General features: G+C 40.4%; 49 non-coding genes across 49 annotated transcripts; all 49 read right to left on the bottom strand.

Moving 5' to 3' along the window:
- Window positions 1-12,262: 12,262 nt before the first annotated feature.
- Window positions 12,263-12,345, bottom strand: trnal-uaa (transfer RNA leucine (anticodon UAA)). Its single transcript has one exon. It is a non-coding gene; the product is annotated as a tRNA-Leu (tRNA).
- Window positions 12,346-13,232: 887 nt separating this feature from the next.
- trnal-uaa (transfer RNA leucine (anticodon UAA)) lies at window positions 13,233-13,315 on the bottom strand. Its single transcript has one exon. It is a non-coding gene; the product is annotated as a tRNA-Leu (tRNA).
- A 237-nt stretch (window positions 13,316-13,552) lies between these two features.
- Window positions 13,553-13,635, bottom strand: trnal-uaa (transfer RNA leucine (anticodon UAA)). The gene has a single exon. It is a non-coding gene; the product is annotated as a tRNA-Leu (tRNA).
- Window positions 13,636-14,420: 785 nt separating this feature from the next.
- Window positions 14,421-14,503, bottom strand: trnal-uaa (transfer RNA leucine (anticodon UAA)). Its single transcript has one exon. It is a non-coding gene; the product is annotated as a tRNA-Leu (tRNA).
- Window positions 14,504-14,950: 447 nt separating this feature from the next.
- trnal-uaa (transfer RNA leucine (anticodon UAA)) lies at window positions 14,951-15,033 on the bottom strand. The gene has a single exon. It is a non-coding gene; the product is annotated as a tRNA-Leu (tRNA).
- A 1,429-nt stretch (window positions 15,034-16,462) lies between these two features.
- trnal-uaa (transfer RNA leucine (anticodon UAA)) lies at window positions 16,463-16,545 on the bottom strand. The gene has a single exon. It is a non-coding gene; the product is annotated as a tRNA-Leu (tRNA).
- Window positions 16,546-17,965: 1,420 nt separating this feature from the next.
- trnal-uaa (transfer RNA leucine (anticodon UAA)) lies at window positions 17,966-18,048 on the bottom strand. The gene has a single exon. It is a non-coding gene; the product is annotated as a tRNA-Leu (tRNA).
- Window positions 18,049-18,659: 611 nt separating this feature from the next.
- trnal-uaa (transfer RNA leucine (anticodon UAA)) lies at window positions 18,660-18,742 on the bottom strand. Its single transcript has one exon. It is a non-coding gene; the product is annotated as a tRNA-Leu (tRNA).
- Window positions 18,743-19,771: 1,029 nt separating this feature from the next.
- Window positions 19,772-19,854, bottom strand: trnal-uaa (transfer RNA leucine (anticodon UAA)). The gene has a single exon. It is a non-coding gene; the product is annotated as a tRNA-Leu (tRNA).
- Window positions 19,855-20,301: 447 nt separating this feature from the next.
- trnal-uaa (transfer RNA leucine (anticodon UAA)) lies at window positions 20,302-20,384 on the bottom strand. The gene has a single exon. It is a non-coding gene; the product is annotated as a tRNA-Leu (tRNA).
- A 1,039-nt stretch (window positions 20,385-21,423) lies between these two features.
- On the bottom strand, window positions 21,424-21,506 carry trnal-uaa (transfer RNA leucine (anticodon UAA)). Its single transcript has one exon. It is a non-coding gene; the product is annotated as a tRNA-Leu (tRNA).
- Window positions 21,507-21,953: 447 nt separating this feature from the next.
- Window positions 21,954-22,036, bottom strand: trnal-uaa (transfer RNA leucine (anticodon UAA)). The gene has a single exon. It is a non-coding gene; the product is annotated as a tRNA-Leu (tRNA).
- A 1,430-nt stretch (window positions 22,037-23,466) lies between these two features.
- On the bottom strand, window positions 23,467-23,549 carry trnal-uaa (transfer RNA leucine (anticodon UAA)). The gene has a single exon. It is a non-coding gene; the product is annotated as a tRNA-Leu (tRNA).
- Window positions 23,550-24,969: 1,420 nt separating this feature from the next.
- On the bottom strand, window positions 24,970-25,052 carry trnal-uaa (transfer RNA leucine (anticodon UAA)). The gene has a single exon. It is a non-coding gene; the product is annotated as a tRNA-Leu (tRNA).
- An 8,394-nt stretch (window positions 25,053-33,446) lies between these two features.
- On the bottom strand, window positions 33,447-33,529 carry trnal-uaa (transfer RNA leucine (anticodon UAA)). Its single transcript has one exon. It is a non-coding gene; the product is annotated as a tRNA-Leu (tRNA).
- A 245-nt stretch (window positions 33,530-33,774) lies between these two features.
- Window positions 33,775-33,857, bottom strand: trnal-uaa (transfer RNA leucine (anticodon UAA)). The gene has a single exon. It is a non-coding gene; the product is annotated as a tRNA-Leu (tRNA).
- A 245-nt stretch (window positions 33,858-34,102) lies between these two features.
- Window positions 34,103-34,185, bottom strand: trnal-uaa (transfer RNA leucine (anticodon UAA)). The gene has a single exon. It is a non-coding gene; the product is annotated as a tRNA-Leu (tRNA).
- A 1,054-nt stretch (window positions 34,186-35,239) lies between these two features.
- Window positions 35,240-35,322, bottom strand: trnal-uaa (transfer RNA leucine (anticodon UAA)). Its single transcript has one exon. It is a non-coding gene; the product is annotated as a tRNA-Leu (tRNA).
- Window positions 35,323-42,020: 6,698 nt separating this feature from the next.
- Window positions 42,021-42,103, bottom strand: trnal-uaa (transfer RNA leucine (anticodon UAA)). Its single transcript has one exon. It is a non-coding gene; the product is annotated as a tRNA-Leu (tRNA).
- Window positions 42,104-42,348: 245 nt separating this feature from the next.
- On the bottom strand, window positions 42,349-42,431 carry trnal-uaa (transfer RNA leucine (anticodon UAA)). The gene has a single exon. It is a non-coding gene; the product is annotated as a tRNA-Leu (tRNA).
- Window positions 42,432-42,676: 245 nt separating this feature from the next.
- trnal-uaa (transfer RNA leucine (anticodon UAA)) lies at window positions 42,677-42,759 on the bottom strand. Its single transcript has one exon. It is a non-coding gene; the product is annotated as a tRNA-Leu (tRNA).
- Window positions 42,760-43,814: 1,055 nt separating this feature from the next.
- Window positions 43,815-43,897, bottom strand: trnal-uaa (transfer RNA leucine (anticodon UAA)). Its single transcript has one exon. It is a non-coding gene; the product is annotated as a tRNA-Leu (tRNA).
- Window positions 43,898-45,690: 1,793 nt separating this feature from the next.
- On the bottom strand, window positions 45,691-45,773 carry trnal-uaa (transfer RNA leucine (anticodon UAA)). Its single transcript has one exon. It is a non-coding gene; the product is annotated as a tRNA-Leu (tRNA).
- Window positions 45,774-46,913: 1,140 nt separating this feature from the next.
- Window positions 46,914-46,996, bottom strand: trnal-uaa (transfer RNA leucine (anticodon UAA)). Its single transcript has one exon. It is a non-coding gene; the product is annotated as a tRNA-Leu (tRNA).
- A 590-nt stretch (window positions 46,997-47,586) lies between these two features.
- On the bottom strand, window positions 47,587-47,669 carry trnal-uaa (transfer RNA leucine (anticodon UAA)). The gene has a single exon. It is a non-coding gene; the product is annotated as a tRNA-Leu (tRNA).
- Window positions 47,670-48,116: 447 nt separating this feature from the next.
- Window positions 48,117-48,199, bottom strand: trnal-uaa (transfer RNA leucine (anticodon UAA)). The gene has a single exon. It is a non-coding gene; the product is annotated as a tRNA-Leu (tRNA).
- A 2,103-nt stretch (window positions 48,200-50,302) lies between these two features.
- Window positions 50,303-50,385, bottom strand: trnal-uaa (transfer RNA leucine (anticodon UAA)). Its single transcript has one exon. It is a non-coding gene; the product is annotated as a tRNA-Leu (tRNA).
- A 447-nt stretch (window positions 50,386-50,832) lies between these two features.
- Window positions 50,833-50,915, bottom strand: trnal-uaa (transfer RNA leucine (anticodon UAA)). The gene has a single exon. It is a non-coding gene; the product is annotated as a tRNA-Leu (tRNA).
- A 2,103-nt stretch (window positions 50,916-53,018) lies between these two features.
- Window positions 53,019-53,101, bottom strand: trnal-uaa (transfer RNA leucine (anticodon UAA)). The gene has a single exon. It is a non-coding gene; the product is annotated as a tRNA-Leu (tRNA).
- A 692-nt stretch (window positions 53,102-53,793) lies between these two features.
- Window positions 53,794-53,876, bottom strand: trnal-uaa (transfer RNA leucine (anticodon UAA)). The gene has a single exon. It is a non-coding gene; the product is annotated as a tRNA-Leu (tRNA).
- A 994-nt stretch (window positions 53,877-54,870) lies between these two features.
- On the bottom strand, window positions 54,871-54,953 carry trnal-uaa (transfer RNA leucine (anticodon UAA)). Its single transcript has one exon. It is a non-coding gene; the product is annotated as a tRNA-Leu (tRNA).
- A 782-nt stretch (window positions 54,954-55,735) lies between these two features.
- On the bottom strand, window positions 55,736-55,818 carry trnal-uaa (transfer RNA leucine (anticodon UAA)). The gene has a single exon. It is a non-coding gene; the product is annotated as a tRNA-Leu (tRNA).
- Window positions 55,819-61,663: 5,845 nt separating this feature from the next.
- trnal-uaa (transfer RNA leucine (anticodon UAA)) lies at window positions 61,664-61,746 on the bottom strand. Its single transcript has one exon. It is a non-coding gene; the product is annotated as a tRNA-Leu (tRNA).
- A 1,207-nt stretch (window positions 61,747-62,953) lies between these two features.
- On the bottom strand, window positions 62,954-63,036 carry trnal-uaa (transfer RNA leucine (anticodon UAA)). Its single transcript has one exon. It is a non-coding gene; the product is annotated as a tRNA-Leu (tRNA).
- A 447-nt stretch (window positions 63,037-63,483) lies between these two features.
- Window positions 63,484-63,566, bottom strand: trnal-uaa (transfer RNA leucine (anticodon UAA)). The gene has a single exon. It is a non-coding gene; the product is annotated as a tRNA-Leu (tRNA).
- A 994-nt stretch (window positions 63,567-64,560) lies between these two features.
- Window positions 64,561-64,643, bottom strand: trnal-uaa (transfer RNA leucine (anticodon UAA)). The gene has a single exon. It is a non-coding gene; the product is annotated as a tRNA-Leu (tRNA).
- Window positions 64,644-65,850: 1,207 nt separating this feature from the next.
- trnal-uaa (transfer RNA leucine (anticodon UAA)) lies at window positions 65,851-65,933 on the bottom strand. The gene has a single exon. It is a non-coding gene; the product is annotated as a tRNA-Leu (tRNA).
- Window positions 65,934-66,380: 447 nt separating this feature from the next.
- Window positions 66,381-66,463, bottom strand: trnal-uaa (transfer RNA leucine (anticodon UAA)). Its single transcript has one exon. It is a non-coding gene; the product is annotated as a tRNA-Leu (tRNA).
- An 890-nt stretch (window positions 66,464-67,353) lies between these two features.
- trnal-uaa (transfer RNA leucine (anticodon UAA)) lies at window positions 67,354-67,436 on the bottom strand. The gene has a single exon. It is a non-coding gene; the product is annotated as a tRNA-Leu (tRNA).
- A 448-nt stretch (window positions 67,437-67,884) lies between these two features.
- Window positions 67,885-67,967, bottom strand: trnal-uaa (transfer RNA leucine (anticodon UAA)). Its single transcript has one exon. It is a non-coding gene; the product is annotated as a tRNA-Leu (tRNA).
- A 6,931-nt stretch (window positions 67,968-74,898) lies between these two features.
- Window positions 74,899-74,981, bottom strand: trnal-uaa (transfer RNA leucine (anticodon UAA)). Its single transcript has one exon. It is a non-coding gene; the product is annotated as a tRNA-Leu (tRNA).
- An 889-nt stretch (window positions 74,982-75,870) lies between these two features.
- Window positions 75,871-75,953, bottom strand: trnal-uaa (transfer RNA leucine (anticodon UAA)). The gene has a single exon. It is a non-coding gene; the product is annotated as a tRNA-Leu (tRNA).
- Window positions 75,954-76,400: 447 nt separating this feature from the next.
- trnal-uaa (transfer RNA leucine (anticodon UAA)) lies at window positions 76,401-76,483 on the bottom strand. The gene has a single exon. It is a non-coding gene; the product is annotated as a tRNA-Leu (tRNA).
- A 1,951-nt stretch (window positions 76,484-78,434) lies between these two features.
- trnal-uaa (transfer RNA leucine (anticodon UAA)) lies at window positions 78,435-78,517 on the bottom strand. The gene has a single exon. It is a non-coding gene; the product is annotated as a tRNA-Leu (tRNA).
- Window positions 78,518-79,595: 1,078 nt separating this feature from the next.
- On the bottom strand, window positions 79,596-79,678 carry trnal-uaa (transfer RNA leucine (anticodon UAA)). Its single transcript has one exon. It is a non-coding gene; the product is annotated as a tRNA-Leu (tRNA).
- Window positions 79,679-80,128: 450 nt separating this feature from the next.
- trnal-uaa (transfer RNA leucine (anticodon UAA)) lies at window positions 80,129-80,211 on the bottom strand. Its single transcript has one exon. It is a non-coding gene; the product is annotated as a tRNA-Leu (tRNA).
- A 938-nt stretch (window positions 80,212-81,149) lies between these two features.
- Window positions 81,150-81,232, bottom strand: trnal-caa (transfer RNA leucine (anticodon CAA)). Its single transcript has one exon. It is a non-coding gene; the product is annotated as a tRNA-Leu (tRNA).
- A 15,889-nt stretch (window positions 81,233-97,121) lies between these two features.
- Window positions 97,122-97,204, bottom strand: trnal-uaa (transfer RNA leucine (anticodon UAA)). Its single transcript has one exon. It is a non-coding gene; the product is annotated as a tRNA-Leu (tRNA).
- A 13,596-nt stretch (window positions 97,205-110,800) lies between these two features.
- Window positions 110,801-110,883, bottom strand: trnal-uaa (transfer RNA leucine (anticodon UAA)). The gene has a single exon. It is a non-coding gene; the product is annotated as a tRNA-Leu (tRNA).
- Between the last annotated feature and the right edge of the window lie 15,244 nt (window positions 110,884-126,127).

Genomic DNA, 126,127 nt, shown 5'->3' with positions numbered 1-126,127 from the left:
TGATGCGATCGGAAACCAGATTGAAAATTGTCAAAGTATCCATTCGAGATTAAGAATTTGTTCAGCTGATTGAAGACATCTTTTTCAATGATCTTGCCTATGAATGGAAGATTTGAGATCGGTCTATAGTTGCTTAATATGGTCTTATCCAGATTGATCTTTTTCAGGAGGGGCTTGACAACTGCAGTTTTCAGGGAGTTTGGAAAACCACCAGGAAGAAGTGAGGCATTAACCACTTTTAGGAGATCTGCTTCTAAACTGTTTATCACACTTTTGAAGAAAGATGTGGGAAGTGCGTCAAGGGCGCAGGTTGATGTTTTAAGGTGCTGTACGGTTTCTTCCAATATTTTGCCATCAATTTCTTTGAAATCAGACATAGTAACTACATTCTCAGGTTGTGGTCTGATCTGTCTGACCCCAGTGCGGCTCAATGATGTGCTGATCACTTTTCTGATATTATTGATTTTCTCAGAGAAGAAAGAAGCAAACTCACTGCACTTGCCGTCTGAAAGCATTTCACTGGAAATCTGGCTTGAGGGGTTTGTCAGTCTCTCTACAGTAGCAAAAAGAGTGCGTGTGTTGTTTAACCCTCTGGGGACTAAGCCTTATTTTTACATTTGGGCTTATAAACCATATGTAATGGAGATGGAACACTATGTGTTTGGTATCTATGGATTCAGAAGACCCTAAGCTAACATAAGCATGCATGTAATTTGTTTATAAAGGAAGTATGAGTGAAAAATGTACAATAAATGTCTCGGGTTACGACTGTAGAAAGGGAACGAGACGATGCGTCATCGACGCTTTGGGAACGCCCCCAGCGTGAATGCGTCTGAGCATCAATGTCAACTAGTCCAATGGAAAGAATGAGCGTCACGGGCGGGTGACGTCATGACCAGGAAGGGATAAAAGCACATCCGGTGCAAACCGGCATTAGCTTAAAAAATGTCGAAGCAAAGCCGATCACAGGGATGCAGGAAGTATGGCAGGGTGACGCATCGTCTCGTTCCCTTTCTCAGGGAACTATGGTTACAGTCGTAACCTGAGACGTTCCCTTTCGAGGGAACTCGCGATGCGTCATCGACGCTTTGGGAACGAGAATACCCAAAACGCCAGAATTCCAAGTACCTGAGTGTCAGTCTGTTGGAACTAAGCACTAAGCACCTGAGAACCTGGGGCAGCATCCAGGTCCAAACTGTAAAACCTGACGAATGTGAGCGGTGAGGACCAGCCTGCCGCATCACATACGTCTTGAAGAGAAACTCCAAATAATAAGGCTTTAGAGGCCGCCATACCCCTCGTAGAGTGAGCTCTGACCATCAAAGGACACGGCTGGTCAGAGTACTCGTATGCAAGTGAAACAGCCTCAACTATCCACTTACTAACCGTCTGTTTAGAAGCAGGAAGAGCCTTCTTAGGTGATCCAAAGCAAATAAATAACTGGTCGGACTTCCTCATTGACGATGTCTGATGAACATAAGTATCCAGTGCTCGCACTGGACACAAGAGGTTCAGCCTTTCCTGGTCCGCAGATGTAAAAGGAGGAGGACAGAAAGCCTGCAGCACAATAGGCCTCGGAATCAAGGTCGGCACCTTAGGGACGTATTCCTGTTTCGGATATAAGAATGCCTTGACCATCCCCGGTGCAAACTCAAGGCAAGTGGGGGAAACCGAAAGGGCCTGAAGGTCTCCAACTCTCTTAAGGGACGAAGAAGCTAGCAGAAAGATAGTCTTAAGGGTAAGACATTTCTCTGAAACCGAATCTAAGGGCTCGAATGGAGCCCTAGACAGGCCTTCTAGTACTATTGCCAAATCCCAAGCTGGCACCCTAGTGCGAGTTGCAGGCCTCAGCCTCAATGTGCCACGAAGGAAACGTGTAATCAGGGGGTCTCGACCCAACGATGTACCCCCCACCAGGGCGTGGTAAGCCGCAATGGCCGCCACGTAAACCTTAAGTGTGGAAGGACATAAACCTGACGTAAAGCATTCCTGCAAGAACTCGAGTACTGTGTTCACAGAACAGTTAACCGGATCCCACTGATGTCGGTGACACCATACAGAAAAAACTTTCCATTTCAGCGCATATAGTTTCCTAGTAGCTGGAGCTCTGGAGCTTAGAATGGTCTCAACAACCTCAGTTGAGAGACCACTCTCTATGAGTTGGGCCCCCTCAGAGGCCAAACCCACAGGTTCCAAATCTCTGGTCGGGGGTGAAATATTGTGCCCCCGGCCTGAGACAGAAGGTCTCTCCTGATCGGGATCTCCAAGGGAGGACCGTCTAAGAGATGGATCAGGTCCGCTAACCAGATCCGACTCGGCCAGCGTGGTGCTACTAGCAGTAGGCTTATTCCGTACTGGCGGACTCGCTCCAGAACTCCTGGGAGCAGAGCAACAGGGGGAAATGCGTACAGACGTAGCCTCGGCCACGTCTGCACCATAGCATCCAGCCCCAGGGGGGCTGGGTGAGTAAGGGAGAACCAAAGTGGACAGTGCGTCGTATGCTGAGACGCAAACAGATCCACCTCTGCTTGGCCGTAAAACTCCCAAATTTTCTCCACCGCCTCAGGGTGGAGTCTCCAGTCCCCTGGCCTCAGCTCCTGCCTCGACAGGATGTCTGCCCCAATATTCTGGTCCCCAGGAATATACACTGCCCTCAGGGAGAGTACCTTCCCCAGAGACCACAGGAGGATCTGGTGCGCCAGCTTGCAAAGCGGACCCGACCGCAGACCCCCCTGACGGTTCAGATAAGAGACCACCGATGTGTTGTCTGTACGGACGAGCACATGATGGCCCCTCAGGTCTGGGAGGAATTGCTTCAACGCATTGAAGACAGCCATCATCTCCAGGCAATTTATGTGCCAAGAAAGATGATGACCCCTCCACCGACCCTGAACCGAGCGGCCTTCCATTACCACTCCCCAGCTGCACCTCTCTATCATTAATAGTTTTTAAGATATTTACACATTTGTAAAAGTATGCCATTTTGGGCGGTACCGCCCAATCCGTCCCCAGAGGGTTAAGTTGCTGTTTATAATATTTGAGAAGAAAGTCTGTCTAGCTTTGCCTAGTTCCATATTGAAAGCATGGATGCTGTCTTTGTAGATGTTATAATGGACTACAAGTTTTGTCTTCCGCCACATGCGCTCTGTTTTTCTGCATGTTCTTTTCATATTTTGCACTGCTGTTGTGTTTCTCCAAGGTGCTTTTTGTCTACCACTCTTCCTGACTTTCACAGGAGCAATATAATCTATTACACCTTTAACCTGTGAGTTAAAATAATCAAGGAGAAAATCAACAGAGTCAGGAGATATGCTTGGTTTTAAAGATATGGCCTTCAGAAATAGCACACTAGTGTTCTCATTTAAGCATCTCTTCTTGACAGACACAGATCTAGCTTCAATGGCAGGAGAGATCAATATATCAAAGAAAATACAGAAATGATCAGATAGTTCTACGTCCTTAATAACGATCGATGAAATGTTTAGACCCTTACTGATAAGTAAATCTAGAGTGTGTCCACGATTGTGTGTGGGTCCATGTACATGCTGAGTCAGATCAAAAGTTTTTAAAACAGTTTTGATTTCTTTTGCCATATTTGTATCATTATCTATGTGAATGTTAAAATCTCCAGTAATAGCAAAATAGTCAAACTCTGAGGAAATTGATGATAACAGTTCTGTAAAGTCCTCAGCAAAGGCTGGAGAGTATTTTGGAGGCCTGTAAATAATGATAAGTAAAATGCGTGGGGCACCTTTTAACTCAATACCGAGATATTCAAAAGAGGGGTAGTTACCAAATGACGTTTGCTTACATTGATAGACATCTTTAAAAAGAGCAGCTACTCCCCCTCCTCTCCTAACAGCTCTGCAGACACTCATAAAAGTAAAGTTAGGAGGGGATGTTTCATTGAGGACTGTTGCACTGCAGCTGTCTTCTAGCCAAGTTTCATTTAGAAGCATAAAATCCAGGTTGTATGTGGTTATTAAGTCATTGACTAGAAGTGATTTATTTTTAAGTGAGCGGATGTTTAAAAGTGCTAACTTAACAGTTTTACTTTTTGTTACCAGATTAGATGGGTTTGCTGTACGGCTTTTGAAGGCCTTAGACTTTCTATCATGTAATCGAACAGCAATAGAGAAAGATACAGGCACACTGGGTTCCCGCTTGTTCTGTAAACATTTGAGAAAGTTACTGTTATCATAGTGGGGACCCGGCACATATCACTGAGAGCTGGTATCAGTTGTTATTGGTTCACCTCGAGCCGATGGAGGAGGGCGTGGGCCCTGGCGTTTTTGCAGAGGCCGAAGAGCTCTCACAAGCGGAGAGCGAGCTGGGCCCGCAGGCTTTCGTGGTTTTGGGGCCTGCCGTTTTTTGGTTGATGTCTGGGGGCTTGCAGATAGTTTGGTTCCAGCAAACACCAGTTTTTCCATTTTCTCTGAGAAGCACAGAAGATGCTGTGGAGATGCTGGAGATAGGGATAACGTGTCTGGTGAGAGGGTAGAGGCTGGAGGGGGCTGTTTCTCTGGTGTTATTGGAGGCTGTAAAATGCTGTCCTGGTTTTCCAGCAAGTCATCCTTGGGTGCTGAATCTTGGAGCAGTTCTAGTTCTAGTATGTCACAGTCTGTCTGTGGTGAGCTCTATGGGCAGGGCTCAGCTGAGATTGTGTCCGTGAGCAGAGGCTGTTTTGGCTGAGTGGTGTTATCATTGTCCTTGTGTGACGTATCAACCGCATGTCCATCCAGGTGCTGAAGTGAAGTCCTGTGGTCATTCATACTGTGTCCAGGTGTGTGTGTGCCATTCAGGTTGAGTGTATTGGCACACACTGCAGAAGGATGATTGAGGGAGAAGTAGATATTGTCCTTTAGCACTGTTGAACCAAGTTTGTTTGGGTGGAGCCCATCCTGTTGAAACAGTTGCCTCTGACTCCAGAAAAGATTGAAGTTGTCAATGAAGTTCACTCCTTTTATATTGCAGGTTTTTTGGAGCCATGTATTAAGCCCAAGCAACCGTGAAAATCTGTTTGTTCCTCTTGCTGGGAGTGGTCCACTGATGAATGTTGGTACTTTCAGTCTTTTAAGTGTTTCAAAAAGTTCATTGAAATCCTTCTCAAGTTCCCTGTTTACATCAGAAGTCGTTGCTTGTGGAAGGCAGCACGTTGTTGTATCCCTGCTACTAATGTTTCTGATTATGGAGTCACCCACTATCAGAGTCCTGTGCTCGGCTGCGCTCTGAGATGAGTGCCGCTGTTTGCTTGACCTTGAGCCCCAGTTAGCATCAGTGTTAGCTACTGGCTGATTCAGTCTTTGTTCGATCACATTCATCAGTTGTCATAAACATGCATAAAACCAGCCAATCATTAATCTGACTGGTTTTACAGAAATTGACATCATGAAGTGACACTGAAAAAAAAAAACTTGTGAAGATTTAACAATTTGATGAGAAATATTTGAATTCATATGCTGAAATCTCACTATGTGTGTCACAGTGTCTGGTTGTGTTTCCCTTGTTTGTCACTAGAGGTCCTCGTTCTCACGGTGTCTTTCACATTTGACTTCATTTCCCAGCATTCTGTGTGTCACTCATCAGTTCATTGTACTCAGCTGTTTCCCATCACCTTGTTAGATTGTGTGTATAAATACCCTGTCTGTTTTAGTATTTGTTATGGATTCCTTAGTTTGTGTCACACCACTTCAGGTCTGTGTTTGTTCTAGTTCCTGTTTTGTTTATTGTTTTGACGGCTTTATTTGGATTGACCCGTGCATGTTGACAACGAGTTTGGATTGCCCTTTAATTAAAGAAACTACTGCTCATGGATTATCTGCTTCCCGTGTGGTTTTCGTGACAGAAGGAATCCGTCACAAACAATCCAGCGGTATGTTTTGCTACATCTCTTCCCACAGCCACTGAGCGGGAGAGAAGGGAGTTGTTTAAGGTGACCCGGTTGGTAAAGTTTAGACTGTTCATGTCCCGTCTGCCCAGCCAGAGACTGTTCACGTCCCGTCTGCCCAGCCAGAGACTGTTCACGTCCCGTCTGCCCAGCCAGAGACTGTTCACGTCCCGTCTGCCCAGCCAGAGACGGATCAGGAAATACCCATTCTCGCAGCCGGGGGTATACTGAGCGACTATTTGGAGCGTTTGGCTCGGATACTGGACATGCCTGTGTTCGCTATTCCGGAGCCGGTGCCTGTTCCAGAGCCGGAGCCGGAGCCGGAGCCGGTGCCTGTTCCAGAGCCGGAGCCGGTGCCTGTTCCAGAGCCGGAGCCGGAGCCAGTTCCAGAGCCGGAGCCGGAGCCAGTGCCTGTTCCAGAGCCGGAGCCGGAGCCAGTGCCTGTTCCAGAGCCGGAGCCGGAGCCAGTGCCTGTTCCAGAGCCGGAGCCGGAGCCAGTGCCTGTTCCAGAGCCGGAGCCGGAGCCAGTGCCTGTTCCAGAGCCGGAGCCAGCGTCTGTTTCTGTGTTTGTGTCTGTCCTTGTGGCCATTACTGTTCTAGTGGCTGTTCCTGAGCCGGTGCCTGCTGTTCCAGAGCCGGAGCCAGTGCCTGCTGTTCCAGAGCCGGAGCCAGTGCCTGCTGTTCCAGAGCCGGAGCCAGTGCCTGCTGTTCCAGAGCCGGAGCCAGTGCCTGCTGTTCCAGAGCCGGAGCCAGTGCCAGTGCCTGCTGTTCCAGAGCCGGAGCCAGTGCCTGCTGTTCCAGAGCCGGAGCCAGTGCCTGCTGTTCCAGAGCCGGAGCCAGTGCCTGCTGTTCCAGAGCCGGAGCCAGTGCCTGCTGTTCCAGAGCCGGTGTCTGCTGCTCACCGCCCGAGGGGCCTTCTCCGCCCGGGCCGCCCGAGGGGCCTTCTCCGCCCGGGCCGCCCGAGGGGCCCGATGGACCGTCTTCTCCGCTAAGCCCTCACCCCTTTTTCCTGTCTCCCTTCATGGACCTGGCCCACCATCCCTCCCCCGATCCTCCACCGTTTCACCTCCCTCCTGATCTGGTAGGTCTGGTAGCCGCTCCGTAGAGGGGGGGGGGGGGGGGGGGGTGTTATGTCACAGTGTCTGGTTGTGTTTCCCTTGTTTGTCACTAGAGGTCCTCGTTCTCACGGTGTCTTTCACATTTGACTTCATTTCCCAGCATTCTGTGTGTCACTCATCAGTTCATTGTACTCAGCTGTTTCCCATCACCTTGTTAGATTGTGTGTATAAATACCCTGTCTGTTTTAGTATTTGTTACGGATTCCTTAGTTTGTGTCACACCACTTCAGGTCTGTGTTTGTTCTAGTTCCTGTTTTGTTTATTGTTTTGACGGCTTTATTTGGATTGACCCGTGCATGTTGACAACGAGTTTGGATTGCCCTTTAATTAAAGAAACTACTGCTCATGGATTATCTGCTTCCCGTGTAGTTTTCGTGACAATGTGAGGCATACAGTATGTAAGAGAAAAATAGAGATATAAACAAAAGTCTCTGTTTAATCTCATTGCTGTCTAAGAGAAACAATGAAGATACATATCCTTAAAAAACCTAGAATGCAGTTTAATATGAAATAAACTTGAATTCAGGACGTTCCACTCCTGGAGGGTATATCTTCATGTCACTGATTTTGAAGGGCAAACACTGATTTAATATCGCCCACGCTGTCCTGCCCCCTCTTAGTAAGTCCACAGAGGATGTCAATTTGTCAGCATTGTTTTAGGATGAATTTGCCTAATTGTTCTTGTTAGCTTGTGCCTTGTACATGTAATGTGAATGTTAAATGTAATAAAAATATATATTTCGTTTTAATAAATAATTAGCATTACATTTTGGGTTTTAAAAACTATTTCAATATTATTAAATAACAATGTTTATAAATCATAATAATTACAATTCCAGGTTTCACAACATTATTTTAATAATGAACAAAACATTTAAATATAGCATGCTTTTTCATAAGTCAATTAATAAAATAAAATAAAATATTATTTCATTTATTTTACATTTTATTTATATATCTCTCAGAGGTAAAAGTGTTTTGGTAATGGCTAAAATTCAACTGAAGGCTTATGTCAAGACAGCAATAAATCTGTATGAATCCTGTCAGGGCTGGATTGTGGACTAGCTACTGTAGTGTCCCGAAGGTTGCACAGCCTGAGACAAAGTGTACTGAACACCAAGGCCAACACCATGATTCGGATCTGGAGCCTGTGCCAATGAGAAATGCATCTTTGAGATACTGTGAGATGGAGAGGATATGATTGCTCTTTGTCCAGCCTATTCCAATTACTGCCCTTCAGAAACACTAATGTGGTTAGATAAGAAGGTCAGCAAACCGCCAGTATCATGTAATTGACTGATGGACAGTTTAATTCACACAGGAATTTAATCTAATCCCACCCAGTCAAAACTGTGCAACTGCTATTTGAGTGTGTACAAAATGACAGGACATCCCTCTCCTGATTTATTTTAGTCTGTGCAAAATATTTTTGTGGAGTGTAAATGAGAGAAGTGTTCTGCAAAATCTGAAGTTATATTGAGAGGTTACGATATCTTATTTAATCCCTTTTTTTCCAAATTCTTAAATGAGGCTTCTGCACTCTTATAAGAAATCTGCAACCCCTCCACCACACACACACACACACACACACACACACACACAACCCCAATGTGAAAAACACCAAGAAATGACAAAGAAAATACAAAAGATTTTGATTCATGCATTTTAGTTAGTGCAGTGATTTTCTTTAATATTGCTTCTTTCTTTCCATATTGTTTGTGTCATTTCATCACTTTTGATTACATATTCAACAATTGAATATATTTCCTATATGAAATTAACTTCTTCAATAAGAAAACCAGTGCAGTTTCTTTTAAAATGATACTCAGTGTTGTACAAATATATCTGTCCAATACTTTTTCAAGTTGATTTCACTTATAGTTGTTTTTATGATAATGTATGGTCATATTACCTTGAATATGCAGACAAAATAAGAGTTTTGTTTTTTAGAAATTAGAGGTGTGAATATCGTGCTTGCACAACACATGTGAAAATTACTTTTAATCACATAAATCATCTGCTAAATATCAGAGTAGCAGAGTTTATTAGCTTTGTTAACAAAGTAATAACTGTCATAATGGTTTGACAAAGTCACCGTGCTTTTACTCACAGCTGGTCAAGGTTGCAGTTATGTGAGGCCTGCATCTAGCTTTGCTCCAACTTTAATCATCAGCTTAATTAGTCAAATGAGGGCTATTGTTCACGAATGAAAGAACAGTTAATGGATTTTGGAAAAAGCTGAGAGATGATGATAACTCTTTGATGATAACAGTGATGAAAATACTTTTAAGAGTAAAGCAGAAAAAACTCATAACAGGCAGCATTCATATGGTAAATGGACTGCATTTATATAGCGCTTACACAGACCCAATGGCCACCAAAGCGCTTTATATATTGCCTCACATTCACCCATTCACTCACTCATTCATACACCGACGGCAGTGTCAGCCATGCAAGGCGCCATCCAGCTCGTCGGGAGCAGCTGGGGTTAGGTGTCTTGCTCATGGACACCTCGACACTTGGTCAGGTGAAACCAGGGATTGAACCACCAACCTTCTGGTTTGTAGACAACCTACATCAGTGGTTCTCAATCTTGGTCCTAGGGAGCCACTGCTCTGCACATTTTATATGTCTCCTTTATCTGACACACCCACTTCAGTTAATAAAGCTCTTTCCTAACGAGCTGATGATCTGAATCAGGTGTGTTAAATGAGGGAGACATACAAACTGTGCAGAGCAGTGGCTCCCTAGGACCAGGATTGAGAACCACTGACCTACATGAACCACTAGCCACTGCCGCATATACTGCGGCTTACATCATAAACAACTGATAACCGATTCTTTACTTTTGTTGAATCTTTTGAAACACTGTGACATCTTACCTGTTGGACTTACAGTAAGATCAAATGGATTCATGTCTTTGTAGGTTCAAACACCACTCCTGGTGGTTAAATTAAGGATTTCAACTTGATTTATAAGCACAAAATATGCATTTGAAATGGCAGCTTAAAGCATTTGTGGACATTTGTCCATTGGATCTTAAGTCCAACGCCTTAACCACTCGGCCATCCTGGTTCGAACAGCTATTTTATTTTTACTGCAGCAGACCCTCACAATTGAAACTACCGCTTTAAGCTGTAATTTCAAATCCTTAATTTGTCTTTTCAAATCAAACTGAAAAAACTCATTTTGATGAACAGGAGTGTGGTTTGAACCCACAAGGACATTTGTCCATTGGAACTTAAGTCCAACGCCACAAGGACATTTGTCCATTGGATCTTAAGTCCAACGCCATAAGGACATTTTGTGCTTAAAAATCAAACTGAAAAACTCATTTTAATTAACAGGAGTGTGGTTTGAACCCACAAGGACATTTGTCCATTGGAACTTAAGTCCAACGCCACAAGGACATTTGTACATTGGATCTAAAGTCCAACGCCTTATTCGGCCATCATGGTTGTCAAAATAATTCTTTTAGAAAAAAAAACTGCAACAGACCCTCACATTTGAATTCACCACTTTAAGCTTCTATTTAAAATGCCTAATTTGTGTTTTCAAATCAAAATGAAAAACTAATTTTTAGGACTAGGAGTTGGGTTTGAACCAACGATGACATTTGTCCATTGGTTGGGAAAATACTTTTTTTTTTACTGCAACAGACTCCACATTGGAATTTGCCCCTCTATGCTGTACTTCAACTTCTTAATTTCTGCTTAGACTTCAAGTTGAAAACCAATTATTTTATTACCAGGAGTGGGCCATTTGTCCATTGGATCTTAAGTCCAACGCCTTAACCGCTCGGCCATCCTGGTTGGGACAACTATCTTATTTTTACTGCAGCAGAGCCTCACTATTGAACTTACCGCTTTAAGCTATAATTTCAAATGCTTAATTATCAAACTGAAAAAGTCATTTTGTTGAACAGGAGTGTGGTTTGATGACTAATTTGTGTTTTCAAAACAAAATTAAAACCTAATTTTTAGGACTAGGATTTGGGTTTGAACCCACGATGACATTTGTCCATTGGTTGGGAAAATACTTTTTTTTTTACTGCAACAGACCCACACATTTGAACTTATATTTTTAATTTGCCATTTCAAATGCATAATTAGTGCTTAAACAGCTTGATAGACTCAATTTAATTACCAGAGGTCGGGTTGAAACCAGACTTTTTTTATATTGCAACAGAGCCCCACATTTGAAGTTGCCCATCTATGCTGTACTTCAATTTCTTAATTTCTGCACCTTAACCACTTAACGCCTTAACCACTCGGCCATCCTGGTTGGAAAAACTATTTTATTTTTAATGCAGCAGACCCTCACATTTGAAATCACCACTTTAAGCTTCTATTTAAAATGCCTGATTTGTGTTTTCAAATCAAAATGAAAACCTAATTTTTAGGACTAGGAGTTGAGTTTAAACTAACGATGACATTTGTCCATTGGTTGGGACAAGACTCTTTTATAATTTTTTTTTTTTTTTTTTACTGCAACAGACCCTCACATTTGAACTTATCGTTTTAAGCTGCCATTTCAAATGCATAATTAGTACTTAAAAAGCTCAATTTAATTACAAGGAGTGAGGTTGAAAGCAGAATTGTTTTTACTGCAAGACTTCACATTGGATTTTGACCCTCTATGCTGTACTTCAACTTCTTAATTTCTGCTTAAACTTCAAAACAAAATATTTTATTACCAGGAGTGGGGTTTGGACCCACGAGGACATTTGTCCATTGGATCTTAAGTCCAACGCCTTAACCACTCGGAACAACTATCCTGGCCGGAACAACCATCCTGGCCGGAACAACTATTTTATTTTTACTGCAGCAGACCCTCACTATTGAACTTACTGCTTTAAGCTGACATTTCAAATGATAATTAGTACTTAAAAAACTCAATTTAATTACAAGGAGTGGGGTTGAAACCAGAATTGTTTTTACTGCAAGACTCCACATTGGATTGACCCTCTATGCTGTACTTCAACTTCTTAATTTCTGCTTAAACTTCAAATTGAAAACAAATTATTTTATTACCAGGAGTGGGGTTTGAATTCACGAGGACTGCCATTAAAGCTGCCATTTCAAATGGATAATTAGAACTTAGAAAGCTTGAAAAACTCAATTTAATTACAAGGAGTGGGGTTGAAACCACAATTGTTTTTACTGCAACAGACTCCACTCTGGAATTTGCCCCTCTATGCTGTACTTCAACTTCTTAATTTCTGCTTAAACTTCAAGTTGAAAACCAATTATTTTATTACCAGGAGTGGGGTTTGAACCCACGAGGACATTTGTCCATTGGAACTTAAGTCCAACACCTTAACCACTCAGCCATCCTGGTAAGGACAACTATTTTATTTTTACTGCAGCAGACCCTCACTATTGAACTTACCGCTTTAAGCTATAATTTCAAATGCCTAATTTGTCCTTGCAAATCAAAAGTCATTTTATTTAACAGGAGTGTGGTTTGATGCCTAATTTGTGTTTTCAAAAGAAAATTAAAACCTAATTTTTAGGACTAGGATTTGAACCCACGATGACATTTGTCCATTCGTTGGGAAAAAAATTATTTTCTTACTGCAACAGACCCACACATTTGAACTTATAGTTTTAATTTGCCATTTCAAATGCATAATTAGTGCTTAAACAGCTTGAAAGACTCAATTTAATTACCAGAGGTGGGGTTGAAACCAGACTTTTTTTATATTGCAACAGACCCCCACATTTGAAGTTGCCCCTCTATAATGTACTTCAATTTCTTAATTTCTGCGCCTTAACCACTTAACGCCTTAACCACTCGGCCATCCTGGTTGGGACAACTATTTTATTTTTTACTGCAGCAGACCCTCACATTTGAATTCACCAGTTTAAGCTTCTTTTTAAAATGCCTAATTTGTGTTTTCAAATCAAAATGAAAACCTAATTTTTAGGACTAGGAGTTGAGTTTGAACTAACGATGACATTTGTCCATTAGTTGGGACAAGAATCTTTTATAATTTTTGAAAATGTTTTTACTGCAACAGACCCTCACCATTTGAACTTATCGTTTTAAGCTGCCATTTCAAATGCATAATTAGTACTTAAAAAGCTCAATTTAATTACAATGAGTGGGGTTGAAAGCAAAATTATTTTTACTGCAAGACTTCACATTGGATTTTGACCCTCTATGGCTGTACTTCAACTTCTTAATTTCTGCTTAAACTTCAACTTGAAAACCAATTATTTTATTACCAGGAGTGGGGTTTGAACCCACGAGGACATTTGTCCATTGGATTTTAAGTCCAACGCCTTAACCACTCGGCCATCCTGGTTGGGACAAATATTTTATTTTTACTGCAGCAGACCCTCACTATTGGACTTACCGCTTAAAACTGCCATTTCAATCGGATAATTAGAACTTAGAAAGCTTGAAAAACTCAATTGAATTACAAGGAGTGGGGTTGAAACCAGAATTGTTTTTACTGCAACAGACTCCACATTGGAATTTGTCCCTCTATGCTGCACTTCAACTTCTGCTCAAACTTCAAGTTGAAAAACAATCATTTTATTACCAGGAGTGGGGTTTGAACCCCTGAGGACATTTGTCCATTGGATCTTAAGTCCAACACCTTAACCACTCGGCCATCCTGGTTGGGACAACTAATTTATTTCTAGTGCAGCAGACCGTCACTATTGAACTTACCGCTTTAAGCTATAATTTCAAATGCTTAATTTGTCGTGGGTTCAAACCCACGATGAGATTTGTCCATTGGTTGGGAACTTTTTTTTTTTACTGCAACAGACCCGAACATTTGAACTTATAGTTTTAATTTGCCATTTCAAATGCATAATTAGTGCTTAAACAGCTTGAAAGACTCAATTTATCTACCAGAGGTGGGGTTGAAACCAGACTCTTTTTTATATTGCAACAGACCCCCACATTTGAAGTTGCCCCTCTATGCTGTACTTCAATTTCTTAATTTCTGCGCCTTAACCACTTAACGCGTTAACCACTCGGCCATCCTGGTTGGGACAACTATTTTATTTTTACTGCAGCAGACCCTCACATTTGAATTCACCACTTTAAGCTTCTATTTAAAATGCCTAATTTGTGTTTTCAAATCAAAATGAAAACCTAATTTTTAGGACTAGGAGTTGGGTTTGAACCAACAATGACATTTGTGCATTGGTTGGGACAAGACTCTTTTTAAAAAAATTTTTTTTTACTGCAACAGACCCTCACATTTGAACTTATCGTTTTAAGCAGCCATTTCAAATGCATAATTAGTACTTAAAAAGCTCAATTTAATAACAAGGAGTGGGGTTGAAACCAGAATTGTTTTTACTGCAAGACTCCACATTGGATTGACTCTCCATGCTGTACTTCAACTTCTTAATTTCTGCTTAAAACCAATTATTTTAGGCCAATTATTCTATTACCAGGAGTGGGGTTTGAACCCACGAGGACATTTGTCCATTGGATCTTAAGTCCAACGCCTTAACCACTCGGCCATCCTGGTTGGGACAACTGTTTTATTTATACTGCAGCAGACCCTCACAATTGAACTTACCATATTAAGCTGTAATTTCAAATGCTTAATTTGTCCTTGAAAATCAAAATGAAATAGACATTTTTATTGAAGAGGAGTGTGGTTTGATACCACAAGGACATTTGTCCTTTGGATCTTAAGTCCAACGCCTTAACCACTCAGCCAACCTGGTTTGGAAAACTATTTTATTTTTACTGCAGCAGACCCTCACCATTGGAATTACCACTTAAAGCTGCCATTTCAAATGGATAATTAGTACTTAGAAAGCTTGAAAAACTCAATTTAATTACAAGGAGTGGGGTTGAAACCAGAATTGTTTTTACTGCAACAGACTCCACATTGGAATTTGTCCCTCTATGCTATACTTCAACTTCTTAATTTCTGCTCAAACTTCAAGATGAAAACCAATTATTTTATTACCAGGAGTGGGGTTTGAACCCACGAGGACATTTGTCCATTGGATCTTAAGTCCAACGCCTTAACCACTCGGCCATCCTGGTTGGGACAACTGTTTTATTTTTACTGCAGCAGACCCTCACAATTGAACTTACCGCTTTAAGCTGTAATTTCAAATGCTTAATTTGAACTCTAAAATAATTGGAAATCAAACTGAAAAAGTCATTTTAATGAACAGGAGTGTGGTTTGAACCCACAAGGACATTTGTCCATTGGATTTTAAGTCCAACGCCTTAACCACTCGGTCATCCTGGTTGTGGCAACTTTTTTATTTTTACTGCAGCAGACCCTAACATTTGAATCTACCACTTTAAGCTTCTATTTATATGCATAATTTGTGTTTACAAATCAAAATGAAAACCTAATTTTTAGTACTAGGGGTTGGGTTTGAACCCACAATGACATTGGTCCATTGGTTGTGAAAATACTTTTTTTTTACTGCAACAGACCCACACATTTGAACTTATAGTTTTAATTTGCCATTTCAAATGCATAATTAGTGCTTAAACAGCTTGAAAGACTCAATTTAATTACCAAATGAGTGGGGTTGAAACCAGACTTTTTTTATATTGCAACAGACCCCCACATTGGAATTTGACCCTCTATGCTGTACTTCAACTTCTTAATTTCTGCTTAAACTTCAAATTGAAAAACTATTATTGTATTACCAGGAGTGGGGTTTGAACCCACAATGACATTTGTCCATTGGTTGGGAAAATACTTTTTTTTTTACTGCAACAGACCCACACATTTGAACTTATCGTTTTAAGCAGCCATTTCAAATGCATAATTAGTACTTAAAAAGCTCAATTTAATTACAAGGAGTGGGGTTGAAAGCAGAATTGTTTTTACTGCAAGACTCCACATTGGATTGACTCTCCATGCTGTACTTCAAGGACATTTGTCCATTGGATCTTAAGTCCAACGCCTTAACCACTCGGCCAACCTGGTTGGGACAACTATTTTATTTTTACTGCAGCAGACCCGCACTATTGGACTTACCACTTAAAGCTGCCATTTCAAATGGATAATTAGTACTTAGAAAGCTTGAAAAACTCAATTTAATTAGAAGGAGTGGGGTTGAAACCAGAATTGTTTTTACTGCAACAGACTCCACATTGGAATTTGTCCCTCTATGCTGTACTTCAACTATGCTGTACTTCAACTTCAACCAATTATTTTAGAGTGGGGTTTGAATAGAGTGGGGTTTGAACCCACAATGACATTTGTCCATTGGTTGGGAAAATACTTTTTTTTTACTGCAACAGACCCACACATTTGAACTTATCGTTTTAAGCAGCCATTTCAAATGCATAATTAGTACTTAAAAAGCTCAATTTAATAACAAGGAGTGGGGTTGAAACCAGAATTGTTTTTACTGCAACAGACTCCACATTGGAATTTGTCCCTCTATGCTATACTTCAACTTCTTAATTTCTGCTCAAACTTCAAGGTGAAAACCAATTATTTTATTACCAGGAGTGGGGTTTGAACCCACGAGGACATTTGTCCATTGGATCTTAAGTCCAACGCCTTAACCACTCGGCCATCCTGGTTGGGACAACTATTTTATTTTTACTGCAGCAGACCCTCACAATTGAACTTACCGCTTTAAGCTGTAATTTCAAATGCTTAATTTGTCCTTGCAAATCAAACTGAAAAAGTCATTTTAATGAACAGGAGTGTGGTTTGAACCCACAAGGACATTTGTCCATTGGATCTTAAGTCCAACGCCTTAACCACTCGGTCATCCTGGTTGGGGCAACTTTTTTATTTTTACTGCAGCAGACCCTAACATTTGAATCTACCACTTTAAGCTTCTATTTCATATGCATAATTTGTGTTTACAAATCAAAATGAAAACCTAATTTTTAGTACTAGGGGTTGGGTTTGAACCCACAATGACATTGGTCCATTGGTTGTGAAAATACTTTTTTTTTACTGCAACAGACCCACACATTTGAACTTATAGTTTTAATTTGCCATTTCAAATGCATAATTAGTGCTTAAACAGCTTGAAAGACTCAATTTAATTACCAAATGAGTGGGGTTGAAACCAGACTCTTTTTTATATTGCAACAGACCCCCACATTGGAATTTGACCCTCTATGCTGTACTTCAACTTCTTAATTTCTGCTTAAACTTCAAATTGAAAAACTATTATTGTATTACCAGGAGTGGGGTTTGAACCCACAATGACATTTGTCCATTGGTTGGGAATTTTTTTTTTTTTTACTGCAACAGACCCACACATTTGAACTTATTGTTTTAAGCAGCCATTTCAAATGCATAATTAGTACTTAAAAAGCTCAATTTAATTACAAGGAGTGGGGTTGAAAGCAGAATTGTTTTTACTGCAAGACTCCGCATTGGATTGACTCTCCATGCTGTACTTCAAGGACATTTGTCCATTGGATCTTAAGTCCAACGCCTTAACCACTCGGCCAACCTGGTTGGGACAACTATTTTATTTTTACTGCAGCAGACCCGCACTATTGGACTTACCACTTAAAGCTCCCATTTCAAATGGATAATTAGTACTTAGAAAGCTTGAAAAACTCAATTTAATTAGAAGGAGTGGGGTTGAAACCAGAATTGTTTTTACTGCAACAGACTCCACATTGGAATTTGTCCCTCTATGCTGTACTTCAACTATGCTGTACTTCAACTTCAACCAATTATTTTAGAGTGGGGTTTGAATAGAGTGGGGTTTGAACCCACAATGACATTTGTCCATTGGTTGGGAAAATACTTTTTTTTTACTGCAACAGACCCACACATTTGAACTTATCGTTTTAAGCAGCCATTTCAAATGCATAATTAGTACTTAAAAAGCTCAATTTAATAACAAGGAGTGGGGTTGAAACCAGAATTGTTTTTACTGCAACAGACTCCACATTGGAATTTGTCCCTCTATGCTATACTTCAACTTCTTAATTTCTGCTCAAACTTCAAGATGAAAACCAATTATTTTATTACCAGGAGTGGGGTTTGAACCCACAAGGACATTTGTCCATTGGATCTTAAATCCAACGCCTTAACCACTCGGCCATCCTGGTTAGCACAACTATTTTATTTTTACTGCAGCAGACCCTCACAATTGGACTTACCGCTTTAAGCTGTAATTTCAAATGCTTAATTTGTCCTTGCAAATCAAACTGAAAAAGTCATTTTAATAAACAGGAGTGTGGTTTGAACCCACAAGGACATTTGTCCATTGGATTTTAAGTCCAACGCCTTAACCACTCGGTCATCCTGGTTGTGGCAACTTTTTTATTTTTACTGCAGCAGACCCTAACATTTGAATCTACCACTTTAAGCTTCTATTTATATGCATAATTTGTGTTTACAAATCAAAATGAAAACCTAATTTTTAGTACTAGGGGTTGGGTTTGAACCCACAATGACATTGGTCCATTGGTTGTGAAAATACTTTTTTTTTACTGCAACAGACCCACACATTTGAACTTATAGTTTTAATTTGCCATTTCAAATGCATAATTAGTGCTTAAACAGCTTGAAAGACTCAATTTAATTACCAAATGAGTGGGGTTGAAACCAGACTTTTTTTATATTGCAACAGACCCCCACATTGGAATTTGACCCTCTATGCTGTACTTCAACTTCTTAATTTCTGCTTAAACTTCAAATTGAAAAACTATTATTGTATTACCAGGAGTGGGGTTTGAACCCACGAGGACATTTGTCCATTGGATCTTAAATCCAACGCCTTAACCACTCGGCCATCCTGGTTAGCACAACGATTTTATTTTTACTGCAGCTGACCCTCACAATTGGACTTACCGCTTTAAGCTGTAATTTCAAATGCTTAATTTGTCCTTGCAAATCAAACTGAAAAAGTCATTTTAATAAACAGGAGTGTGGTTTGAACCCACAAGGACATTTGTCCATTGGATCTTAAGTCCAACGCCTTAACCACTCGTTCATCCTGGTTGAGGCAACTTTTTTATTTTTACTGCAGCAGACCCTAACATTTGAATCTACCACTTTAAGCTTCTATTTCATATGCATAATTTGTGTTTACAAATCAAAATGAAAACCTAATTTTTAGTACTAGGGGTTGGGTTTGAACCCACAATGACATTGGTCCATTGGTTGTGAAAATACTTTTTTTTTACTGCAACAGACCCACACATTTGAACTTATAGTTTTAATTTGCCATTTCAAATGCATAATTAGTGCTTAAACAGCTTGAAAGACTCAATTTATCTACCAGAGGTGGGGTTGAAACCAGACTCTTTTTTATATTGCAACAGACCCCCACATTTGAAGTTGCCCCTCTATGCTGTACTTCAATTTCTTAATTTCTGCGCCTTAACCACTTAACGCGTTAACCACTCGGCCATCCTGGTTGGGACAACTATTTTATTTTTACTGCAGCAGACCCTCACATTTGAATTCACCACTTTAAGCTTCTATTTAAAATGCCTAATTTGTGTTTTCAAATCAAAATGAAAACCTAATTTTTAGGACTAGGAGTTGGGTTTGAACCAACAATGACATTTGTGCATTGGTTGGGACAAGACTCTTTTAAAAAAAAATTTTTTTTACTGCAACAGACCCTCACATTTGAACTTATCGTTTTAAGCAGCCATTTCAAATGCATAATTAGTACTTAAAAAGCTCAATTTAATAACAAGGAGTGGGGTTGAAACCAGAATTGTTTTTACTGCAAGACTCCACATTGGATTGACTCTCCATGCTGTACTTCAACTTCTTAATTTCTGCTTAAAACCAATTATTTTAGGCCAATTATTCTATTACCAGGAGTGGGGTTTGAACCCACGAGGACATTTGTCCATTGGATCTTAAGTCCAACGCCTTAACCACTCGGCCATCCTGGTTGGGACAACTGTTTTATTTATACTGCAGCAGACCCTCACAATTGAACTTACCATATTAAGCTGTAATTTCAAATGCTTAATTTGTCCTTGAAAATCAAAATGAAATAGACATTTTTATTGAAGAGGAGTGTGGTTTGATACCACAAGGACATTTGTCCTTTGGATCTTAAGTCCAACGCCTTAACCACTCAGCCAACCTGGTTTGGAAAACTATTTTATTTTTACTGCAGCAGACCCTCACCATTGGAATTACCACTTAAAGCTGCCATTTCAAATGGATAATTAGTACTTAGAAAGCTTGAAAAACTCAATTTAATTACAAGGAGTGGGGTTGAAACCAGAATTGTTTTTACTGCAACAGACTCCACATTGGAATTTGTCCCTCTATGCTATACTTCAACTTCTTAATTTCTGCTCAAACTTCAAGATGAAAACCAATTATTTTATTACCAGGAGTGGGGTTTGAACCCACGAGGACATTTGTCCATTGGATCTTAAGTCCAACGCCTTAACCACTCGGCCATCCTGGTTGGGACAACTGTTTTATTTTTACTGCAGCAGACCCTCACAATTGAACTTACCGCTTTAAGCTGTAATTTCAAATGCTTAATTTGAACTCTAAAATAATTGGAAATCAAACTGAAAAAGTCATTTTAATGAACAGGAGTGTGGTTTGAACCCACAAGGACATTTGTCCATTGGATCTTAAGTCCAACGCCTTAACCACTCGTTCATCCTGGTTGAGGCAACTTTTTTATTTTTACTGCAGCAGACCCTAACATTTGAATCTACCACTTTAAGCTTCTATTTCATATGCATAATTTGTGTTTACAAATCAAAATGAAAACCTAATTTTTAGTACTAGGGGTTGGGTTTGAACCCACAATGACATTGGTCCATTGGTTGTGAAAATACTTTTTTTTTACTGCAACAGACCCACACATTTGAACTTATAGTTTTAATTTGCCATTTCAAATGCATAATTAGTGCTTAAACAGCTTGAAAGACTCAATTTATCTACCAGAGGTGGGGTTGAAACCAGACTCTTTTTTATATTGCAACAGACCCCCACATTTGAAGTTGCCCCTCTATGCTGTACTTCAATTTCTTAATTTCTGCGCCTTAACCACTTAACGCGTTAACCACTCGGCCATCCTGGTTGGGACAACTATTTTATTTTTACTGCAGCAGACCCTCACATTTGAATTCACCACTTTAAGCTTCTATTTAAAATGCCTAATTTGTGTTTTCAAATCAAAATGAAAACCTAATTTTTAGGACTAGGAGTTGGGTTTGAACCAACAATGACATTTGTGCATTGGTTGGGACAAGACTCTTTTTAAAAAAAATTTTTTTTACTGCAACAGACCCTCACATTTGAACTTATCGTTTTAAGCAGCCATTTCAAATGCATAATTAGTACTTAAAAAGCTCAATTTAATAACAAGGAGTGGGGTTGAAACCAGAATTGTTTTTACTGCAAGACTCCACATTGGATTGACTCTCCATGCTGTACTTCAACTTCTTAATTTCTGCTTAAAACCAATTATTTTAGGCCAATTATTCTATTACCAGGAGTGGGGTTTGAACCCACGAGGACATTTGTCCATTGGATCTTAAGTCCAACGCCTTAACCACTCGGCCATCCTGGTTGGGACAACTGTTTTATTTATACTGCAGCAGACCCTCACAATTGAACTTACCATATTAAGCTGTAATTTCAAATGCTTAATTTGTCCTTGAAAATCAAAATGAAATAGACATTTTTATTGAAGAGGAGTGTGGTTTGATACCACAAGGACATTTGTCCTTTGGATCTTAAGTCCAACGCCTTAACCACTCAGCCAACCTGGTTTGGAAAACTATTTTATTTTTACTGCAGCAGACCCTCACCATTGGAATTACCACTTAAAGCTGCCATTTCAAATGGATAATTAGTACTTAGAAAGCTTGAAAAACTCAATTTAATTACAAGGAGTGGGGTTGAAACCAGAATTGTTTTTACTGCAACAGACTCCACATTGGAATTTGTCCCTCTATGCTATACTTCAACTTCTTAATTTCTGCTCAAACTTCAAGATGAAAACCAATTATTTTATTACCAGGAGTGGGGTTTGAACCCACGAGGACATTTGTCCATTGGATCTTAAGTCCAACGCCTTAACCACTCGGCCATCCTGGTTGGGACAACTGTTTTATTTTTACTGCAGCAGACCCTCACAATTGAACTTACCGCTTTAAGCTGTAATTTCAAATGCTTAATTTGAACTCTAAAATAATTGGAAATCAAACTGAAAAAGTCATTTTAATGAACAGGAGTGTGGTTTGAACCCACAAGGACATTTGTCCATTGGATCTTAAGTCCAACGCCTTAACCACTCGTTCATCCTGGTTGAGGCAACTTTTTTATTTTTACTGCAGCAGACCCTAACATTTGAATCTACCACTTTAAGCTTCTATTTCATATGCATAATTTGTGTTTACAAATCAAAATGAAAACCTAATTTTTAGTACTAGGGGTTGGGTTTGAACCCACAATGACATTGGTCCATTGGTTGTGAAAATACTTTTTTTTTACTGCAACAGACCCACACATTTGAACTTATAGTTTTAATTTGCCATTTCAAATGCATAATTAGTGCTTAAACAGCTTGAAAGACTCAATTTAATTACCAAATGAGTGGGGTTGAAACCAGACTTTTTTTATATTGCAACAGACCCCCACATTGGAATTTGACCCTCTATGCTGTACTTCAACTTCTTAATTTCTGCTTAAACTTCAAATTGAAAAACTATTATTGTATTACCAGGAGTGGGGTTTGAACCCACAATGACATTTGTCCATTGGTTGGGAAAATACTTTTTTTTTTACTGCAACAGACCCACACATTTGAACTTATCGTTTTAAGCAGCCATTTCAAATGCATAATTAGTACTTAAAAAGCTCAATTTAATTACAAGGAGTGGGGTTGAAAGCAGAATTGTTTTTACTGCAAGACTCCACATTGGATTGACTCTCCATGCTGTACTTCAAGGACATTTGTCCATTGGATCTTAAGTCCAACGCCTTAACCACTCGGCCAACCTGGTTGGGACAACTATTTTATTTTTACTGCAGCAGACCCGCACTATTGGACTTACCACTTAAAGCTGCCATTTCAAATGGATAATTAGTACTTAGAAAGCTTGAAAAACTCAATTTAATTAGAAGGAGTGGGGTTGAAACCAGAATTGTTTTTACTGCAACAGACTCCACATTGGAATTTGTCCCTCTATGCTGTACTTCAACTATGCTGTACTTCAACTTCAACCAATTATTTTAGAGTGGGGTTTGAATAGAGTGGGGTTTGAACCCACAATGACATTTGTCCATTGGTTGGGAAAATACTTTTTTTTTACTGCAACAGACCCACACATTTGAACTTATCGTTTTAAGCAGCCATTTCAAATGCATAATTAGTACTTAAAAAGCTCAATTTAATAACAAGGAGTGGGGTTGAAACCAGAATTGTTTTTACTGCAACAGACTCCACATTGGAATTTGTCCCTCTATGCTATACTTCAACTTCTTAATTTCTGCTCAAACTTCAAGATGAAAACCAATTATTTTATTACCAGGAGTGGGGTTTGAACCCACGAGGACATTTGTCCATTGGATCTTAAGTCCAACGCCTTAACCACTCGGCCATCCTGGTTGGGACAACTATTTTAATTTTACTGCAGCAGACCCTCACAATTGAACTTACCGCTTTAAGCTGTAATTTCAAATGCTTAATTTGTCCTTGCAAATCAAACTGAAAAAGTCATTTTAATGAACAGGAGTGTGGTTTGAACCCACAAGGACATTTGTCCATTGGATCTTAAGTCCAACGCCTTAACCACTCGGTCATCCTGGTTGGGGCAACTTTTTTATTTTTACTGCAGCAGACCCTAACATTTGAATCTACCACTTTAAGCTTCTATTTCATATGCATAATTTGTGTTTACAAATCAAAATGAAAACCTAATTTTTAGTACTAGGGGTTGGGTTTGAACCCACAATGACATTGGTCCATTGGTTGTGAAAATACTTTTTTTTTACTGCAACAGACCCACACATTTGAACTTATATTTTCAATTTGCCATTTCAAATGCATAATTAGTGCTTAAACAGCTTGAAAGACTCAATTTAATTACCAAATGAGTGGGGTTGAAACCAGACTCTTTTTTATATTGCAACAGACCCCCACATTGGAATTTGACCCTCTATGCTGTACTTCAACTTCTTAATTTCTGCTTAAACTTCAAATTGAAAAACTATTATTGTATTACCAGGAGTGGGGTTTGAACCCACAATGACATTTGTCCATTGGTTGGGAATTTTTTTTTTTTTTACTGCAACAGACCCACACATTTGAACTTATTGTTTTAAGCAGCCATTTCAAATGCATAATTAGTACTTAAAAAGCTCAATTTAATTACAAGGAGTGGGGTTGAAAGCAGAATTGTTTTTACTGCAAGACTCCGCATTGGATTGACTCTCCATGCTGTACTTCAAGGACATTTGTCCATTGGATCTTAAGTCCAACGCCTTAACCACTCGGCCAACCTGGTTGGGACAACTATTTTATTTTTACTGCAGCAGACCCGCACTATTGGACTTACCACTTAAAGCTCCCATTTCAAATGGATAATTAGTACTTAGAAAGCTTGAAAAACTCAATTTAATTAGAAGGAGTGGGGTTGAAACCAGAATTGTTTTTACTGCAACAGACTCCACATTGGAATTTGTCCCTCTATGCTGTACTTCAACTATGCTGTACTTCAACTTCAACCAATTATTTTAGAGTGGGGTTTGAATAGAGTGGGGTTTGAACCCACAATGACATTTGTCCATTGGTTGGGAAAATACTTTTTTTTTACTGCAACAGACCCACACATTTGAACTTATCGTTTTAAGCAGCCATTTCAAATGCATAATTAGTACTTAAAAAGCTCAATTTAATAACAAGGAGTGGGGTTGAAACCAGAATTGTTTTTACTGCAACAGACTCCACATTGGAATTTGTCCCTCTATGCTATACTTCAACTTCTTAATTTCTGCTCAAACTTCAAGATGAAAACCAATTATTTTATTACCAGGAGTGGGGTTTGAACCCACGAGGACATTTGTCCATTGGATCTTAAATCCAACGCCTTAACCACTCGGCCATCCTGGTTAGCACAACTATTTTATTTTTACTGCAGCAGACCCTCACAATTGGACTTACCGCTGTAAGCTGTAATTTCAAATGCTTAATTTGTCCTTGCAAATCAAACTGAAAAAGTCATTTTAATAAACAGGAGTGTGGTTTGAACCCACAAGGACATTTGTCCATTGGATCTTAAGTCCAACGCCTTAACCACTCGTTCATCCTGGTTGAGGCAACTTTTTTATTTTTACTGCAGCAGACCCTAACATTTGAATCTACCACTTTAAGCTTCTATTTCATATGCATAATTTGTGTTTACAAATCAAAATGAAAACCTAATTTTTAGTACTAGGGGTTGGGTTTGAACCCACAATGACATTGGTCCATTGGTTGTGAAAATACTTTTTTTTTACTGCAACAGACCCACACATTTGAACTTATAGTTTTAATTTGCCATTTCAAATGCATAATTAGTGCTTAAACAGCTTGTTAGACTCAATTTATTTACCAGAAGTGGGGTTGAAACCAGACTTTTTTTATATTGCAACAGACCCCCACATTTGAAGTTGCCCCTCTATGCTGTACTTCAATTTCTTAATTTCTGCGCCTTAACCACTTAACGCGTTAACCACTCGGCCATCCTGGTTGGGACAACTATTTTATTTTTACTGCAGCAGACCCTCACATTTGAATTCACCACTTTAAGCTTCTATTTACTATTTTCACAAGTAAAGTTTCACAGTCGGTGTTTGTGTTTGAAAGCTCCGTCGAATCAATTCATTAATCCTTGATTTTCTTTTTTACCACTCATTTATAAACAAGCACTTTCTATTTTTATATCATGGGAACTTATCCTCGATACTATTCCTTATAAAAAACAATCGGATTGCTTTGATATCGCTACTCAGACCCAACTTCGCGAATCTCGGCTACTAGCCTTTAGTCCGCTAGCATTTCACGCGTGGCCTCGCGCCTATTGACCGTCTGATTTTACACCCGTTTCACTGAAAGGATACAGGTTATATCCGGCATTTCAGTCCTAAATTACTAGTGATATTGGTAGTATCACTACTAATCTACTGTTCATCTGTTATGGCGAACATATCAGATATGTGTCTAACGTTACCTCTGAGTGCAGGTGAGGACACATTCGAACTGATTTCGGTACGATTGGAGCTTGAATTGGTGGAGAAACAGATCCGTGGTCTGCTAGAGAGGCAAGCCGAGCTGCGGGATCGGCGATCAGCGCTTGAAACGTCACGCGCCGATGCACACAAGTCAGTGGTTAGTAACTTTTTGACTCCGACTTCGTCCACTCCGTGCGTTTCTCTGCCCAGGAGGACGCGATCATCTCTGGCATCATTCACTCCGGCACCAACCCAACACCATGGACCCTGGGTGATCCCACAGCGGAAGACACGAGCCAGGACCAGAGCAAGAACCTCTCCGCCCCTCCCGGTCTTCGAGATCTCCACCCGGAACCGCTTCTCCCCTCTTCGCGAGTCGGAACGCGACGACGCCGTGATCATCGGCACTTCCATGGTCCGTCATGTCCGTGCTACCTCAGGTAAGGGTAAGGTGCGCACTCACTGCCTTCCTGGTGCTCGTGTTCTTGATGTCGCCGCACAGGTTCCCGAGATCCTGAACGGTGAAGAGCGCGTCGGAGCTGTGGTGCTTCACGCTGGAACAAACGATATCAGGCTGCGGCAGACGGAGGTTCTGAAGAAGGACTACAGGAGCCTGATCGAGACGGTACGCAGCACAGCGCCTGAGGCAACGATCATCGTGTCTGGACCGCTTCCCACGTACCGACAAGGACAGGAAAGGTTCAGTAGATTATTTGCACTAAATGAATGGTTAATGTCATTGTGTAATGAACAAAAACTGCTCTTTGTAAATAATTGGAATCTGTTCTGGGAGCGACCTAGGCTCTACCGTGCTGATGGCCTGAACCCCAGCAGAATCGGAGCGGCTGTTCTGTCGGACAACATCTCCAAGACGTTACACACCGTATGACTAGAAAATCAAATTCCAAATCACAGTCTTTGCTGTGCCAATTTAATTGATATAAGTAGTGTAGAACATTATATAGAAACTGTGTCTATTCCTCGTTTAGTGAGGCCAAATAATAAATCCACTGTAGGATCTAGGAAAAATCTTATTGTAATTAAACCTGAAAATCTAAATATCAGTGAACAAAAACAATTTCTAAAACTAGGTCTTCTAAACATTAGATCGCTCACACCTAAGGCGGTTATTGTAAATGAAATGGTCACAGATAATAGCTTCGATGTACTTTGCCTTACTGAAACCTGGCTTAAACCAAACGAGTATTTCGGTCTAAATGAGTCTACCCCGCCAGGATACTGTTATAAACATGAGCCCCGTCTGATCGGTCGTGGCGGCGGTGTTGCAACAATCTATAGAGATATTATTAATGTTACTCAGAAAACAGGTCACAGGTTTAATTCGTTTGAAGTACTGGTGCTAAACGTTACGCTCTTAGATGTAAGAAATAAATCCCTATTATCTCTAGCCTTGGCTACTGTATATAGACCTCCAGGACCATATGCTGATTTCCTAAAAGAGTTTGCAGACTTTCTCTCAGATCTATTGGTCAATGCCGATAAAGCAATAATTGTTGGAGATTTTAACATACACGTAGATAACACAAACGATGCGTTAGGGACTGCGTTTACAGATTTATTAAACTCCTTTGGGGTCAAGCAGAATGTCAGTGGTCCCACTCATCGTCTAAATCATACACTAGATTTAATTATATCATATGGAACCAATCTAACCGATATAGATATTATACCGCAAAGTGACGATCTCACCGATCATCACATGGTAACTTGTATAATACGCACTGCTGAAATTTGTCATGTTGCGCCACGTTATAGACCAGGCAGAACAATCCTTCCGACCACTATAGATAGATTCTCAAATAGCTTACCTGATCTATCTCAGCTGCTCAGAGAACCCAAACAAACAGATGAACTAGAGGAAATGACTAGCAGTTTGAGCACCATTTTCTCTAGTACATTAGATATTGTTGCACCAATTAGATCAAAAAAGGTTAGAGAGAAAACTAAAGCACCATGGTACAACAGTGCTACGCATGCTATCAAGAGAGAAACTCGTAACCTAGAGCGTAAATGGAAACAAACTAATTTAGAGGTCTTTAGAATCGCGTGGAAAGACAGTATGTCACGTTATAAAAAAGCTCTAAAAGCAGCCAGGGCTGAGCATCTCCGCAAACTAATAGAAAATAACCAAAATAATCCAAGGTTTTTATTTAACACCGTGGCTAGACTAACAAATAAACAGACATCACCCGAGCAAAATATTCCGTTACAGTATAGCTGTAATGATTTTATGAACTACTTCAATGAGAAAATAGAAAGCATCCGAAACACAATTGTAAATGTACAATCCTCTATGGTGTCTTATGATTCAGCCTCAATTATCGCCCCTCAAGAACAACTACACCGCTTTACAACTATAGGACAGGAAGAGCTAAATAAACTTATCATTGCATCTAAACCAACAACATGTTTATTAGATCCAATACCAACTAAATTTCTGAAAGAAGTGTTACCTGTAGTGGAAGAGCCTCTTCTTAATATTATAAACTCGTCTTTATCTTTAGGTCATGTTCCAAAAATATTCAAGCTGGCAGTAATAAAACCTCTCATTAAGAAACCGCAATTAGATCCAAATAACTTAGCAAATTACAGACCCATTTCAAATCTTCCATTTATGTCTAAAATACTAGAAAAGACTGTGTCCGCTCAATTATGCTCTTTCATGCAAGAAAATGAGATATATGAAAAATTTCAGTCAGGATTCAGACCGCATCATAGCACAGAAACTGCGCTAGTTAAAATTACAAATGATTTACTTTTAGCTTCTGACCAAGGCTGTATCTCAATATTAGTTCTACTCGATCTTAGTGCTGCGTTTGACACTATCGATCATAAAATACTCTTGGATCGACTACAAATCTACACTGGTGTTCAGGGACAGGCATTAAGCTGGTTCAGATCGTATTTATCAGACCGTTACCATTTTGTTTGTTTAAATGGGGAAAAATCGAAGATAACGTCAGTAGACTATGGAGTGCCGCAAGGATCGGTGTTAGGCCCTCTGCTATTCTCAATATATATGCTGCCACTTGGTAATATTAGGGGTGTCCCCGACTAAGGATTTTCATAGTCGAATCAGATTCGTCAAGTCCTGCCTATAGTCGACTAATAGTCGAATCATGTGTGTGGTGTTGGGGAGGGGGCGGGGCTTTAACATTTTAAAGCCGCGATGTACAGAACACCACACAAAGATATAGAAGAAAATGTGTAAAAACATTTTCGATCAATAAAACTGAGAAATAACATAAATAACTGCAGAAAGGCCACACTTCAGATAGGATTTGCATTTCACATGCAAATCAAATTAAATCGGCTGAATTGCCTGTACGAGCATGCTCTAAGTAGGCCTACAGCGCAACATCGATGCACTGAAAAATAATCACAAATTAAGAACATAATATACATTTATAATAAATAAAAATACAAAACGAAATAAGTCAGAATCAAGTCACAAGAAGCAGAACAAATGTGTGCAAAATGCCTAAAGTGCAGGGGAACAAATATTCAAAACACAAGTCACAAATAGGCTAGTTAAATTAGATCACCCTGAGTGATCAATGAATAAAATAAAAATAAAGAAATTATTAAAATAACGAAAGTATGGCCAGGATTGTCAACTTTGTCTTTTTAACTGCAGAAACAACAATAAACGCTAAACTGGAGCGGCAGTCTTTTTAGCTAAACGTGTTCACACTCACAGTATCCAAAAATCAAATTAGAACCGGCTGAAATGTTTTGAAATCACTACCCATACATAACTGATCGAAAAAACAAAATCCAGTCTTTCACTCGGCCTGTGTCCGTTTGAGTCTTTTCAAATTTTGTGCGCGGATAAAATACATTCTAAAACGCTTAACGTGAAAAACGCTTAACGGCTTTGTCCTTAAACTGTTATATTAAAAGATCAAATTCTGTACACACCTTATATTAATAAAGCATACTATATATAGCCTACAGAAAAGCAGATGAGCCCAGAATATGAACGCAACGCGTTTTATTATAGGCTACGTTAAGCATTTTCCTACCATAGAAAACCGTTAAAGAAAAGCTTTACGTGACTTTCAATAGGAGAAACGCGTTGCGTTCATATTCTGGGTTCATCTGCTTATCTGCACATAGAATGGTTTCTTAAGGTGTGTAGCCTACCCTACTGTGTACATACATTAAGCACGTAAAAGTGCCATTTAAGCGTTTTTCACGTTAAGCGTTTTAGAATGTCCCGAGGAAAACCAACCTGTTAACGTTGGCCGCAGAAGTGCGATCATGGTTTTCCTGATGCTAAATCCAGCCTTGGAGAGTATCCTTTCTGATGGTGTGCATCTTTAGATTGTCTTAACCCAGACATTTTTAAAGATTTAAATCCCTGCCGACAAGACGCTCCTCTGTCGGTCACGGATCGAAAGTGAAACTAAATCTGTCACGGGGTGTTTGGAATTATTCACGCTGCGCGCACGTTAAAAAATATTTATTAAAAGCTTCTTTCTTTGCACATTTGTATCGACAGCATTATCATAATAGGCTGTATATTAACATATTGACAGAAAACCAGTAGTTCTATGTGAAATCAGACATTGAGCACACTCATATAGCCAAAATGACATAATCCACGTTTAATAACACATCTGCGAAGATTCGACCGTGAGATTGGTAGTCGAATCAGGCTCCTCCTATCGAAGCATCGAATCTTCGACTATTCGGGGTCACCCCTAGGTAATATTATAAGAAAACATGGAATTAATTTCCACTGTTATGCTGATGACACTCAATTATATATTTCATCACGGCCAGATGAAAACACTAACTCATCAAAATTGACAGAGTGTCTTAAAGATATAAAATGCTGGATGACGCATAATTTCATGCTACTAAATCCAGATAAAACGGAGGTATTACTTGTTGGTCCAAAAAACTATCCACAAAACCACTCACAATACAACTTTAATATAGAAGGATGTCCTGTTACTTTATCCTCTACGGTAAAAGACCTGGGAATTATACTAGACCACAACTTGTCTTTCGAAAATCATATTTCATATGTTACAAGAACAGCCTTTTTCCATCTTAGAAACATTGCTAAATTACGTAACATGCTATCTGTTTCCGATGCAGAAAAGTTAGTTCATGCATTCATGACCTCGAGACTAGATTACTGTAATGCTTTATTAGCCGGTTGTCCTGCATCCTCAATAAACAAGCTACAGTTAGTGCAAAATGCAGCCGCTAGAGTTCTTACTAGGTCAAGAAAATATGATCATATAACACCAATTTGATCATCTCTACACTGGTTACCTATCAAGTTCCGTATCAATTACAAAGTACTATTACTGACCTATAAAGCCCTAAATGGTTTAGCTCCTGTGTATTTAATGGACCTTCTATCGCCCTACAATCCATCGCGTTCTTTAAGATCACTAAATTCGAGGCTTCTAGTCATTCCTAGGATATCTAAGTCCACTAAAGGAGGGAGGGCGTTCTCACATTTAGCTCCTAAACTCTGGAATAGCCTTCCTGATATTGTTCGAGGCTCTGACTCGCTGTCCCAGTTTAAAACTAGATTAAAGACGCATCTTTTTAGCCAAGCATTTACATAATGCTTACCTTTTATAATACTGCTGAATCAGATCAAATGCATTTAATACTATAAAACTTGAAGAGACTGTAGGTTATCTGTATAGGTTGCATAGTATTTGCAGTCATTACGTTCCTGTGTATATTGCGTGAATGACGGGTGGTTGGGCAGATATTGTGTTGCGGTAGGTAGTATGCCATACGGAACCGTTGTCCACTGAAACTGCCTATTCACGCACCAGTGGGGCTCGACAGCCTTAGTCAACGGGTTGGCGCGTATGGTTGGGTTGCGGAGAGATTGTGAGATTGTGGTTAGGTCTCAGCAGCAGGAGGGACGTAGAGGTCAGTAAGCAAGGCTGAGTTGAGTGGGGGACGGAGGGGGGTGATTTTGGGACGCAAGAGTCACTGTCTTCATGTTTTGTCATTTACGCCTGTGTTATGGAAATCATCATTATGAACAGCAGCTACGCTAATTATTTTCCCTTTGCTTTTCTGCTGTTATCTCGGGACGCGAGTCCCGAGAAAATGGCGTTCGTCAGCTCCAGTTTGTATCCAGCCTCTCACGGAGACTTCAGATGCTCCAATCACAAAGCCTATGAAGTGACGACTCAACACGGGCGATATGGACTCTCTATGGTGGACGGCACTGATCCTCAACAACTCGTCTTAAGACCGGCGTGCATACTTGGACTTCCAAAAAATACTCTAAATGTTCCGATCCAATCTGACTTGTAATGCTGCCCGAATCATGCACTGTTCCTTCGTTGGCCAGAGGAGAACTGGCCCCCCGACTGAGTCTGGTTTCTCCCAAGGTTTTTTTCTCCATTCTGTCACCTGATGGAGTTTTGGTTCCTTGCCACTGTTGCCTTGGCTTTTGGCTTGCTTAGTTGGGGACATTTAACATTTAATATTCAATAATATTATTGATCTGCCTTACTTAAGGTGGACGTTGACGCAATTTCTTTTAGAAACAAACTTTGTTATATTGTTTTCATTTTGATTTCATTTTGCTTTGATACAATCTGTATTGTAAAAAGCGCTATATAAATAAAGGTGACTTGACTTGACTTGACAATTTAAAATGCCTAATTTGTGTTTTCAAATCAAAATGAAAACCTAATTTTTAGGACTAGGAGTTGGGTTTGAACCAACGATGACATGTGTGCATTGGTTGGGACAAGACTCTTTTTTTAATTTTTTTTTTTACTGCAACAGAACCTCACATTTGAACTTATCGTTTTAAGAAGCCATTTCAAATGCATAATTAGTACTTAAAAAGCTCAATTTAATAACAAGGAGTGGGGTTGAAACCAGAATTGTTTTTACTGCAAGGCTCCACATTGGATTTTGACCCTCTATGCTGTACTTCAACTTCTTAATTTCTGCTCAAACTTCAAGTTGAAAACCAATTATTTTAGAGTGGGGTTTGAATAGAGTGGGGTTTGAACCCACAATGACATTTGTCCATTGGTTGGGAAAATACTTTTTTTTTTACTGCAACAGACCCACACATTTGAACTTATCGTTTTAAGCAGCCATTTCAAATGCATAATTAGTACTTAAAAAGCTCAATTTAATTACAAGGAGTGGGGTTGAAAGCAGAATTGTTTTTACTGCAAGACTCCACATTGGATTGACTCTCCATGCTGTACTTCAACTTCTTAATTTCTGCTTAAAACCAATTATTTTAAGCCAATTATTCTATTACCAGGAGTGGGGTTTGAACCCACGAGGACATTTGTCCATTGGATCTTAAGTCCAACGCCTCAACCACTCAGCCATCCTGTTTGGGTCAACTGTTTTATTTATACTGCAGCAGACCCTCACTATTGGACTTACCGCTTAAAGCTGCCATTTCAAATGGATAATTAGTACTTAGAAAGCTTGAAAAACTCAATTTAATTACAAGGAGTGGGGTTGAAACCAGAATTGTTTTTACTGCAACAGACTCCACATTGGAATTTGTCCCTCTATGCTATACTTCAACTTCTTAATTTCTGCTCAAACTTCAAGATGAAAACCAATTATTTTATTACCAGGAGTGGGGTTTGAACCCACGAGGACATTTGTCCATTGGATCTTAAGTCCAACGCCTTAACCACTCGGCCATCCAGGTTAGCAAAACTATTTTATTTGTACTGCTGCAGACCCTCACTATTGAACTTACCGCTTAAAGCTGCCATTTCAAATGGATAATTAGTAATTGGAAAGCTTGAAAAACTCAATTTAATTACAAGGAGTGGGGTTGAAACCAGAATTGTTTTTACTGCAACAGACTCCACATTGGAATTTGTCCCTCTATGCTGTACTTAAACTTCTTAATTTCTGCTCAAACTTCAAGATGCAAACCAATTATTTTATTACCAGGAGTGGTGTTTGAACCCACGAGGACATTTGTCCATTGGATCTTAAGTGCAACGCCTTAACCACTCGGCCATCCTGGTTGGGACGACTATTTTATTTTTACTGCTGCAGACCCTCACTATTGAACTTACCGCTTTAAGCTATAATTTCAAATGCTTAATTTGTCATGGGTTCAAACCCACGATGACATTTGTCCATTGGTTGGGAAAATTCTTTTTTTTTTTTTACTGCAACAGACCCACACATTTGAACTTATAGTTTTAATTTGCCATTTCAAATGCATAATTAGTGCTTAAACGACTCAATTTATTTACCAGAAGTGGGGTTGAAACCAGACTTTTTTTATATTGCAACAGACCCCCACATTTGAAGTTGCCCCTCTATGCTGTACTTCAATTTCTTAATTTCTGCGCCTTAACCACTTAACGCCTTAACCACTCGGCCATCCTGGTTGGGACAACTATTTTGTTTTTACTGCAGCAGACCCTCACATTTGAATTCACCACTTTAAGCTTCTATTTAAAATGCCTAATTTGTGTTTTCAAATCCAAATGAAAACCTAATTTTTAGGACTAGGAGTTGGGTTTGAACCAACGATGACATTTGTGCATTGGTTGGGACAAGACTCTTTTTTTAATTTTTTTTTTTACTGCAACAGAACCTCACATTTGAACTTATCGTTTTAAGCAGCCATTTCAAATGCATAATTAGTACTTAAAAAGCTCAATTTAGTAACAAGGAGTGGGGTTGAAACCAGAATTGTTTTTACTGCAAGACTCCACATTGGATTTTGACCCCCTATGCTGTACTTCAACTTCTTAATTTCTGCTCAAACTTCAAGTTGAAAACCAATTATTTTAGAGTGGGGTTTGAATAGAGTGGGGTTTGAACCCACAATGACATTTGTCCATTGGTTGGGAAAATACTTTTTTTTTTACTGCAACAGACCCACACATTTGAACTTATCATTTTAAGCAGCCATTTCAAATGCATAATTAGTACTTAAAAAGCTCAATTTAATTACAAGGAGTGGGGTTGAAAGCAGAATTGTTTTTACTGCAAGACTCCACATTGGATTGACTCTCCATGCTGTACTTCAACTTCTTAATTTCTGCATAAAACCAATTATTCTATTACCAGGAGTGGGGTTTGAACCCACGAGGACATTTGTCCATTGGATCTTAAGTCCAACGCCTTAACCACTCGGCCATCCTGGTTGGGACAACTATTTTATTTTTACTGCAGCAGACCCTCACAATTGAACTTACCGCTTTAAGCTGTAATTTCAAATGCTTAATTTGTCCTTGCAAATCAAACTGAAAAAGTAATTCTAATGAACAGGAGTGTGGTTTGAACCCACAAGGACATTTGTCCATTGGATCTTAAGTCCAACGCCTTAACCACTCGTTCATCCTGGTTGAGGCAACTTTTTTATTTTTACTGCAGCAGACCCTAACATTTGAATCTACCACTTTAAGCTTCTATTTCATATGCATAATTTGTGTTTACAAATCAAAATGAAAACCTAATTTTTAGTACTAGGGGTTGGGTTTGAACCCACAATGACATTGGTCCATTGGTTGTGAAAATACTTTTTTTTTACTGCAACAGACCCACACATTTGAACTTATAGTTTTAATTTGCCATTTCAAATGCATAATTAGTGCTTAAACAGCTTGTTAGACTCAATTTATTTACCAGAAGTGGGGTTGAAACCAGACTTTTTTTATATTGCAACAGACCCCCACATTTGAAGTTGCCCCTCTATGCTGTACTTCAATTTCTTAATTTCTGCGCCTTAACCACTTAACGCGTTAACCACTCGGCCATCCTGGTTGGGACAACTATTTTATTTTTACTGCAGCAGACCCTCACATTTGAATTCACCACTTTAAGCTTCTATTTACTATTTTCACAAGTAAAGTTTCACAGTCGGTGTTTGTGTTTGAAAGCTCCGTCGAATCAATTCATTAATCCTTGATTTTCTTTTTTACCACTCATTTATAAACAAGCACTTTCTATTTTTATATCATGGGAACTTATCCTCGATACTATTCCTTATAAAAAACAATCGGATTGCTTTGATATCGCTACTCAGACCCAACTTCGCGAATCTCGGCTACTAGCCTTTAGTCCGCTAGCATTTCACGCGTGGCCTCGCGCCTATTGACCGTCTGATTTTACACCCGTTTCACTGAAAGGATACAGGTTATATCCGGCATTTCAGTCCTAAATTACTAGTGATATTGGTAGTATCACTACTAATCTACTGTTCATCTGTTATGGCGAACATATCAGATATGTGTCTAACGTTACCTCTGAGTGCAGGTGAGGACACATTCGAACTGATTTCGGTACGATTGGAGCTTGAATTGGTGGAGAAACAGATCCGTGGTCTGCTAGAGAGGCAAGCCGAGCTGCGGGATCGGCGATCAGCGCTTGAAACGTCACGCGCCGATGCACACAAGTCAGTGGTTAGTAACTTTTTGACTCCGACTTCGTCCACTCCGTGCGTTTCTCTGCCCAGGAGGACGCGATCATCTCTGGCATCATTCACTCCGGCACCAACCCAACACCATGGACCCTGGGTGATCCCACAGCGGAAGACACGAGCCAGGACCAGAGCAAGAACCTCTCCGCCCCTCCCGGAACCGCTTCTCCCCTCTTCGCGAGTCGGAACGCGACGACGCCGTGATCATCGGCACTTCCATGGTCCGTCATGTCCGTGCTACCTCAGGTAAGGGTAAGGTGCGCACTCACTGCCTTCCTGGTGCTCGTGTTCTTGATGTCGCCGCACAGGTTCCCGAGATCCTGAACGGTGAAGAGCGCGTCGGAGCTGTGGTGCTTCACGCTGGAACAAACGATATCAGGCTGCGGCAGACGGAGGTTCTGAAGAAGGACTACAGGAGCCTGATCGAGACGGTACGCAGCACAGCGCCTGAGGCAACGATCATCGTGTCTGGACCGCTTCCCACGTACCGACAAGGACAGGAAAGGTTCAGTAGATTATTTGCACTAAATGAATGGTTAATGTCATTGTGTAATGAACAAAAACTGCTCTTTGTAAATAATTGGAATCTGTTCTGGGAGCGACCTAGGCTCTACCGTGCTGATGGCCTGAACCCCAGCAGAATCGGAGCGGCTGTTCTGTCGGACAACATCTCCAAGACGTTACACACCGTATGACTAGAAAATCAAATTCCAAATCACAGTCTTTGCTGTGCCAATTTAATTGATATAAGTAGTGTAGAACATTATATAGAAACTGTGTCTATTCCTCGTTTAGTGAGGCCAAATAATAAATCCACTGTAGGATCTAGGAAAAATCTTATTGTAATTAAACCTGAAAATCTAAATATCAGTGAACAAAAACAATTTCTAAAACTAGGTCTTCTAAACATTAGATCGCTCACACCTAAGGCGGTTATTGTAAATGAAATGGTCACAGATAATAGCTTCGATGTACTTTGCCTTACTGAAACCTGGCTTAAACCAAACGAGTATTTCGGTCTAAATGAGTCTACCCCGCCAGGATACTGTTATAAACATGAGCCCCGTCTGATCGGTCGTGGCGGCGGTGTTGCAACAATCTATAGAGATATTATTAATGTTACTCAGAAAACAGGTCACAGGTTTAATTCGTTTGAAGTACTGGTGCTAAACGTTACGCTCTTAGATGTAAGAAATAAATCCCTATTATCTCTAGCCTTGGCTACTGTATATAGACCTCCAGGACCATATGCTGATTTCCTAAAAGAGTTTGCAGACTTTCTCTCAGATCTATTGGTCAATGCCGATAAAGCAATAATTGTTGGAGATTTTAACATACACGTAGATAACACAAACGATGCGTTAGGGACTGCGTTTACAGATTTATTAAACTCCTTTGGGGTCAAGCAGAATGTCAGTGGTCCCACTCATCGTCTAAATCATACACTAGATTTAATTATATCATATGGAACCAATCTAACCGATATAGATATTATACCGCAAAGTGACGATCTCACCGATCATCACATGGTAACTTGTATAATACGCACTGCTGAAATTTGTCATGTTGCGCCACGTTATAGACCAGGCAGAACAATCCTTCCGACCACTATAGATAGATTCTCAAATAGCTTACCTGATCTATCTCAGCTGCTCAGAGAACCCAAACAAACAGATGAACTAGAGGAAATGACTAGCAGTTTGAGCACCATTTTCTCTAGTACATTAGATATTGTTGCACCAATTAGATCAAAAAAGGTTAGAGAGAAAACTAAAGCACCATGGTACAACAGTGCTACGCATGCTATCAAGAGAGAAACTCGTAACCTAGAGCGTAAATGGAAACAAACTAATTTAGAGGTCTTTAGAATCGCGTGGAAAGACAGTATGTCACGTTATAAAAAAGCTCTAAAAGCAGCCAGGGCTGAGCATCTCCGCAAACTAATAGAAAATAACCAAAATAATCCAAGGTTTTTATTTAACACCGTGGCTAGACTAACAAATAAACAGACATCACCCGAGCAAAATATTCTGTTACAGTATAGCTGTAATGATTTTATGAACTACTTCAATGAGAAAATAGAAAGCATCCGAAACACAATTGTAAATGTACAATCCTCTATGGTGTCTTATGATTCAGCCTCAATTATCGCCCCTCAAGAACAACTACACCGCTTTACAACTATAGGACAGGAAGAGCTAAATAAACTTATCATTGCATCTAAACCAACAACATGTTTATTAGATCCAATACCAACTAAATTTCTGAAAGAAGTGTTACCTGTAGTGGAAGAGCCTCTTCTTAATATTATTAACTCGTCTTTATCTTTAGGTCATGTTCCAAAAATATTCAAGCTGGCAGTAATAAAACCTCTCATTAAGAAACCGCAATTAGATCCAAATAACTTAGCAAATTACAGACCCATTTCAAATCTTCCATTTATGTCTAAAATACTAGAAAAGACTGTGTCCGCTCAATTATGCTCTTTCATGCAAGAAAATGAGATATATGAAAAATTTCAGTCAGGATTCAGACCGCATCATAGCACAGAAACTGCGCTAGTTAAAATTACAAATGATTTACTTTTAGCTTCTGACCAAGGCTGTATCTCAATATTAGTTCTACTCGATCTTAGTGCTGCGTTTGACACTATCGATCATAAAATACTCTTGGATCGACTACAAATCTACACTGGTGTTCAGGGACAGGCATTAAGCTGGTTCAGATCGTATTTATCAGACCGTTACCATTTTGTTTGTTTAAATGGGGAAAAATCGAAGATAACGTCAGTAGACTATGGAGTGCCGCAAGGATCGGTGTTAGGCCCTCTGCTATTCTCAATATATATGCTGCCACTTGGTAATATTATAAGAAAACATGGAATTAATTTCCACTGTTATGCTGATGACACTCAATTATATATTTCATCACGGCCAGATGAAAACACTAACTCATCAAAATTGACAGAGTGTCTTAAAGATATAAAATGCTGGATGACGCATAATTTCCTGCTACTAAATCCAGATAAAACGGAGGTATTACTTGTTGGTCCAAAAAACTATCCACAAAACCACTCACAATACAACTTTAATATAGAAGGATGTCCTGTTACTTTATCCTCTACGGTAAAAGACCTGGGAGTTATACTAGACCACAACTTGTCTTTCGAAAATCATATTTCATATGTTACAAGAACAGCCTTTTTCCATCTTAGAAACATTGCTAAATTACGTAACATGCTATCTGTTTCCGATGCAGAAAAGTTAGTTCATGCATTCATGACCTCGAGACTAGATTACTGTAATGCTTTATTAGCCGGTTGTCCTGCATCCTCAATAAACAAGCTACAGTTAGTGCAAAATGCAGCCGCTAGAGTTCTTACTAGGTCAAGAAAATATGATCATATAACACCAATTTGATCATCTCTACACTGGTTACCTATCAAGTTCCGTATCAATTACAAAGTACTATTACTGACCTATAAAGCCCTAAATGGTTTAGCTCCTGTGTATTTAATGGACCTTCTATCGCCCTACAATCCATCGCGTTCTTTAAGATCACTAAATTCGAGGTTTCTTGTCATTCCTAGGATATCTAAGTCCACTAAAGGAGGGAGGGCGTTCTCACATTTAGCTCCTAAACTCTGGAATAGCCTTCCTGATATTGTTCGAGGCTCTGACTCGCTGTCCCAGTTTAAAACTAGATTAAAGACGCATCTTTTTAGCCAAGCATTTACATAATGCTTACCTTTTATAATACTGCTGAATCAGATCAAATGCATTTAATACTATAAAACTTGAAGAGACTGTAGGTTATCTGTATAGGTTGCATAGTATTTGCAGTCATTACGTTCCTGTGTATATTGCGTGAATGACGGGTGGTTGGGCAGATATTGTGTTGCGGTAGGTAGTATGCCATACGGAACCGTTGTCCACTGAAACTGCCTATTCACGCACCAGTGGGGCTCGACAGCCTTAGTCAACGGGTTGGCGCGTATGGTTGGGTTGCGGAGAGATTGTGAGATTGTGGTTAGGTCTCAGCAGCAGGAGGGACGTAGAGGTCAGTAAGCAAGGCTGAGTTGAGTGGGGGACGGAGGGGGGTGATTTTGGGACGCAAGAGTCACTGTCTTCATGTTTTGTCATTTACGCCTGTGTTATGGAAATCATCATTATGAACAGCAGCTACGCTAATTATTTTCCCTTTGCTTTTCTGCTGTTATCTCGGGACGCGAGTCCCGAGAAAATGGCGTTCGTCAGCTGCAGTTTGTATCCAGCCTCTCACGGAGACTTCAGATGCTCCAATCACAAAGCCTATGAAGTGACGACTCAACACGGGCGATATGGACTCTCTATGGTGGACGGCACTGATCCTCAACAACTCGTCTTAAGACCGGCGTGCATACTTGGACTTCCAAAAAATACTCTAAATGTTCCGATCCAATCTGACTTGTAATGCTGCCCGAATCATGCACTGTTCCTTCGTTGGCCAGAGGAGAACTGGCCCCCCGACTGAGTCTGGTTTCTCCCAAGGTTTTTTTCTCCATTGTGTCACCTGATGGAGTTTTGGTTCCTTGCCACTGTTGCCTTGGCTTTTGGCTTGCTTAGTTGGGGACATTTAACATTTAATATTCAATAATATTATTGATCTGCCTTACTTAAGGTGGACGTTGACGCAATTTCTTTTAGAAACAAACTTTGTTATATTGTTTTCATGTTATCACTGTGAAGCGCTTTGATACAATCTGTATTGTAAAAAGCGCTATATAAATAAAGGTGACTTGACTTGACTTGACTATTTAAAATGCCTAATTTGTGTTTTCAAATCAAAATGAAAACCTAATTTTTAGGACTAGGAGTTGGGTTTGAACCAACGATGACATTTGTGCATTGGTTGGGACAAGACTCTTTTTTAAAAAATTTTTTTTACTGCAACAGAACCTCACATTTGAACTTATCGTTTTAAGAAGCCATTTCAAATGCATAATTAGTACTTAAAAAGCTCAATTTAATAACAAGGAGTGGGGTTGAAACCAGAATTGTTTTTACTGCAAGGCTCCACATTGGATTTTGACCCTCTATGCTGTACTTCAACTTCTTAATTTCTGCTCAAACTTCAAGTTGAAAACCAATTATTTTAGAGTGGGGTTTGAATAGAGTGGGGTTTGAACCCACAATGACATTTGTCCATTGGTTGGGAAAATACTTTTTTTTTTACTGCAACAGACCCACACATTTGAACTTATCGTTTTAAGCAGCCATTTCAAATGCATAATTAGTACTTAAAAAGCTCAATTTAATTACAAGGAGTGGGGTTGAAAGCAGAATTGTTTTTACTGCAAGACTCCACATTGGATTGACTCTCCATGCTGTACTTCAACTTCTTAATTTCTGCTTAAAACCAATTATTTTAAGCCAATTATTCTATTACCAGGAGTGGGGTTTGAACCCACGAGGACATTTGTCCATTGGATCTTAAGTCCAACGCCTCAACCACTCAGCCATCCTGTTTGGGACAACTGTTTTATTTATACTGCAGCAGACCCTCACTATTGGACTTACCGCTTAAAGCTGCCATTTCAAATGGATAATTAGTACTTAGAAAGCTTGAAAAACTCAATTTAATTACAAGGAGTGGGGTTGAAACCAGAACTGTTTTTACTGCAACAGACTCCACATTGGAATTTGTCCCTCTATGCTATACTTCAACTTCTTAATTTCTGCTCAAACTTCAAGATGAAAACCAATTATTTTATTACCAGGAGTGGGGTTTGAACCCACGAGGACATTTGTCCATTGGATCTTAAGTCCAACGCCTTAACCACTCGGCCATCCAGGTTAGAAAAACTATTTTATTTGTACTGCTGCAGACCCTCACTATTGAACTTACCGCTTAAAGCTGCCATTTCAAATGGATAATTAGTAATTGGAAAGCTTGAAAAACTCAATTTAATTACAAGGAGTGGGGTTGAAACCAGAATTGTTTTTACTGCAACAGACTCCACATTGGAATTTGTCCCTCTATGCTGTACTTAAACTTCTTAATTTCTGCTCAAACTTCAAGATGCAAACCAATTATTTTATTACCAGGAGTGGTGTTTGAACCCACGAGGACATTTGTCCATTGGATCTTAAGTGCAACGCCTTAACCACTCGGCCATCCTGGTTGGGACGACTATTTTATTTTTACTGCTGCAGACCCTCACTATTGAACTTACCGCTTTAAGCTATAATTTCAAATGCTTAATTTGTCATGGGTTCAAACCCACGATGACATTTGTCCATTGGTTGGGAAAATTCTCTTTTTTTTTTTTACTGCAACAGACCCACACATTTGAACTTATAGTTTTAATTTGCCATTTCAAATGCATAATTAGTGCTTAAACGACTCAATTTATTTACCAGAAGTGGGGTTGAAACCAGACTTTTTTTATATTGCAACAGACCCCCACATTTGAAGTTGCCCCTCTATGCTGTACTTCAATTTCTTAATTTCTGCGCCTTAACCACTTAACGCCTTAACCACTCGGCCATCCTGGTTGGGACAACTATTTTGTTTTTACTGCAGCAGACCCTCACATTTGAATTCACCACTTTAAGCTTCTATTTAAAATGCCTAATTTGTGTTTTCAAATCCAAATGAAAACCTAATTTTTAGGACTAGGAGTTGGGTTTGAACCAACGATGACATTTGTGCATTGGTTGGGACAAGACTCTTTTTTTAATTTTTTTTTTTACTGCAACAGAACCTCACATTTGAACTTATCGTTTTAAGCAGCCATTTCAAATGCATAATTAGTACTTAAAAAGCTCAATTTAGTAACAAGGAGTGGGGTTGAAACCAGAATTGTTTTTACTGCAAGACTCCACATTGGATTTTGACCCCCTATGCTGTACTTCAACTTCTTAATTTCTGCTCAAACTTCAAGTTGAAAACCAATTATTTTAGAGTGGGGTTTGAATAGAGTGGGGTTTGAACCCACAATGTCATTTGTCCATTGGTTGGGAAAATACTTTTTTTTTTACTGCAACAGACCCACACATTTGAACTTATCATTTTAAGCAGCCATTTCAAATGCATAATTAGTACTTAAAAAGCTCAATTTAATTACAAGGAGTGGGGTTGAAAGCAGAATTGTTTTTACTGCAAGACTCCACATTGGATTGACTCTCCATGCTGTACTTCAACTTCTTAATTTCTGCATAAAACCAATTATTCTATTACCAGGAGTGGGGTTTGAACCCACGAGGACATTTGTCCATTGGATCTTAAGTCCAACGCCTTAACCACTCGGCCATCCTGGTTGGGACAACTGTTTTATTTATACTGCAGCAGACCCTCACAATTGAACTTACCATATTAAGCTGTAATTTCAAATGCTTAATTTGTCCTTGAAAATCAAACTGAAAAAGACATTTTTATTGAAAAGGAGTGTGGTTTGAACCCACAAGGACATTTGTCCATTGGATCTTAAGTCCAACGCCTTAACCACTCGGCCAACCTGGTTGGGACAACTGTTTTATTTTTACTGCAGCAGACCCTCACTATTGGACTTACCGCTTAAAGCTGCCATTTCAAATGGATAATTAGTACTTAGAAAGCTTGAAAAACTCAATTTAATTACAAGGAGTGGGGTTGAAACCAGAATTGTTTTTACTGCAACAGACTCCACATTGGAATTTGTCCCTCTGTGCTATACTTCAACTTCTTGGTAACACTTTATAATAACTACACGCTAATAATCATTAGTTAAGCATGAGTAAACAGTTAATTCATCATTCATAAAGCATTAATAGACATTAATAAGCAGTTTATAAATACAGCTATAAATGCTCTCTTCTTGATTTACAAGCATATCTATCATTTATTTAATAATTGTATTTTCATCCTCTATTAATGATCAATTTATTATTTCTAAATGAATAATTGCATTTTTATAAACCAGTTATTTAAGAGTTTTCAGTGGTTCATAAGATTACTTAGAACGTGTAAGTAAATGATTAATAAACTATTTAAATGTACATTCATACATCTTATTATTCAGACATATAGTGATGGTTACTTACTGTGTTAATAAATGCTTTATTAACATGTATTTATGCTGCAATTCAGGGTTAACTCGGGTAGTTATAAAGCATTTAGTAGTGGTCAGTTAGCTATTTTGTGAGCTAATCTAAAGTGAGGACTATTCATGCCTTGTAAAGCATTTATAAAGGAGATTTAAAGGCTGTTAAATATTTCTATGTTCTGTATCACTGTGTTGTGTTTGTTACATTTTACTGTTTAGAAGATTGATGCGCCTTTAAATCTCCTTTATAAATGCTTTACAAGGCATGAATAGTCCTCACTTTAGATTAGCTCACAAAATAGTTAACTGACCACTACTAAATGCTTTATAACTACCTGTATTTACTACATTTACTATTATTAACATGTATTTATGCTGCAATTCAGGGTTAACTCGGGTAGTTATAAAGCATTTAGTAGTGGTCAGTTAGCTATTTTGTGAGCTAATCTAAAGTGAGGACTATTCATGCCTTGTAAAGCATTTATAAAGGAGATTTAAAGGCTGTTAAATATTTCTATGTTCTGTATCACTGTGTTGTGTTTGTTACATTTTACTGTTTAGAAGATTGATGCGCCTTTAAATCTCCTTTATAAATGCTTTACAAGGCATGAATAGTCCTCACTTTAGATTAGCTCACAAAATAGTTAACTGACCACTACTAAATGCTTTATAACTACCTGTATTTACTACATTTACTTACACTTTCTAAGTGATCTTATAAATGACTGACAACTCTTAAATAACTGGTTTGTAAATAATGCTATACTTCATTTAGAAATTATTAATTGATCATTAACAAAGTATGAAAATACAATTATTAAACGCATTATAGATATGCTTATAAATCAAGAAAAAAAGCGTTTATAGCTGTATTTATAAACTGCTTATTAATGTCTATTAATGCTTTATAAATGATGAATTAACTGTTTACTCATGCTTAACAAATAATTAATAGCATGCAGTTATTATAAAGTGTTACCAACTTCTTAATTTCTGCTCAAACTTCAAGATGAAAACCAATTGTTTTATTACCAGGAGTGGGGTTTGAACCCACGCGGACATTTGTCCATTGGATCTTAAGTCCAACGCCTTAACCACTCGGCCATCCTGGTTGGGACCACTGTTTTATTTTTTACTGCAGCAGACCCTGCACAATTGAACTTACCGCTTTAAGCTGTAATTTCAAATGCTTAATTTGTCCTTGCAAATCAAATTGAAAAAGTCATTTTAATGAACAGAAGTTTGGTTTGAACCCACAAGGACATTTGTCCATTGGATCTTAAGTCCAACGCCTTAACCACTCGGTCATCTTTGGTTGGGGCAACTTTTTTATTTTTACTGCAGCAGACCCTCACTATTGGACTTACCGCTTAAAGCTGCCATTTCAAATGGATAATTAGTACTTAGAAATCAAAATGAAAACCTAATTTTTAGTACTAGGGGTTGGGTTTGAACCCACAATGACATTGGTCCATTGGTTGTGAAAATACTTTTTTTTTACTGCAACAGACCCACACATTTGAACTTATAGTTTTAATTTGCCATTTCAAATGCATAATTCGTGCTTAAACAGCTTGAAAGACTCAATTTAATTGGTTTAATTTAATCTGGTTGAAACCAGACTTTTTTTATATTGCAACAGACCCCCACATTGGAATTTGACCCTCTATGCTGTACTTCAACTTCTTAATTTCTGCTTAAACTTCAAATTGAAAAACTATTATTGCATTACCAGGAGTGGGGTTTGAACCCACAATGACATTTGTCCATTGGTTGGGAAAATACTTTTTTTTTTACTGCAACAGACCCACACATTTAAACTTATCGTTTTAAGCAGCCATTTCAAATGCATAATTAGTACTTAAAAAGCTCAATTTATTTACAAGGAGTGGGGTTGAAAGCAGAATTGTTTTTACTGCAAGACTCCGCATTGGATTGACTCTCCATGCTATACTTCAAGGACATTTGTCCATTGGATCTTAAGTCCAACGCCTTGACCACTCGGCCAACCTGGTTGGGACAACTATTTTATTTTTACTGCAGCAGACCCTCACTATTGGACTTACCGCTTAAAGCTGCCATTTCAAATGGATAATTAGTACTTAGAAAGCTTGAAAAACTCAATTTAATTACAAGGAGTGGGGTTGAAACCAGAATTGTTTTTACTGCAACAGACTCCACATTGGAATTTGTCCCTCTGTGCTGTACTTCAACTTCTGCTCAAACTTCAAGATGAAAACCAATTATTTTATTACCAGGAGTGGGGTTTGAACCCACAAGGACATTTGTCCATTGGATCTTAAGTCCAACGCCTTAACCACTCGGCCATCCTGGTTGGGACAACTATTTTTTTTTTTTGGTTTGAACCAACGATGACATTTGTGCATTGGTTGGGACAAGACTCTTTTTTATTTTTATTTTTTTTACTGCAACAGAACCTCACATTTGAACTTACCGTTTTAAGCAGCCATTTCAAATGCATAAATAGTACTTAAAAAGCTCAATTTAGTAACAAGGAGTGGGGTTGAAACCAGAATTGTTTTTACTGCAAGACTCCACATTGGATTTTGACCCTCTATGCTGTACTTCAACTTCTTAATTTCTGCTCAAACTTCAAGTTGAAAACCAATTATTTTAGAGTGGGGTTTGAATAGAGTGGGGTTTGAACCCACAATGACATTTGTCCATTGGTTGGGAAAATACTTTTTTTTTTACTGCAACAGACCCACACATTTGAACTTATCGTTTTAAGCAGCCATTTCAAATGCATAATTAGTACTTAAAAAGCTCAATTTAATTACAAGGAGTGGGGTTGAAAGCAGAATTGTTTTTACTGCAAGACTCCACATTGGATTGACTCTCCATGCTGTACTTCAACTTCTTAATTTCTGCTTAAAACCAATTATTTTAAGCCAATTATTCTACTACCAGGAGTGGGGTTTGAACCCACGAGGACGTTTGTCCATTGGATCTTAAGTCCAACGCCTTAACCACTCGGCCATCCTGGTTGGGACAACTGTTTTATTTATACTGCAGCAGACCCTCACAATTGAACTTACCATATTAAGCTGTAATTTCAAATGCTTAATTTGTCCTTGAAAATCAAACTGAAAAAGACATTTTTATTGAAAAGGAGGGTGGTTTGATACCACAAGGACATTTGTCCATTGGATCTTAAGTCCAACGCCTTAACCACTCGGCCAACCTGGTTGGGACAACTGTTTTATTTTTACTGCAGCAGACCCTCACTATTGGACTTACAGCTTAAAGCTGCCATTTCAAATGGATAATTAGTACTTAGAAAGCTTGAAAAACTCAATTTAATTACAAGGAGTGGGGTTGAAACCAGAATTGTTTTTACTGCAACAGACTCCACATTGGAATTTGTCCCTCTATGCTATACTTCAACTTCTTAATTTCTGCTCAAACTTCAAGATGAAAACCAATTATTTTATTACCAGGAGTGGGGTTTGAACCCACGCGGACATTTGTCCATTGGATCTTAAGTCCAACGCCTTAACCACTCCGCCATCCTGGTTGGGACCACTGTTTTATTTTTACTGCAGCAGACCCTCACAATTGAACTTAACGCTTTAAGCTGTAATTTCAAATGCTTAATTTGTCCTTGCAAATCAAACTGAAAAAGTCATTTTAATGAACAGAAGTGTGGTTTGAACCCACAAGGACATTTGTCCATTGGATCTTAAGTCCAACGCCTTAACCACTCGGTCATCTTTGGTCGGGGCAACTTTTTTATTTTTACTGTAGCAGACCCTCACTATTGGACTTACCGCTTAAAGCTGCCATTTCAAATGGATAATTAGTACTTAGAAATCAAAATGAAAACCTAATTTTTAGTACTAGGGGTTGGGTTTGAACCCACAATGACATTGGTCCATTGGTTGTGAAAATACTTTTTTTTTACTGCAACAGACCCACACATTTGAACTTATAGTTTTAATTTGCCATTTCAAATGCATAATTAGTGCTTAAACAGCTTGAAAGACTCAATTTAATTACCAAAGGAGTGGGGATGAAACCAGACTTTTTTTATATTGCAACAGACCCCCACATTGGAATTTGACCCTCTATGCTGTACTTCAACTTCTTAATTTCTGCTTAAACTTCAAATTGAAAAACTATTATTGCATTACCAGGAGTGGGGTTTGAACCCACAATGACATTTGTCCATTGGTTGGGAAAATACTTTTTTTTTACTGCAACAGACCCACACATTTAAACTTATCGTTTTAAGCAGCCATTTCAAATGCATAATTAGTACTTAAAAAGCTCAATTTAATTACAAGGAGTGGGGTTGAAAGCAGAATTGTTTTTACTGCAAGACTCCGCATTGGATTGACTCTCCATGCTATACTTCAAGGACATTTGTCCATTGGATCTTAAGTCCAACGCCTTAACCACTCGCCCAACCTGGTTGGGACAACTATTTTATTTTTACCGCAGCAGACCCTCACTATTGGACTTACCGCTTAAAGCTGCCATTTCAAATGGATAATTAGCACTTAGAAAGCTTGAAAAACTCAATTTAATTACAAGGAGTGGGGTTGAAACCAGAATTGTTTTTACTGCAACAGACCCTCACTATTGAACTTACCGCTTTAAGCTATAATTTCAAATCCTTAATTTGTCATGGGTTCAAACCCACGATGACATTTGTCCATTGGTTGGGAAAATTCTTTTTTTTTTTTACTGCAACAGACCCACACATTTGAACTTATAGCTTTAATTTGCCATTTCAAATGCATAATTAGTGCTTAAACAGCTTGAAAGACTCAATTTATTTACCAGAAGTGGGGTTGAAACCAGACTTTTTTTATATTGCAACAGACCCCCACATTTGATGTTGCCCCTCTATGCTGTACTTCAATTTCTTAATTTCTGCGCCTTAACCACTTAACGCCTTAACCACTCGGCCATCCTGGTTGGGACAACTATTTTATTTTTACTGCAGCAGACCCTCACATTTGAATTCACCACTTTAAGCTTCTATTTAAAATGCCTAATTTGTGTTTTCAAATCAAACTGAAAACCTAATTTTTAGGACTAGGAGTTGGGTTTGAACCAACGATGACATTTGTGCATTGGTTGGGACAAGACTCTTTTTTTTTATTTTTTTTTTACTGCAACAGAACCTCACATTTGAACTTATCGTTTTAAGCAGCCATTTCAAATGCATAATTAGTACTTAAAAAGCTCAATTTAATAACAAGGAGTGGGGTTGAAACCAGAATTGTTTTTACTGCAAGACTCCACATTGGATTTTGACCCTCTATGCTGTACTTCAACTTCTTAATTTCTGCTCAAACTTCAAGTTGAAAACCAATTATTTTAGAGTGGGGTTTGAATAGAGTGGGGTTTGAACCCACAATGACATTTGTCCATTGGTTGGGAAAATACTTTTTTTTTGTACTGCAACAGACCCACACATTTGAACTTATCGTTTTAAGCAGCCATTTCAAATGCATAATTAGTACTTAAAAAGCTCAATTTAATTACAAGGAGTGGGGTTGAAAGCAGAATTGTTTTTACTGCAAGACTCCACATTGGATTGACTCTCCATGCTGTACTTCAACTTCTTAATTTCTGCTTAAAACCAATTATTTTAAGCCAATTATTCTACTACCAGGAGTGGGGTTTGAACCCACGAGGACGTTTGTCCATTGGATCTTAAGTCCAACGCCTTAACCACTCGGCCATCCTGGTTGGGACAACTGTTTTATTTATACTGCAGCAGACCCTCACAATTGAACTTACCATATTAAGCTGTAATTTCAAATGCTTAATTTGTCCTTGAAAATCAAACTGAAAAAGACATTTTTATTGAAAAGGAGGGTGGTTTGATACCACAAGGACATTTGTCCATTGGATCTTAAGTCCAACGCCTTAACCACTCGGCCAACCTGGTTGGGACAACTGTTTTATTTTTACTGCAGCAGACCCTCACTATTGGACTTACAGCTTAAAGCTGCCATTTCAAATGGATAATTAGTACTTAGAAAGCTTGAAAAACTCAATTTAATTACAAGGAGTGGGGTTGAAACCAGAATTGTTTTTACTGCAACAGACTCCACATTGGAATTTGTCCCTCTATGCTATACTTCAACTTCTTAATTTCTGCTCAAACTTCAAGATGAAAACCAATTATTTTATTACCAGGAGTGGGGTTTGAACCCACGCGGACATTTGTCCATTGGATCTTAAGTCCAACGCCTTAACCACTCCGCCATCCTGGTTGGGACCACTGTTTTATTTTTACTGCAGCAGACCCTCACAATTGAACTTAACGCTTTAAGCTGTAATTTCAAATGCTTAATTTGTCCTTGCAAATCAAACTGAAAAAGTCATTTTAATGAACAGAAGTGTGGTTTGAACCCACAAGGACATTTGTCCATTGGATCTTAAGTCCAACGCCTTAACCACTCGGTCATCTTTGGTCGGGGCAACTTTTTTATTTTTACTGTAGCAGACCCTCACTATTGGACTTACCGCTTAAAGCTGCCATTTCAAATGGATAATTAGTACTTAGAAATCAAAATGAAAACCTAATTTTTAGTACTAGGGGTTGGGTTTGAACCCACAATGACATTGGTCCATTGGTTGTGAAAATACTTTTTTTTTACTGCAACAGACCCACACATTTGAACTTATAGTTTTAATTTGCCATTTCAAATGCATAATTAGTGCTTAAACAGCTTGAAAGACTCAATTTAATTACCAAAGGAGTGGGGATGAAACCAGACTTTTTTTATATTGCAACAGACCCCCACATTGGAATTTGACCCTCTATGCTGTACTTCAACTTCTTAATTTCTGCTTAAACTTCAAATTGAAAAACTATTATTGCATTACCAGGAGTGGGGTTTGAACCCACAATGACATTTGTCCATTGGTTGGGAAAATACTTTTTTTTTACTGCAACAGACCCACACATTTAAACTTATCGTTTTAAGCAGCCATTTCAAATGCATAATTAGTACTTAAAAAGCTCAATTTAATTACAAGGAGTGGGGTTGAAAGCAGAATTGTTTTTACTGCAAGACTCCGCATTGGATTGACTCTCCATGCTATACTTCAAGGACATTTGTCCATTGGATCTTAAGTCCAACGCCTTAACCACTCGGCCAACCTGGTTGGGACAACTATTTTATTTTTACCGCAGCAGACCCTCACTATTGGACTTACCGCTTAAAGCTGCCATTTCAAATGGATAATTAGCACTTAGAAAGCTTGAAAAACTCAATTTAATTACAAGGAGTGGGGTTGAAACCAGAATTGTTTTTACTGCAACAGACCCTCACTATTGAACTTACCGCTTTAAGCTATAATTTCAAATCCTTAATTTGTCATGGGTTCAAACCCACGATGACATTTGTCCATTGGTTGGGAAAATTCTTTTTTTTTTTTACTGCAACAGACCCACACATTTGAACTTATAGCTTTAATTTGCCATTTCAAATGCATAATTAGTGCTTAAACAGCTTGAAAGACTCAATTTATTTACCAGAAGTGGGGTTGAAACCAGACTTTTTTTATATTGCAACAGACCCCCACATTTGATGTTGCCCCTCTATGCTGTACTTCAATTTCTTAATTTCTGCGCCTTAACCACTTAACGCCTTAACCACTCGGCCATCCTGGTTGGGACAACTATTTTATTTTTACTGCAGCAGACCCTCACATTTGAATTCACCACTTTAAGCTTCTATTTAAAATGCCTAATTTGTGTTTTCAAATCAAACTGAAAACCTAATTTTTAGGACTAGGAGTTGGGTTTGAACCAACGATGACATTTGTGCATTGGTTGGGACAAGACTCTTTTTTTTTCTTTTTTTTTTACTGCAACAGAACCTCACATTTGAACTTATCGTTTTAAGCAGCCATTTCAAATGCATAATTAGTACTTAAAAAGCTCAATTTAATAACAAGGAGTGGGGTTGAAACCAGAATTGTTTTTACTGCAAGACTCCACATTGGATTTTGACCCTCTATGCTGTACTTCAACTTCTTAATTTCTGCTCAAACTTCAAGTTGAAAACCAATTATTTTAGAGTGGGGTTTGAATAGAGTGGGGTTTGAACCCACAATGACATTTGTCCATTGGTTGGGAAAATACTTTTTTTTTGTACTGCAACAGACCCACACATTTGAACTTATCGTTTTAAGCAGCCATTTCAAATGCATAATTAGTACTTAAAAAGCTCAATTTAATTACAAGGAGTGGGGTTGAAAGCAGAATTGTTTTTACTGCAAGACTCCACATTGGATTGACTCTCCATGCTGTACTTCAACTTCTTAATTTCTGCTTAAAACCAATTATTTTAAGCCAATTATTCTACTACCAGGAGTGGGGTTTGAACCCACGAGGACGTTTGTCCATTGGATCTTAAGTCCAACGCCTTAACCACTCGGCCATCCTGGTTGGGACAACTGTTTTATTTATACTGCAGCAGACCCTCACAATTGAACTTACCATATTAAGCTGTAATTTCAAATGCTTAATTTGTCCTTGAAAATCAAACTGAAAAAGACATTTTTATTGAAAAGGAGGGTGGTTTGATACCACAAGGACATTTGTCCATTGGATCTTAAGTCCAACGCCTTAACCACTCGGCCAACCACATTGGATTTTGACCCTCTATGCTGTACTTCAACTTCTTAATTTCTGCTCAAACTTCAAGTTGAAAACCAATTATTTTAGAGTGGGGTTTGAATAGAGTGGGCTTTGAACCCACAATGACACTTAATTTGTCCTTGAAAATCAAACTGAAAAAGACATTTTTATTGAAAAGGAGTGTGGTTTGAAACCACAAGGACATTTGTCCATTGGATCTTAAGTCCAACGCCTTAACCACTCGGCCAACCTGGTTGGGACAACTGTTTTATTTTTACTGCAGCAGACCCTCACTATTGGACTTACCGCTTAAAGCTGCCATTTCAAATGGATAATTAGTACTTAGAAAGCTTGAAAAACTCAATTTAATTACAAGGAGTGGGGTTGAAACCAGAATTGTTTTTACTGCAACAGACTCCACATTGGAATTTGTCCCTCTATGCTATACTTCAACTTCTTAATTTCTGCTCAAACTTCAAGATGAAAACCAATTATTTTATTACCAGGAGTGGGGTTTGAACCCACGAGGACATTTGTCCATTGGATCTTAAGTCCAACGCCTTAACCACTCGGCCATCCTGGTTGGGACCACTGTTTTATTTTTACTGCAGCAGACCCTCACAATTGAACTTACCGCTTTAAGCTGTAATTTCAAATGCTTAATTTGTCCTTGCAAATCAAACTGAAAAAGTCATTTTAATGAACAGGAGTGTGGTTTGAACCCACAAGGACATTTGTCCATTGGATCTTAAGTCCAACGCCTTAACCACTCGGTCATCCTGGTTGGGGCAACTTTTTTATTTTTACTGCAGCAGACCCTAACATTTGAATCTACCACTTTAAGCTTCTATTTCATATGCATAATTTGTGCTTACAAATCAAAATGAAAACCTAATTTTTAGTACTAGGGGTTGGGTTTGAACCCACAATGACATTGGTCCATTGGTTGTGAAAATACTTTTTTTTTACTGCAACAGACCCACACATTTGAACTTATAGTTTTAATTTGCCATTTCAAATGCATAATTAGTGCTTAAACAGCTTGAAAGACTCAATTTAATTACCAAAGGAGTGGGGTTGAAACCAGACTTTTTTTATATTGCAACAGACCCCCACATTGGAATTTGACCCTCTATGCTGTACTTCAACTTCTTAATTTCTGCTTAAACTTCAAATTGAAAAACTATTATTGTATTACCAGGAGTGGGGTTTGAACCCACAATGACATTTGTCCATTGGTTGGGAAAATACTTTTTTTTTTACTGCGACAGACCCACACATTTAAACTTATCGTTTTAAGCAGCCATTTCAAATGCATAATTAGTACTTAAAAAGCTCAATTTAATTACAAGGAGTGGGGTTGAAAGCAGAATTGTTTTTACTGCAAGACTCCGCATTGGATTGACTCTCCATGCTGTACTTCAAGGACATTAGTCCATTGGATCTTAAGTCCAACGCCTTACCAGACCAGAATTGTTTTTACTGCAACAGACTCCACATTGGAATTTTTCCCTCTATGCTATACTTCAATTTCTTAATTTCCGCTCAAACTTCAAGATGAAAACCAATTATTTTATTACCAGGAGTGGGGTTTGAACCCACGAGGACATTTGTCCATTGGATCTTAAGTCCAACGCCTTAACCACTCGGCCATCCTGGTTGGGACCACTATTTTATTTTTACTGCAGCAGACCCTCACAATTGAACTTACCGCTTTAAGCTGTAATTTGGTTTTCATCTTGAAGTGGGGTTGAAACCAGACTTTTTTTATATTGCAACAGACCCCCACATTGGAATTTGACCCTCTATGCTGTACTTCAACTTCTTAATTTCTGCTTAAACTTCAAATTGAAAAACTATTATTGTATTACCAGGAGTGGGGTTTGAACCCACAATGACATTTGTCCATTGGTTGGGAAAATACTTTTTTTTTACTGCAACAGACCCACACATTTAAACTTCTCGTTTTAATTTGCCATTTCAAATGCATAATTAGTGCTTAAACAGCTTGAAAGACTCAATTTAATTACCAAAGGAGTGGGGTTGAAACCAGACTTTTTTTATATTGCAACAGACCCCCACATTGGAATTTGACCCTCTATGCTGTACTTCAACTTCTTAATTTCTGCTTAAACTTCAAATTGAAAAACTATTATTGTATTACCAGGAGTGGGGTTTGAACCCACAATGACATTTGTCCATTGGTTGGGAAAATACTTTTTTTTTTACTGCAACAGACCCACACATTTAAACTTATCGTTTTAAGCAGCCATTTCAAATGCATAATTAGTACTTAAAAAGCTCAATTTAATAACAAGGAGTGGGGTTGAAAACAGAATTGTTTTTACTGCAACAGACTCCACATTGGAATTTGTCCCTCTATGCTATACTTCAACTTCTTAATTTCTGCTCAAACTTCAAGATGAAAACCAATTATTTTATTACCAGGAGTGGGGTTTGAACCCACGAGGACATTTGTCCATTGGATCTTAAGTCCAACGCCTTAACCACTCGGCCATCCTGGTTGGGACCACTGTTTTATTTTTACTGCAGCAGACCCTCACAATTGAACTTACCGCTTTAAGCTGTAATTTCAAATGCTTAATTTGTCCTTGCAAATCAAACTGAAAAAGTCATTTTAATGAACAGGAGTGTGGTTTGAACCCACAAGGACATTTGTCCATTGGATCTTAAGTCCAACGCCTTAACCACTCGGTCATCCTGGTTGGGGCAACTTTTTTATTTTTACTGCAGCAGACCCTAACATTTGAATCTACCACTTTAACTCTCTGGGGTCGGCGGTCTCGCCGGCGATACCAGCTCACTTTTTTCCTTATCAGTGCAAAAGAGACTCAAATTACTCTGTTAATTTTGATCTTACATATAAGTGTTGTACATCATTAGATCCTGTTAAGTTTCTATTTTTTTTGTGGATACTCACAATAAAAACAAAGTGTTGTGCTTTTCACCAAATAAAGAAAAACAAACATGATGCGAGTTTTGCGTTCTCTCTGTCAGTGAAGTCCATTCTGAAACGCGTCCTAAGATTAACTGTAACTCCGCGATTACTTGTCACACAGGCACGAGAGGTTTTTCTTTATGAAGCTTGAATTCTCTTCTTTTAAATGAAGTAATTTATATAAAAAACAAATATTCTCAGTTTATGCAATCTGTATGAAAAGAGAGTGCTGTCAGTATTTTTTCCCCCAGCTCATTACACTTCATTACGCGTTAATCTGACACGCCCACGGACGACGCGCGCTATTCAAACGCAAATGTCGAGGCAAGCCATGACAACGCCCACATCAGCTGTTCCACCGCGGCGGTAAAATGTGTGGTGTATTTGCTGCCTTTTACCGCTAAGAGGCGCTACAATCATAGACTCTGAAAAGTGTTCGTTTATTCCGGTTTATTCTCTCTAATGCGTAATCTGCTGCCGCACCGCGCTGATTCAGAGCGATTGAAAGCTGGTAGCAGAAGAATTCAACAAGTGAAACGTAGTTAAAATAATTCATAATCACAATACTGAAATTAGGCTACTGAAATGTAATTGAATAAATAATGAAAACATTTCAACATAAAACATTGCAATAAAAACATTTAGGCTACATGAACGAGGCTTTACAACTTTAACAGCGTACAGACGATAGCTCAGTGATCAACGCAACGACACGAGCTTCGAGGAGCTTCAACAGACCCGAGATCGAATCTCAATGTAGCATAGATGTTGTTAACCGATGTTGTCCTACGTTTATATTTTCCCACCTTGATGCTTAAATAGGTAACTGTTTATATCTGTTTACTTATTTAAAGTCAAGAGTTTTGTTTGATTATCATTACAACATAAATTTGCTACATTCCTGTAGAACCGCAGCCGCTGCACAAACGACAAAAACTGATGAAGATTGTCAGCCGATCAGAAAATGAAAATGAAGAAGCTCGTCTTTAGTCTGCTAAATTATTGTGTAATGTAAAAGAACACTAAAATTACTTAAGTTTGAAACCAAGTTCGAACATTTCAAGGTTTAAATTGTTTAATTTAAAACAGGGTTGCATCTTGTTTAGAGTTTATTTCTTTTGCGATGCAAAATAAGAAACACTAGGCTAATCTTATTCTTGCGACATTTTAAATTTGTATTGCCAAAGAAATTACAGCTAAATTAAACAATTAAAACAGTAGGCCTACAAAACGAAAATTGTCCAAAGAAACATAATTAAATTAAAAACATGCGTTTCTCTTTGCCTCTCTCGCGCTGGATCTCTTTTTAACAAGTTTATTTAGTCTCCCTCGCTGCGCGCGCGGGTCTCTCTCTCGAAATTAATCATTTCAGGGTAAAAACACATCATACAGCTGATAATACTGTATATGTCGCTGCGTGTCAGCCATACAAATCACGAAAAAATTATTTAACCTTTAATTGTTGCTTCAAAGACACAGCATGCCTTGTTGAATTCACCTTACAATAACTTCAATTGAAATTTTGTGTGAAAAAAAAACTTTAAATAGGCTACAATAAATAAACTACAATATTTATAATTTAATAAGATATGGGGCCTACATTTGGACACAGATTTATCCTTACAATAATTTTGCCTGCTCATCAGGCTGGCTATCCGACACTCTCCATATGAAAGAGGAACATTAACACCTTTGTCCAGCAACTGTCCCTCCAACCCCCCACAGGCTATCGGAGTCTGAGGCTGACTTAACACAAAGAGAAGTCGCAATTCACACTTAAATCGCCATTCTAGACAGTGTTGATAATGAAGGAATTAAATGATTTAAGTTACATGTAGCCTAGTGATATTTCTGTCATAAAAGTTTATTACTAAATATTTCATTATTTCAATAATTGATGAAATAAAACTGGTTTGGGGCAGCTTTTTCCAAGCAAAACTAAATATAATCTGAAAAAACGCTTGTGAATTTGTTGTCACTTAATATTAAAGTCTACAGGGATCTTTGGATCCTTACAACCAGGCATGCAATTTGTGAATTAAGTTTTTATTTTATTTTGTATTATTCAAATAAATATCGAAACACGGTGCTTCGTGGTAATGCTGCTAAATTAAATAACATTTATAGAATAATTATGAACTTAAATGAAACAATATCGCAACATTTCGACAAATACATTATTATGTTTTTACATTTTAATTCAGGGCGATTTAGCCTACATTTAATTAGAGCGAGATTTTCACCCATGTCTTGTCATTTTCTCATTGGGAAGCGCATGGTTGAGTAGATCCTCTGTACCTCTCGTTTTCATATGGATTAGCCTACATAATCAGATAACATTTATTAGCCTAAATATTTAGACATTTAAAGGCTTTAGACATAGCCGATTTCTTATCGTGACTGAGCTGAAGTGGCTTTCGGTTCATTTTTGTGACGCGCAGTTCCCGGAGACAGAGAGGACAGATATACTGTTTTTGTCGTTAGCCTAATATGAATACAAGTTTACAGTTTTGAACGATGTAAGCTACTCTACTCTTATCTGTATGACCAAAAAATTACGGAGTCGCCTATTAAGTTATTTTAGCTGTAATAATGAGATAAATAAATTAATCTAAATGAACGCGCCGCCGCGTTTGTCGAACACTAACTCACGATGCCAGAATAAAACCCGACTTTAGAAAAATGCATAGGGTCACTCGGCGTGGTGTGCCAAAACACTTAATTATAAACTTCAATATTTCATTCAAAATAATCTCAACACGCTTTGTGAAATTTTGAAAAGCCGTGCATGCATTAAGGCCACTGGAACTAATGAACAACTGAAACGCTGGTTTTGATTTTATTGTTTTTCGTTTAAACGTGCCTGTTGCATATCTCTATTTTATATATTTGATATTGGTGAAGTAGCCTATAGCATTGATTAGCTGTGGAGGGAGGGGTGTGGGGATTAAAATAATTCAGCAGAAGTAGGGATGTTTAGACCAGAAGGAAATCCCAGTCCCCCCTGGCAAATCACACTTTACTTAAAACCATGTTTTTAAAAACTCTAGGTTGTAGGGAACAGACCTCTCTGCCATGCGCGCGCACGGTTTGGAGCACAATATCTGTCTCGCATGCACGCTCGCTCTAAATAGATTACGGGATATTTTAACTAATTTACGGTATAACTAGTCGATCACGAGTGGCTCAACAGGTAGATCTATAGATAAACTATATCTTTCAGGAATTTGACCGACCGGGTTGACACTTCAGCATGAGAAATCGGGGGGGTGGCGTGAGAGCCTGGAATAAAAAAATAAAAAAATATATATAGCCTATATAAAACAAAACTGTATGGTGTAACAGAGTTTTAGAGCTAGACAAATCTCTCTGCAATAATAAATATAAAATATACAGCAGACCATGTTTGTGCGGGATTTGAACCTGTGTCATCTTGATGATGAACCATCAGTTCTACCGCTCGGCTATGAATTTTGTTACTGAGAAATAACCAAACGTTTGATTCTCACATGAGCGAGAAAACGTTTTGTCTTTAGCCTGTGAGTGTAGGCCTACTTTAACCTTTTACAGTTTTAAAAGATTATATCTTATCTGTATGACCAACAATTTGTTGTAGGCTTATTTGGAAATTACCATAACTTGTAGTATTTCATCCTTAGGCTACTGTTAATAGACATTAGCCCCACTTACGTTTTGCTAAATGTCCCTTTGCGCCACCTGGCGGTCATTTCGCGTACGACTTTGAAATGCGACTGGTTTATTTTTACCGCGGTGGATGGCTAAAAATGGTATGTGGATGGCTAAAATGTGTGACTAAAAATGTGCTTTTGGCTTTCATTTATATTTTGATTGTTTGTATATATATATATATATATATATATATATATGTATATGTATATATATATATATATATATATATATATATATATATATATATATATATATATAATGAGCCTTTCATTCAGGGGTGTCACACAAGAAAGAATGCAAGGACAATATATATATATATATAAATAAATAAATATTTATATACACACACACACACACACACACACACACATATATATATATATATATATATATGTGTGTGTGTGTGTGTGTGTGTGTGTGTGTGTATATAAATATTTATTTATTTATATATATATATTGTCCTTGCATTCTTTCTTGTGTGACACCCCTGAATGAAAGGCTCATTAGTATGCAGTCTGCTCAGGTGAGAACTGCCTAATTATTCATGAGGGGGTTGGGCCGATCCGCCCATCCGCATATTGCCTTTGCAAACAAAAAAATGTTTTTCACAATTTAAAACAATCTATTGTTTTATGTGAATGATTAGCCAGAATGATTTTCAGATCAATTTGAAGCAAATACTCTAGGCGACAACATCCACTAGTCAAAAGTCTTGTGGACAGATATTTAGTATGTTATTTGTGGCCATATATTAGAAAATTTATTTTTTAGTTTTTTCAATAACCACGCATAAACAATATTCTCTCAAAAATACAAACATGTACATACATGTTGCTCACATATAATGGTAGCCCTGTGTGTGCTATATAGAGTGTAATTTCACCTGTGCCATTAATATGTTTATAAGCAACTGAAAAATGCACAAATGTCAGAGCATGCCAAAACATCTCAAGGACCCCGAAAACACCTCAGACCCCAGAGGGTTAAGCTTCTATTTCATATGCATAATTTGTGCTTACAAATCAAAATGAAAACCTAATTTTTAGTACTAGGGGTTGGGTTTGAACCCACAATGACATTGGTCCATTGGTTGTGAAAATACTTTTTTTTTACTGCAACAGACCCACACATTTGAACTTATAGTTTTAATTTGCCATTTCAAATGCATAATTAGTGCTTAAACAGCTTGAAAGACTCAATTTAATTACCAAAGGAGTGGGGTTGAAACCAGACTTTTTTTATATTGCAACAGACCCCCACATTGGAATTTGACCCTCTATGCTGTACTTCAACTTCTTAATTTCTGCTTAAACTTCAAATTGAAAAACTATTATTGTATTACCAGGAGTGGGGTTTGAACCCACAATGACATTTGTCCATTGGTTGGGAAAATACTTTTTTTTTTACTGCGACAGACCCACACATTTAAACTTATCGTTTTAAGCAGCCATTTCAAATGCATAATTAGTACTTAAAAAGCTCAATTTAATTACAAGGAGTGGGGTTGAAAGCAGAATTGTTTTTACTGCAAGACTCCGCATTGGATTGACTCTCCATGCTGTACTTCAAGGACATTAGTCCATTGGATCTTAAGTCCAACGCCTTACCAGACCAGAATTGTTTTTACTGCAACAGACTCCACATTGGAATTTTTCCCTCTATGCTATACTTCAATTTCTTAATTTCCGCTCAAACTTCAAGATGAAAACCAATTATTTTATTACCAGGAGTGGGGTTTGAACCCACGAGGACATTTGTCCATTGGATCTTAAGTCCAACGCCTTAACCACTCGGCCATCCTGGTTGGGACCACTATTTTATTTTTACTGCAGCAGACCCTCACAATTGAACTTACCGCTTTAAGCTGTAATTTGGTTTTCATCTTGAAGTGGGGTTGAAACCAGACTTTTTTTATATTGCAACAGACCCCCACATTGGAATTTGACCCTCTATGCTGTACTTCAACTTCTTAATTTCTGCTTAAACTTCAAATTGAAAAACTATTATTGTATTACCAGGAGTGGGGTTTGAACCCACAATGACATTTGTCCATTGGTTGGGAAAATACTTTTTTTTTACTGCAACAGACCCACACATTTAAACTTATCGTTTTAATTTGCCATTTCAAATGCATAATTAGTGCTTAAACAGCTTGAAAGACTCAATTTATTTACCAGAAGTGGGGTTGAAACCAGACTTTTTTTTATATTGCAACAGACCCCCACATTTGAAGTTGCCCCTCTATGCTGTACTTCAATTTCTTAATTTCTGCGCCTTAACCACTTAACGCCTTAACCACTCGGCCATCCTGGTTGGGACAACTATTTTATTTTTACTGCAGCAGACCCTCACATTTGAATTCACCACTTTAAGCTTCTATTTAAAATGCCTAATTTGTGTTTTCAAATCAAAATGAAAACCTAATTTTTAGGACTAGGAGTTGGGTTTGAACCAACGATGACATTTGTGCATTGGTTGGGACAAGACTCTTTTTTTTATATTTTTTTTTTACTGCAACAGAACCTCACATTTGAACTTATCGTTTTAAGCAGCCATTTCAAATGCATAATTAGTACTTAAAAAGCTCAATTTAATAACAAGGAGTGGGGTTGAAACCAGAATTGTTTTTACTGCAAGACTCCACATTGGATTTTGACCCTCTATGCTGTACTTCAACTTCTTAATTTCTGCTCAAACTTCAAGTTGAAAACCAATTATTTTAGAGTGGGGTTTGAATAGAGTGGGGTTTGAACCCACAATGACATTTGTCCATTGGTTGGGAAAATACTTTTTTTTTGTACTGCAACAGACCCACACATTTGAACTTATCGTTTTAAGCAGCCATTTCAAATGCATAATTAGTACTTAAAAAGCTCAATTTAATTACAAGGAGTGGGGTTGAAAGCAGAATTGTTTTTACTGCAAGACTCCACATTGGATTGACTCTCCATGCTGTACTTCAACTTCTTAATTTCTGCTTAAAACCAATTATTTTAAGACAATTATTCTACTACCAGGAGTGGGGTTTGAACCCACGAGGACGTTTGTCCATTGGATCTTAAGTCCAACGCCTTAACCACTCGGCCATCCTGGTTGGGACAACTGTTTTATTTTTACTGCAGCAGACCCTCACAATTGAACTTACCATATTAAGCTGTAATTTCAAATGCTTAATTTGTCCTTGAAAATCAAACTGAAAAAGACATTTTTATTGAAAAGGAGTGTGGTTTGATACCACAAGGACATTTGTCCATTGGATCTTAAGTCCAACGCCTTAACCACTCGGCCAACCTGGTTGGGACAACTGTTTTATTTTTACTGCAGCAGACCCTCACTATTGGACTTACCGCTTAAAGCTGCCATTTCAAATGGATAATTAGTACTTAGAAAGCTTGAAAAACTCAATTTAATTACAAGGAGTGGGGTTGAAACCAGAATTGTTTTTACTGCAACAGACTCCACATTGGAATTTGTCCCTCTATGCTATACTTCAACTTCTTAATTTCTGCTCAAACTTCAAGATGAAAACCAATTATTTTATTACCAGGAGTGGGGTTTGAACCCACGAGGAAATTTGTCCATTGGATCTTAAGTCCAACGCCTTAACCACTCGGCCATCCTGGTTGGGACCACTGTTTTATTTTTACTGCAGCAGACCCTCACAATTGAACTTACCGCTTTAAGCTGTAATTTCAAATGCTTAATTTGTCCTTGCAAATCAAACTGAAAAAGTCATTTTAATGAACAGGAGTGTGGTTTGAACCCACAAGGACATTTGTCCATTGGATCTTAAGTCCAACGCCTTAACCACTCGGTCATCCTGGTTGGGGCAACTTTTTTATTTTTACTGCAGCAGACCCTAACATTTGAATCTACCACTTTAAGCTTCTATTTCATATGCATAATTTGTGCTTACAAATCAAAATGAAAACCTAATTTTTAGTACTAGGGGTTGGGTTTGAACCCACAATGACATTGGTCCATTGGTTGTGAAAATACTTTTTTTTTACTGCAACAGACCCACACATTTGAACTTATAGTTTTAATTTGCCATTTCAAATGCATAATTAGTGCTTAAACAGCTTGAAAGACTCAATTTAATTACCAAAGGAGTGGGGTTGAAACCAGACTTTTTTTATATTGCAACAGACCCCCACATTGGAATTTGACCCTCTATGCTGTACTTCAACTTCTTAATTTCTGCTTAAACTTCAAATTGAAAAACTATTATTGTATTACCAGGAGTGGGGTTTGAACCCACAATGACATTTGTCCATTGGTTGGGAAAATACTTTTTTTTTTACTGCAACAGACCCACACATTTAAACTTATCGTTTTAAGCAGCCATTTCAAATGCATAATTAGTACTTAAAAAGCTCAATTTAATTACAAGGAGTGGGGTTGAAAGCAGAATTGTTTTTACTGCAAGACTCCGCATTGGATTGACTCTCCATGCTGTACTTCAAGGACATTAGTCCATTGGATCTTAAGTCCAACGCCTTACCAGACCAGAATTGTTTTTACTGCAACAGACTCCACATTGGAATTTTTCCCTCTATGCTATACTTCAATTTCTTAATTTCCGCTCAAACTTCAAGATGAAAACCAATTATTTTATTACCAGGAGTGGGGTTTGAACCCACGAGGACATTTGTCCATTGGATCTTAAGTCCAACGCCTTAACCACTCGGCCATCCTGGTTGGGACCACTATTTTATTTTTACTGCAGCAGACCCTCACAATTGAACTTACCGCTTTAAGCTGTAATTTGGTTTTCATCTTGAAGTGGGGTTGAAACCAGACTTTTTTTATATTGCAACAGACCCCCACATTGGAATTTGACCCTCTATGCTGTACTTCAACTTCTTAATTTCTGCTTAAACTTCAAATTGAAAAACTATTATTGTATTACCAGGAGTGGGGTTTGAACCCACAATGACATTTGTCCATTGGTTGGGAAAATACTTTTTTTTTACTGCAACAGACCCACACATTTAAACTTATCGTTTTAATTTGCCATTTCAAATGCATAATTAGTGCTTAAACAGCTTGAAAGACTCAATTTATTTACCAGAAGTGGGGTTGAAACCAGACTTTTTTTTATATTGCAACAGACCCCCACATTTGAAGTTGCCCCTCTATGCTGTACTTCAATTTCTTAATTTCTGCGCCTTAACCACTTAACGCCTTAACCACTCGGCCATCCTGGTTGGGACAACTATTTTATTTTTACTGCAGCAGACCCTCACATTTGAATTCACCACTTTAAGCTTCTATTTAAAATGCCTAATTTGTGTTTTCAAATCAAAATGAAAACCTAATTTTTAGGACTAGGAGTTGGGTTTGAACCAACGATGACATTTGTGCATTGGTTGGGACAAGACTCTTTTTTTTAAATTTTTTTTTTACTGCAACAGAACCTCACATTTGAACTTATCGTTTTAAGCAGCCATTTCAAATGCATAATTAGTACTTAAAAAGCTCAATTTAATAACAAGGAGTGGGGTTGAAACCAGAATTGTTTTTACTGCAAGACTCCACATTGGATTTTGACCCTCTATGCTGTACTTCAACTTCTTAATTTCTGCTCAAACTTCAAGTTGAAAACCAATTATTTTAGAGTGGGGTTTGAATAGAGTGGGGTTTGAACCCACAATGACATTTGTCCATTGGTTGGGAAAATACTTTTTTTTTGTACTGCAACAGACCCACACATTTGAACTTATCGTTTTAAGCAGCCATTTCAAATGCATAATTAGTACTTAAAAAGCTCAATTTAATTACAAGGAGTGGGGTTGAAAGCAGAATTGTTTTTACTGCAAGACTCCACATTGGATTGACTCTCCATGCTGTACTTCAACTTCTTAATTTCTGCTTAAAACCAATTATTTTAAGCCAATTATTCTACTACCAGGAGTGGGGTTTGAACCCACGAGGACGTTTGTCCATTGGATCTTAAGTCCAACGCCTTAACCACTCGGCCATCCTGGTTGGGACAACTGTTTTATTTATACTGCAGCAGACCCTCACAATTGAACTTACCATATTAAGCTGTAATTTCAAATGCTTAATTTGTCCTTGAAAATCAAACTGAAAAAGACATTTTTATTGAAAAGGAGTGTGGTTTGATACCACAAGGACATTTGTCCATTGGATCTTAAGTCCAACGCCTTAACCACTCGGCCAACCTGGTTGGGACACCTGTTTTATTTTTACTGCAGCAGACCCTCACTATTGGACTTACCGCTTAAAGCTGCCATTTCAAATGGATAATTAGTACTTAGAAAGCTTGAAAAACTCAATTTAATTACAAGGAGTGGGGTTGAAACCAGAATTGTTTTTACTGCAACAGACTCCACATTGGAATTTGTCCCTCTATGCTATACTTCAACTTCTTAATTTCTGCTCAAACTTCAAGATGAAAACCAATTATTTTATTACCAGGAGTGGGGTTTGAAGCCACGAGGAAATTTGTCCATTGGATCTTAAGTCCAACGCCTTAACCACTCGGCCATCCTGGTTGGGACCACTGTTTTATTTTTACTGCAGCAGACCCTCACAATTGAACTTACCGCTTTAAGCTGTAATTTCAAATGCTTAATTTGTCCTTGCAAATCAAACTGAAAAAGTCATTTTAATGAACAGGAGTGTGGTTTGAACCCACAAGGACATTTGTCCATTGGATCTTAAGTCCAACGCCTTAACCACTCGGTCATCCTGGTTGGGGCAACTTTTTTATTTTTACTGCAGCAGACCCTAACATTTGAATCTACCACTTTAAGCTTCTATTTCATATGCATAATTTGTGCTTACAAATCAAAATGAAAACCTAATTTTTAGTACTAGGTGTTGGGTTTGAACCCACAATGACATTGGTCCATTGGTTGTGAAAATACTTTTTTTTTACTGCAACAGACCCACACATTTGAACTTATAGTTTTAATTTGCCATTTCAAATGCATAATTAGTGCTTAAACAGCTTGAAAGACTCAATTTAATTACCAAAGGAGTGGGGTTGAAACCAGACTTTTTTTATATTGCAACAGACCCCCACATTGGAATTTGACCCTCTATGCTGTACTTCAACTTCTTAATTTCTGCTTAAACTTCAAATTGAAAAACTATTATTGTATTACCAGGAGTGGGGTTTGAACCCACAATGACATTTGTCCATTGGTTGGGAAAATACTTTTTTTTTTACTGCAACAGACCCACACATTTGAACTTATCGTTTTAAGCAGCCATTTCAAATGCATAATTAGTACTTAAAAAGCTCAATTTAATTACAAGGAGTGGGGTTGAAAGCAGAATTGTTTTTACTGCAAGACTCCACATTGGATTGACTCTCCATGCTGTACTTCAACTTCTTAATTTCTGCATAAAACCAATTATTTTAAGCCAATTATTCTATTACCAGGAGTGGGGTTTGAACCCACGAGGACATTTGTCCATTGGATCTTAAGTCCAACGCCTTAACCACTCGGCCATCCTGGTTGGGACAACTGTTTTATTTATACTGCAGCAGACCCTCACAATTGAACTTACCATATTAAACTGTAATTTCAAATGCTTAATTTGTCCTTGAAAATCAAACTGAAAAATACATTTTTATTGAAAAGGAGTGTGGTTTGATATCACAAGGACATTTGTCCATTGGATCTTAAGTCCAACGCCTTAACCACTCGGCCAACCTGGTTGGAACAACTGTTTTATTTTTACTGCAGCAGACCCTCACTATTGGACTTACCGCTTAAAGCTGCCATTTCAAATGGATAATTAGTACTTAGAAAGCTTGAAAAACTCAATTTAATTACAAGGAGTGGGGTTGAAACCAGAATTGTTTTTTTCTGCAACAGACTCCACATTGGAATTTGTCCCTCTATGCTATACTTCAACTTCTTAATTTCTGCTCAAACTTCAAGATGAAAACCAATTATTTTATTACCAGGAGTGGGGTTTGAACCCACGAGGACATTTGTCCATTGGATCTTAAGTCCAACGCCTTAACCACTCGGCCATCCTGGTTGGGACCACTGTTTTATTTTTACTGCAGCAGACCCTCACAATTGAACTTACCGCTTTAAGCTGTAATTTCAAATGCTTAATTTGTCCTTGCAAATCAAACTGAAAAAGTCATTTTAATGAACAGGAGTGTGGTTTAAACCCACGAGGACATTTGTCCATTGGATCTTAAGTCCAACGCCTCAACCACTCGGTCATCCTGGTTGGGGCAACTTTTTTATTTTTACTGCAGCAGACCCTAACATTTGAATCTACCACTTTAAGCTTCTATTTCATATGCATAATTTGTGTTTACAAATCAAAATGAAAACCTAATTTTTAGTACTAGGGGTTGGGTTTGAACCTACAATGACATTGGTCCATTGGTTGTGAAAATACTTTTTTTTTACTGCAACAGACCCACATATTTGAACTTATAGTTTTAATTTGCCATTTCAAATGCATAATTAGTGCTTAAACAGCTTGAAAGACTCAATTTAATTACCAAAGGAGTGGGGTTGAAACCAGACTTTTTTTATATTGCAACAGACCCCCACATTGGAATTTGACCCTCTATGCTGTACTTCAACTTCTTAATTTCTGCTTAAACTTCAAATTGAAAAACTATTATTGTATTACCAGGAGTGGGGTTTGAACCCACAATGACATTTGTCCATTGGTTGGGAAAATACTTTTTTTTTTACTGCAACAGACCCACACATTTAAACTTATCGTTTTAAGCAGCCATTTCAAATGCATAATTAGTACTTAAAAAGCTCAATTTAATTACAAGGAGTAGGGTTGAAAGCAGAATTGTTTTTACTGCAAGACTCCGCATTGGATTGACTCTCCATGCTATACTTCAAGGACATTTGTCCATTGGATCTTAAGTCCAATGCCTTAACCACTCGGCCAACCTGGTTGGGACAACTATTTTATTTTTACTGCAGCAGACCCTCACTATTGGACTTACTGCTTAAAGCTGCCATTTCAAATGGATAATTAGTACTTAGAAAGCTTGAAAAACTCAATTTAATTACAAGGAGTGGGGTTGAAACCAGAATTGTTTTTACTGCAACAGACTCCACATTGGAATTTGTCCCTCTGTGCTGTACTTCAACTTCTTAATTTCTGCTCAAACTTCAAGATGAAAACCAATTATTTTATTACCAGGAGTGGGGTTTGAACCCACGAGGACATTTGTCCATTGGATCTTAACCCTCTGGGGTCTGAGGTGTTTTCGGGGTCCTTGAGATGTTTTGGCATGCTCTGACATTTCTGCTTTTTTCAGTTGCTTATAAACATATTAATGGCACAGGTGAAATTACACTCTATATAGCACACACAGGGCTACCATAATATGTGAGCAACATGTATGTATATGTTTGTATTTTTGAGAGAATATTGTTTATGCGTGGTTATTGAAAAAACTAAAAACTAAAGTTTCTAATATAAGGCCACAAATAACATACTAAATATCTGTCCACAAGACTTTTGACAAGTGGATGTTGTTGCCTAGAGTTTTTGCTTCAAATTGATCTGAAAATCATTCTGCCTAATCATTCACATAAAACAATAGATTGTTTTAAATTGTGAAAAACATTTTTTGTTTGCAAAGGCAATATGCGGATGGGCGTGAACGACCCAACCCCCTCATGAATAATTAGGCAGTTCTCACCTGAGCAGACTGCATACTAATGAGCCTTTCATTCAGGGGTGTCACACAAGAAAGAATGCAAGGACAATATATATATATATAAATAAATAAATATTTATACACACACACACACACACACACACACACACACACACACACACACACACACACACACACACACACACACACACACACATATATATATATACAAACAATCAAAATATAAATGAATGCCAAAAGCACATTTTTAGTCACCTTTTAGCCATCCACATACCATTTTTAGCCATCCACCACGGTAAAAATAAACCAGTCGCATTTCAAAGTCGTTCGCGAAATGACCGCCAGGTGGCGCAAAGGGACATTTAGCAAAACGTAAGTGGGGCTAATGTCTGTAGCCTAAGGATGAAATACTACAACTTATGGTAATTTCCAAATAAGCCTACAACAAACATTTATAGCCTACTCCGTAATTGTTGCTCATACAGATAAGATATAATCTTTTAAAACTGTAAAAGGCTAAAGTATAGGCCTACACTCACAGGCTAAAGACAAAACGTTTTCTCGCTCATGTGAGAAACAGACGTTCGGGTATTTTTCAGTGAGAAAATTCATAGCCGAGCGGTAGAACTTACGGTTCATCATCAAGATGACACGGGTTCAAATCCCGCACAAGCCTGGTCTGTTGTAAGTTTTATATTTATTTAGATTTGTCTAGCTCTAAAACTCTGTTACACCATACAGTTTTTTTTGCTTATATATATAAAATACAATTATCATGCATTTCCATTTTACACACAAAATAGTACCCAACAGAACGACTTTGCATCTGTATAATAATAGTCTACCAATCGTAATTTCAAAAGCAGTTCTGTAATAAATAAATTATATATAGCCTATATATATATATACTATATATTTTTTTTTTTCAGGGCTGCCAACTCTCACGCATTGAGCGTGAGAGTAGGCTACTCACGCAATTGACCCAAATCTCACGCTCTCACGCCACACCCCCGATTTCTCACGCTGAAGTGTCAACCCGGTCGGTCAAATTCCTAAAAGATATAGTTTATCTATAGATCTACCTGTTGAGCCACTCGTGATCGACTAGTAATACCGCAAATTAGTTAAAATATCCCGTAATCTATCTAGAGCTAGCGTGCATGCGAGACAGATATTGTGCTCCAAACCATGCGCGCGCATGGCAGAGAGGTCTGTTCCCTACAACCTAGAGTTTTAAAAAACATGGTTTTAAGTAAAGTGTGATTTGCCAGGGGGGATTGGGATTTCCTTCTGGTCTAAACATCCCTGCTTCTGCTGAATTATTTTAATCCCCACACCCAGCTAATCAATGCTATAGGCTACTTCACCAATATCAAATATATAAAATAGAGATATGCAACAGGCACGTTTAAACGACAAACAATAAAATCAAAACCAGCGTTTCAGTTGTTCATTAGTTCCAGTGGCCCTAATGCATGCACGGCTTTTCAAAATTTCACAAAGCGTGTTGATGAGATTATTTTGAATGAAATATTGAAGTTTATAATTAAGTGTTTTGGCACACCACGCCGAGTGGCCCTATACATTTTTCTAAAGTCGGGTTTTATTCTGGCATGGTGAGTTAGTGTTCGACAAACGCGGCGGCGCGTTCATTTAGATTAATTTATTTTTCTCATTATTACAGCTAAAATAACTTAATAGGCGACTCCGTAATTTTTTGGTCATACAGATAAGAGTAGAGTAGCTTACATCGTTCAAAACTGTAAACTTGTATTCATATTAGGCTAACAACAAAAACAGTATCTGTCGTCTCTGTCTCCGGGAACTGCGCGTCACAAAAATGAACCGAAAGCCACTTCAGCTCAGTCACGATAAGAAATCGGCTATGTCTAAAGCCTTTAAATGTCTAAATATTTAGGCTAATAAATGTTATCTGATTATGTAGGCTAATCCTTATGAAAACGAGAGGTACAGAGGATCTACTCAAACTGGAAGCGCTTCCCAATGAGAAAATGACAAGACAAGGGTGAAAATCTCGCTCTAATTAAATGTAGGCTAAATCGCCCTGAATTAAAATGTAAAAACAGATCAAATAATGTATTTGTCGAAATGTTGCGATATTGTTTCATTTAAGTTCATAATTATTCTATAAAAGTTATTTAATTTAGCAGCATTACCACGAAGCACCGTGTTTCGATATATATTTGAATAATACAAAATAAAATAAAAACTTAATTCACAAATTGCATGCCTGGTTGTAAGGATCCAAAGATCCCTGTAGACTTTAATATTGAGTTGAACATTTTGTTCATGACAACAAATTAACATGTGATTTTTCAGATTATATTTAGTTTTGCTTGGAAAAAGCTGGCCCAAACCAGTTTTATTTCATCAATTATTGAAATAATGAAATATTTAGTAATAAACTTTTATGACAGAAATATAACTAGGCTACATGTAACTTAAATCATTTAATTCCTTCATTATCAACACTGTCTAGAATAGCGATTTAAGTGTGAATTGCGACTTCTCTTTGTGTTAAGTCAGCCTCATACTCCGATAGCCTGTGGGGGGGGGGGGGGGGGGGTTGGAAGGACAGTTGCTGGACAAAGGTGTTAATGTTCCTCTTTCATATGGAGAGTGTCGGATAGCCAGCCTGATGAGCAGGCAAAATTATTGTAAGGATAAATCTGTGTCCAAATGTAGGCCCCATATCTTATTAAATTATAAATATTCTAGTTTATTTATTGTAGCCTTAAAGTTTTTTTCACACAAAATTTCAATTGAAATTATTGTAAGGTGAAATCAACAAGGCGTGCTGTGTCTTTGAAGCAACAATTAAAGGCTAAATAATTTTTTCGTGATTTGTATGGCTGACACGCAGCGACATATACAGTATTATCAGCTGTATGATGTGTTTTTACCCTGAAATGTTTAATTTCGAGAGAGACGCGGCGCGCGCAGCGAGGGAGACTAAATAAACTTGTTAAAAAGAGATCCAGCGCGAGAGAGGCAAAGAGAAACGCATGTTTTTAATTTAATTATGTTTCTTTGGACAATTTTCGTTTTGTACTGTTTTAATTGTTTAATTTAGCTGTAATTTCTTTGGCAATACAAATTTAAAATGTCGCAAGAATAAGATTAGCCTAGTGTTTCTTATTTTGCATCGCAAAAGAAATAAACTCTAAACCCGATGCAACCCTGTTTTAAATAAAAAAAAACTGTCCCGACACTTTATTTAAACCTTGAAATGTTCGAACTTGGTTTCAAACTTAAGTAATTTTAGTGTTCTTTTACATTACACAATAATGTAGCAGACTACAGACGAGCTTCTTCATTTTCATTTTCTGATGCAATCGGCTGACAATCTTCCTTCATCAGTTTTTGTCGTTTGTGAAGCGGCTGCGGTTCTACAGGAATGTAGCAAATATATGTTGTAATGATAATTAAACAAAACTCTTGACTTTAAATAAGTAAACAGTTATAAACAGTTACCTATTTAAGCATCAAGGTGGTAAAATATAAACGCTGTAGGCCAACATCGGTTAACAACATGTATGCTACATTGAGATTCGATCTCGGGTCGAAGAAAGCTCCTCGAAGCTCGTGTTGTTGCGTTGATCACTGAGCTACCGTCTGTACGCTGTTAAAGTTGTAAAGCCTCATTGATGTAGCCTTGATGTTTAAACGTTTTCATTATTTATTCAATTACATTTTAGTAGCCTAATTTCAGTATTGTGATTATGAATTATTTTAACTACGTTTCACTTATTGAATTCATCTGCTACCAGCTTTCAATCGCTCTGAATCAGCGCGGTGCGGCAGCAGATTACGCATTAGAGAGAATAAACCGGAATAAACGAACACTTTTCAGAGTCTATGACTGTAGCGCCTCTTAGCGGTAAAAGGCAGCAAATACACCACACATTTTACCGCCGCGGTGGAACGGCTGATGTGGGCATTGTCATGGCTTGCCTCGACATTTGCGTTTGAATAGCGCGCGTCCTCCGTGGGCGTGTCAGATTAACGCGTAATGAAGTGTAATGAGCTGGGAAAAAAATACTGACAGCACTCTCTTTTCATACAGATTGCATAAACTGAGAATATTTGTTTTTTATATAAATTACTTCATTTAAAAGAAGAGAATTCAAGTTTCATAAAGAAAAATCTCTCGTGCCTGTGTGACAAGTAATCTCGGAGTTACAGTTAATCTTAGGACGCGTTTCAGAATGGACTTCACTGACAGAGAGAACGCTGAACTCGCATCATGTTTGTTTTTCTTTATTTGGTGAAAAGCACAACATTTTGTTTTTATTCTGAGTATCCACAAAAAAATAGAAACTTAACAGGATCTAATGATGTATCACACTTATATGTAAGATCAAAATCAACGGAGTATTTTGAGTCTCTTTTGCACCGATAAGAAAAAAGCGAGACAATCGCGCCGGCGCGATAGCCGACCCCAGGGTTTAAGTCCAACGCCTTAACCACTCGGCCATCCTGGTTGGGACAACTATTTTATTTTTACTGCAGCAGACCCTCACTATTGAACTTACCGCTTTAAGCTATAATTTCAAATGCTTAATTTGTCATGGGTTCAAACCCACGATGACATTTGTCCATTGGTTGGGAAAATTCTCTTTTTTTTTTTTTACTGCAACAGACCCACACATTTGAACTTATAGTTTTAATTTGCCATTTCAAATGCATAATTAGTGCTTAAACAGCTTGAAAGACTCAATTTATTTACCAGAAGTGGGGTTGAAACCAGACTTTTTTTATATTGCAACAGACCCCCACATTTGATGTTGCCCCTCTATGCTGTACTTCAATTTCTTCATTTCTGCGCCTTAACCACTTAACGCCTTAACCACTCGGCCATCCTGGTTGGGACAACTATTTTATTTTTACTGCAGCAGACCCTCACATTTGAATTCACCACTTTAAGCTTCTATTTAAAATGCCTAATTTGTATTTTCAAATCATAATGAAAACCAAATTTTTAGGACTAGGAGTTGGGTTTGAACCAACGATGACATTTGTGCATTGGTTGGGACAAGACTCTTTTTTAAATTTTTTTTTTTTTACTGCAACAGAACCTCACATTTGAACTTACCGTTTTAAGCAGCCATTTCAAATGCATAATTAGTACTTAAAAAGCTCAATTTAGTAACAAGGAGTGGGGTTGAAAGCAGAATTGTTTTTACTGCAAGACTCCACATTGGATTGACTCTCCATGCTGTACTTCAACTTCTTAATTTCTGCATAAAACCAATTATTTTAAGCCAATTATTCTATTACCAGGAGTGGGGTTTGAACCCACGAGGACATTTGTCCATTGGATCTTAAGTCCAACGCCTTAACCACTCGGCCATCCTGGTTGGGACCACTGTTTGATTTTTACTGCAGCAGACCCTCACAATTTAACTTACCGCTTTAAGCTGTAATTTCAAATGCTTAATTTGTCCTTGCAAATCAAACTGAAAAAGTCATTTTAATGAACAGGAGTGTGGTTTGAACCCACAAGGACATTTGTCCATTGGATCTTAAGTCCAACGCCTTAACCACTCGGTCATCCTGGTTGGGGCAACTTTTTTATTTTTACTGCAGCAGACCCTAACATTTGAATCTACCACTTTAAGCTTCTATTTCATATGCATAATTTGTGTTTACAAATCAAAATGAAAACCTAATTTTTAGTACTAGGGGTTGGGTTTGAACCCACAATGACATTGGTCCATTGGTTGTGAAAATACTTTTTTTTACTGCAACAGACCCACACATTCGAACTTATAGTTTTAATTTGCCATTTCAAATGCATAATTAGTGCTTAAACAGCTTGAAAGACTCAATTTAATTACCAAAGGAGTGGGGTTGAAACCAGACTTGTTTTATATTGCAACAGACCCCCACATTGGAATTTGACCCTCTATGCTGTACTTCAACTTCTTAATTTCTGCTTAAACTTCAAATTGAAAAACTATTATTGTATTACCAGGAGTGGGGTTTGAACCCACAATGACATTTGTCCATTGGTTGGGAAAATACTTTTTTTTTTACTGCAACAGACCCACACATTTGAACTTATCGTTTTAAGCAGCCATTTCAAATGCATAATTAGTACTTAAAAAGCTCAATTTAATTACAAGGAGTGGGGTTGAAAGCAGAATTGTTTTTACTGCAAGACTCCACATTGGATTGACTCTCCATGCTGTACTTCAACTTCTTAATTTCTGCATAAAACCAATTATTTTAAGCCAATTATTCTATTACCAGGAGTGGGGTTTGAACCCACGAGGACATTTGTCCATTGGATCTTAAGTCCAACGCCTTAACCACTCGGCCATCCTGGTTGGGACAACTGTTTTATTTATACTGCAGCAGACCCTCACAATTGAACTTACCATATTAAACTGTAATTTCAAATGCTTAATTTGTCCTTGAAAATCAAACTGAAAAATACATTTTTATTGAAAAGGAGTGTGGTTTGATATCACAAGGACATTTGTCCATTGGATCTTAAGTCCAACGCCTTAACCACTCGGCCAACCTGGTTGGAACAACTGTTTTATTTTTACTGCAGCAGACCCTCACTATTGGACTTACCGCTTAAAGCTGCCATTTCAAATGGATAATTAGTACTTAGAAAGCTTGAAAAACTCAATTTAATTACAAGGAGTGGGGTTGAAACCAGAATTGTTTTTACTGCAACAGACTCCACATTGGAATTTGTCCCTCTATGCTATACTTCAACTTCTTAATTTCTGCTCAAACTTCAAGATGAAAACCAATTATTTTATTACCAGGAGTGGGGTTTGAACCCACGAGGACATTTGTCCATTGGATCTTAAGTCCAACGCCTTAACCACTCGGCCATCCTGGTTGGGACCACTGTTTTATTTTTACTGCAGCAGACCCTCACAATTGAACTTACCGCTTTAAGCTGTAATTTCAAATGCTTAATTTGTCCTTGCAAATCAAACTGAAAAAGTCATTTTAATGAACAGGAGTGTGATTTGAACCCACAAGGACATTTGTCCATTGGATCTTAAGTCCAACGCCTTAACCACTCGGTCATCCTGGTTGGGGCAACTTTTTTGTTTTTACTGCAGCAGACCCTAACATTTGAATCTACCACTTTAAGCTTCTATTTCATATGCATAATTTGTGTTTACAAATCAAAATGAAAACCTAATTTGTAGTACTAGGGGTTGGGTTTGAACCTACAATGACATTGGTCCATTGGTTGTGAAAATACTTTTTTTTTACTGCAACAGACCCACATATTTGAACTTATAGTTTTAATTTGCCATTTCAAATGCATAATTAGTGCTTAAACAGCTTGAAAGACTCAATTTAATTACCAAAGGAGTGGGGTTGAAACCAGACTTTTTTTATATTGCAACAGACCCCCACATTGGAATTTGACCCTCTATGCTGTACTTCAACTTCTTAATTTCTGCTTAAACTTCAAATTGAAAAACTATTATTGTATTACCAGGATTGGGGTTTGAACCCACAATGACATTTGTCCATTGGTTGGGAAAATACTTTTTTTTTTACTGCAACAGACCCACACATTTGAACTTATCGTTTTAAGCAGCCATTTCAAATGCATAATTAGTACTTAAAAAGCTCAATTTAATTACAAGGAGTGGGGTTGAAAGCAGAATTGTTTTTACTGCAAGACTCTACATTGGATTGACTCTCCATGCTGTACTTCAACTTCTTAATTTCTGCATAAAACCAATTATTTTAAGCCAATTATTCTACTACAAGGAGTGGGGTTTGAACCCACGAGGACATTTGTCCATCGGATCTTAGGTCCAACGCATTAACCACTCGGCCATTCTGGTTGGGACAGCTGTTTTATTTATACTGCAGCAGACCCTCACAATTGAACTTACCATATTAAGCTGTAATTTCAAATGCTTAATTTGTCCTTGAAAATCAAACTGAAAAATACATTTTTATTGAAAAGGAGTGTGGTTTGATACCACAAGGACATTTGTCCATTGGATCTTAAGTCCAACGCCTTAACCACTTGGCCAACCTGGTTGGGACAACTGTTTTATTTTTACTGCAGCAGACCCTCACTATTGGACTTACCGCTTAAAGCTGCCATTTCAAATGGATAATTAGTACTTAGAAAGCTTGAAAAACTAAATTTAATTACAAGGAGTGGGGTTGAAACCAGAATTGTTTTTACTGCAACAGACTCCACATTGGAATTTGTCCCTCTATGCTGTACTTCAACTTCTTAATTTCTGCTTAAACTTCAAATTGAAAAACTATTATTGTATTACCAGGAGTGGGATTTGAACCCACAATTACATTTGTCCATTGGTTAGGAAAATACTTTTTTTTTTACTGCAACAGACCCACACATTTAAACTTATCGTTTTAAGCAGCCATTTCAAATGCATAATTAGTACTTAAAAAGCTCAATTTAATTACAAGGAGTGGGGTTGAAAGCAGAATTGTTTTTACTGCAAGACTCCGCATTGGATTGACTCTCCATGCTGTACTTCAAGGACATTTGTCCATTGGATGTTAAGTCCAACGCCTTAACCACTCGGCCAACCTGGTTGGGACAACTATTTTAATTTTACTGCAGCAGACCCTCACTATTGGACTTACCGCTTAAAGCTGCCATTTCAAATGGATAATTAGTACTTAGAAAGCTTGAAAAACTCAATTTAATTACAAGGAGTGGGGTTGAAACAAGAATTGTTTTTACTGCAACAGACTCCACATTGGAATTTGTCCCTCTGTGCTGTACTTCAACTTCTTAATTTCTGCTCAAACTTCAAGATGAAAACCAATTATTTTATTACCAGGAGTGGGGTTTGAACCCACGAGGACATTTGTCCATTGGATCTTAAGTCCAACGCCTTAACCACTCGGCCATCCTGGTTGGGACAACTATTTTATTTTTACTGCAGCAGACCCTCACTATTGAACTTACCGCTTTAAGCTATAATTTCAAATGCTTAATTTGTCATGGGTTCAAACCCACGATGACATTTGTCCATTGGTTGGGAAAATTCTTTTTTTTTTTTTACTGCAACAGACCCACACATTTGAACTTATAGTTTTAATTTGCCATTTCAAATGCATAATTAGTGCTTAAACAGCTTGAAAGACTCAATTTATTTACCAGAAGTGGGGTTGAAACCAGACTTTTTTTATATTGCAACAGACCCCCACATTTGATGTTGCCCCTCTATGCTGTACTTCAATTTCTTAATTTCTGCGCCTTAACCACTTAACGCCTTAACCACTCGGCCATCCTGGTTGGGACAACTGTTTTATTTTTACTGCAGCAGACCCTCACATTTGAATTCACCACTTTAAGCTTCTATTTAAAATGCCTAATTTGTGTTTTCAAATCAAAATGAAAACCTAATTTTTAGGACTAGGAGTTGGGTTTGAACCAACGATGACATTTGTGCATTGGTTGGGACAAGACTCTTTTTTTAATTTTTATTTTTTACTGCAACAGAACCTCACATTTGAACTTACCGTTTTAAGCAGCCATTTCAAATGCATAATTAGTACTTAAAAAGCTCAATTTAGTAACAAGGAGTGGGGTTGAAACCAGAATTGTTTTTACTGCAAGACTCCACATTGGATTTTGACCTTCTATGCTGTACTTCAACTTCTTAATTTCTGCTCAAACTTCAAGTTGAAAACCAATTATTTTAGAGTGGGGTTTGAAAAGAGTGGGGTTTGAACCCACAATGACATTTGTCCATTGGTTGGGAAAATACTTTTTTTTTTACTGCAACAGACCCACACATTTGAACTTATCGTTTTAAGCAGCCATTTCAAATGCATAATTAGTACTTAAAAAGCTCAATGTAATTACAAGGAGTGGGGTTGAAAGCAGAATTGTTTTTACTGCAAGACTCCACATTGGATTGACTCTCCATGCTGTACTTCAACTTCTTAATTTCTGCATAAAACCAATTATTTTAAGTCAATTATTCTATTACCAGGAGTGGGGTTTGAACCCACGAGGACATTTGTCCATTGGATCTTAAGTCCAACGCTTGAACCACTCGGCCATCCTGGTTGGGACAACTGTTTTATTTATACTGCAGCAGACCCTCACAATTGAACTTACCATAATAAGCTGTAATTTCAAATGCTTAATTTGTCCTTGAAAATCAAACTGAAAAAGACATTTTTATTGTAAAGGAGTGTGGTTTGATACCACAAGGACATTTGTCCATAGGATCTTGAGTCCAACGCCTTAACCACTCTGCCAACTATTTTATTTTTACTGCAGCAGACCCCTCAATATTGGACTTACCGATTAAAGCTGCCATTTCAAATGGATAATCTTTCAAACGGATAATCAGTACTTAGAAAGCTTGAAAAACTCAATTTAATTACAAGGAGGGGGGTTGAAACCAGAATTGTTTTTACTGCAACAGACTCCACATTGGAATTTGTCCCTCTATGCTATACTTCAACTTCTTAATTTCTGCTCAAACTTCAAGATGAAAACAAATTATTTTATTACCAGGAATGGGGTTTGAACCCACGAGGACGTTTGTCCATTGGATCTTAAGTCCTACGCCTTAACCACTCGGCAATCCTGGTTGGGACAACTATTTTATTTTTACTGCAGCAGACCCTCACAATTGAACTTACCGCTTTAAGCTGTAATTTCAAATGCTTAATTTGTCCTTGCAAATCAAACGGAAAAAGTCATTTTAATGAACAGGAGTGTGGTTTGAACCCACAAGGACATTTGTCCATTGGATCTTAAGTCCAACGCCTTAACCACTCGGCCAACCTGGTTGGGACAACTATTTTATTTTTACTGCAGCAGACCCTCACTATTGGACTTACCGCTTAAAGCTGCCATTTCAAATGGATAATTAGTACTTAGAAAGCTTGAAAAACTCAATTTAATTACAAGGAGTGGGGTTGAAACCAGAATTGTTTTTACTGCAACAGACTCCGCATTGGAATTTGTCCCTCTATGCTGTACTTCAACTTCTTAATTTCTGCTTAAACTTCAAGTTGAAAAGCAATTATTTTATTACCAGGAGTGTGGTTTGAACCCACAAGGACATTTATCCATTGGATCTTATGTCCAACGCCTTAACCACTCGGCCATCCAGTTTGGGACTAATATTTTATTTTTACTGCAGCAGACCCTAAAATTTGAATCTACCACTTTAAGCTTCTATTTCATATGCATAATTTGTGTTTACAAATCAAAATGAAAACCTGATGTCTAGTACTAGGAGTTGGGTTTGAACCCACGATGACATTTGTCCATTGTTTGGGAAAATACTTTTTTTTTACTGCAACAGACCCACACATTTGAACTCAGTTTTAATTTGCCATTTGAAATGCATAATTAGTGCTTAAACAGCTTGAAAGACTCAATTTAATTACCAAAGGAGTGGGGTTGAAACCAGACTTTTTTATATTGCAACAGACCCCCACATTGGAATTTGACCCTCTATGCTGTACTTCAACTTCTTAATTTCTGCTTAAACTTCAAATTGAAAAAACTATTATTGTATTACCACGAGTGGGGTTTGAACCCACAAGGACAATTGTCCATTGGATCTTGAGTCCAACGCCTTAACCACTCGGCCATCCTGGTTGGGAGAACTAATTTGTATTTAGAATTAAGTTGACAATAACTATTATTAAAATAACATCTCAAAAACCCGGGGAGACAATAAAAACATGGATTGTCCGATGTTCTGTCCCAGGGTGAAACGATACCCGAGTCCAGCCCAGCCTGGAGTCAGCTCCGTGTTTCCCCTGTCGCCGGCACACAATATCTTGCTTCAGCGGGACTTCAAATAACCTATTCCAAATCCGGAAGTCCAGAGCCAGGAATTCCGCGGTGCCGCTCCGCTTCTGTCAGTGGAAAAATGTCAAATCAATGGGCAGCCTGCTCGTAGCCGGCAACTTCAAAACAGTCTCGCGTGACTGACGACTTTCCTTTCCTGTACTTCATGTGGGCTCATCAATAATACTGCCGTATCCGCTGCTCTGCCGTCGGTACCTTCACAGAAATGAACAACCACTAAACGACTCCTTTAACTCGAATGCAAAGAAAAAAAAAACACACACACACACGCATCAGTGTGGGAGAAAAAGGACCACTTCCCTTTAGTCTGAGTTTTGTGAGCGTTGATACTGCAAAGTCCAAGAGTCGGCTCCACCAAGGCACAAAAGATCCAGTCAGCAGCAACACCGAGAGAAGAGAAGATTCACAAGCCAGTCCACTACCGTTCACGGCACATCCATCTGCCCAGAGCGTTCACCTCGTCTGTAAGAGATCTAGCCTCCTTTTATTAGGAGTGATCTAATCAGCTGGCAAATTAGATCGCTGATGGGAACGGGGTTCTACGGGTGTTTCAATTAGTGTTTGTTGTTGCAGTTTGTGAAAGAGGGAAAACAGTACTATCAAATGTCCAGCAACATCACAGCAAACAATATAATCAATCCACAGCAAACCATAAGGAAAAACACAGCAAACAGATACAAAGTTTTAAAATAAACAAATCGCTATATCAATCAATAACAATCCCCAAAATTAAATAATGTTAACCATCAATCACACTGCTCCACTTGTTTTATATTATGACACTCCTCCCCCCTTTAACAGTTGTCGTCCCGTCAAAGTCTTAGTGTCCATACCTGTCTGGAGGCCTACCCCTATTTTGTCTCTGGGACCTACGCAGGGGTGATCTATCTCCTGGCTCAGGTCTCACAATAGGGGCTACTGGGTCATCGTCCACTGAAACTGCAAGAGGGGCACATGCTATGGGCACAAAGGTCAGAGGTAACAAAGGCCCAGGATACAAGGCATTCGAAAAATTGGGGTTCACCATTTTAGTCTCTGGGGCTTGTTGAGGCTCCTCAGGGGGCTTGAAAAGGCAAGGCCTGAGGTGATTACGATGAATTGTCCTGATGGGGCCTTCTTTTCCTTCCGGCTTTATCTGAAAAACTGGCAGGCCTGGACGTAGTTGATCAATAACCACGTAGAGTTGGGGCTGCCAGTGAGGTGCCAACTTCCCTTGTTCTCTACGGCGGAAGTTGCGCAAGAGCACTCGCTCTCCCAAGAGGAGATTCTTTGTTTTCCGATCGTACCTGACCTCCTGCATTCTGCTCTCTCTAGTTTTTACTGCCACCTGTCTGTAGACTTTATGTAGGGTCTGGTTGTGTTGGTGAACCCAACCCTCCAAGTCTTGTCATTGGGTCAATGGTGGCGCACCGACAACCGTTTCCACTGGCAGACGGGCATGTCGGCCAAACATGACAAAGTGTGGGGTCAGTCCAGTGGTCTCATGAGGGGTGTTGTTATACATCTGCATGAGAGTCGGCAAGTGATCTGGCCACCGCACTTGGTCTTCTGGACTCAGTGTTCCTAGTAGAGACAGAACAGTCTTATTAAATCTTTCGCAGGCCCCATTTCCTTGGGGCCTGTAGGGTGTGGTTCAGACTTTGACACACCCATACAGACTGCACAGCTGTGCCACCATGGTCGACTCAAAGGCCGCCCCTTGATCTGAGAGGATTCGTTCTGGACATCCCCATGGCTGGATAAGGTGGCGCCAAAGGGCACGTGTCGTAGTGGCTGCTGTCTGGTCTTTTGTAGGGACAGTCCATCCGTACTTTGAGAAAAGATGTGCAGTCGACTCCATTCCCTTAAGAGGCGTTTTATTGCCGGCAGGCACGCTTTCCTCTCCTCGGCTCCTGGAAAACAATTTCCAGCCACCCAACCCTTCATTTGGGCCACAGTCTAATCTTTCTCCTGCCAATCCTTCCAATGATCTTCGGCTTCAGTGCTGACTTCTGACTCCATCACTACTGTCTCCACTTGGGCCTGTTGGTCAGATCCTGTTTCCTGTGGTAACCTGGACAAAACATCAGCATTACGATTGGAAGCACCAGGGCGATACTTAAGTTCAAAGTCAAAATTCGCTAGCTGTGCTGCCCACCACTGCTCCGTGGCCCCCAAGTGTGCCGTTTTCAGGTGGACAAGGGGGTTATTATCTGTAAAGGCCAAGAATTTATTGCCCCACAAATAGTCTTTAAACTTTTCGATGACAGCCCATTCAAGGGCTAGAAACTCCAGTTTAAAAGAACTGTAATTTTGGTCGTTCCTCTCAGTGGGGTTAAGGCTCCTGCTGGCGTAAGCTATAACCCTCTCTCTGCCATCCTGTAGCTGTGCCAACACAGCCCCCAAACCTCCCAGACTGGCGTCAGTGTAAAGATGGAAGGGTTTTGAGAAGTCTACATATGCCAAGATTGGGGCACTCACCAGAGCAGTCTTCAGAGAATCGAATGCCATCTTGCAGTCTGGGGTCCAGTCGATGGCAGCATTTCCTCTCCGCATACTAGCAGAACCTACTAGAAGAACATTAAGGGGTGCTGCTATTTTAGAAAAACCTTTCACAAATCTTCTGTAGTACCCCACAAACCCAAGGAATGCTCGTACCTGCTTAATGGTAGAGGGGATGGGCCAGTTCTCAACGACAACTGTCTTTTCCGGATCTGTGGATATTCCCTCACCAGAGATGACGTGACCAAGGTAGGCGACTTTCCTCTGGAACAGGCTGCATTTATGGGGCTGCAACTTCAAGCCATGGGCTGCCAGCTTCTCAAAAACCTGCTCCAGGTGATTGATGTGGGTGTCGAAGTCTGGGGAGTATACAACAACATCATCCAAGTAGATCAGGAGAGAGTCGTGGACCTGCCCGCCCAGGCACCGCTGCATCAAGCGTTGAAATGTTGCAGGTGCATTACAGAGGCCAAAGGGCATCCTCTGGAACTCGTACAGGCCCAGGGGTGTAGTGAATGCAGTCTTCTCTCGATCCTTCGGGTCCACATCTACTTGTAGAACCCGTAGGTAAGGAGTGGAGGACTGCACTGGTCTGGCCAAAGTCCTCATCACCTGCTGCAAAGATGTCTCTCCATCGCTGTAATAGTGAGTCCATCTTCTGTTGCTGGTCTGTTGTTAAGCCATCACCTTTCAGCAGGTTGACCGGATGCTGACCTTCTGTGTGGATGTGGTTGGTCTGCACATCCACTTCCATTACACCTGGATTTAAAGTCCTCAAAACAAGGTCCTTCTCCCCTCGAATCTGCCTTGGGTCAACCTAGAAGACATTAGCAAGGGGGCGGCATTGAGGTATCAATATGGGGTAAGGATTGAGGTTACGTACCCTTATAGGGAGGCGTCCTTTCACCACGGTAGTAACAGTCCGGGCCACCTGCCACACGTCATCTCTTTCTGGGGCCTCCACCAAAGCACAACAATCTGACCTGGTTTTTGTGACATAAAGAGACAAAAATTATCCTTAATTTTTAATCAATGTAAAACGCTTTGCGGCAGCATGCAGACATAGGCGAGGCAGCTCGCGCGCCTATTGGCTGCCCTGCGGCAAAAGCAGCAGCCCATCGAGAGCGGGCCTGCGTGACGCCACGTCCAATGGGGGCACTTCGCGCCCATTTCGTCACGTCCCGCCAGAAAGGGCGTGGCCTCGCCCTATAAAAGCAGGTCGATAGGCTGATACAAACTGATTTTCATCTCTTCAGCGAAGCTCTCGCATCGCTGGATCCAGAGTGAGAAGCCGCGCCGTCGACGCAAGCCTTTAGCGGGACGAGCCCTTGAGTCTGAACTCGTTGGCCTTTACCTCGCCGCCTTCAGCCGCCGTACCTGCTGCGCTTTCCGGCGCCTATATCCTTTACTCTGCTGAGAGTGTTTGTTCGCCGTCGCAACTCACACTTCTCTCAAAACCTCCTAAAAGAGCTAGCGTCTTTTTCAAGATGCCTTCCTGTGGCTCGTGCCGAGCCCAACTCAGCGACGGGGACCGCCATGTCATCTGCGTTTCCTGCCTGGGTGAAGATCACGCGGCTCTCGCGCTCGTTGACGGCGGATGCCCTCATTGCGAGCTGATGCCTATGGTGACTCTGAGGACTCGCCTGGCATCCTTCTCGGAGCCCGCACTTCTGCCCGCTGTGGTTCCGCGCCGTAAGAAGCGCCGTGCTCAGCGCGCCCCCGAGCTCTCTCCTGCCCGCCAAAGCTCGCCGGTTCGCCCGCCGGTTCACCTCGCCCGCCGCCGTTATGCCGCGGCCAGAGCCCAGACTTCATTCTACCTCTAGCTATTCGCGCAGATGCGTGGGCAAAGCTCCCCGGGGTATCAGAATGGGTGCTGAACACTATAAAAAAGAGGCTATTCGCTGCAATTCGCTCGACGTCCCCGCCGTTATATGGCGCGTGTCGAAACTACGGTGAAAAACGAAGTATCTCATCTACTTCGAGCCGAGATAGCAAAACTACTGAGCAAAGGCGCTATAGAACCTTTATCTCAGGCTCAGAGCGAAGGGGGCCTATACAGCAGATATTTTCTGGTACCGAAAAAAGATGGAGGTCTCAGACCCATTTTAGATCTGCGACAGCTGAACAGAGCACTTGTGAAGCGCCAGTTCAAAATGCTTACAACCAGGAAAATCTTTGCGCAAGTTCGCCAGGAGGACTGGTTTATGTCAATAGATCTGAAAGACGCCTATTTCCAAATACAAATAGCGTCCCATCACAGGCGATTCTTGAGATTCGCCTTCGAGGGCCAGGCATATCAATACACAGTCTTGCCGTTCTGCCTGTCCCTAGCACCCCGTACATTTACGAAGTGCATGGACGCGGCTCTCGCACCCCTGAGACTTCGGGGCATGCGAGTTTTGAACTACTTGGACGATTGGCTGATTCTAGCTCGATCACACTCAGAGCTCATAGAACACAGGGCCACATTACTCGAGCACCTCGAGAATCTGGGCCTCACAGTCAATTAGGCGAAAAGTTCGCTGTCTCCCAGTCAGAAAATTTCTTTTCTGGGAACAGTGCTGGACTCGCTATCCATGACAGCACGCCTGTCACCGGAGCGCGGACTAGACATTCAGCGCGTCGCAAAATCCTTCCACCGCGGCTCTATAGTCCCGCTCAAAAAGTTTCAGAAAATGCCCTCACTATTGACCCTCACTATTGAACTTACCGCTTTAAGCTGACATTTCAAATGATAATAAGTACTTAAAAAACTCAATTTAATTACAAGGAGTGGGGTTGAAACCAGAATTGTTTTTACTGCAACAGACTCCATATTGGAATTTGACCCTCTATGCTGTACTTCAATTTCTTAATTTCTGCTTAAAGGGCATATTGCAGGTTAGAGGACCCAACGAGTCAATATATAGAAAAATAATGTAGGAACTAGATTTTCTTTAAAATATTCTTATAAATACGCTACATAAGCTTCTGGAGTCGTTTTTGTGAGAAAATTTTACTTCCGCGTCTGAAAATGGGTGTGGTGGGCGTGACGTAACGGGCGGGAGAGCGGTCGATTCAAACAACAGGAAAACAATGGATTGCAATGACATTTCGGACGCTGAGGAAATACTTACTCGTATGACGGACTACAGCCATACAATTATGAGCCTGCTATGCTGCCAAGAGAGCAGGGACAGGCCAGGATTAATGTTAGACAGAACGGTCAGAGACACATTGAGTTGTGGTGTGAGGAGAACCAGTGGAGAACAGGACAGGTGTCTTGGTGAGAGACGTGCTTATAGATACAAGTTCGCTAACGATATACACTGTGCTCACAATATTGTACAGATTATTACCATCGTATATCAGGCCAGCAGACATTAGTATGTTTAGGGTAGATGTATACTATTAAATGTATAAAAACTATACTTGAGTATATTTCTATTGTAAGTTACTAAAAACATACTCAAGTACATTTTTAAAACATATTTTTCATCTGGGTTATAACATAAACAGAAAATTAAAGATTTGAATATTTAATCAACCTAGTAATTTTGTTTTTCAATTACAAGTTGCCTCTATTTAGGGCATGACTACCTATATCACACTATTTGATGCCATTGGTACAGTATACGACGATCAATATTCTTGCTTCGGCATCCCATCGATCTGAAGTGAACGCTACATACGATCTGAAGTGAAAGCTACACACGACCGCGTTTCTCGAAGCCGATGCGGAAGAGAAATCCCGTCTCTTCACCTGCACAAACCGCACCAGGCACGAAAGATATACAGCACCGTCCTTTTTCTTGTTATGGAAACCTGTGGACTCGATGTCCTGACAGGCCGGAGTTTTTGCAACCTCCACAAACACAATAATTTACCATGACGATGATAGATTGAAATACAAAAACTACCGAAAACACACTGACTCACGGCCGCTCTCACTGAATGCCAGCCTACTCTGCACTGAGCCGAGGCTGAGGCTCCCTAGCGTGACGTAAAATGACGCGATGTTGAAAAAAAAGCCGTTTTTACGAGCAGTCCAAGAAACGCTCACTTTATCTACTAAATTAGTGCCCTTATGTCGTTTTAAAACATTTTAAATCCTGCATTACCTTTTCATATGGTATTTTCATACAAGGTTATATATAATTTAGATTTTTTTTTTTACCTGCAATATGCTCTTTAAACTTCAAATTGAAAAAAACTATTACTGTATTACCAGGAGTAGGGTTTGAACCCACGAGGACATTCATCCATTGGATCTTAAGTCCAACGCCTTAACCACTCGGTCATCCTGTTTGGGACAACTATTTGATTTTTTACTGAAGGAGACCCTCACTATTGAACTTACCGCTTTAAGCTATCATTTCAAATGCTTAATTTGACCTTGCAAATCAAACTGAAAAAGTCATTTTATTGAACAGGAGTGTGGTTTGAACCGACAAGGACATTTGTCCATTGGATGCACTCGGCCATCCTGGCTGGGACAACTATTTTATTTTTACTGCAGCAGACCCTCACTATTGAACTTACCGCTTTAAAGGAACACTCCGACTTTTTGGGACTTTAGCCTATTCACCTTATCCCCCAGAGTTAGAAAAGTCCATACATACCTTTTTCATCTCCGTGCGTGCTATAAGTCTGTTTGACGCACCCACCGCTAGCCTAGCTTAGCACAAAGACTGGATGTAAATAGTTGCAGCTAGCATACTAATCCAAATAAGTGACAAAATAACGCAAACATTTTTCTATTTACATGTTGTGATTTGTATAGTCACATAGTGTACAAAAAACAAAGTCCCATGAGACACAGACATATTTTAACCGTATAAATACTGGGAACTATATTCTCTGAAGGCGACTATATTCTCTGAAGGCGAAGCACTGCTACTTGGGCGGAGTGATAACCGCAGCACCTGAGACGCGCCTTGGTGAGGAGCAGAGAGCGCGTCTCAGGTGCTGCGGTTATCACTCCGCCCAAGTAGCAGTGCTTCGCCTTCAGAGAATATAGTTCCCAGTATTTATACGGTTAAAATATGTCTGTGTCTCATGTGACTTCGTTTTTTGTACACTCTGTGACTATACAAATCACAACATGTAAATAGGAAAATGTTTGCACTATTTTGTCACTTATTTGGATTAGTATGCTAGCTGCAACCATTTGCATCCAGTCTTTGTGCTAAGCTAGGCTAGCGGTGGGTGCGTCAGGTAGAGTTACAGCACGCACGGAGATGAAAAAGGTATGTATGGACTTATCTAACTCTGGGGGATAAGGTGAATAGGCTAAAGTTTCAAAAAGTCGGAGTGTTCCTTTAAGCTATAATTTCAAATGCTTAATTTGTGCTTGCAAATCAAACTGAAAAAGTCATTTTATTGAACAGGAGTGTGGTTTGAACCGACAAGGACATTTGTCCATTGGATCTTAAGTCCAACGCCACAAGGACATTTTGTCAATTGGATCTAAAGTCCAAGGCCTTACTCGGCCATCATGGTTGGAAAAATACTTCTCTGTTAAGCTTCACCAGAGCGTGGGCGCTCTGAAGCGTTTTTTTTAAAATAGTTCAAAGTTACTATCATAATTAATGTTATTAACTTGACAAATTTTACATCATTTAAAAGATATAAGACTCAAGTTTCAGTATTTGACCACTATTGTATTCTGAGAAACTTATAGTGACAGTTATGTCTTAATTTGTGTCAGGAGTTATGAAATTAAAAAATGAGCCGTTACCTTTAATATGAATTATGAGCGTCAGCTGCTCTCATTAAAAAAAAAAAACTCCCGTGCGATCGTCATGACAGCGCTTGACAAAACAAAGTCCCTCAGGGCTTTTAGCTCAAACATGTGCAGATTTGGAGAAATATTGATAGATTCTCATCGGTTTACATCAGATTTCTATAGACAGGAATAATGTTTATTGAATTTATACCCAAATGCGTCGATGTAATCATTATGAGCGCTGGATAGTCTGATGTACTGTGTTTTCAATTCATACTGGCAGTCTGAGGGCGCTGTGTGTTTAGTAAAGTCCATATATGGATCACATGAAGAAGAGCCATAATCATGTGACAAGGAAGTCTTGCCACAACAAAGCTTCCAGAGATCGCTGTAAAGTGCAGATAAAGATGTTTTGAAGACAATAAACATGATTGCAATGATATTTGAGTTACCTGTGTTCTTCAAGCCATGCCAGGTATTTCATAATAATAGATTATATTTATAATGTAATGCTAATCGATATAGATTTCATCATCGTGCAGAACACTATAAATACATTTTCGGTCGGATTTTTTTTTATCTGAAGCCAAATCAGATCACAGAAGATTATTTAAAACACTCGACTTGCGTTATAAAGTAAGTTTGGAGAACATACATGGTTTTAATCTCATAAATGGTCGTGTATTGATGGTGTGCTAAGCTAACATGCTAGCTAGCCCAGGTGCACCTGCTATACCAGCAGTTATTGTTTTATGATTTTTTTTCTAAATAGGAATGCTTACTGAAATGTTTCAGTGCATTTTATACCAGTTTCAAATATTTAGTGAGAACTTTGATAAAAGAAATTAGGGTTTGAAACCCTATGAATAGCCTGTGAATAGCCCGTCGTTAGTAGCTATAATGCAGACAAAAGAAATGCATATTTAGAACCATAACCAGTCTGGAGAGGTGTAAATGTGTGCAGGGGAGACTGAGACTGAATCGTTTTGCACCACAAAAACAATAGAGGCAATAGACTGAATAGATGACTAAACATCAGTTTGCATTGAAGATACTAAATCAGTCTAATCAAAATAAAGTAATTTGACATGATCTTGAAAAACATTTAACTAAATACAGAGTTTTAGACTTATCATTTTCAGATTTTAAATATAAAATGGTCACACATATGGCTTTAGCTGCAGTGCATTTCTAGATTGCTCCAGGGCCAACTTCAATTTTATTTTCATGAAGATGTTTCATAAAAATAAATTTCTAATAACTTTACAAAACTTTGAAGCTATTTAAAAAAAAAAAAAATTCATTATGACAATAATTAATTCTACATTTACAATAAACTACCAGGTGTAAGCTTTCAAATGAGATCTTGTGCTTTTAGTGCAAAGGGTTCATGAACTGTATCTGTTTCAGTTTGGGAATGCCATTTCTGGGGATTTTTCAAAAGTGGGCTTGCAGCTTAACAGGTTAAAAAAAAACCTGCAACAGACCCTTACATTTGAATTCACCACTTCAAGCTTCTATTTAAAATGCCTAATTTGTGTTTTCAAAACAAAATTAAAACTTAATTTTTAGGACTAGGATTTGAACCCACGATGACATTTGTCCATTGGTTGGGAAAATACTGTTTTTTTTACTGCAACAGACCCACACATTTGAACTTATAGTTCTCTTACGAGAGGTTCTCTCGTATTGCGTAAGTTTAGCTTACGCTACGGGAAAGATTCATCTTCTCGAGATATTGAAGGCAAAAAATTATCCTTAATTTTGTATTCATTGTCAACGCAGTGCAGCAGCTAGAAGACCTAGAGCAGGCAGTCTTGCGTGCTCATTGGCTGCCCTGCGGGCATCTGCTGCAGCCTACCAGTGAGCCCCGCGTGACGTCACGCCCAATGAAGGGCGCTCGCGCCTTCATAGCGTCATAGCCCGCCAGAATGGCCGTGGCTTAGCGTATAAAAGAAGGCCCTATAGGCTGAATTCCCTGATTTTCGTCTCTTCAGCGAAGCCTTTCGCATCGCTGGATCTGAGAGAAGCCGCCGCCGCCGTCGAACAGCGAACAGCCAGCTTAGGACAGCGCTGAGGAAGCCGGCCGTCTTCGCCACCTTCAGCCATCCGTGCGAGCTACGCTATCCGGCGACGTATCCTTTTACTCTGTTGTATTCTCTTCTAGCTTCTCCTAAAAGAGCGCGAGTGTCTTTTTAAAGATGCCTCGCATTTCCTGCGGCTCGTGTAGGGCCCCCGGAGACAGCCGGAACCTGTGGCCACTGCGACGCGCTCGCCGGAGAACCTCCCTCGAGCCTCGCTCTCGCCTTCCCCGCCTCTCTTCACCGACGCGAAGCTGCCGCTCACGAGCCTCACTGCCGTCGTGTCTGAGGATGAGGTCGAGGGACACGCTATGGACTGCTATTCTAACCGTGGCTAGCTTCCTTTACGTAACAAGGAAGCTACCGCGCCGCGCGCGCTCTTAGTTATCTGCTCGCGCTACTTAAGCTTACGTAGTTTCCCCCGTGGCTCAGTGGCTAAACTCTCAGTTTTCGCGCCAGAGACCCGTGTTCGATCCCGGCTCTCGCAGCAGAAAGAATTTATGCAGCTCTCCTCTCTGAGCTCGCGACCAGCTTTTCTACGTACAGAAAGCGAGCACATGCCCCCGAGCGCATGCGTCACCGGCGAAAGGAGAGAGTGTGGTTTTTTGTCCCGCCGAGGCCTGACAAACCCCCTCTTTTTCTCAAACATTTTCCAGCTCCTCCTAGTTCGAGCGGCTGGTAATGTCTATACTGCAGTAGAAAGCCTATTATAACAGATCCGGCTCACGCCGATGGTGTTCAACACTTCCCGTGTTATTCACAGAGCCCACTCCCTTAAAGCAGGAAACCGCTCGAGTGTTGAACGTAGGAAATGTGTCCACGAGTTCGTGCCCACTCATATCTATGAGAGAGAAAGACGCGCGTGTCCCGCTGCGGCCAGACTGCCATCAAAGTTTATTTCCCTGTCAGTCCCTTTCAGTCCCGCTCGAGTGTTGAATATAAGAAATGTGTCCACAGGTCTGTGCCCACTATCTGCCCGCTCTGTTACACGGTCAATAAAACAGGTTATGAATGTAAGTCTCGTGCCCGCCGGAGAGCGTTCACGCTTACTAACACACACCTCCCCCCCGGGCGCCGCCCACGCGTTTAAATGTTATCACAAAACGCAGGGCATTGATAAGACGCTCCCCATCCGTTATGATCGGGGCGTCAAATACACTTGTAAGTCTCGTGCCCGCGCTCACGCTTACAGAAAGCGCTCACGCTTACAGAAAGCTTTCCCGCCCAAAGCGCTGCTCGCGCGTCAAAAAGTGAGAATAAAATGCTCCCCATCCCTTATGATTGGGACACCTCACATAAATCAGACGGTCTCGGCTTTCAGCGAGCAGCCATTGCCCAGAACGGAGAGCTTTCGGCTCCGGCTCAGTTTCACAAGCCCGCAAATGGCGGCGATCTGAACCCGGAGGCCATTCGCCCCCTAGCGGCTCACATAGCTGCGTGGGAAACTATCCCAGGGATTTCAGAATGGGTTCTGAGCACAATAAGCAGGGCTATACACTTCAATTCATTCGCCGTCCCCCGCGCTTTCAAACCCCGCGATTTTCAAAAATCCTCGCGCACGTTCGCCCGAGGGACTGGTTTATTTCTTTAGATCTGAAGGATGCCTATTTTCAGATTCAGATATTACCCCGTCACAGGCAATTTTTGAGATTCGCCTTCGTCGGTCAGGTATATAAATACACCGTTCAGCCGGTCTCTAGCACCCCGTACATTTACGAAGTGCATGGACACGGCGCTCGCCCCCCTGAGAACTCAGGGGCTGCGAATAATGAACTATCTGGACGATTGGCTGATATTGGCACAGTCAGAGACGGAGCTGTTATCTCACAGAACAGTGCTTCTCAGTCACCTGGAAAGCTTGGGTCTCACGGTCAACTTGACCAAGAGCTCATTAATGCCCGGTCAGTCAATTTCCTTTTTAGGTATAGAACTGAATTCTGTGGCCATGACGGCTCTTTTGTCGACATAGCGCGCGCGCCGTGTTCGCCGCCTAGCCGCGTCTTTCCAGAAGGGCAGCTTTCTCCCTTTGAAAACGTTTCAAAGGATGCTGGGCTGTATGGCTTCAGCGGCAGCGGTGCTCCAGCTGGGCCTACTGCGCATGCGCCCGCTCCAACGCTGGTTGAATGCTCGCGCGTCTCGCCGAGGCTGGGTTTCTGGCGGCCAGAAAATCAGAGTGACTCAGACCTGCATAGCGGCTCTGCAGCCCTGGTTAGTAGCCGACTGGTACCAGCAGGGAGTGATGATGGGAACCATCTCTTATCGGAAAGTCATTCGACAGACGCGTCCAACTCGGGTTGGGGCGCGCTGTTCGAGGGCAGACCGGCCTTTGGCCAGTGGTCAGACCAAGAGAAGTGTTTTCACATAAACTGTCTGGAAATGATAGCGGTCGAGAACGCGCTGAAGCGCTTCCTCCCGTTCATACAGAACCAACATGTTCTCGTCCGCTCGGACAACATGTCTGTGGTTTCCTATGTAAACCGTCAGGGCGGTGTCAGATCCAGAAACCTCTGCAATCTGACGGAACGCATCCTTATTTGGTCCCAGATGCACCTGCGCTCGCTGAGGGCGGCGCATGTGCCTGGCCATTTGAACGACGGCCCAGACAAACTGTCAAGGGACAACGTTCCCCCAGGGGAATGGTCCCTGCACCCCCAAACAGTCCAGAAACTGTGGCGCCTATTCGGCAGAGCGGAAGTCGACCTATTTGCGTCAAAAGACAATGCTCGTTGCCCGATGTTCTTTTCGAAGAACGAGGACGCGCTGGCCCAGGTCTGGCCCAGCCTCCCACTGTAGGCTTTCCCTCTGGTCTCCCTGTTACCACAGGTGATCAAGAGAATCAGGGAAACGTGCCACTCGGTGCTCCTCATAGCTCCGCACTGGGAGAATCAGAATTGGTTCCCGGAACTAGCACGGCTGTCACATGCAGCTCCGTGGCCTATTCCGGTGAGGGCAGATCTCCCCTCTCAGGCTCGCGGCTCGATCTGGCATCCCCCATCCAGAGCGCTGGTCTCTCCACGCATGGTTGATCAACGGGTACTCGTTGCCCTGCCAGAAAGAGTGATGAACACGATCACGCAGTCTAGAGCTCCTTCCACGAGAAGGCTCTACGCGTCTAAATGGTCGGTGTTCTCCAAGTGGTGCACCGACAGAGATCTGGACCCGCGGACATGCGAGGTTGCGCATCTGCTCACTTTCCTACAAGAGCTGATGGATAAAGGGAGGTCCCCATCCACGCTCAAAGTTTATGTGGCGGCCGTGGCGGCGTTCGCAGAATCGACGCACGGCCAGTCACTGGGAAGACATGAGCTGGTCATCCGGTTCCTTAGGGGAGCTAGAAGGATGAATCCGCCGCGCCCCCCGTCGGTTCCTATGTGGGATCTTTCCTTGGTCCTCGAGGCCCTGAAAGCCTTCCCATTTGAGCCACTAGACTCCGTGGAGTTAAAATACCTATCACTAAAAAAACGTTTTTCTGACTGCACTGTCATCAGTCAAACGTGTGGGGGACCTGCACGCGCTGTCAATCAGCGCGACGTGTCTTGAGTTCGGGCCGAATGACTCCAAAGTCATCCTCAAACCTAGACATGGCTATGTTCCAAAAGTGATGGGCACTCCTTTCAGAGCGCAAGTCATTTCACTGTCGGCTCTGCCAGCGTCAGACAGTGAGACAGACATGAATCTCCTTTGCCCGGTCAGGGCGCTGAGGTTTTACACTACGCTCTCCGCCTCTTTCAGGCGCACGGAGCAGCTGTTTGTTTCGTTTGGTGGGCGCACCAAAGGTCTCGCTGCCTCGAAACAGACTCTGTCCAGATGGATAGTGGACGCTATAGCGGCCGCTTACGCGTCAAAAGGTCTGAAATGCCCTCTGGGCATCAGGGCTCATTCCACTAGAGGCATGGCCTCATCGTGGGCGTGGTCCAGCGGGATTTCTATCCACGACATATGTGTAGCGGCGGGCTGGAGCTCCCCGTCTACCTTTGTCAGGTTCTATAACCTAGAAGTTCCCGCCCTGTAGGCTAAACTTCTGTCAGTCTAAGCGAGTTGTGCGTTCTGCCCAGATATATCATGCTCAGACCACTCTCACGTGACTCAGCTCTCCTGGTTGAGCTGCACTAGTAGGGATGTGCTATATGCTTATACAGACCAGTGCTCTGCTCTGTATTTCCCATGTGTGCTTATGTACGAGTGATGGCCCGCGTGGCTGGCCACCTTATTTTTTCCACTTATTGGGTTCCCCGAGAAACCTCGGCGACTCATGGGTGGTTGCTTGGCGCGCATGGCGTTGACAAAAAGTTCCCGTAGCATAAGCTAAACTTACGCAATACGAGAGAACCTCTCGTGAGAGAACGTACTCGGTTACTAACGTAACCTCGGTTCTCTCTAGAGAGGGAACGAGTATTGCGTAACCGGCCGTGCTCGCGCCACGAGCGACTTCGCTTCAGTCGACGAAAACCAGGGAATTCAGCCTACAGCCCCTTCTTTTATACGCTAAGCCACGGCCATTCTGGCGGGCTATGACGCTATGAAGGCGCGAGCGCCCTTCATTGGGCGTGACGTCACTTGGGGCTCACTGGTAGGCTGCAGCAGATGCCCGCAGGGCAGCCAATGAGCACGCAAGACTGCCTGCTCTAGGTCTGCTAGCTGCTGCACTGCGTTGACAATGAATACAAAATTAAGGATAATTTTTTGGCTTCAATATCTCGAGAAGATGAATCTTTCCCGTAGCGTAAGCTAAACTTACGCAATACTCGTTCCCTCTCTAGAGAGAACCGAGGTTACGTTAGTAACCGAGTACGTTTTAATTTGCCATTTCAAATGCATAATTAGTGCTTAAACCGCTTGAAAGACTCAATTTAATTACCAGAGGTGGGGTTGAAACCAGACTTTTTTTTTATATTGCAACAGACCCCCACATTTGAAGTAGCCCCTCTATGCTGTACTTCAATTTCTTAATTTCTGCGCCTTAACCACTCGGCCATCCTGGTTGGGACAACTATTTTATTTTTACTGCAACAGACCCTCACAATTGAATTCACCACTTTAAGCTTCTATTTAAAATGCCTAATTTGTGTTTTCAAATCAAAATGAAAACCTAATTTTTAGGACTAGGAGTTGAGTTTGAACCAACAATGACATTTGTCCATTGGTTGGGACAAGACTCTTTTATTATTATTATTATTTTTATTTTTTTTACTGCAACAGACCCTCACATTTGAACTTATCGTTTTAAGCTGCCATTTCAAATGCATAATTAGTACTTAAAAAACTCAATTTAATTACAAGGAGTGGGGTTGAAACCAGAATTGTTTTTACTGCAACAGACTCCACATTGGAATTTGACGCTCTATGCTGTACTTCAACTTCTTAATTTCTGCTTAAACTTCAAGTTGAAAAGCAATTATTTTATTACCAGGAGTGGGGTTTGAACCCACAAGGACATTTGTCCAATGGATCTTAAGTCCAACGCCTTAACCACTCGGCCATCCTGGTCGGCACAATTATTTTATTTTAACTGCAGCAGACCCTCACTAATGAACTTACCGCTTTAAGCTGACATTTCAAATGATAATTAGTATGGAAGCTTATGTGTAGCAATATTCAATTTGAAATGTAATATGCAAAATGATAATGAAATATGTAAAATGACAATGCAATATGTAAAATGGCAATGCATTTCTGTATTTAAATTTACATTTTTCATTCATTTGTGCAACGTTTGGTGCAAAATGAAAATGATAATTCAATTATATAATTTACATTTGCCATTTCATACATATGTTTTAATATGTAAATTGAATACATATTTTAACGCTTTATAAGTTGCAAAATTAAAATGAAAATGTATTAAAGAAATTATTAGATCTGTTTAAAATGTTCAAGCAAAAACTGTAGCAAAATGATCATTTAAATGTTATTTTTCTTAATTGCATTTACACTCACAGTTAAGACACTTGCGATTGCATTTTCATTAAATGTCCCGCAATGAATGTAGCAAAATTCAATGTGCAAATTGAAAATGCATTCCGAGCCGATCACGCCCCTGCCCCGCCCCCTCCCGCTCTTGTCAATCACTGCATCAAGGCGGAGCTCGGCAACATTTTGAGGTGTTGGAAGGAAACATGGCGGCGGCAGAGCTGGTACGAGCGTAAATTTACTGGCAGATGAAGGGGAGTGTGAACACTAACAGAGAAATTGTAGTGTTTCCGAAGATTATTACGCGTCTGCAGGTGATAGAACAAGTGCGTTGTTGGACGGTCTGGGAGAATGTTCTGCCTTATCACCCATTTGATGTCAACATTATGCTGCGCTGTTGTTATCTGATGCAGGACTCTGTTAATGATGGTTTCGTTTGTATTAAATATTCTCATTGTCTGTTACACATATGCTTAACTTTATTCTTATTACTATTAACTATAATTACCCAATAATGTTGTAGATCCTACAGGTTTTCTTTGCAAATGCACCTACTCTAAAATCACAGAATATGACGGGTCAAATTCATAGCTACCAAAAAATTTGACCGCTCTTTATTTCTTCATAACTGACTGTAATGTTCAACAAAGTGACTCATGTGATGTTTAACCATCTCCCTTTTCTATTTCATAAAGCATATTGGTCAGATATTTATAAATATATAGGGTCATCACTCATCACGGAATCTGTCGGGTTTTGATGTCATCGTCTATAATTGGTCTTATATTTTAAAAACCGAACCCGCACAAACAAAACTTTAACCGGCACAAACGAACGAGACTATTTTATTTGGAGGATGTGGGGGGCTGGGTGACCTCAGAATGACCTATAAATATTCTTTAAATATCTAAAAAATCGAAGCAGCACAAACAATAAAGCAAAGTAACAGCACAAATGAAGTAAAAACGATTGAGCCTATTTTGCCAACGTTTTGCATTGGTTGGGGGCGGGGCCAACTTCACGCAGTGATTGACAAGAGCGGGAGGGGGCGGGGCAGGGGCGTGATCGGCTCGGAATGCATTTTCAATTTGCACATTGAATTTTGCTACATTCATTGCGGGACATTTAATGAAAATGCAATTGCAAGTGTCTTAACTGTGAATGTAAATGCAATTAAGAAAAATAACATTTAAATGATCATTTTGCTACAGGTTTTGCTTGAACATTTTAAACAGATCTAATAATTTCTTTAATACATTTTCATTTTAATTTTGCAACTTATAAAGCGTTAAAATATGTATTCAATTTACATATTAAAACATATGTATGAAATGGCAAATGTAAATTACATAATTGAATTATCATTTTCATTTTGCACCAAACGTTGCACAAATGTAATGGAAAATGTAAATTTAAATACAGAAATGCATTGCCATTTTACATATTGCATTGTCATTTTACATATTTCATTATCATTTTGCATATTACATTTCAAATTGAATATTGCTACACATAAGCTTCCATAATATGGTACTTAAAAACTCAATTTAATTAAAAGGAGTGGGGTTGAAACCAGAATTGTTTTTACTGCAACAGACTCCATATTGGAATTTGATGCTCTATGCTGTACTTCAACTTCTTATTTCTGCTTAAACTTCTGTTGTGGCAAAAATTCATCTCAAACAAACAAACATCACTGCGTAAGAGACACTCAGAGTCAAATTATATAAAATAGAAGTATTTATTCTTGCAAGAATAGGAGCAGTCTAATACACAGTTGTTACCCTGTGCAGAAGAGTGACACACCCCCAGACAGACTGAACTAGCTTTTATCTTAGTTTCAAGGCCTTCTTCCCCCCAGAGCCTTCCTCCCAGTAGTTTTCCATAGACGTCACTAGTTGGCCCATAAGCCCCCCTGCACCAAAATGGCCTTCTGACATCTAGGTCAGAGGTCCTTGTTCGTCTGTTCTCTGGAGTGTCTCCCTCTTCTGCCTCCCCAGGTACATAAACAGAGTCTTCTCTCACTACAAGTGAGACACACATGTGACATTCTTTGAATCATCTATATTTCACTAAAGATCAATGAATATCCTTAAAATTGCCACTACAACTCCTCACTTTTTATCATTCTGATTACCCATAATCACAATAATAAACAATAAAACAAATTTTAAGTCATATCATCACACTTATACTCTTTATCTCTGATTTTTGCATAAATGATCACTCTCCTTGAACCTGTGAAGAAAAGTTTAGAATGAAGAAGCATAAGGCTGTTTTTGTGGGGGAAAGGCCCCGTAATATTTTAGCTAGCAAGTAAACATTTTTACGACGCCGGGCTAAGCGAGAAATCTCTGTTCCTGCGCTCCTGTAAACAGACCCTCAGTCACGCCAGTAAGGAAAAAGGTAGTTATAACATAGTAAGGAAACAAACAGATAAAAGTATAATAAAAATCACTCAGTTTCAAACCCTATCTTTGTACGCCATCTCGTAACACGGATGACCGCTGCTTGTAACCTTCTTTAAATCTTTTGCCCTTAATCTTTCTCAGAAAATAAACAAATAGAAGAAAAACAAACAGAACATACATTTAACACATATCTCACTGTAGCTCCCGCTACATGTATCGTCACATAATTTTGTTCATCCTTGGGATAGACTGTCATTTTCACCAATTGAACAGACAGCATGTTTCACCTGTCACTGTAATCATATTCACCCATGAATAACAAAATTATTAAAATAACAATCCTAAACCCTATCATTAAGCCTTTTCCATTAATCTACGCCCATCTCCATATTTCACCTCGGTTTTCCTAACCATATTTTGTTCACTTCTAATTCAATTTAGTAAGCTCTATTTAATGCCATATTTAACAAAAATCTAACCAGAGAAGTCTTATAATTTTATCCATTCTTCCAACCAATGCCTTTAACTTTTAATTCAAACATGCTGTGGTTCTACTTAATAAGCTTCAACAATTATCCCTACCATTTACATTAATTAATAGATCTTCTCTTCCCTAAAACATTTTCCTTAAATATTTCCTAATGAATAAGTAACCAATCAAATCTTTTGATCTACTGTATATCAATACTAAGCCCTATTTTGATTTAATCAAATCAAATCCTCAAAATAATCACAAAACCACATTCTTAAACCATTAGTCGGTTCACATCCTCCTCCAGGCGTGTTGATCATCTCGTTCGCCCCATGGACTATGGGATGGTTGTGGCCTGTTGGTGTGGGTGAGAGGCTTGGACCCAGGTGTCACACTCTCCAACCATTTTCTGATCCTTATAAGGTTTTCCCTTATATCACGACCGCACCCCCACTGGAGTGAACTGTCACCTGCTTCCCGTCACCTGTGAATGGAGACCTTAAGTATTTTGTTAGTGACCGCTTGTCTTGCCGCTCGTCCCCTTTGGTGTGACCTGTGGATTCAACAATCTGAAACATTATCACCGGATAATTTCTTGCTCACTTAATAGCACTCAGTCCTTTTCCCCTGAAAAACACATATCCACTTTGCTTACGTTAACAAGTCAATATTCATACATTTGGAAACACAATCAGTTCAGCTTGATGCAATCCATCCTGACATTCTGTAAAAGGAAAATTTTAAGTTATGCGCTGCGCAGGTGTAGCACCTTTCTTCCACAATAATAACCCAGGCCAGGACAGTTAGCCAAATTCATCCATAATCCATAAATTCATCCTGTCTCCCAATCCTGCATGCTCTCTGTAAAGAGAAACAAATTTCGAGGTTATTGTCAGATAGTAAAGTACGTAGTTTCTTTTGTCTACTGTTCTCCCGTGTCCTTCGATGCCCTGGCGTTTCCTGTTGAAACAATCTTTGTTATTGGTGTGTGCAGCACACTCACAGACATCAATTTTGTTAGGCAGAAAAATGGCTTCTTTCAGGGCTTTTATCAAATTACCCCTAGTGTTCTCCCAACATTTATTCAGCAACTGTGAACCCCTTAATAAACCATATTTGGCAATTGTTATACCATCTCCCTCTTGATGCACGACACTCGAGCATCAATTTAACATAACATTTAACATAGTGTTTTTTATAAAGTTTGCCATCAACACTAACCCAAACGTCCTTCAGACAAATTCCCTCCAGACATCTTTCTCTGCCTCTGAAACAAAAATATTACAAAAATATTACATTCTTCACTTAAAGCCACAATCTCATCTTCTTATCGAAGTATTTGAAAGGCAACGGCCCTCAGTCTCACACCGAATCTTGCTTTTCAGGCCTGTTGTTTGGTCTCTCAAGTCAGTCATCTACAAACATTTTCCAAAGTCATCAATTTTCCCTATCAGGTCAAGTCGTGCTGTACAGACTTGGTCAATGTCAGTCAATCATTTCTCCCCCTTTGTTCACAATAATCATAAATGTGAGAGGCTCTCTTGATAATTTCATGTTGACTTAGCCAATATGTCACTTTGTTGTTTCCCTCAAATCTACAACATTTTCATTTATCTCAGCCCATGCCAGATGGTGATCTACAACTACACAATTCCAATTTACTTAAACTGATCTTCAAATCTACATTATGTATGACAAAAGTATTACTACCAGACAGAGCTTGATGGCCAATCAACTTAAAGCTTGTCCCATGTTCTGTATTGTCTTTTCATCAGAATTATCAGCTTCTTTAAAATTTGTCATTTGCCTTAACCCATCTGTAATGATAAACTCATTCCAGAGGTTAATGACGCAATATACACACCATTCAGGCGGAATATTAGTGCCCCAAACTAATACATACAAGACATAAAGTGCTGTCACTATCACACGCACACTCGTACTAGACACACATATGTTAACTGCTCATTCTCAATGTTCACTTTTCTTTATATTATTGCTAAAAGATTTAAATTTTAAATAAGATTTTAACCTTTCCATTTTTCCTGTAGCTTCTACCTAATTTTACATGGTATTTTAACCAGTTTTTTCAAAGCATGCCTGTTCATTATTCATTAGAATTTAACGAGGTCAGCTGGGTTGTTTTGTTTCATTATCATTATTTTGCTTCAGCTTGCTCTAGCAGGCCGATAACAGAAAGACAGACACAGTTACCATCCCTTCCTCCAACTCAGGCAGTCTCTCTCACTATAAATAAATAATTTTTTTCACCAGCCTCCTAAGGCTGTAACTTAGTCAAAATTTGTATTCATTACAATAACCTTTGACCATTCACCTTTGTCATCCAGACTTTCCTTAAATCAAAAGCTGTCTTCATCTTTAGCCACCACCATGTCTAACGACCTTCAAGAGTTAAAACTATGTCATAGACCTATTAGTTCAAAATCAACACTATGATTTTCCTTGCCCATAAGGCAAACCAGTACATAAAGTTTTGCTACTGTCTCCACAACAACTAATGGGAATCACTCAATGGCCTCAGCTGGCTCTTGAAAGCCCACTCCTGTTAGCCCTTTATCTATAATCTCCATCAGGGTGTTTTCCCCTGGCATATTTGCAGACGCTTGTCACAATAAAAAAAACAAGCCATACAATGAATGCGGTTTCTGGTGATTGGTATTAGAGGAACACTCACGTTTCGGGGTCAGACTGTCTGTAACTCCTCACAGCTCATCCGCCCTAACGATAAAGGATGCTGCTGGCCTCACAGTCATCCGCTCCACTCTCATACCTTTCTCACATAAACACCTCCATCTTGAGATGCCCAGTGACTTTACGTGATCCACTCTGGCTTAGGTTGCCCCCTGTCTGGCCAATAGAAGGTCTTACCCGTCATTGAGTAGCCACTCGTGCCCACTGGTGACCGCTCTTTCCCATCACAGGCTGTTTGCTTCAACAGAACTCAGCTGTTTTCTAGAGCTTAGGAAAGGCACGTTCAAGAGTCACCAGAGCCATTCGGATTGCCTAATAGTGTTCACATGGGGAGACAGGTCAAAACAACAGTATTTAATCACTTAAATCCATTAACTATCTTAAAAGCAGCAACCTAGCTACTTGGATTATACTCAGTGAATTTAGATCACAACCGTACATTCAGTGTACATTTCCTCTGTAGCCGGAGCCATCGGTCCTGAATGGTGGAGACTAAATGAGACAGAGAAGTTACTGTCCTAAAATAAGCTAATCAAAATGTCATCTCTATCTGTATTATTGTTTTAAATACTTCTTTAAAAAGTCATTCAGTTTTACTTCTAAAACAAATTGCTCTCTAAATGGTTTCTTTTACCATCTCTGTGTCTATGATTCTTCAACTGAAACACTGTGCTTTACTTATTATCACAGATACCAGCTTTTAGCTGACTCATTGAATGAGAGAGACTCTGAGACTCTATTGGATGGTACACTGCTCTCTCATATACTTCTAACTTTATCTACCATCTTTTAACTCTATCCCAGCTTAAGGCATCTTTGCCAGAAATTACATACGGTTTCAAATAAACATATTATTTATATTTGTCTTTTGCCCACCTCAGGGAATTTAGACATTACAAATTTCCACTCAGATTGAGTCTGTCGCACTGGCAGTTTCAGCCACAGCACACATCAGATTTTAGATAAGCGAACTGTTTCATTACAGCCCATAACAAACTTATCTTTTGAAAGCAAAACATCAGCTCTGTTCTTTCATGGTCAACTTTTCAAGCGGTTTGTTTAATCATATGCCTTTCAACACATTTTACATTTAGCAACTGTTAATTCAGTAGCCTACTGCATCTGCTTATTTGTTCTTACATAATGGTAATTATTCTAGTTCTCAATAACATTTCACATTTCTCAATCTCAATTTTAGTTGTCAAGTTCTCAATTACCATAACTTAATATCTGACTTCAAAATTTTCTCTTCTAGGAGTTTATCAGTCTCCAATCAGGATTCACACTAACTTTTACAAGGCTACTGCCTCTTTTGCAGTTATTATAAATCATCTTTGAGATCTGTCTCTCTATATTACCTGAACCCTTTTAAAAATGCTTAATTAAAACACAATTCTCCTTCTAGTTACCTTTACTATATTTTGCAACTCACATTTGTTGCAGTCATTCATTTTGCATCAACCTGTATTCAATTCACTTATAAAAATTACTATTATAGATCTTTTCTTCAAAAGGATTCACTTTAAGATCAATCTTTTGACCTTGTTTTTTATCTCTTATTTCTCAGACCAAAAATTGTCACTGTCGTCATTTAAACACTGATCTATTTTCAAACCAATATTATTACCAGAAATGTGTTGTCATTTTATCACATTTTTAAAACCCCTCTCGGTGGTAATTTACAGTTACCTACTAAATTGTCCTGATGACCACCATTAAAACACTCTCTGTCATCTAGTGAATTTGTTTCAGCCTCAACTTCAGCATCAGACACCTGTCCTTGACTATAGTTTGATCACTGTGAGCTTGCAAACGGCTCCAACTAACTGCACACTCTTGAAGCAGTGTGTCCCATTCAGGAATGTAAACAGACCCACTGATAAGCAGTTCTCTGTATTCCTTTGACCATCCACCAATGGCGGATTCAATCACAATAGCCAAATCATACTCTTTATCATTATTATTGGCAGAACATAATTTCATGAGCAGCACAGAAAATGCTCAAAATATTCGAATTTGTTTTCTGTCTTTACCTTAGTAATTTGGTATTATCATCAACAACACTAATTACAAGTACTGTTGCTGTTATCCCAGCTTATCTTTTACAAAACATCATCTGCAAATCTCTTCAAAGTGAGATCTTCAGAGCAGAGCTGTTTACAGCATTTGCTCTCTTCTGTCTCTCTATTTATTTATCTATTTATTTATTTTCCCGGACTGTTCAGTTACTCTTCATAAAGTGTAACAATTTGTACATCATTATTTTCATTACAACTGGTTTGAAGCCTTTTTCCTTCCATTACATGGTTAGTCTGCAGATTCAACTTAATATTATCATTATTTTATCAAAATCTAGAATTGTTCCCCATTCTGCTTAAAACATTCTTCATATCATGTTAATCCCTGTCAATCATACAATGCCTTATTTTATTCTAAAACTTTTCATATCATTTAAACAGTTAATTTGACTTCTATAAATTCTGTCAGACATTTTATTTTCATCACATATAGTTTTCTACTATATTTCTTCTCAATCTTTCCCTACATGCCAGTTCCTTCATTATCTAACCAGTACATGATTGTTTGCTTACAATCCCCACACCCACGTGTCTCAACCTTTTGTTTTTTCACTTCCCTCTTCCACCAAGTCTCACTTACAGTTCAGTTCCCTCTATTTCACACAGACAGGCTTATTGCTTCTTGCTACTTCAATCCTTGTCATATAAATTTAAGTTCTATAGACATCCCATGTCATGCATCCATTATCTGTTCACATTTTTACACACATGTTGAACGCAGCCACAACAACCTTTTGTCCCGCTGCCCTGTTCCACTGATTCTCGCACACTCTTAGTCTATTTGTGCTCAGTGTTCCCTCCCTGGGGAAATCATGGTATTTTCTCAGTTTTTTCAATATCTAAAACATACATTTTTTCCCCCATACTTTCCTAGTTCTACAGAAAACCGGTGTATCAAATTTCGCAAGCTTGCTTTTGAGACATCCCCATACTGGCTGTTTTCTGTTCTCTGTGGATTTCTCTTCAACGCGCGTTCTCTTGGTCTGAAAGGCGTCCCTCCCAGACCCGATTTTTCTTTTAACCCAAATCGGTCGGGTTGCACTATTAGTGCCCTCCTAATTATGGTTTACCAAAAAATCTTTTCTGGTTCCCCCTAATTAGCCTCAGCACCTAAAAACAATTTGCTCCGTGGTGGAACAACTAATTTTCAGGGTACCTATCTGTTTGAAATCTCTTGATCTGTTACAGTTCTCACTTAATCCCAGATTATTTATCTGCTTGAAATTTCTTGTTCTGTCACAGACCTCAATTAATCTCAGATATTTTCTCTCGTATCTGTTTGAAACCTCTTGATCTATATATAGATCTCAATTAATCTCAGATTACGTACCACAGAAACAGCCCTCAGCCAATATGGTTCAATTTCACTCTTTCCCCAATTAAACTGAATTTAATTAACTTACCCAAAAGAAAATAAATTGAACTGTCTCTTACCAGAGATGCTTCTGTTGCCACCTGCGGGTTCTTTAGGTTCCAGTGGTCGATTCTCCCGGCCCTGATATCGGTCGGCCCCTCTCTCTCAAGTTTACGAGGTAGAGCTGGAACTTACTTAGCCCAGGTGGCCAAACACCGTCCGATCTCAGGTCCAGGAGGCACGTCCAAGGAATATCACTTCTGACACCAAAACTGTTGTGGCAAAAATTCATCTCAAACAAACAAACATCACTGCGTAAGAGACACTCAGAGTCAAATTATATAAAATAGAAGTATTTATTCTTGCAAGAATAGGAGCAGTCTAATACACAGTTGTTACCCTGTGCAGAAGAGTGACACACCCCCAGACAGACTGAACTAGCTTTTATCTTAGTTTCAAGGCCTTCTTCCCCCCAGAGCCTTCCTCCCAGTAGTTTTCCATAGACGTCACTAGTTGGCCCATAAGCCCCCCTGCACCAAAATGGCCTTCTGACATCTAGGTCAGAGGTCCTTGTTCGTCTGTTCTCTGGAGTGTCTCCCTCTTCTGCCTCCCCAGGTACATAAACAGAGTCTTCTCTCACTACAAGTGAGACACACATGTGACATTCTTTGAATCATCTATATTTCACTAAAGATCAATGAATATCCTTAAAATTGCCACTACACTTCAAATTGAAAACCAATTATTTTATTACCAGAAGTGCGATTTGAACCCACGAGGACATTTGTCCATTGGATCTGTAAGTCCGTCTAATTCGATCCAAGGGCGGCATTCAAATTAGCGGTGAAGGTCACATGCGCGTATAAATGTAATACTTTTTATCTTATGTATTAACTCGTTTCATCTGACTCCATAAAATGAAAGTGTTTTTCAATGATATCTGTGCATCATTAAGTATACGTTAATGTTTGACTGTTTCTTTTAACTCCAATGAAAATAATATCAAAGTCTGTTAGAATAATCAAATATAACAATTTATTATGTCAGGTAAATGTATTATAACAATTCCATAATCAATTGAAAGATAATCAATGCAAATCATCAAATGTTTTAGGACAAAGAGGAAAATCTTTTACCCGACATGAAATACATGAATGCTGAGTCTCGGCAACTCAGCATCCACGGGCTATCTGAGATACAGAAAGAGCCACGATCCCTTGCTGCCTTCCATTAAATAGCCAGACCTCATTTCATATGTAAACCTGTATTCACAGTGGAAATTTACTGTGTTCATCCCCCCAGACTTACTGGGGGCAGAAGTAAATTTACATGGTACCATTTGCTAACAGTGGAAATTAGCATTGAGTTCACACCTTCTGGGAGTAGGAGACCACATTCATTCGTGTGCCAGATATCCCTAAACTCTTAAAAAACCTTATTACCTTTTGTTTTATACTTTGGGAATGAGACATTTGTACCACTCAGTCCTGAGACATTTCAAATGATACCAAACATAATACTCAATGATAATCATTCACATCAAACCATAGATATTCTTATGTGTCACTGCGAGAGTGGGGGATGCGGGGAAGAAGTGTGTGTGTGTGTGTGTGAGAGTTCAAATGTTAATTTGCCAAGGTCCTTTGTCTCATAGACCAGTGGTCTATCTCTTCACCCAGTTTCCAGTTTTCCAGTCTTACAGATCTTAAGTCCAACGACTTAACCACTCGGCCATCCTGGTTGGGACAACTATTTTATTTTTTACTGCAGGAGACCCTCACTATTGAACTTACCGCTTTAAGCTATAATTTCAAATGCTTAATTTGACCTTGCAAATCAAACTGAAAAAGTCATTTTATTGAACAGGAGTGTGGTTTGAACCGACAAGGACATTTGTCCATTGGATGCACTCGGCCATCCTGGTTGGGACAACTATTTTATTTTTACTGCTGCAGACCCTCACTATTGAACTTACCGCTTTAAGCTATAATTTCAAATGCTTAATTTGTGCTTGGAAATCAAACTGAAAAAGTAATTTTATTGAACAGGAGTGTGGTTTGAACCAACAAGGACATTTGTCCATTGGATCTTAAGTCCAACGCCACAAGGACATTTTGTCAATTGGTTCTAAAGTCCAAGGCCTTACTCGGCCATCATGGTTGGAAAAATACTTCTTTAAAAAAAACCTGCAACAGACCCTCACATTTGAATTCACCACTTCAAGCTTCTATTTAAAATGCCTAATTTGTGTTTTCAAAACAAAATAAAAACCTAATTTTTAGGACTAGGATTTGGGTTTGAACCCACAATGACAATTGTCCATTGGTTGGGAAAATCCTGTTTTTTTTACTGCAACAGACCCACACATTTGAACTTATAGTTTTAATTTGCCATTTCAAATGCATAATTAGTGCTTAAACAGCTTGAAAGACTCAATTTAATTACCAGAGGTAGGGTTGAAACCAGACTTTTTTTTATATTGCAACAGACCCCCACATGTGAAGTTGCCCCTCTATGCTGTACTTCAATTTCTTAATTTCTGCGCCTTAACCACTTAACGCCTTAACCACTCGGCCATCCTGGTTGGGACAACTATTTTATTTTTACTGCAACAGACCCTCACAATTGAATTCACCACTTTAAGCTTCTATTTAAAATGCCTAATTTGTGTTTTCAAATCAAAATGAAAACCTAATTTTTAGGACTAGGAGTTGAGTTTGAACCAACAATGACATTTGTCCATTGGTTGGGACAAGACTCTTTTATTATTATTATTATTTTTATTTTTTTTACTGCAACAGACCCTCACATTTGAACTTATCGTTTTAAGCTGCCATTTCAAATGCATAATTAGTACTTAAAAAACTCAATTTAATTACAAGGAGTGGGGTTGAAACCAGAATTGTTTTTACTGCAACAGACTCCACATTAGAATTTGACACTCTATGCTGTACTTAAACTTCTTAATTTCTGCTTAAACTGCAAGTTGAAAAGCAATTATTTTATTACCAGGAGTGGGGTTTGAACCCACGAGGACATTTGTCCATTGGATGCACTCGGCCATCCTGGTTGGGACAACTATTTTATTTTTACTGCAGCAGACCCTCACTATTGAACTTACCGCTTTAAGCTATAATTTCAAATGCTTAATTTGTGCTTGGAAATCAAACTGAAAAAGTAATTTTATTGAACAGGAGTGTGGTTTGAACCAACAAGGACATTTGTCCATTGGATCTTAAGTCCAACGCCACAAGGACATTTTGTCAATTGGTTCTAAAGTCCAAGGCCTTACTCGGCCATCATGGTTGGAAAAACACTTCTTTAAATAAAAACCTGCAACAGACCCTCACATTTGAATTCACCACTTCAATCTTTTATTAAAAATGCCTAATTTGGGTTTTCAAAACAAAATCAAAACCTAATTTTTAGGACTAGGATTTGGGTTTGAACCCACAATGACATTTGACCATTGGTTGGGAAAATCCTGTTTTTTTTACTGCAACAGACCCACACATTTGAACTTATAGTTTTAATTTGCCATTTCAAATGCATAATTAGTGCTTAAACAGCTTGAAAGACTCAATTTAATTACCAGAGGTAGGGTTGAAACCAGACTTTTTTTTATATTGCAACAGACCCCCACATTTGAAGTTGCCCCTCTATGCTGTACTTCAATTTCTTAATTTCTGCGCCTTAACCACTTAACGCCTTAACCACTCGGCCATCCTGGTTGGGACAACTAATTTATTTTTACTGCAACAGACCCTCACATTTGAATTCACCACTTTAAGATTCTATTTAAAATGCCTAATTTGTGTTTTCAAATCAAAATGAAAACCTAAATTTTAGGACTAGGAGTTGAGTTTGAACCAACGATGACATTTGTCCATTGGTTGGGACAAGACTCTTTTATTATTATTATTATTTTTTACTGCAACAGACCCTCATATTTGAACTTATCGTTTTAAGCTGCCATTTCAAATGCATAATTAGTACTTAAAAAACTCAATTTAATTACAAGGAGTGGGGTTGAAACCAGAATTTGTTTTTACTGCAACAGACTCCACATTGGAATTTGACGCTCTATGCTGTACTTCAACTTCTTAATTTCTGCTTAAACTTCAAGTTGAAAAGCAATTATTTTATAACCAGGAGTGGGGTTTGAACCCATGAGGACATTTGTCCATTGTATATTAAGTCCAACGCCTTAACCACTCGGCCATCCTGGTTGGGAGAACTAATTTGTATTTAGAGTTAAGTTGACAATAACTATTATTAAAATAACATCTACCGCTTTAAGCTGTAATTTCAAATGCTTAATTTGTGTTTACAAATCAAAATGAAAACCTGATTTTTAGTACTAGGAGTTGGGTTTGAACCCACGATGACATTTGTCCATTGTTTGGGAAAATACTTTTTTTTTACTGCAACAGACCCACACATTTGAACTTAATTTGCCATTTGAAATGCATAATTAGTGCTTAAACAGCTTGAAAGACTCAATTTAATTACCAAAGGAGTAGGGTTGAAACCAGACTTTTTTATATTGCAACAGACCCCCACATTGGAATTTGACCCTCTATGCTGTACTTCAACTTCATAATTTCTGCTTAAACTTCAAATTGAAAAAACTATTATTGTATTACCAGGAGTGGAGTTTGAACCCACGAGGACATTTGTCCATTGGATCTTAAGTCCAACGCCTTAACCACTCGGCCATCCGTTATTGCCATCAGTTGACAATAACTATTATTAAAATAACATCTCAAAAACCCGGGGAGACAACAAAAACATGGATTGTCCGATGTTCTGTCCCAGGGTGAAACGATACCCGAGTCCAGTCCAGCCTGGAGTCAGCTCCGTGTTTCCCCTGTCGCCGGCGCACAATATCTTGCTTCAGCGGGACTTCAAATAACCTATTCCAAATCTGGAAGTCCAGAGCCAGGAATTCCGCGGTGCCGCTCCGCTTCTGTCAGTGGAAAAATGTCAAATCAATGGGCAGCCTGCTCGTAGCTGGCAACTTCAAAACAGTCTCGCGTGACTGACGACTTTCCTTTCCTGTACTTCATGTGGGCTCATCAATAATACTGCCGTATCCGCTGCTCTGCCGTCGGTACCTTCACAGAAATGAACAACCACTAAACGACTCCTTTAACTCGAATGCAAAGAAAAAACACACACACACACACACGCATCAGTGTGGGAGAAAAAGGACCACTTCCCTTTAGCCTGAGTTTTGTGAGCGTTGATACTGCAAAGTCCACGAGTCGGCTCCACCAAGGCACAAAAGATCCAGTCAGCAGCAACACCGAGAGAAGAGAAGATTCACAAGCCAGTCTGCTACCGTTCACGGCACATCCATCTGCCCAGAGCGTTCACCTCGTCTGTTAGAGATCTAGCCTCCTTTTATTAGGAGTGATCTAATCAGCTGGCAAAATAGATCGCTGATGGGAACGGGGTTCTACAGGTGTTTCAATTAGTGTTTGTTGTTGCAGTTTGTGAAAGAGGGAAAACAGTACTATCAAATGTCCAGCAACATCACAGCAAACAATATAATCAATCCACAGCAAACCATAAGGAAAAACACAGCAAACAGATATAAAGTTTTAAAATAAACAAATCGCTATATCAATCAATAACAATCCCCAAAATTAAATAATGTTAACCATCAATCACACTGCTCCACTTGTTTTATATTATGACACTCCTCCCCCCTTTAACAGTTGTCGTCCCGTCAAAGTCTTAGTGTCCATACCTGTCTGGAGGCCTACCCCTATTTTGTCTCTGGGACCTACGCAGGGGTGATCTATCTCCTGGCTCAGGTCTCACAATAGGGGCTACTGGGTCATCGTCCACTGAAACTGCAGGAGGGGCACATGCTATGGGCACAAAGGTCAGAGGTAACAAAGGCCAAGGATACAAGGCATTCGAAAAATTGGGGTTCACCATTTTAGTCTCTGGGGCTTGTTGAGGCTCCTCAGGGGGCTTGAAAAGGCAAGGCCTGAGGTGATTACGATGAATTGTCCTGATGGGGCCTTCTTTTCCTTCCGGCTTTATCTGAAAAACTGGCAGGCCTGGACGTAGTTGATCAATAACCACGTAGAGTTGGGGCTGCCAGTGAGGTGCCAATTTCCCTTGTTCTCTGCGGCGGAAGTTGCGCAAGAGCACTCGCTTTCCCAAGGGGAGATTCTTTGTTTTCCGATCGTACCTGACCTCCCGCATTCTGCTCTCTCTAGTTTTTACTGCCACCTGTCTGTAGACTTTATGTAGGGTCTGGTTGTGTTTAGACTCCATTCCCTTAAGAGGCGTTTTATTGCCGGCAGGCACGCTTTCCTCTCCTCGGCTCCTGGAAAACAATTTCCAACCACCCAACCCTCCATTTGGGCCACAGTCTAATCTTTCTCCTGCCAATCCTTCCAATGATCTTCGGCTTCAGTGCTGACTTCTGACTCCATCACTACTGTCTCCAATTGGGCCTGTTGGTCAGATCCTGTTTCCTGTGGTAACCTGGACAAAACATCAGCATTACGATTGGAAGCACCAGGGCGATACTTAAGTTCAAAGTCAAAATTCGCTAGCTGTGCTGCCCACCACTGCTCCGTGGCCCCCAAGTGTGCCGTGTTCAGGTGGACAAAGGGGTTACTATCTGTAAAGGCCAAGACTTTATTGCCCCACAAATAGTCTTTAAACTTTTCGGTGACAGCCCATTTAAGGGCTAGAAACTCCAGTTTAAAAGAACTGTAATTTTGGTCGTTCCTCTCAGTGGGGTTAAGGCTCCTGCTGGCGTAAGCTATAACCCTCTCTCTGCCATCCTGTAGCTGTGCCAACACAGCCCCCAAACCTCCCAGACTGGCGTCAGTGTAAAGATGGAAGGGTTTTGAGAAGTCTACATATGCCAAGATTGGGGCACTCACCAGAGCAGTCTTCAGAGAATCGAATGCCATCTTGCAGTCTGGGGTCCAGTCGATGGCAGCATTTCCTCTCCGCATACTAGCAGAACCTACTAGAAGAACATTAAGGGGTGCTGCTATTTTAGAAAAACCTTTCACAAATCTTCTGTAGTACCCCACAAACCCAAGGAATGCTCGTACCTGCTTAATGGTAGAGGGGATGGGCCAGTTCTCAACGACAACTGTCTTTTCCGGATCTGTGGATATTCCCTCACCAGAGATGACGTGACCAAGGTAGGCGACTTTCCTCTGGAACAGGCTGCATTTATGGGGCTGCAACTTCAAGCCATGGGCTGCCAGCTTCTCAAAAACCTGCTCCAGGTGATTGATGTGGGTGTCGAAGTCTGGGGAGTATACAACAACATCATCCAAGTAGATCAGGAGAGAGTGGTGGACCTGCCCGCCCAGGCACCGCTGGAAAGGGTTGAAATGTTGCAGGTGCATTACAGAGGCCAAAGGGCATCCTCTGGAACTCGTACAGGCCCAGGGGTGTAGTGAATGCAGTCTTCTCTTGATCCTTCGGGTCCACATCTACTTGTAGAACCCGTAGGTATGGAGTGAAGGACTGCACTAGTCTGGCCAAAGTCCTCATCACCTGCTGCAAAGATGTCTCTCCATCGCTGTAATAGTGAGTCCATCTTCTGTTGCTGGTCTGTTGTTAAGCCATCACCTTTCAGCAGGTTGACCGGATGCTGACCTTCTGTGTGGATGTGGTTGGTCTGCACATCCACTTCCACTACACCTGGATTTAAAGTCCTCAAAACAAGGTCCTTCTCCCCTCGAATCTGCCTTGGGTCAACCTAGAAGACATTAGCAAGGGGGCGGCATTGAGGTATCAATATGGGGTAAGAATTGAGGTTACGTACCCTTATAGGGAGGCGTCCTTTCACCACGGTAGTAACAGTCCGGGCCACCTGCCACACGTCATCTCTTTCTGGGGCCTCCACCAAAGCACAACAATCTGACCTGGTTTTTGTGACATAAAGACACAAAAATTATCCTTAATTTTTAATCAATGTAAAACGCTTTGCGGCAGCATGCAGACATAGGCGAGGCAGCTCGCGCGCCTATTGGCTGCCCTGCGGCAAAAGCAGCAGCCTATTGAGAGCGGGCCTGCGTGACGCCACGTCCAATGGGGGCACTTCGCGCCCATTTCGTCACGTCCCGCCAGAAAGGGCGTGGCCTCGCCCTATAAAAGCAGGTCGATAGGCTGATACAAACTGATTTTCATCTCTTCAGCGAAGCTCTCGCATCGCTGGATCCAGAGTGAGAAGCCGCGCCGTCGACGCAAGCCTTTAGCGGGACGAGCCCTTGAGTCTGAAGTCGCTGGCCTTCACCTCGCCGCCTTCAGCCGCCGTACCTGCTGCGCTTTCCGGGCCTATATCCTTTATTCTGCTGAGAGTGTTTGTTCGCCGTCGCAACTCACACTTCTTTCAAAACCTCCTAAAAGAGCTAGCGTCTTTTTCAAGATGCCTTCCTGTGGCTCGTGCCGAGCCCAACTCAGCGACGGGGACCGCCATGTCATCTGCGTTTCCTGCCTGGGTGAAGATCACGCGGCTCTCGCGCTCGTTGACGGTGGATGCCCTCATTGCAAGCTGATGCCTATGGTGACTCTGAGGACTCGCCTGGCATCCTTCTCGGAGCCCGCACTTCTGCTTTATGTCAATATAGCTGTAAGACGCCTATTTCCAAATACAAATAGCGTCCCATCACAGGCGATTCTTGAGATTCGCCTTCGAGGGCCAGGCATATCAATACACAGTCCTGCCGTTCTGCCTGTCCCTAGCACCCCGTACATTTACAAAGTGCATGGACGCGGCTCTCGCACCCTTGAGACTTCAGGGCATGCGAGTTTTGAACTACTTGGACGATTGGCTGATTCTAGCTCGATCACACTCAGAGCTCATAGAACACAGGGCCACATTACTCGAGCACCTCGAGAATCTGGGCCTCACAGTCAATTGGGCGAAAAGTTCGCTGTCTCCCAGTCAGAAAATTTCTTTTCTGGGAACAGTGCTGGACTCGCTATCCATGACAGCACGCCTGTCACCGGAGCGCGCACTAGACATTCAGCACGTCGCAAAATCCTTCCACCGCGGCTCTATAGTCCCGCTCAAAAAGTTTCAGAAAATGCTGGGCCTAATGGCCTCAGCAGCCTCTGTACTCCAGCTGGGCCTGCGTCGCATGCGTCCAATGCAGATATGGCTAAAAGCGCGAGTTCCGCCCCGGGCATGGACCGCTGGTCTGTTTCGCCTCAGGGTCGATCCAAAGTGCGTTTCAGCTCTGGAACCTTGGAAAGTAACCGACTGGTATGAGTCAGGTGTGAGTCTGGGGACCTCCTCAAGTGTGAAGGTGGTGTCTACGGACGCCTCCACCTCGGGATGGGGAGCACAGCTCGAGGGCAGACCGTTCGCTGGCCTGTGGTCAGAACGGGAAAAGCTCCTTCAAACAAACTGCTTGGAAATGATAGCAGTCGACAACGCGCTACGGCGCTTTTGTCCCCAGATAAAAGGTCACCACGTCTTGGTCCGGTCGGACAACATGTCAGTGGTGGCATACATAAATCACCAGGGCGGCATCAGGTCCCGAAACCTTTACAGGCTGACGGAATGCCTCCTGGTCTGGGCTCAGCACAACCTGCTCTCGCTGAGAGCAGCGCATGTGCCTGGTCGCCTGAATGTGGGACCAGACACCAGACTGTCCAGAAACAAAGTCCCAGCAGGAGAATGGTCGCTGCACCTGCAGACGGTCCAACTGCTGTGCGAAACATTCGGCAGAGCGCAGGTGGACCTGTTCGCGTCCCACGAAAACGCTCATTGTCCGAACTTTTTCTCGAAAAGCAAGGATACGCTGGCCCACGTCTGGCCCCGCTGTCCCCTATATGCTTTTCTCCCTGTCTCGCTCCTGCCTCAAGTGTTGGAACGAATCAGGGAAAACGGATGCCCAGTGCTGCTCATGGCTCTGCTCTGGACAAACCAGACTTGGTTCCCAGTCCTGATGCAGCTGACCAGCACTGCCCCGTGGCCTGTACCACTGAGGAGAGACCTCCTCTTTCAGGCAGAGGGCTCGATTTGGCATCCTCGTCCGGATCTGTGGTCCCTTCACGCATGGGCCATCAACGGGTACCCGCTAGGGAGTGTTAAACACAATCACGCAGGCTAGAGCTCTGTCTACTAGACGGCTCTACTCCTCGAAATGGTCCGTGTTCTCTGCTTGGTGTCAAGCTCAGGGCTTTTCACCCGTAGACTGCGGGGTTACGGAAGTGCTTTCCTTCCTTCAAGAGCTGCTGGATAAGGGCAGAACCCCATCCACGCTCAAAGTATATGTGGGGGCCATAGCAACGTTTGCAAAACCTGTGTCTGGCCAGTCACTGGGGAAAAACGACTTAGTCGTGCGTTTCCTCAGGGGATCTCGGAGATTGAACCCTCCCAGGTCCCCTTCAGTCCCGGTGTGGGACCTTTCTACGGTTTTGGAAGCCATGAAAGGTGCCCCATTCGAGCCAATCCATTTGTCAGACATGAAACATCTGTCTTTCAAAACGGTGTTTCTTACGGCTCTCGCTTCAGTGAAGTGCATAGGGGACTTACAAGCGCTTTCGGTAAGCGCGTCGTGTATGGAGTTTGGGCCTAATGACTCAAAGGTCATACTCAAACCTAGGCATGGGTACGTGCCAAAATCCCTCAACACACCGTTCAGGGCCCAGGTGATTTCCCTGTCCGCCCTTCCGGTTCTCAATGAGGAGAAGGACGCGAGTCTCCTTTGCCCTGTCAGGGCACTAAGAGCTTATGTGTCCCGCTCGTCTGGTTTTAGACAGACTAAGCAGCTCTTCGTTTTGTTTGGCGGACGTTCTAAGGGACTTGCCGCATCAAAACAGAGCCTATCCAGATGGATAGTCGATGCCATATCACTGGCTTACACCTCTAAGGGCCTGCAGTGCCCCTTGGGTGTCAGAGCGCACTCCACGAGAGGCGTGGCCTCTTCGTGGGCATGGTCTAGCGGGATTACCCTGCAAGATATCCGTACGGCCGCAGGGCTGGGCCTCGCCGTCTACATTGATAAAATACTATAACCTGGAGGTTCCCGCCTTACAAGCTAAGCTTTTGGCGGTCTTGAATTCAGTGCTATCTGCCCCGCTGTGCCGGCCCAGATGCTGAGTTTGGCCAGTGTATCGCTCACTGACCGATACAACAGCCCCATGAATGTTGAAACATGTACGGCCACCCAGTTTAGGCTGAAAGCTTTTCACCCTGGCTGCGCGGTATACTATTAATATGATTAGCTCCTATGGATGCTACTTTATAAGGAATGATGCTTCTAGCCCCTCTTCCTTCACTCTCTGTGAGTCTATGGTGATTATGCACTACATGCGCCTCGGGCTTCCGCCCTTGGGACTTGGTGTTGGATCCCTGTACGCACGGCGTGTTACACTGTGTTCCCCATAGCATAAGATATTACGCAGTACGAGAGATACTCTCGTAAGAGAACGTATTCGGTTACTAACGTAACCTCTGTTCTCTCTAGAGAGGGAACGAGTACTGCGTATCTTGCCGTGCTTAATATACGCTCTGGTTCGCTTCGGCGATGAAAACCAGTTTGTATCAGCCTATCGACCTGCTTTTATAGGGCGAGGCCACGCCCTTTCTGGCGGGACGTAACGAAATGGGCGCGAAGTTCCCCTATTGGACGTGGCGTCACGCAGGGCCGCTCTCGATAGGCTGCTTTTGCCGCAGGGCAGCCAATAGGCGCGCGAGCTGCCTCACCTATGTCTGCATGCTGCCGCAAAGAGTTTTACATTGATCAAAAATTAAGGATAATTTTTGGCTTCAATATCTCGTGGAAAAGAGGTTCCCTTTCGAGGGAACTCGAACTGCGTCATAAGATCGACACTTTGGGGACGCTCCCTTAGCGTGCGCCTCTGAAGTATGAATGAAACTAATCCAATCCTGATTGGTGTTGCGTCATGACGTAACATGTGACGGCATAACCGGATGCATAAAAGTGACGCTGATACAAACACACACTAGCTATCGCTCTTCAGCAAATGCTCTCTGTGAAACTTATTTGGTGTTGTTTGTCTGTGCAAAGCTCTATATTATGGCGAGTGAACAATACACTACGTGTGTGCACCCCTGCCCTATATATCTCACGGGTGGGGACACGCATCAGTTGTGTGTGTATTGTTTAGGGGCGCAGCACACACAGGCAGCTCTCGAGAGGGCTGCCTGTGAACACTGTGAAGCACTTCCTATTAGAGTGCTGCGCTCCCGCTTGGCTATATTATTTTCTGATGATGGCCAGGCTCGCAATCCCCGCAATTCGGGTCCCGCGTCCGTTGAGGCGGCGCGGCGGCTTAGATTGTGGGTATCGCAGAAGGATCTCGTGGATGAGAACGAGACTGCTGAGGCACTTTTTCGTTCACCATCCGCAGATTCTATGACACTCGTTCACAACGCAGAAGCCCGCGATGCGGGTTCTTCTGCCTGTGACGATTGCCCGGTGCTCGAGCTATCTGTTTTTAAGGAAGTAGATGTGCTCAGCATCGGGAACGAGCAACATGAGTCACACTCGCCGGCTCATGTTTCTGCTCATGTGGCCAGACTTATAAATAAATAAATAAATATATATACAGTATATGTATGTGTATATCAGCTGGCCACAAAATAAGCAGGATGATCCCCGTCAAAGCAAGCTAGACGTGAGATTCCTGCAGCGCCGGGGCTTTCCGTTTTTTTTTTTTTTTCAGATCTTCATAAAGAGCTAGATCCTGGGAAGAATACCACTCTTTACGTATCTCATCACATTCATTATATGATTATTTGAATGCGGTGGGTGCGAGAGAGGCGGGTTATGGCAAGATGCCGCAGATGGAGGAAGCTTTAGCGAGCTATCTTTCTCTTGATGCGGCATCTTAGCTTAAAGCCCCGGCGCTGCCCAACAAACCGTTCAGGGACACCTCTGCACTGGTTGGCCGGGCTTATATGGTGGCTGGTCAGGCTGGTGCATGCCTGCACTCTATGACGATTTTGCAGGCGTACCAGGCCGATCTTCTTAAAGATCTAAATGAGGGCGAGGGACCAACTCCTGCTGACTTCGCGGAGTTGAGAAGAGCCACAGATTTGTCTCTCCGGGCCACTAAGGAGACGGCACGTGAATACCTTTGGCCGCTCTATGTCAACTATGGTGGCTACGGAGAGACATTTGTGGCTAAATTTGTCCGGTATAAAGAGAAAGACAAATATTTTCCGTTGGACGCTCCGCTATCACCTTCTGGCCTGTTCTCCGACGCTGTCACTGCAGTTGTCGACAGGTTTTCAGGAAAGGGAAAAAACAGTCAGCGGCGTTCCAACAGTACTTCCCTCACCGCTCTAAATCTGGATCTAGGAGGGCTGGTCCAAGTGGCCAGCCTCAGCCGTTAACCAGCTCTTCCCATCGGCAAGAGCAAAAAGAGAGCGTTGCCTCTAGAGCCCCTCCTGAGGGAGTTTGGCAACAGCGGAAGCGCTCTCAACCGAAGTCCTCCAGCCAGAAGGGTGACTTGAGGGCCGTCCTTCAGGTGAAGAGGATTTCGGGAAAGAGGTCCTAATTGTAGTGTAGGACCTCTGAGGGCTGCCCCCCCGCTGTGGAGCAATCGAGGTTGTTCTAGCAGCAAGAGCCCTCGGGAAATAAGATGTTGCCCGCCGTCTTGCACGCTTCGGGCTACATTGGTTTCCAGAGAACGCACACTGTGGCGTTCGCCCCAAAAGCTTGCAACAGGGCACCGACTATGGTCACAAAATCTTTCTCGATATTTTTTTCCTGCCGGTCCTCCGCTTCAGGAAGTCGAGAATAGTGCTCAAAAAACACCCGAGGCCGGTCTCGAGGGGCTGGTTCCCTTAGTAGATTTCGTAGAAGAATGGCAACGCCTTCCGAATATATCTATATGGGTCCTGAATATTATAAAATATGGGTACAGATTGCAGTTCGGTCACCGACCTCCCAAGTTGTTGGGGTGGTACCGACTGCAGTGGTTCCAGAACAGGCTCGGGTTATGGAACAAGAGGTACAGACTCTACTGGAATTAAGGGGCCATAGAAAGTGTTCCCCTACCAGACAGGGAGTCCGGGTTTTACAGCCGGTACTTTATAGTTCCAAAGAAGAATGGCGGACTGAGGTCTATTTTAGATCTAAGGCTTTTGAATCGTTCTTTGAGGAGATTCAGGTTCAAAAGGCCTACTATTCCCATTATCATGAACCAAATCAGATCCGAGGACTGGTTTGTCACGATAGATCTAAAAGATGCTTATTTTCATGTCTCCATCCTTCCATGTCACAGGAGGTTCTTGAGGTTCGCTTTCGGGGGCGAAGCATACCAATATCGGGTTCTTCCGTTCGGCCTAGCACTCTCTCCCCGCACGTTCACTATGTGTATGGATGCGGCTCTGGCTCCACTGAGGCTTCAGGGCATCCGTATACTGAATTACATCGACGACTGGCTCATATTGGCACAGTCTCGAGAAATGGCAGTTCGGCATCGAGATGTCGTCCTTGGCCACATTCAGAACCGGGGGTTGAGACTCAACACTAAGAAAAATGTGTTGGACCCAGCTCAGAAGACTACTCTTCTGGGCGTGGTATGGAATTCGGTTACGATGCAGGCACGTGTGTCTTCCGCTCGTATCGAATCCATCCTGGCCATGGTGTCAGGGATAAAGCTAGGCAGGGGCGTCACTAGGCCCTTTTTAGGGGGGCTTCAGCCCTAGCCTAGCCCCCCTAAAAACTTCTAAACTTCTGCCTAGCCCCCCTAAAAATGTGAGATTAATGTAGGCTACACAAATTCGTGTTAGCTTCAGTCTTGTTATAATCAGATTCAGCGCGTTCTTCATCTTCAATACGCAGCGGCGCCGACAGAGAGCACGTCAGAAACAGAGGACAGGGTGTGTGTGTGTGTGTGTTCATGTGTGTTCATCTGAGCCTCATTGGTCTGTCACTGCTCGTCAATGTCAGAATATTTGAGATGACCAATCAAATCAAAGTAGGCGGGCTTTATGTTCACAGACGCTGCTGAGCGCGAATTTTAACAGTGCGACTCGACGCGTAAGGTCAAGTGCGAGATAAGATGTAAGTAGCTAAACTTAACATTTCATATTTTACTTTTTTTAGGTCATAAATGTTAAACGAATGACAAAAAATAATCAGGCAAACTAATATAGTTTTGTCTAATTTCGCCATTTTGAACTGAAAATAGGCTGTAACGTGACTCATGTAATGTAATAATTACGTTAGTTTACAAGAAACATTAACAAAGCCGTTTTCATCATGTTAGGCACAAGATTAATAATGAATGTGTACATATTGAGGATATAATACAAATTGTAGCCTTTAGTAAATTAAAAAAGCTCAGCTTTAGGAGGGGAAGAGAAAGGGACGAAGAGACTAAGAAAAAAAGAAAGAGTGATGGAGATGAGAAGAGAGCAGGTATTGACAAATAATCTGCCCACTGACATGGTTTTAAAGCTATTTCTTATCCTTTTTTGGTCTTCAAACGTCTTGAAATGCACATATCAGAGAAATAAAAAATTTGAACCCCCTACCAACCTCAAATTTAGGACCTCTGTGACTAAAGCCCTGTCTACGGCCCTGTATTAGGCATAAGATCAATAATAAATGTGTAGCCTACATATTGTGAATGCATTTAATAAACTTAATTACCTTTAGTAGCTTTCAGTAAATAAACGCGTCTGAGAAAATGATTCATAGGCAAAATCAACCTATCAATTGACCCTATGTTTACTTTCTTCACTGACAGACAAAAATGAAAAGCCTATATCAGTCAAAGCTCAGCTTTAGGAGGGGAAGAGACAGGGCAAGATAAAAACAAAGAGAAAAAGAGTGTGATGCTGATGAGGAGAGAAAAATAATCAGCTGCCCACTATCCAAGTTTTTTGGCCTTCAGAACATCTTAAAATGCACATATGTAGATCAGAGAAATCAAAATTTTCTCGGGGAGACCCCGAACCCCCTTATTTGCCCTACCTCACATTAGGGACCACAGTTATTATAAAACCGTGCCTTTGCATCGTAATGAAAATGGTTAATAGTGTTCTTTAGATCCTAAACTAAAGTGTTACATTTTTTTATTTTTAAAAAAAAAATCATATTGGGGGCTTAGCCCCCCTAAAATGAAAATCCTAGTGACGCCCCTGAAGCTAGGCCAGGCCATCACTTTAAAGCAATTTCAAAGACTGCTGGGCCTCATGACAGCGGCATCCAACATAATTCCTTTGGGCCTGCTTCACATGAGGCCCCTTCAGTGGTGGTTCAAAGCCAAGGGGTTTTTCCCCCCAAGGGGAATCCGTTCCGTATAATAAAGGTTACGCGCAGATGCCTTCGTTCCCTATTAATATGGAAGAAACCTTGGTTCTTGTCCCAAGGGCCAGTGTTAGGGGTGTCGTGTCGCCGGAAAACCGTTTCGACAGACACTTCCCTTACTGGCTGGGGCGCGGCCATGGACGGCCGCTTTACTAGGGGTCTGTGGCAGGACCATCATCATTCTTGGCATATAAATTGCCTAGAGATGTTGGCTGTGTTCAGGGCTCTGAGGAGCTTCCTCCCAGACAGCAAGGGTTACCACGTCTTGATACGTTCGGACAATACATCAGTGGTAGCTTATCTGAACCGACAAGGGGGACTCAGATCACGCCCTTTATCCAGATTGGCGCATCAGAATATTTTTTTGGTCCTAAGGGAAAATATTATCTATAAGAGCAATATATGTCCCGGGGGTTCAGAATCAGGGAGCAGACATCCTGCCGAGGCAGGGGCTGAGGCCCGGGGAATGGAGACTCCATCCAGAGGTGGTGGAGTTGATATGGCAGAGGTTTGGACCAATGGAAGTGGATCTGTTCGCGTCTCGAGGGACGTCCCACTGTCCACTTTGGTTCTCCCTCACTCATCCAGCCCCGCTGGGATTGGATGCCATGGTACAGGCCTGGCCGAGGCTTTGCCTGTACGCGTTTCCCCCGATCGCTCTGCTCCCGGGAGTCCTGGAGAGGATCCGTCAGGAGGGCATCAGTCTTCTTCTGGTAGCCCCGTTTTGGCCGGCCCGAGTATGGTTTTCGGACTTAATTTCACTCCTGATAGCTCCGCCATGCCAGATTCCTCTGAGGAGGGATCTGTTGTCTCAGGCGGAGGGCACTATATTCCACCCTCGTCTGGAGCTGTGGAAATTGTGGGTCTGGCCTCTGAGGGGGCTCAGTACCTAGATGCTGGTCTATCATCTGGGATGGTCGAAACCATACTTATCTCTAGGGCTCCGTCTACTAGGAGATTATATGGCCTCAAGTGGAATGTTTTTCCACTTGGTGTAGAGAACTTGAGTTAGGCCCAGTTAACTGCCCAGTGGCTTCAGTTCTGGAGTTTCTTCAAGATCGTTTCTCTGCTAATCTCTCCCCATCCACACGTAGGGTGTACGTGGCCGCCATTGCGGCATTCCATGCACCACTAAATGTTGGGCCTTTGGGGAGACACCAACTGGTCATACTATTTCTCCATGGTATTTGGAGGATGAGACCGACAGTCAGGTCCAGGGTTCTTTCCTGGGACCTGGCGGTGGTTCTCGAAGGGCTATCCCTGGCTCCCTTCGAATACCTCCAGTCGGCTTCGCCTAGGACCTCACGTTCAAGATGGCCTTTCTCTTAGCTATTTCTTTAAAGAGACTGGGAGATCTCCAAGCCCTGGCATTATCGCCAGCTTGGTTGGGGTGTGCCCCCTGCGGAGTTAAGGCCATCCTGCATCCGAGACCCAGCTATGTGCCTTAAGTGCAATTTAACATGGCTAGGTCCATGGTCCTGCAAGTATTTCATCCTCCACATCATGTGTCGGCAGAAAAGGAGAGGTTCCTTGCTCTGCCAGTTAGAGTTCCGAGTATTTACCTTGAGAGGTCCTCTTCTTGGAGGAGGTCGGACCAACTATTTGTGTGTTTAGGGTCACCTAAGAAGGGACTCCCGGCATCCAAGCAAATTATTAGTAATTGGATTGTTCAGGCTATTACCTCGGCTTACAAGGTGCGCAATTTGCCATCACCTTTAGCCGTTAGGGCTCATTCTACTAGAGGCATGGCGTCCTCTAGGGCCCTCCTTTCGGGAGTTCCCATCCAGGAGATCTGTGAGGCAGCCGGTTGGGCTACCCCACACACTTTTGTTAGGTTCTATAGTCTGCACCTCCCTAGTACGCTTGGCTCACATGTGCTCTCGTCCTAGCTGAGTGCCTGAATCAGTTTCACTCCGGGGCAGGCCTGTCTTCGGTGCGTGGCCTAGTGGGCACTTGTTCCCCAAAGTGTCGATCTTACGATGCAGTTCGAGTTCCCTCGAAAGGGAACGTCTCGGGTTATGACTATAACCCTTGTTCCCTGAGAAGGGAACGAGACACTGCGTCGTCCTGCCACGCCCCTCGAGGCCTTAGAGCGTCTTGCTTCATCGCGAGGCTAGTGTGTGTTTGTATCAGCGTCACTTTTATGCATCCGGTTATGCCGTCACATGTTACGTCACGACGCAACACCAATCAGGATTGGATTAGTTTCATTTATACTTCAGAGGCGCACACTAAGGGAGCGTCCCCAAAGTGTCGATCTTACGACGCAGTGTCTCGTTCCCTTCTCAGGGAACAAGGGTTATAGTCATAACCCGAGACGTTTTCCCCATAGCGTAAGATATTACGCAGAACTCGTTCCCTCTCTAGAGAGAACAGAGGTTACGTTAGTAACCGAGTACGTTTTCTGTTCCTCATTTAACCCTTGTGCCCTCAGCATAGCCTGTACCTGCCCACTCCATTCAGAAAAACTAATTTTGCTTGAGTCACCATTAAACCTTGGGATCCATGGGACCCCCATAAACCAAGGCATCATCATTGCATTTATCACAAGTTGACTAAATTGAACATTGATACCCGAGTCCAAGGTTATTATAGGTTTGCATTTTTCATTAGTTTTTATTTTTATTTCGTTTTGAATTTTGGTTTTCAAATTCAGTTTAGTTTTAATTAGTTTTTAAAGTGGGTTTGCTAGTTTAGTTTAATTTTTATTTTTTGAAAATGCTTAGTTTTAGTTTAGTTTTTATTAGTTTTAGTGTTAGTTTTAGTTTTTTATTGTTGTAATTTGGGTTATTTGTCAGGGGCAAGATTCAAATAGGTCAGAAAAAGAATTGTGTAATAATAACTCAACAGAAACATCATACAATTTTAGAAATATCTATTCAACAATAAAACCAGTACATAAAATGTACATATGGGCACAAGTATGTAAACACTCTACACAAGACTCCGCAGTAAGTGCAAAATGTGTAAGTGACGTGTGCCACTTACACAACAAACTAAATAGCCAACAGACTAAAGAAGACATACATGAACAGCATGTGGAAACCCATTTTTTAACCACACAAGACATTGCTGTCAGAGTGTCAGGGAGCTCAATCTGAGAAAAAGAACATGAAAAATAAAAATAAACTTGTGTCCCAACATGGTAAACAAAAGAATGGAAGTTCCTTGCATTAAT

This window comes from Rhinichthys klamathensis, unplaced genomic scaffold (genome assembly GCF_029890125.1).
Source record: "Rhinichthys klamathensis goyatoka isolate OS25496 unplaced genomic scaffold, OSU_Roscu_1.1 h1tg000466l_1, whole genome shotgun sequence".
NCBI classification, from domain to species: Eukaryota; Metazoa; Chordata; class Actinopteri; order Cypriniformes; family Leuciscidae; genus Rhinichthys; species Rhinichthys klamathensis.
Note: the sequence above shows the minus strand (reverse complement) of the source record. Positions and strands in the feature narration are given on the sequence as shown.